Source organism: Eschscholzia californica, unplaced genomic scaffold, assembly GCF_041429995.1.
Source record: "Eschscholzia californica isolate CP2 unplaced genomic scaffold, dmEscCali1.0.p SCAF_4, whole genome shotgun sequence".
NCBI classification, from domain to species: Eukaryota; Viridiplantae; Streptophyta; class Magnoliopsida; order Ranunculales; family Papaveraceae; genus Eschscholzia; species Eschscholzia californica.
Window position 1 is genome coordinate 53,191,425 of NW_028238461.1, and position 133,566 is coordinate 53,324,990.

The 133,566-nt window shown below is 36.7% G+C and overlaps 21 protein-coding genes, 1 long non-coding RNA gene, 3 other non-coding genes and 1 pseudogene across 30 annotated transcripts; 12 read left to right on the plus strand and 14 right to left on the minus strand.

The window, feature by feature from the left end:
• Nucleotides 1-3,354: 3,354 nt before the first annotated feature.
• LOC147546090 (beta-fructofuranosidase, insoluble isoenzyme 1-like) lies at nucleotides 3,355-5,100 on the minus strand. Its single transcript, XM_086634249.1, has 3 exons — nucleotides 4,246-5,100; nucleotides 3,685-4,173; nucleotides 3,355-3,593 (listed from the first exon to the last, which is right to left on the minus strand). Exons 1-3 carry the CDS (start codon nucleotides 5,098-5,100, stop codon nucleotides 3,384-3,386), a joined length of 1,554 nt encoding a protein of 517 aa, XP_086490375.1. The 3' UTR covers nucleotides 3,355-3,383.
• Nucleotides 5,101-12,049: 6,949 nt separating this feature from the next.
• On the minus strand, nucleotides 12,050-14,232 carry LOC147546091 (beta-fructofuranosidase, insoluble isoenzyme 1-like). The gene is made up of 5 exons (XM_086635894.1): nucleotides 14,028-14,232; nucleotides 13,883-13,891; nucleotides 12,934-13,793; nucleotides 12,364-12,852; nucleotides 12,050-12,259 (listed from the first exon to the last, which is right to left on the minus strand). Exons 1-5 carry the CDS (start codon nucleotides 14,230-14,232, stop codon nucleotides 12,050-12,052), a joined length of 1,773 nt encoding a protein of 590 aa, XP_086492020.1.
• A 471-nt stretch (nucleotides 14,233-14,703) lies between these two features.
• LOC147546092 (beta-fructofuranosidase, insoluble isoenzyme 1-like) lies at nucleotides 14,704-16,516 on the minus strand. Its single transcript, XM_086637648.1, has 3 exons — nucleotides 15,659-16,516; nucleotides 15,092-15,580; nucleotides 14,704-14,986 (listed from the first exon to the last, which is right to left on the minus strand). The coding sequence occupies exons 1-3, from the start codon at nucleotides 16,514-16,516 to the stop codon at nucleotides 14,774-14,776; spliced, it is 1,560 nt and encodes a 519-aa protein (XP_086493774.1). The 3' UTR covers nucleotides 14,704-14,773.
• Nucleotides 16,517-17,366: 850 nt separating this feature from the next.
• Nucleotides 17,367-20,367, minus strand: LOC147546093 (beta-fructofuranosidase, insoluble isoenzyme 1-like). Its single transcript, XM_086633645.1, has 6 exons — nucleotides 20,039-20,367; nucleotides 18,833-19,695; nucleotides 18,576-18,734; nucleotides 18,217-18,455; nucleotides 18,016-18,106; nucleotides 17,367-17,715 (listed from the first exon to the last, which is right to left on the minus strand). Exons 1-6 carry the CDS (start codon nucleotides 20,238-20,240, stop codon nucleotides 17,503-17,505), a joined length of 1,767 nt encoding a protein of 588 aa, XP_086489771.1. The 5' UTR covers nucleotides 20,241-20,367; the 3' UTR covers nucleotides 17,367-17,502.
• Nucleotides 20,368-20,499: 132 nt separating this feature from the next.
• LOC147546094 (beta-fructofuranosidase, insoluble isoenzyme 1-like) lies at nucleotides 20,500-31,431 on the minus strand. 2 transcript variants are annotated; one of them, XM_086636147.1, is made up of 7 exons: nucleotides 30,545-31,431; nucleotides 29,285-29,520; nucleotides 21,871-22,488; nucleotides 21,614-21,772; nucleotides 21,286-21,524; nucleotides 21,016-21,106; nucleotides 20,500-20,909 (listed from the first exon to the last, which is right to left on the minus strand). In XM_086636147.1, exons 1-7 carry the CDS (start codon nucleotides 30,726-30,728, stop codon nucleotides 20,730-20,732), a joined length of 1,707 nt encoding a protein of 568 aa, XP_086492273.1. In that variant the 5' UTR covers nucleotides 30,729-31,431; the 3' UTR covers nucleotides 20,500-20,729. The 2 variants fall into 2 exon arrangements, with proteins under 2 accessions (XP_086492273.1, XP_086492274.1); XM_086636148.1 differs by having other exon boundaries at nucleotides 29,602-30,803.
• Nucleotides 31,432-31,620: 189 nt separating this feature from the next.
• Nucleotides 31,621-32,293, plus strand: LOC147546095 (uncharacterized). The gene has a single exon (XM_086637766.1). It carries the CDS (start codon nucleotides 31,657-31,659, stop codon nucleotides 32,197-32,199), a length of 543 nt encoding a protein of 180 aa, XP_086493892.1. The 5' UTR covers nucleotides 31,621-31,656; the 3' UTR covers nucleotides 32,200-32,293.
• A 24-nt stretch (nucleotides 32,294-32,317) lies between these two features.
• On the minus strand, nucleotides 32,318-39,835 carry LOC147546096 (kinesin-like protein KIN-5C). Its single transcript, XM_086637765.1, has 23 exons — nucleotides 39,435-39,835; nucleotides 39,136-39,265; nucleotides 38,716-38,874; nucleotides 38,050-38,399; nucleotides 37,827-37,965; nucleotides 37,595-37,692; nucleotides 37,357-37,513; nucleotides 36,858-36,927; nucleotides 36,628-36,704; nucleotides 36,008-36,061; nucleotides 35,829-35,909; nucleotides 35,623-35,734; nucleotides 35,461-35,547; nucleotides 35,180-35,355; nucleotides 34,921-35,082; nucleotides 34,720-34,827; nucleotides 34,312-34,470; nucleotides 34,154-34,237; nucleotides 33,860-34,065; nucleotides 33,646-33,747; nucleotides 33,447-33,556; nucleotides 33,060-33,211; nucleotides 32,318-32,846 (listed from the first exon to the last, which is right to left on the minus strand). Exons 1-23 carry the CDS (start codon nucleotides 39,491-39,493, stop codon nucleotides 32,649-32,651), a joined length of 3,030 nt encoding a protein of 1,009 aa, XP_086493891.1. The 5' UTR covers nucleotides 39,494-39,835; the 3' UTR covers nucleotides 32,318-32,648.
• An 8,564-nt stretch (nucleotides 39,836-48,399) lies between these two features.
• On the plus strand, nucleotides 48,400-50,577 carry LOC147546097 (putative small nuclear ribonucleoprotein G). The gene is made up of 4 exons (XM_086634828.1): nucleotides 48,400-48,595; nucleotides 48,705-48,727; nucleotides 50,028-50,149; nucleotides 50,260-50,577. The coding sequence occupies exons 1-4, from the start codon at nucleotides 48,561-48,563 to the stop codon at nucleotides 50,320-50,322; spliced, it is 243 nt and encodes an 80-aa protein (XP_086490954.1). The 5' UTR covers nucleotides 48,400-48,560; the 3' UTR covers nucleotides 50,323-50,577.
• Nucleotides 50,578-51,164: 587 nt separating this feature from the next.
• On the plus strand, nucleotides 51,165-56,581 carry LOC147546098 (rho GTPase-activating protein 1-like). Its single transcript, XM_086634827.1, has 6 exons — nucleotides 51,165-51,283; nucleotides 52,537-53,348; nucleotides 54,612-54,732; nucleotides 54,924-55,043; nucleotides 55,428-55,658; nucleotides 55,785-56,581. The coding sequence occupies exons 2-6, from the start codon at nucleotides 52,891-52,893 to the stop codon at nucleotides 56,367-56,369; spliced, it is 1,515 nt and encodes a 504-aa protein (XP_086490953.1). The 5' UTR covers nucleotides 51,165-51,283; nucleotides 52,537-52,890; the 3' UTR covers nucleotides 56,370-56,581.
• Nucleotides 56,582-57,947: 1,366 nt separating this feature from the next.
• LOC147546099 (uncharacterized) lies at nucleotides 57,948-59,050 on the plus strand. Its single transcript, XM_086636817.1, has one exon. The coding sequence runs from the start codon at nucleotides 58,056-58,058 to the stop codon at nucleotides 58,818-58,820; it is 765 nt and encodes a 254-aa protein (XP_086492943.1). The 5' UTR covers nucleotides 57,948-58,055; the 3' UTR covers nucleotides 58,821-59,050.
• Nucleotides 59,051-59,339: 289 nt separating this feature from the next.
• On the minus strand, nucleotides 59,340-63,557 carry LOC147546100 (uncharacterized). The gene is made up of 3 exons (XR_015223883.1): nucleotides 63,282-63,557; nucleotides 61,928-62,510; nucleotides 59,340-59,765 (listed from the first exon to the last, which is right to left on the minus strand). It is a non-coding gene; the product is annotated as an uncharacterized LOC147546100 (long non-coding RNA).
• A 371-nt stretch (nucleotides 63,558-63,928) lies between these two features.
• On the minus strand, nucleotides 63,929-67,614 carry LOC147546101 (uncharacterized protein At2g38710-like). Its single transcript, XM_086637143.1, has 5 exons — nucleotides 67,118-67,614; nucleotides 66,130-66,249; nucleotides 65,453-65,567; nucleotides 64,932-65,025; nucleotides 63,929-64,392 (listed from the first exon to the last, which is right to left on the minus strand). Exons 1-5 carry the CDS (start codon nucleotides 67,219-67,221, stop codon nucleotides 64,184-64,186), a joined length of 642 nt encoding a protein of 213 aa, XP_086493269.1. The 5' UTR covers nucleotides 67,222-67,614; the 3' UTR covers nucleotides 63,929-64,183.
• Nucleotides 67,615-70,403: 2,789 nt separating this feature from the next.
• LOC147546102 (small nucleolar RNA U31b) lies at nucleotides 70,404-70,487 on the plus strand. The gene has a single exon (XR_015224444.1). It is a non-coding gene; the product is annotated as a small nucleolar RNA U31b (small nucleolar RNA).
• Nucleotides 70,488-70,612: 125 nt separating this feature from the next.
• LOC147546103 (small nucleolar RNA Z195/SNORD33/SNORD32 family) lies at nucleotides 70,613-70,693 on the plus strand. The gene has a single exon (XR_015224442.1). It is a non-coding gene; the product is annotated as a small nucleolar RNA Z195/SNORD33/SNORD32 family (small nucleolar RNA).
• Nucleotides 70,694-70,800: 107 nt separating this feature from the next.
• On the plus strand, nucleotides 70,801-70,887 carry LOC147546104 (small nucleolar RNA Z196/R39/R59 family). Its single transcript, XR_015224443.1, has one exon. It is a non-coding gene; the product is annotated as a small nucleolar RNA Z196/R39/R59 family (small nucleolar RNA).
• Nucleotides 70,888-72,597: 1,710 nt separating this feature from the next.
• Nucleotides 72,598-75,788, minus strand: LOC147546105 (putative pentatricopeptide repeat-containing protein At3g11460, mitochondrial). The gene is made up of 2 exons (XM_086634829.1): nucleotides 73,119-75,788; nucleotides 72,598-72,794 (listed from the first exon to the last, which is right to left on the minus strand). The coding sequence occupies exon 1, from the start codon at nucleotides 75,502-75,504 to the stop codon at nucleotides 73,597-73,599; it is 1,908 nt and encodes a 635-aa protein (XP_086490955.1). The 5' UTR covers nucleotides 75,505-75,788; the 3' UTR covers nucleotides 72,598-72,794; nucleotides 73,119-73,596.
• CPSRP54 (chloroplast signal recognition particle 54 kDa subunit) lies at nucleotides 75,469-80,179 on the plus strand. The gene is made up of 15 exons (XM_086634830.1): nucleotides 75,469-75,897; nucleotides 76,005-76,137; nucleotides 76,478-76,545; nucleotides 76,634-76,735; nucleotides 77,004-77,156; nucleotides 77,240-77,317; nucleotides 77,475-77,600; nucleotides 77,711-77,813; nucleotides 78,028-78,128; nucleotides 78,233-78,370; nucleotides 78,457-78,600; nucleotides 78,678-78,753; nucleotides 78,857-78,942; nucleotides 79,087-79,215; nucleotides 79,856-80,179. The coding sequence occupies exons 1-15, from the start codon at nucleotides 75,727-75,729 to the stop codon at nucleotides 79,961-79,963; spliced, it is 1,716 nt and encodes a 571-aa protein (XP_086490956.1). The 5' UTR covers nucleotides 75,469-75,726; the 3' UTR covers nucleotides 79,964-80,179.
• An 859-nt stretch (nucleotides 80,180-81,038) lies between these two features.
• LOC147546107 (uncharacterized) lies at nucleotides 81,039-81,780 on the plus strand. The gene is made up of 2 exons (XM_086634833.1): nucleotides 81,039-81,372; nucleotides 81,486-81,780. The coding sequence occupies exons 1-2, from the start codon at nucleotides 81,223-81,225 to the stop codon at nucleotides 81,633-81,635; spliced, it is 300 nt and encodes a 99-aa protein (XP_086490959.1). The 5' UTR covers nucleotides 81,039-81,222; the 3' UTR covers nucleotides 81,636-81,780.
• A 250-nt stretch (nucleotides 81,781-82,030) lies between these two features.
• On the minus strand, nucleotides 82,031-84,692 carry LOC147546108 (uncharacterized protein At2g27730, mitochondrial-like). Its single transcript, XM_086634831.1, has 3 exons — nucleotides 84,469-84,692; nucleotides 83,454-83,492; nucleotides 82,031-82,552 (listed from the first exon to the last, which is right to left on the minus strand). Exons 1-3 carry the CDS (start codon nucleotides 84,568-84,570, stop codon nucleotides 82,337-82,339), a joined length of 357 nt encoding a protein of 118 aa, XP_086490957.1. The 5' UTR covers nucleotides 84,571-84,692; the 3' UTR covers nucleotides 82,031-82,336.
• A 391-nt stretch (nucleotides 84,693-85,083) lies between these two features.
• LOC147546109 (small ribosomal subunit protein eS25-like) lies at nucleotides 85,084-87,085 on the plus strand. Its single transcript, XM_086634834.1, has 4 exons — nucleotides 85,084-85,536; nucleotides 85,631-85,705; nucleotides 85,793-85,927; nucleotides 86,744-87,085. The coding sequence occupies exons 1-4, from the start codon at nucleotides 85,534-85,536 to the stop codon at nucleotides 86,855-86,857; spliced, it is 327 nt and encodes a 108-aa protein (XP_086490960.1). The 5' UTR covers nucleotides 85,084-85,533; the 3' UTR covers nucleotides 86,858-87,085.
• A 285-nt stretch (nucleotides 87,086-87,370) lies between these two features.
• On the minus strand, nucleotides 87,371-89,050 carry LOC147546110 (uncharacterized). The gene has a single exon (XM_086634835.1). The coding sequence runs from the start codon at nucleotides 88,815-88,817 to the stop codon at nucleotides 87,618-87,620; it is 1,200 nt and encodes a 399-aa protein (XP_086490961.1). The 5' UTR covers nucleotides 88,818-89,050; the 3' UTR covers nucleotides 87,371-87,617.
• Nucleotides 89,051-98,139: 9,089 nt separating this feature from the next.
• Nucleotides 98,140-99,403, plus strand: LOC147546111 (uncharacterized). The gene has a single exon (XM_086636832.1). It carries the CDS (start codon nucleotides 98,291-98,293, stop codon nucleotides 99,122-99,124), a length of 834 nt encoding a protein of 277 aa, XP_086492958.1. The 5' UTR covers nucleotides 98,140-98,290; the 3' UTR covers nucleotides 99,125-99,403.
• Nucleotides 99,404-100,156: 753 nt separating this feature from the next.
• ACA1 (alpha carbonic anhydrase 1) lies at nucleotides 100,157-102,461 on the minus strand. The gene is made up of 6 exons (XM_086636831.1): nucleotides 102,306-102,461; nucleotides 101,695-101,906; nucleotides 101,499-101,605; nucleotides 100,938-101,040; nucleotides 100,634-100,819; nucleotides 100,157-100,396 (listed from the first exon to the last, which is right to left on the minus strand). Exons 1-6 carry the CDS (start codon nucleotides 102,376-102,378, stop codon nucleotides 100,262-100,264), a joined length of 816 nt encoding a protein of 271 aa, XP_086492957.1. The 5' UTR covers nucleotides 102,379-102,461; the 3' UTR covers nucleotides 100,157-100,261.
• A 4,595-nt stretch (nucleotides 102,462-107,056) lies between these two features.
• Nucleotides 107,057-109,797, minus strand: LOC147546113 (ferredoxin, root R-B2 pseudogene; annotated as a pseudogene). The gene is made up of 2 exons (XR_015223072.1): nucleotides 109,663-109,797; nucleotides 107,057-107,715 (listed from the first exon to the last, which is right to left on the minus strand). The product of XR_015223072.1 is annotated as a ferredoxin, root R-B2 pseudogene (transcript).
• Nucleotides 109,798-112,273: 2,476 nt separating this feature from the next.
• On the minus strand, nucleotides 112,274-115,230 carry LOC147546114 (large ribosomal subunit protein uL1-like). Of its 2 annotated transcripts, none has more exons than XM_086632297.1 (6): nucleotides 114,833-115,230; nucleotides 114,441-114,484; nucleotides 114,048-114,267; nucleotides 113,199-113,364; nucleotides 112,711-112,916; nucleotides 112,274-112,537 (listed from the first exon to the last, which is right to left on the minus strand). In XM_086632297.1, exons 2-6 carry the CDS (start codon nucleotides 114,443-114,445, stop codon nucleotides 112,484-112,486), a joined length of 651 nt encoding a protein of 216 aa, XP_086488423.1. In that variant the 5' UTR covers nucleotides 114,446-114,484; nucleotides 114,833-115,230; the 3' UTR covers nucleotides 112,274-112,483. The 2 variants fall into 2 exon arrangements, with proteins under 2 accessions (XP_086488423.1, XP_086488424.1); XM_086632298.1 differs by having other exon boundaries at nucleotides 114,766-114,855.
• A 12,189-nt stretch (nucleotides 115,231-127,419) lies between these two features.
• Nucleotides 127,420-131,375, plus strand: LOC147546115 (F-box/RNI-like superfamily protein). 3 transcript variants are annotated; one of them, XR_015224046.1, is made up of 3 exons: nucleotides 127,446-127,609; nucleotides 128,109-129,649; nucleotides 130,787-131,375. XR_015224046.1 is itself a non-coding variant. In XM_086637728.1 (2 exons), exon 2 carries the CDS (start codon nucleotides 128,327-128,329, stop codon nucleotides 129,584-129,586), a length of 1,260 nt encoding a protein of 419 aa, XP_086493854.1. In that variant the 5' UTR covers nucleotides 127,420-127,609; nucleotides 128,109-128,326; the 3' UTR covers nucleotides 129,587-129,857. The 3 variants fall into 3 exon arrangements, 1 of the variants encoding a protein (XP_086493854.1); XR_015224047.1 differs by lacking the exon at nucleotides 127,446-127,609 and adding an exon at nucleotides 127,681-127,780; XM_086637728.1 differs by lacking the exon at nucleotides 130,787-131,375 and having other exon boundaries at nucleotides 127,420-127,609; nucleotides 128,109-129,857.
• Nucleotides 131,376-133,566: the final 2,191 nt, after the last annotated feature.

Sequence of the window (133,566 nt, forward strand, 5' to 3'; positions counted from 1 at the left end):
TAGATCTGTAGAGAGAGAGAGAGAGTTTAAAAAAAAAAAAAAAAAAAAAATTTGTTCTTAGAGAGAGAGAGAGAATAAAAAAAAAATATATATTTTGAAGCTCGCCGGCCGGAAGTTTGGCCGGCCGGCCGGCGACCCTGCCGGAGAAGATGATGATGTGGCGTGGTCAACATCACCAGTCTTGGGTTAAGTTTGACCTAACGGCGTTAACTTTGCCGTTAGGTCAAATATTGATGAAGGAGGTGCTCTTTTGTAGGGGGGGCCTATAACCAAATGGGTTATAATGAGGGGCGCTTTTAGCGGGGAGGCCTTTTAACAAAAACGGGGGGGCCTTTTAAAATTTCCAATATAAGTATTAGACGTGACGTCGAAAAGCAATTTTCGGTTATTTTCTTGATGATGAAGAATCAATGATCAGATGATGAATTTTACTTATGAAATTCAATGAAACAAATCCTCCAAAAAAATTTTGAAAGCCACTGTAACGTTCAAGTCTAGGATGTTTTTTCAGTGTAAGGAAAATGCTTATACAGGCTTGGTTGATTGGTCGTGTTGACCTGGTTTGTCGTAATAGCTTACCTCTAGGCCATAACAGGTTGAAGCACCCAGGAAACTCGTGTCGACTTCGTGGGATTCGCCTCCATGATGACTTTAGGAAAGATGTCCACGTGTAAACTTCATCAATCTGCTGACTTATTGACTTCCTTGGTGAAAGCTCCCTATTCAAATAATTTACAGCGTTATTTCCTTTTTGGCCCCCAGTTTGTGACCAGCTTCTTTTTTGACCTCATATTTTTTGTGAATTCAAAATTACCCCCTTTGTTCTGAAACCGTCAGTTAACTTTAACTTTTAATCTATTTCTTTCCACAATTACCCTTATCATTCTCCTCTTTTTTCTTCTTCTCTTCCTCTCTCTATTTACCAAATCCATAGGAATAATTGTTGAGAATCTGAAGGAGGAATATAAATCATCCATCATCATTCGTATGAATCAATATATAAATAAGAAAACTATTAAATCTCTCTATCTTTAGTTTACGAAGAACAAATAAAGGTTAAAGAAATTACTTTCAAAAGTAGCCACATAAAAACTCAAATTAGGTATTTAGAGAAAAGTTTTATAAAATCAACTCAAGCAATCTGTAAACAAAACAAAGACATTTGAAGTAAATATTATGTTCTTATCATTAAGAGTGATATAGGGTTTAGGGAGGAGTTACCCAACAAGAATCTATAGGTCTAAATTTTAAGTTCTTGAAAAGTTCTTGTGGCATCATCATCCCATTTTGTGGTATTCCTCCTCCTTTATGCATCATCATCCCAATAAGTGGCATGTCTTCTTTAGGCATCATCAGTGAGGTCCTCCTCCTTGACCATCATTATCCATCATGGGTTTAACATAGATCTTATTGATGGAATGATTAGAATCATCAGACTCATCATCATCATCTTCAAAATCTTTACCATCAAAATCTTCATCATCTTCTTCTTCGTCCAAATCAAACTTTATTGATTTTTTGTTTTTCATCAAATTTAGTGGTAGTTTTGTTATGGATTCTTCCCATTCATTAGATCTTTCAATCTTTCGACCTTCCCATGTTCTGAAACTATACTTGTAGTATAAACTCCTAAAATCCAAAACAAACCCAAATCAGAAATCAAGATTTCAAGATGACCCAGGGAAAAAAATCTCAAATACCCCATTAAAGAATGGTGAAGGATAATCAAATTTTAGGTTGGTTCTATAACTAAATAGAAAAAAAGGGAAATAATAAATGTACCGTCAATTTTCTGCAATAGTTTTTTCACTTTAAGAACACAAGTCCGCAACCACAAAAAGAGGGCCAAATTTGAATATACGAAAAAAAGGAGTCATTAAGAAAGCTGATCACAAACTAAGGGGTCAAAAAGAAAATATCTCTAATTTATAGCAATAATTAGGATAGTTTAGTCATTTTTCTTTAATGACTTTTTAGTCTTTTGTCTTTAGTACATATTTATCTATTTGTTATCATCTAAACCTAACTACAACCAACGAAATCCTAGCTTACCTTGAAGGTTTCTCTCTTCCTCAATCTTCTTCTCTTTGCATATTGTTGCTTTTTTTGTTGAGAATAACAGAACAACTAATTACATCAAATTAGAACGAGTAAGAAAATTTGGAAAAGTGTTCCACATTCGCGATTGGCGGTGTTGTCTTCCCCATTTTGCAAGAGTGTCTGCTTGATTATTTCTGCTTCTCGGGATGTAAGTGAAGATGGTGCTCGAGAGTTTGTTTTTGAGGTCGCCGATCGCTTGGGTGTGTTTGTTTTTGAGCGTCTGCTTGATTATTGCATATTGTTGTTTGGTATTGATTTCTACACGCACAACACGAGTCTCCCTCACTCTTTAGTTGAAAGTAAAAAAACTAAAAGACTAGAAGAGTTTCTTATTTTTATTCAAGTGTCACGGATCATGGTTAGTGGCATATATTTTAGGCCAGCGCTTTGGGGAAAGCTAAATAGTTTCCGGGGTGTGAAGACTTGGTCAAAAATTGGTCAAATTTGTTTGACAATTTTATTTAGGGGGAAAGCAAAATAGCTTCTTCACCTCACCTCTCTCTCTCTCTCTCCACCTCACTTCTCTCTCTCCACCTCATCGTCTTCTCCGTCGAAGGTTGCCGGCCGAAAAATTTTCCGGCCGGCGACCATGAACAAAAAAAAAGTAAAAATTTTTTCACTCTCTCTCTCTCTCTCTAGAAACTCCGGCGAAGGGGTTTCCCCTCGCCGGAGTTCCGGTCTGTTGAAGAACAGACCAGAACTGGTATGTTGAAGAACATACCGATCTGGTGTGTTCTTCAACAAACCGATCTGGTGTGTTCTTCAACAGACCGGAACTCCGGCGAAGGGAAACCGTTTCTAGAGAGAGAGAGAGAGAGTGAATTTTTTTTTTTTTTTTCATGGTCGCCGGCCGGAAAATTTTTCGGCCGGCGACCTTCGACGGAGAAGACGATGAGGTGGAGAGAGAAGTGAGGTGGAGAGAGAGAAGTGAGGTGGAGTGTTTTTTTTTCTCCCCTTAAAATTTATTTCCCCGGAAAATTTCAAAAATTCTACATATTCCCTTTAAAATTTCACACCCCGGAAACTATTTAGCTTTCCCCAAAGCGCTGGCCATATTTTATGTAGGACTCACTTATGCCTAATCTGATTGATCAAATCATTTTATGAGTATATTTTGACTTTGACATGATAGTGGTAGATCTGGGTAATTCAACTCTAATAAAGCATATGCTGAGAGGCAGAGTTGATCACAAGTAAGGCGAAATTTAAAGTTACTAAAAGTAGTGCATATAATTACTTAATTCCATCCGAAAAACTCAACCACAATACGACAATCTCAAACATTAATCAATTTCAAGACCCTCCCCGATGTTGATATTCATCTTGGCATCCTTCATCGTCCATGCTTTCAATTTATCAACATTAACAGTCTCAGTACCGTTATTAAACAAGTATAAATGAGCCTCTTCCCCCGCGGCTAGTGTTGGATAAACCCTCGATGTAATGCATGTTTTCCCTTTGGCACCGAAGCTCTCCACCACCGATCTATCGATCTGCAAATATAACACAAGAGCACAATGTACTTCATTTGAAAGTCGAAACCAAATCATTAAAACAACTTATGAAGAGGATTGAAAACCATACCAAGCTCCTTAGAGAAAGCTTCCCATCACTCAAATCTGCATCTACAAAACCCCCATAAGAGGGTTTATATAGATCTTGTTTTAAAGATGACCTTTTACCACCGGAGCACATAAGCACTATATGCTTGTTTTGAGCTTTGAAAACTCTAAAGAAAACTGCAGTGTATTCCTCTAAATTGTTAGAAGCCAAAGTTAATAAACCGAAAGGTCCAACATCACCTTCAAAACTGGCATTCTTTTCGCCACAGAGCCATTCCGTATCGGTCCAAGTTGGATCAAATTCCTCTGCATTTTCCAAACTTGGCAATTGGAATGTTACTTCAACATCTGCCTGTGCAGCTGTTATTCCTTCAACTTCAACTAGACTACCCTTTGGGAGAGGTATTTGTTTCAACTGGACTTCATCTGCTCTAAGAGTTTCGAGTTCTTCAATGGGCCATTGAAGTAGTTGTCTTCCGTTTCGGTCAAGCCATAAAGTCCTCGGAATTGCCTGTAAATCATATACAAGTTTTCATGACATTGTATAAACGAAAAAAAAATAAAAAATGGTACTATAGCTTACCTGAATACCAGCCCAGCCTTTTGCAATAGAATCTGACTTTGTATCGGATTCGTTAGTCCATCCCCACAAGACCCTTCTGTTTTTTGATGAATCGAAAAATGATTTAGATGCATAAAGTTTTCCATAATCAAGTCTTAGGCCGGTTGAATCGACAGGCGAAGTATTATCAGGTACATATCGATCCTCATTAGGGAAATACTGACCAACCGTGTAGTGTTCAAACAACGTATTGAAAAGGCTAACTTTCAAAACATGCTTTAAGCCGTTCCCATTAACCGAAGTGTCTAATCCTTCCTTCCCCGTCAACGATACAGGAAAGAAATCAGGACACTCCCACATACCGGACCCGGGTACAGAATGTAAAGGGTATTCAGCTTGAGCCCACGAGACGAAATCTTTACTCTTGTATAGAAGTACTACTCCTCTATTATCTATCATACTACCTATTAACACTCTCCAAAGCCCATCTTGGCCTAACCAGGCAGTTGTCGGATCCCGGAACCAAGTTCCATTAATCCCATTGGTCGGTACAATAACTGGATTATAATCGGGCTTTGTCCATTCTCTAAGATAAGGGTCCGATAAGTTCTTCGGTACTGCAACGTTCTGCACTTGATGGTTGTTTGAATCAATGCCTGTGTAAAGTATAACAGGTACATTGCCTTGGAGAATCGTTATAGATCCGGACCAACACCCATTAATATCGTAGGATGCTGAAGGGAAAAGGGCAGGGTCGAGTTGTATCCAATTGATCAAATCTGTTGATACAGAATGTGCCCACACAATGCTTTGTTCCCAAATTGGAGCTTTGGGATTGTATTGGTAGAAAAGATGGTAGATTCCATTATAGTACATTGGCCCTGTTTTTCATGATTTGAAGTCACATTGAAAGATAAGACTACTAACTTTCAATTAGGAAAACAAAAACAAGAAATGTGAAGATGATTGATAAAAGAAATATGGTAAAAAGTTTAGACACATCAACTTACCATTTGGGTCTGTTAGTTTTTTGCAGGAATTTGAATGCCATCCAATAACAAGAACAAAGAAAAGAAAGTAGTTAGATATTATGAAAGATGTAAAATAAGATTGAGAGTGAATATCGTGTTAGAAAATTAAATTTTAATAGTGCGGAAGTTACATACCTTCAGCCATTGTTGATTAAGTTAATTGAACTGCAAGATAAAAGCCTGGAAGTCTTCTAACCCCAATCCTCTCCGTAAGTTTGTTGTTTTGTTTTGATGGAGAGACACAAGCATTAATATAGGAGGGGTTAGGGACCTTCAGTTATGAAACTACCCCCACTTCTTTTCCATCGAAGAAGGGGGTAGTGGGTTGGTTATTGTAACCAACTTTATCTCCCAAATATTCCTAATACCCACGTAAGCAAGCATTTACTGAATACAAATCAGTAAATTGGTCAAAGCCAAGATAGAGGGAAATTAGGAATGTGGGCCACCCTTAGTCTCTAACAAGAGACGTGTCCAACATTCTCCCACTTGGCCCACATGCTATATTTCTTAAGTACATGGGTGATGGACTGTATGGCCAAACAAACACTTAGATTGGGATATCACTCATTCTTAATTAAAGAACATATCACACGAATCATAGCGGTCACATTCTGATAAGTGAATGCTTCCTTCCATGTATTACAATGCATTATGCTCTCTAACTAAGTACTTGATGAGCATAACTTCCGAATGAGTAATTTCTGACAAAATTACTCAGGTCCTCCTTTAATATCACAATGGATATAAGATGGTTATTCTTTATGTGCACGAATAAAACTATTTATTCAAAATAACCGAACACCTTAAATAGTCAAAGAAAGTACATGTCAAGCATTACATAAGTTAACAAAGACCCATACGCTCCACATGATCTAAGAACACTTGTGCCGGCAACGCCTTAGTCATGGGATCCGCAATCATTAACTTAGTACTGATATGCTCAATGGCCACCGCATGTTCCTTAACTTTATCTCTGACAAGAAGGTACTTTATGTCGATATGCTTACTTCTGCTTCCACTCTTATTGTTTTTAGAGAAGAAAACCGCAGCAGAATTATCACAAAGGATCTTTAATGGTCTCTCTATAGTATCGACAATTTTGAGACCTGAAACAAAGTTTCTCAACCATATTGCTTGTGTCGTTGCTTCATAGCATGCAATAAACTCTGCCTCTATAGTAGATGTTGCGAGGATGGTCTGTTTGGTACTTCTCCAAGATATAGCTCCTCCAGCAAAAAGAAAGATATATCCCGAAGTAGATTTTCTTGAATCCACGCATCCCGCAAAATCTGAATCCGAATATCCAACCAGCTCCAGATGGTCAGTATATCCGTAGGTCAGTCTGTAGTCCTTAGTTCCTTGCAGATATCTCATAACTCTTTTCACAGCCTTCCAATGTTCTTTCCCGGGATTGCTTTGGTATCTTCCTAGCAGTCCCACCACGAAAGCAAGATCAGGTCTTGTGCAGACCTGTGCATATAAAAGGCTGCCTACTGCTGATGCATATGGAATGTCTTTCATCTCCCCCTGTTCCAATGCATTCTGTGGACATTGACTTAAAGTCAATTTTTCCCCTTTAGCGATTGGCGCTACAAGTGTTGCACAGTTATGCATCCTGAATCTTTCCAAAATTCTTTCGATGTAGGCTTTCTGAGATAATCCTAAGGATCTTTTAGATCTATCTCTGTGAATCTCTATGCCTATGACATAAGAGGCTTCACCTAAATCCTTCATCTCAAAATTCTGAGAAAGAAATTCCTTAGTCTCATGTAGCAATCCCAAATCACTAGTTGCAAGTAAAATATCATCTACATATAGGACTAAAAATATGTATTTGCTCCCACTGACCTTAAGGTATATACATTGATCGACAATGTTTTCTGTAAAACCAAAAGAGGTTATAACATTGTGAAACTTTAAATACCATTGGCGGGATGCCTGTTTTAGTCCATAAATAGATTTCCTGAGCTTGCAGACTAAATGGTGATCGTTTTCGTCACGAAAACCCTCGGGTTGAACCATGTATACCTCCTCTCCCAAATGACCATTAAGGAATGCTGTCTTAACGTCCATTTGGTGTAGCTCTAGATCGAAATGAGCTACTAAAGCCATAATAATCCGCAATGAATCCTTCTTAGAAACTGGAGAGAAGGTTTCATGGTAGTCTATGCCTTCCTTCTGAGTGTAACCTTTAGCTACAAGTCTAGCTTTATATCGTTCGACGTTTCCGGAAGAGTCTCTTTTGGTTTTATAAACCCATTTGCAGCCAATGGCCTTAGACCCTTTCGGTAACTCAACGAGATCCCAGACTTGATTTTTAGCCATAGATTCCATTTCTTCCATCATGGCATCATACCAAAGTGCAGATTTTTCTCCATTTATGGCTTCTGAAAATGAATTTGGGTCACGTTTAGGCCCAATGTCAAAATCAGACTCTTGGAGATATACCAGATAATCGCTAGAAATAGCTGGTTTTCTTGTTCTTGAGGATCTCCTTAGAACCACATCTTCATGCTTAATTTGTGGAACAGGTTCTTGTGGGATTTGTTCTTCATGAACCGGTTGCTCTAAAGTTGGTTGTTGTGCAATTATGTCAGGTTGACTTCTTTGCACAATGACCAAATCTCTAGTATCCACAGGCAACTCAGGTTCCTCTCGTGTTTCCTCAAATTCTATCAGTCGAGGAATATCACTCCCACTTGAATCAAAATCCTCAAAGAACTTAGCATTTCTAGCCTCAACTATTCTTTGGGAATGTAAAGGACAATAAAACCTAAATCCCTTAGAGTTAACTGCATAGCCAATGAAATACCCACTGGTTGTCCTTGGATCTAATTTCTTTATGTGAGGATTGTAAATTCTCACTTCTGCAGGACAACCCCATATGTGCAAATGACTTAAACTCGGTTTCCATCCGTTCCATAATTCAAATGGTGTCTTAGGAACGACCTTAGATGGAACTCTGGTTAATATGTACACTGCGGTTTTCAAGGCTTCACTCCATAAGGATAAAGGAAGATTAGTGTTACTAATCATGCTCCTCACCATGTCCATAAGAGTTCGGTTCCTCCTTTCGGCTACACCATTTTGTTGTGGTGTGCCAGGCATTGTATATTGAGCAACAATGCCTTCTTCCTCAAGGAACCTAGCAAATGGACCAGGCATCTGACCATTTTCTGTGTACCTTCCATAATACTCCCCGCCTCTATCAGACCTTACAATCTTTATTTTCATGTCCTTTTGTTTTTCTACTTCTGCTTTAAAACTTTTGAAAGCATCAAAAGCTTCAGCTTTATCAAACAGAAGATAAAGGTACATGAATCTTGTATGGTCGTCAATGAAGGAGATAAAATATCTTTGACCGTTGAGACATGGGGCAGGAAAAGGTCCACATATGTCAGTGTGTATGATCTCGAGGATCTGAGAACTCCTTTTGGCACCCTTAGAGGTCTTGTTTGTCTGCTTTCCCTTTATGCAGTCCACACAAGTACCAAAATCAGTAAAATCAAGAGTTTTTAAAACTCCATCTTTCACTAATCTCTTTACACGCTCAATGGAGATGTGACCTAATCTCCTGTGCCATAATGTAGAGGAGTTCTCATCGATCCTATTACGTTTAATACCAACATCTGCATGCATATTTAAGTAATTATGCTCGAAAGTGGGGTCTAGATCAATTTTGTACAAACCATCAATTAAAGTTCCACCACCAACAGAAAAATTATTTTTCACAATACGAAAACATGGTTTCTTAAATAAAAATTCATAATCAACATCTGCAAGTTTTGAAACAGAAATCAAGTTTCTAGAAAAAGATGGAACATAGAAAACATTGTTTAAATCTAACACAAAGCCGGTTTTCAAAATGAATCTAAAAGTCCCCACAGCTTCGACTTGAGACCGCATCCGGTTTCCGGAATAGATGCCAACCTCATTTCCTTTCGGCTTCCTTAGGTCCAGAAAGCCCTGCATGGTATTAACAATATGAATCGTAGAACCAGAGTCAATCCACCAAGTATTAGTTGGGGCATCAACAAAAAACGATTCATGACATACACAAGATATGAGATTACCTTTCCTCTCAAGCCAGTTCTTATACTTCAGGCAATCTTTCTTTTCGTGTCCAGCCTTTCTGCAGAAGAAACATTTCACCCGTTTGCCATGATGCTTTAATGGCATAGTTTCTTTGTTCTGCACATTCTTGACACGTTTGCCCTTCTTGGTACTTCCTTTAGCATGAGAAACAAAATGGGCACTTTCAAATTTCTCATTTTTCATCCTCTCTTCCTCTTGAACACACATGGTCAGAAGTTCATTGATTGACCAATTTTCCTTATGTGTGTTGTAGGAGATTTTGAAAGGCCCATATTCTTTAGGAAGAGAGTTAAGTACCAAATGAACTAAAAATGACTCAGGAATCTCAACTTTAAGGGGTTTCAGCTGAGCAGCAATGTCCCTCATCCCCATAATGTGCTCACGCACTCCTTTAGAATAGTCAAAAGTTTTGTCTGAAAGTCTCTTCATTAGGGTGCTGGCTTGTGCCTTATCTGAGTGAACAAATTGTTCCTCAACCGCTTTGAGAAAGTCTTTTGCGTGAGGGCAATCAGGTATTGAACCCCGAATACTCTTATTCACGCGGGACTTAATGAGCATCAAACTTAGGCGATTAGATCGCTCCCACCGCTCATAGTCCAACCTTTCCTGAGGCGTACTTGATTCCGTGGGGACGGGTGGTGCATCCACACGAAGCGCCAAATCCAAGTCCATACACCCCAAAGTGAAGAGAACACTGTCTTTCCAATCCGAGAAATTATCACCACATAAAATAGGAATACGGGAAGTATCATTCATAAAAGCAGTAGAAATAGCTGCAAAAGAAACATTCATGCTATGAAATATGTAACTTTATTCTAAATCAACCAATGTCAATTTAGTAGTAAATTATAACCTTCCTGTGGGCAGAGGCTACAACCGCATAAGAATTTACTATAATTTATTAATAAGACTAGTATAATAAAATATTAAACCCGTAAAATTTTCATACCTGTGGGCATAGAAAATTCACATTTGATATTTTATTTTACTATCTTATTCCAATATAATTTTACAAAATAATTATCTCCCTGTGGGGCAAAATAATTATTTATCAAAAATTACATTGCAATTGGAATGTCATTTTAACTTGATGCGATAAAATAGAATTTTCTATCGCACATTCACATATTTCAAGATGCTATGGCTACTCTTAAAATATGTAATGCCCAAATAAATGACAATATTTCCATATCATGAACTAGTCCTCATGTCCATAGTGTAGGTTGTATTTATATATGTATGTATTGAACAAATTGACTTCATACCCAATCTTTAAGGCATATAACTCAATCAAATACAACTACTAATAAATTTGACTAATCATTAACATCTCTAGCATAATATATTTCAAGCATGTTTATCATTTGATCAAGAAGAGATGTTAAATAATAGAAGCAAAATCAATACTTCAACAACAAAATATTAGTCGGTACCCACTTCTCACAAAATTAATTTATACGGCAATGAAACCAGTGGAAAAAGTCAACAGGAACTATATATTAGGTTCATACATGTTAGATAGAGAGAGAGACAAATGGTCTCCATAAATCATGTATATCACATGCCCAAAAGGAGTATTATTGAAGTTTCTCTCTCCATATATGTTGCTCCATTCAGTTATTATAATGAGAGAGATTCAGTTATTATAATGAGAGAGGAAAAGTAACATATGAATTTGTTACTCTAATTCTTATATTTCCTCTTTTTACTTGGTCAAACGGTATTGTTTCTCGTTCTATACCCATTATGAATCCGTTTGACAAATATAATGCCTAAAATTTAAAACAAAAAAAATTTAGAGAGAGAGAGGAGAGAGAATTTTTTTTTTTTTTTTAAGTTTGAAGGTGGCCGGATAAGAAAGGGGTGAGTAGGAGAGAGAGAGAGAGGAGAGTTGGAGAGAGAGAGAGGTGAATTGGAGAGAGAGAGAGAGAGGGGTGAGGTGTTGGGAGAGATGAGGTAGAGAGAGAGAGAGGGGTGAGGTGGAAATAATTTTTTTATTGTTTTAAATTTAGAATTAAGAAGGGTAGTAATGACATTTATCTTAAAATAGGGGGTCATATTTGAATTTACGAAAAAAAAGGGCCATAAAGGAAGCTGGTCACAAAGTAGGGGGTCATATAGGAATTAACTCTTTTTTTATTAGTAAGAAAGATAAAGAGTTATAAGGAGGGAAAACGAGATATTTAATATATAATTTCTTTTTATCTTTTTCTCCTCGTGTTTGAAGTTGTTATTTCATCTAGTATTTCCTTTTCCTCTCGAAAAAGACGAGACTCCTTTGCAGAAAGGGAATAGTTATTTGTTAGCGAGTCTCATTTGTCCCCGCCCCTCTCTCTCTTTCTCCTTCCTCAAACTATTATCTGCTGTACTCTTGAAATTAGTACACCTATCCAATATACTTGATACGTATATGTTTTATGATTTTACGAGCAAATAAATCAAAGGGTACTTTTAAAAGTGCCCCCTCAAAGTGTTATTGGCGCCCTTCTGAAGGGAAACTGAGATTTTGAAGGAACGGGGCGCCAATAACACTTTAAGGATGCGCCTTAAAATTACCCTAAATTAAAAACCAAAACAATTTATCTTCAATTTCACATTTTAATTAAGTTGTGAATGATGAGTTGTTGACAATTCTGAATACTCAAAGCCTTGTTGAGTACTAACTTAGTAAAATTTATTAGGAGTTTGACAATCTATTAATCACTTCTTAAACCTTCCTCCATGCTAGTAGTCATCTTGGTGTTCTTCATCGTCCATGCTTTCAGATTGTCAACATTAAGAGTCTCAGTACCATTATTAAACACGTATAAATGAGTGTCTTTCCCTACTGCAAGTGTTGGGTAAACCCTCGATGTAACACATGTTTTTCCTTCGGCACCAAAGCTCTCCACCACCGATTTATCGATCTACAAATATAACGTAAGTACACAATGAATTTCATTTAAAAGTTGAAACCAAGTAACCAACCAAACACAAAAACTTATATAAGAAAGAAGTTCGAAAAACATACCAAGCTCTTTAGAGAAAGCTTCCCATCACTCAAATCTACATCCACAAAACCCCCATAGGAGGGTTTATATAGATCTTCTTTTAATGATGACCTTTTACCACCAGAGCACATAAGCACTATATGCTTGTCTTGAGCTTTGAAAACTCTAAAGAAAACAGCAGTGTATTCCTCTAAATTGCTAGAAGCCAAAGTCAATAAACCTAAAGGACCGATAGCACCTCCAATACTAGCATTCTTTTCGCCACAGAGCCATTCCGTATCGATCCAAGTTGGATCAAATTCCTCTGCATTTTCCAAACTTGGCAATTGGAATGTAACTTCAACATCTGCTTGTGCAGCTGTTATTCCTTGAACTTCAACTAGACTACCCTTTGGGAGAGGTATATGTTTCAATTGGACTTCATTTGCTCTAAGAGTTTCGAGTTCTTCAATGGGCCATTGAAGGATTTGTTTTCCATTTGTATCAAGCCATAAAGTCCTCGGAATTGCCTATAAATATATACAGATTTACATGACATTGGGTAAACGAAAACTAAAACAAGAAAAGCAAAAAACTGTATAGGATATTACCTGAATACCAGCCCAGCCTTTTGCTATAGAATCTGCCATCGTATCGGATTCATTAACCCATCCCAACAACACCCTTCTGTTTTTCGACGTATCAAAAAATGATTTAGATGCATAAAACTTTCCATAATCAAGTCTTCTCCACGTTGTATCAGCAGCTGAAGTATTATCAGGTGCATAGCTATCCTCGTTTGGAAAATACTGACCAACCGTGTAGAGTTCAAAAAACGTATCGAAAAGGCTAACCTTCAAAACATGTTTTACACCGTTCCCACCCACCGATGTGTCTAATCCTTTCTTCCCCGTCAACGATACTGGAAAAAAATCTGGACACTCCCACATACCGGATCCAGGTTCAGATAGCAATGGATTTTCAGCTTGGGTCCATGAAATAAAATCTTTACTCTTATATAGAAGTGCTGCTCCACTGTTATCTATCATACTACCTATTAACACTCTCCATTGCCCATCTTGGCCCAACCAGGCAGTAGTTGGGTCACGGAACGAGGTCACATTAGTGCCATCGGTTGGGATCATAACCGGGTTGTAGTCGGACTTTGTCCATTCTCTCAGGAAAGGGTCTGATAGGTTCTTTGGTACTGCGATATTCTGCACTTGACGGTTCTTTGAATCGTTACCCGTATAAAGTATAACAGGTACATTTCCTGGGAGGATAGTGATAGATCCGGACCAACACCCCTTAAGATCGAACGAATCTGTAGGCAAAAGCGCATGCTCGAGTTGCATCCAATTGATCAAGTCTGTTGATACAGAATGTGCCCAAACAATGGTTTCTTCCCAAATTGGAGCTGTGGGATTGTGTTGGTAGAAAAGATGATAGATTCCATTGTAGTACATTGGCCCTGTTTTCATAATTTGGAGTCATTAGCCATTTTAAGACATTGAAAGATCAAAGAAACATGATAAAAAGTTCAGATAGATCAAGTTATACCATTTGGGTCTGTTAGTTTTGCAACGAAAATGCCATTGGACAAAGAAAAAAACGAAAAAGAAACTAGTTAGACACCGTTGAAAAAGATAAGAGCAAGAGAAGGAAGTTAATTGATGGGTATGAGAGTTAAGTAGTTCCTACTTACCATTGACCCAGTTTTTAGGAGGTCTAAAGTGAAAACTTGGTTTGAGAAGATCCCCAACTTCATCTGATCCACTTACATGTCTGATTTCTGATTCAATTTCTTCTCCGAATGCTTGGACCCAAGCTTTATGGGTTGTGATAAGATTGAAATATAATAATATCAAAATCAAAGAATAAGCGACGGTTTTTGACGATGGTGTTGCCATTGAAGTTGATCAGTGAACAACAAACAGAGATAGTCCCTGTCTGGATAAATTACCTCCTGATCTCTTTAAGACTGAAACAGAGAGAGAAGTAATCCCTTGAGTCAGTCGTCGACATTTTTATATTCGATTACAACTTTAGGTGAGAATTTTATAAACAAGTCTATTAAGTCCCATTAATTTGTTTTAAATTGTAATAGTCCCACATTGCTCGCAAGAGTGTCCAGAGACTGGGCTATAGGTGTACGCTCAAGCTTAGTAAGTAACGAGGTCTTTTGGGTGGGCTTGTAGTGCTTTCGCCAAAAACAAAACCTCATACCTATGTGAGGTGGTTAAAGCGGGGACAATATCGATGACTGCTAAGGCTTGGTGCTAGATAGAGAACCACTGGAATTAGTAATAAGTCTTCTTTTTCTCCATATGGGACTATTCTCAAGAAGCATAAACAGAGTGATGGAGTTCACAAGTGGAGTGGAATTCATAATAATAATAATATATAAATGCTCGATTCCCTTAGTAAAACTTAATGGGATACAACAAGCTATCAATATTCAATCCTAAGACTCTGCTCCTTGTTAAGATTCATCTCGGCATTCTTCATCGTCCATGCTTTCAGGTTATTTGCATTAATGGCCTCAGTGCCATTATTAAACACGTATAGATGAGCGTCCTTTCCCACAGCCAGTGTTGGATAAACCCTCGATGTAATGCATATTTTTCCTTCGGCACCAAAACTTTCCACCACCGATTTATCGATCTGCAAATAGAACATAAGTACACAATGAACTTCATTTGTAAGTTGAAACCAAGTAACCAACCGAACACAAAAAACTTATATAAGAAAGAAGTTTGAAAACCATACCAAGCTCCTTAGAGAAAGCTTTCCATCACTCAAATCTACATTTACAAAACCCCCATAAGAGGGTTTATATAGATCTTGTTTTAAAGATGACCTTTTACCACCAGAGCACATAAGCACTATATGCTTGTTTTGAGCTTTGAATACTCTAAAGAAAACTGCTGTGTATTCTTCTAAATCGGTAGAAGCCAAAGTTAACAAACCGAAAGGTCCTGCCCGACCTTGAACACTAGCATCCTTTTCGCCACAGAGCCATTCCGTATCAGTCCAAGTTGGATCAAATTCCTCTGCATTATCCAAACTTGGGAATTGGAATGTTACTTCAACATCAGCCTGTGCAGCTGTTATTCCTTCAACTTCAACTAGACTACCCATTGGGAGAGGTATCTCTTTCAACTGGACTTTATCTGCTCTAAGAGTTTCAAGTTCTTCAATGGGCCATTGAAGGAGTTGTCTTCCGTTTCGGTCAAGCCATAAAGTCCTCGGAATTGCCTGTCACAGATTGACATGACATTTGAAAATGAAAACGAAAAAGGAAACTAGAAAGACATAATAAATGTATAGGATTACCTGAATACCAGCCCAGCCTTTTGCTATAGAATCTGCCTCTGTATCAGATTCGTTAACCCATCCCCAATAGATTCTTCTGTTTTTTGACGAATCGAAGAATGATTTAGATCCGTAAATCTTCCCGTAGTCAAGTCTTAGGCCCGGTAAGTCATTAGGTGAAGTGTTATCAGGTACGTATCTATCCTCATTCGGAAAATACTGACCGACAGTATACAGTTCGAGAAGCGTACTAGAAAGACTAACTTTCAGAACGTGCTTAACACCGTTTCCACCAACCGAAATGTCTAGCCCTTTGTTCCCTTTCAGAGACACCGGAAAGAAATCCGGGCACTCCCACATACCGGACCCGGGTTCAGAATGCAATGGGTAATCAGCTTGGATCCATGTAATGAAGTCTTTACTCTTGTAGAGAAGTACTAGTCCTCTATTATCCATCAGACTACCTATCAACACCCTCCATTGCCCATCTTGGCCCATCCAGGCAGTAGTTGGGTCCCGGAACGACGTCACATCAATGCCATCGGTTGGGATGATAACGGGGTTGTAATCTGGCTTTGTCCATTCTCTAAGGAAAGGGTCCGATAAGTTTTTTGGTACAGCAATGTTCTGAACTTGACGGAACTCTGAATCACAGCCTGTGTAGAGTATAACGGGTACATTGCCTGCTGGGAGAATAGTTACAGATCCTGACCAACAACCGTTAATGTCGAAGGATTCTGAAGGGAAAAGGGCCGGCTCGAGTTGTATCCAATTGATTAGATCTGTTGAAACAGAATGTGCCCAAACAAGTTTTTCTTCCCATACTGAAGCTCTTGGGTTGTATTGGTAGAAAATATGGTAGATTCCATTATAGTACATTGGCCCTGTTTCAATTTGAAGTTATCAGTCAAGAAACAAGAAATGTGAAGATGATGGATCAAAGAAAGATGGTAAAAAGTTAAGGTATATCAACTTACCATTTGGGTCTGCTTGTTATTGCAAGGATTTGTGTGCCATCCAACGAAAAAAAAAGAAAACGAGTTAGATATCATATTTAGATACTACAAATTAGTAGAGCAGAAGAAGAGAATCAAGTGATGGCATGAGGGTTAAGTAGTTACTTACCATTAAGCCAGTTTTTCGGAGGTCGGAAATGAAAACTGGGTTTGAGAAGTTCCTCAACTTCATTTGATTTTGTTACATATTTGATTTCTGATTCAACTTTATCATCATCAAATGCTTGGACCCAAGATTCGTGGGTTGGGATGAGATTGAAGTATAGAAGGATCAAAATCAAAGAATAGCTAACAGTTCTTGACAATGCTGTTGCCATTGAAGTAATTACAGAACAACAAACAGAGATGATTCTCACAAATTGATTAATCACCTTTTCTGCGTGTGTGTGTGTGTGTGTGTGTGTGTGTGTGTGTGTGTGTGTGTGAGAGAGAGAGAGAGAGAGAGTTGTTGCTAGTTAGTCATCTATAATATTATATTCATTTTTTAAACTTTAGGTGACAGTTTTTTAATCAAGTCTATTAAGTCAATTAATTTGTTTTAATAGAGTGGAAGGGTAAGTGTTTAATTAAAGTAGCCAATAAGCATTGATTAGGGAATGACTATCAATTTTCATTTTTATTAATAAAGAAACACCTAATAAGTTTTTAAAAGCAAAGTCATTCTTAATTTTCTCACTCAAAATTTAAACATTTTAGTTTATGAACACTGGTGATAAGTAGAATAACTATTTGCATCTTCGAACAATTCGAATGTGGATAACATCAAAGTAAATAAATCATATTCAAACAAAATCAGATACAAGGACATGGTCCGGGCATTCATAACAAAAGAAAAATTACGTAAGTTAGTTAATCATCTAATTTCCGTCTCGTTGGTGTGTTTATATTCATCTTCGGTCTCCTCATTGTCCATGCTTTCAAATTAACAACTTTGACCGTCTCGGTACCGTTGTTAAACACATACAAATGAGCATCCTTTCTTACTGCTAATGTAGGATATACCCTCGACGTAATACAAGTTTTGCCTCCGCCACCAAAGCTTTCCACCACCGAATTATCTATCTGCAATATAAAAAATTCGCGAGTGTTTTTATTTGATGACATATAGAAAAATTAAGGGGAAATCGATAATTTTAAGCTAGGCCTCCACAACGGACCGTATAAGCATTGGGGACCGTTAAGGCGAGTGCCTGTGCGGAACGACTGGTCCGTCTCAGTGGCCTTGTCGGCCCGTTTATGGCGAGCACGCCAGGCACGTGTCCGGCTGCCTAGCCCCCAAAGGATAGTTGAAAGTATTTTGGGCAAGACAAATTGTGATTAGGTAGCCATGGATACAAGTATTGAAAGATTGAAAAACCATACCAAGCTTCTTAGAGAAATCATTCCATCCTTCAAATCTATATCTACAAAACCTCCATAAGAGGGTTTATTAATATCTGGTTTTAAAGAGGACCTGTTTTTGTTTCCAATACAGAAAACAACAAGTTAGTAATATATGAAGTTTCATATTTGAGTGATGAAGTTGCAAATGTTATACTCTATATAAGACTGTTTTTAGCTAACCTTGTACCACCAGAACACATAAGAACTACATGTTTGTCTTGATCTCTGAAAACTCTAAAAAGAATTGAAGTGTATTCTTCCATGTTTTTAGAAGCTAAAGTTAACAAACCGAAAGGTCCGATCCCTCCTTCCATACTAGCATCCTTTTTACCGCAAAGCTCTTTTGCGTTAACCCAAGTAGGATCAAATGCTTCGGCATTTTCTAAGCTTGGCAAATGAAACATAACTTCAACATCTGCCTGTGAAAATTTTAGCATCATAGTAACTAGTAAGGTAAAAGCAAAAAACCGATGTCAAGTAATAGACTATGAATTTTTCGATTCAGAGCTTTAACGGTTGCATATATTGACTTGACATACCTGCGCAGCTGTTATTCCTTGAACTTCAAAATGACTTCCCTTAGTGAGCAGTTTATCCGCTATCTGGACTTCGCCTTCTCTTAGAGTTTCTAGTTCTTTGACAGGCCATTGAAGGAGTTGTCTTCCATTTTGATCAAGCCATAGCGTTCTCGGAATTGTCTGTGAGGAAAAACGCAATACACATTTAGACCCGAGAGGCCGAGAAGGATATACTAGAAGATATGGAAGTCAGTGCTAGAAGGAACTCAAACACCAACCTGAATGCCAGACCAGCCTCTAGCAACATCTTCTGCAGTGGTATCAGATTCGGCAACCCATCCCCACAAGATCCTTCTACTTTTTGCTGAATCAAAGAACGACTTAGATGCATAGAATTTCCCATAGTCATATCTTAGGCCGGTCGTATAATCATTTGTAACATTATCAGGTACAAACCTATCCTCGTTCGGGAAATAACGACCAATCATATAATGATCGAAATCATCTTCTACTGGAGAAAGGCTCATTTTGAGGACATGTTTAATATCGTCCCCACTCGTTGAAGTGTCCAACCCTTCATCCCCTTTTAACGATACAGGAAAGAAATCTGGGCATTCCCACATACCAGTTTCTGGTTCAGAATGTAATGGATTTTGAGCTTTAGTCCAATTACTAAAATCTTTACTCTTATAAACCAATGCCATTCCCTTCTTACCTTCCCCATTACCTATTAACACTCTCCAAAGCCCATCTTGGCCCAACCAAGCAGTTGTCGGATCCCGAAACATTGTCACATTAATGCCATCAGTTGGCCTAATAACCGGGTTATAATCGGGCTTTATCCATTCTCTAAGAAATGGATCAGACAAGTTCTTTGGTATAGCAAGGTTCTGAACTTGACGATTCTGGTTATCGTTGCCAGTGTAGAGAATAACGGGCTTTTTCCCGTCGAGGATAGTGGCCGAACCAGACCAACACCCATTGATATCAAACGGTTCAGAAGGGAAAATTGCGGGTTCAAGCGGAGCCCAATTGATTAAATCTGTTGAAACAGAATGAGCCCACACAATATTGCCCCAAAGAGGACCTCTTGGGTTGTACTGGTAGAAAAGATGGTAAATTCCATTATAATACATTGGACCTGTTTCATTTTGAAGAAAATACATACTAGATTGAGTAAGAACATAAAAATTCAAATAGCCATGGAAGCAAATGAAGATGAATAATGTTTGATAAACTTACCATTTGGGTCTGTTAGTTAGTTAGTAGTTGCGGAGTTTCGAATGACAATCAAGGAAAGAAAACGATATAGTTAGATACCGATGAAAGTCGAAATGGGTCTTCTCAAATGGTCAAACAAAACAATAAACATTGAAGAACAACACCTACTGAGCAATCAAATAAGCTTAAAGATGGTCAATGGAGAAAGATAATAAGAAAATAGAGAATAAGTTTGATTGGTAAGGAGGGAAAAGAAAAGTTACCATTAAGCCAGTTTTTAGGAGGTTGAAAGTGATAACCAGTTCTATAAAGTCTACCCACTTTATTTACAGATCTAAGTTCAGATAGAACTTTGTGCGTTGCTTCAACTTCAATCGAATCGTCGCTTATGATGGGATTGAAGCAACAGAAGATGAAGAAGATTGACACTAGACAATTAGCAACATCTTTTGTTGATGTCGCCATTACCGTTACAAAATCACAAACACAAACAGATTCTCATGAAAGTGATAAAATTTTGCATCTCTTGTAAATAGAGAGAGAGAGAGTTTAGGTTTGTTCACTTCTCCTGCAAGTTGGTGTTTATTTATTTGATTTAAAACTTTAAGCGACATTTTTTTATATTCTCTTTTATAAAAACAGAGTATTTGACTTGTTGTCAGCAAGACTTGGTGGTGTGTTTGGTTGCAAGCATAAATTTATCCAAATTCTAGAAAAAAAAACATACAAATGTAGAATTTTCAATTCAATCGAATTCGAAGTACGAATTAAAGTAGTCAACAACTTATTTCTCTAGTGGTCTATTTACATGAGAACAATAAACAAAGCCCTAAAAAAAATGATGACTCCACAATCAAATTTTTCTTAATCTAAATCTACCCCTAGCTTAATCCACATAGAAGTGGTAAAAACAAATAACTATAGTCCTTCAATTGCTCGAACGTTTGTTTTAACTCAATTCATGAAGGGTTTCTTCATGGTCCATGCTTTCAGTTTAGATACTTTAATTGTCTCAGTCCCGTTGTTAAACACGTGTAAATGAGCCTCCTGCCCTATAGCAAGTAATGGATAAATCCTCGATGTAATGACAACTTTCCCTTCGGCACCAAAACTTTCTACCACTGAATTATCAATCTGCAAATATAAACCATCGAAAAACGATAAAGAATTACATATGCTATTATAGGAAAGAAACGGATTAGTATATTGGGGTACTATAAACGAAGATTAAAAATCATACCAAGCTCCTTAGAGAAATCATCCCACTACTCAAATCAACATCAACAAATCCTCCATACAAAGGTTTGTATAAATCTGGTTTCAAAGATGACCTGTTTTCATATATTAAAAAGAAAAAAGGAGTTAGTAAGTGTCGGACGAGTTCATGAAGCCTTCGCCAAGAACAAACCCCATTGCCTGTTGAGCTTGGGCTTGGGCCTAGGCTACAACAACAAAAACAAAAGATGTGCTGAATTGAAAGGATAGTATATGAAAAGAGATGTAGGCAGACCTGTCACCACCAGAACACATAAGAACTACATGCTTGTCTTTAGCTTTGAAAACTCTGAAGAAAACTGGAGTGTATTCCTCCATATTTTTGGAAGACAAAGTTAACAATCCAAAAGGCCCAACCCCACCTTGAACACTAGAATCCTTCTCCCCACAAAGCTTTTGTGGGTCGACCCACGAAGGATCGAACGACTCTGCCTTCTTTAAACTTGGTAACTCGAATATTACTTCGACATCAGCCTGTGACAAAAAACAGAACAAATGAATAAAAATTTCAAAGATCAAGATAGTAACAGAAACTTACTGAAAAATTGATTCTGTGAATGTACCTGTGCAGAATTTAGTCCTTTAACTTCGAAATGACTCCCGTTTTTCATATCCATCTTATTCAACTCCACTTTATTGCCTCTTAGAGTTTTGATTTCTTCGACCGGCCATTGAACGAGTTGTCTTCCAGTTTTATCTAGCAATACAGTCCTTGGAATTGTCTACAAATTAACAGATTCTAATTGATCAAATTCTTTATGAAGAGATAGTAAATCATCCTACATTGACAATTGAGAATAGCAAAAGATCATGTAATCACCTGAATACCAGCCCATCCTTTAAGAATATCATCAGATACAGTATCGGATTCGTTAGCCCAACCAAATAAAATTCTTCTGTCTGTCGACTCATCAAAGAACGTTTTAGATCCATAGAAATTTCCATAGTCAAATCTTAGGCCCGACGAGTTATCTGCTGAAGTATTATCAGGTACATATCGATCCGTGTTTTCATTATACTGGCCCACTGTGTAGTATTCTGTCCTTGTATTGTCAAGGCTCACCTTTAACACGTGCTTAACACCGTCGTTTGCAGACGTGTCTAAACCTTGTTTTTCTTTCAATGAGACAGGAAAGAAGTCCGGACATTCCCACATACCCGTATTCGGTGCAGAATGCAATGGTTGTTGGGTTTTAGTCCATCGAATAAAATCTCTACTCTTAAATAACAATACCACTCCCCTGTCACCTCTCTTATTCCCTACTATAGTCCTCCAAAGCCCGTCTTTGCCCAGCCATGCAGTTGTTGGATCACGAAACGAACTTGAATTGATGCCATTCTCTGGTTCTATAATCGGGTTGTAAGTGGGCTTTATCCATTCCCTGAGAAACGGGTCCGATAAGTCCTTCGGTTCTGCAATGTTTTGCATTTGACGTTCCTTCTGTTGTTCTCTGGTTATTAATCGATAAGTCGATTTCTCTCTGTCTTGGCTTGATTTAGACAGAGTTTCCTTTCTCTAACTTATAGAGAGATAAACTAATAAAGAATAATTAATATTCCTTCTTTCGGGCTAACCGTGATAGGTGTTAATTTAGTCGAGGCAAGAATAAATTCTCTTTCCTTAAGACATTTTACACCCCCGTAACAGTACCAAACGTTAGGGTGAATGCCTTCGGGATACAACGACTAACCTTTCAGAATTTTAAGATGGTACTTCTATATTCTGAAAGCGGACGAACCTGTGTCAGTATTATGAGCTCTTGGACTAATGCGAATGATCTTCTAGACGCTTCTGAAATTCAAGTTCACTCGAGACTTCTTTCTTCCTTTTCTAGATATTCTAGTCTATCCAGAACCTCTAGAAAAAACTTCTTTAATTAGATATTCTAGGCCAACCAGAACCTCTAATTGTTAGAAGGGAAGAGAAGAAGAGAATGAATTGAATTGATGAAAAATGAAGTGGGTTTGATGGGTTTATATAGGAATTGAATAGGTGTATAATGTCTTTTGGGTTCAAAAGACATAGCTGTTCGAAACCAGGGGCTATAACTGAATATTATAGTCGGTTTGATCTTGGGCCATTGGATCGCGCTTGAAAACGCGGACGGAACGCTGGCCGTCAGATCCGGTTACGCGTGCCCGCGAGAAGCCCGCAGATGAAGGCAGCTACCGTTAGATGCTAGCCCGGATCTATCCCGAACGCGGAAAGAACGCCATCTGTTGGATCGCGCGTAAACCCGCGCGATGAACGCTGACCGTCCAGATTGACGCGCGTCCTCTTCGCGCAAATGCCCCCTAACATGACTGTTCCTCTTTGACAGTTCAGTACCTATTTCAACCGTTTTTCGTTCAAACTTTAACCTTGAATTTCTCATTCATCCGGAATCGGATTTGAGTGATTCTTGGCTCTAAATTGTAGAGCTCGACGAGACGAACGCAATGGCGCGTTCCGTTTCTGAGTTTGACGAGTCGGCTCGAGCCAAAATAGGCTCCGATTCCAACAATCCCCCACATGAATGAAAATTTGAGGTTTTATGCTATGATATATGCAGACATACTATACTGACAGACTGACACTGACAGAGCTCATAAGCGGAACTTCGCTGCATCGGAAGAAGGTAGTCTTTCGACTTTGAACCTTTCCTAGTGAATAACTACAAGGTCTACAAGGACGGCAGTGAACTTTACGTCTTGAACTGGGTCCTGGGAATTGTAATCCAAAATAGTTATCACACAGCTAATCCCTTACTAACTTAGGTTCTCGGTTGTGTTCATTTCGGCCCTGAACATTCCCGATTTCGTGTGTGCTTTAGAGAAGTCTGCCTAAACGACCTTCTCACGGAACCGGCATCAATTCACACACATATAGGTTATCCGTACTAAGGTATCCTGCTATACCTCACGTTAGAATCAAGTTCTAAGTTTTCGGATTAATTAAAAGCTTAATGCTTAACCTCTCAACGCAGGTAACACTGTTGTCATCCTAGGAATGGGTAAGAGATAGAGATCTCTTACAGTGTTACTGTCGAGTCAGGATATAGCTTCAGTTGCCCTTTGAACCTAGATCGTGGGATCTCCAGTCATCTAGGTAGGGTTTCACCATGCCTTTACTCATTTACTTAGGCGTTAGCCCCATTCCCTTTGATGATGCAACTACTAACTCTCTAGATAACCCTTTTGTAAATGGATCCGCTAGGTTATCTTTGGATCTTATATAATTTATAGTTATGATCCCTTCAGAGAGAAGTTGCTTAACGGTATTATGTCTCCGACGAATGTGTCGAGACTTACCGTTGTACATCTTGCTTTGTGCCAGTGCAATCGCTGCTTGGTTATCGCAGTGTATGTTGATTGCAGGCACCGGCTTTGGCCATATTGGAATATCTTCAAGGAATTGTCGCAGCCATTCTGCTTCTTCCCCTGCTTTATCTAGAGCAATGAATTCTGAATCCATTGTGGATCGAGCAATGCACGTTTGCTTCGAAGATTTCCATGATATGGCAGCCCCTCCCAGTGTAAACACATAACCACTGGTTGACTTAGTGTCGTCGGTATCTGATATCCAATTTGCATCTGCATATCCCTCTAAGACTGCGGGATATGTGGTATAATGGAGTCCGTACTCCTTCGTCTTTCTTAGATACCGTAACACTCTCGTTATGGCGTTCCAATGTGTGTTATTCGGGTTACTCGTAAATCTACTTAGCTTACTAACTGAGTAGGCTATGTCTGGTCGAGTACAGTTCATTAGGTACATCAGACTTCCAATAATCCGAGAGTACTCTAATTGTCTTACTGCGTTCCCTGTATTCTTCATTAAGTGAATACTTGGATCTATCGGAGTATTCGCCACTTTGAGGTCATCTTTGCTGAATTTTTCTAAGATTTTCTCAACGTAATGCGTTTGAGATAGACTTATCCCTTCAGCCGTCTTGGAAACCTTAATTCCAAGAATGACCTCTGCTTTCCCTAAATCTTTCATATCGAAAGTTTTCGAAAGCATCTTTTTAGTTGTATTAATGACATCTAAATTATTTCCCATAATTAGCATGTCATCTACATACAAACATAGAATAACACATCCTTTAGCAGTTACCTTTGTATAGACACATTTATCACATTCGTTGATCTTAAATCCGTTTGATAATAATGTGTCATCAAACTTTAAGTGCCACTGCTTCGGAGCTTGCTTTAGCCCGTATAGTGATTTCACTAACCTACACACTTTCTTTTCTTGTCCCGGAGCTATGAACCCTTCTGGTTGGTTCATATATATCTCTTCTTCGAGTTGTCCGTTTAAGAAAGCGGTTTTCACATCCATCTGATGAATTTCCAGATTATATAAGGATGCTATAGCTACTAACACTCTTATTGAGGTGATTCGACTAACTGGAGAATAGGTGTCGAAATAATCTAACCCTTCTTTTTGTCGGAATCCCTGTGCGACAAGTCTTGCTTTATACTTGTCTATAGATCCATCTGTTTTCAATTTCCTTTTGAAAATCCATTTGCAGCCTAGAGGCTTGCAACCTGGTGGGAGGTCTACTAGCTCCCATGTATGATTTCCCATGATGGATTCTATTTCACTATTAACAGCTTCTTTCCAGAATGGAGCTTCTGGAGTAGCCATTGCTTCTGTGAAAGTCCGAGGTTCATTTTCTACCATATAGGTTAGAAAATCAGGACCAAATGTCTTAGCTTTCTTTGTCCTTTTCCCTCTTCGAGGTTCGAGTGTTGTTTCCTCGATTTCCATATCATATTCTTTAGATGTTTCTAGACTTTCCTCTTCCTCATCTCTTACACGTTTTCTACTTTCAGATGAGACTTCTGAATTCTGTTTGAAAGGAAAGATGTGTTCAAAGAACTTAGCATCTCTCGATTCCAGAATGGTGTTTACGTGTATATCTTCGATTTCAGACTTCTGTACTAGAAATCTATAGGCGCCACTATTTATTGCGGGCCCTATGTATACACAGTCCACAGTTTTAGGTCCTATCTTGACCCGTTTAGGAGGAGGGACTAATACCTTCGCCAGACACCCCCACACTTTCGTGTACTTAAAGGATGGCATCCTTCCTTTCCATAACTCATATGGAATTTTACCGGTCTTTCTATGGGGTAACTTATTTAATAAGTGATTCGCCGATAATATCGCTTCCCCCCACAAGTTCTGAGGTAAACCAGAACTTATCAAGAAAGCGTTCATCATTTCCTTTAAGGTTCTGTTTTTCCGCTCTGCTACACCATTTTGTTGAGGTGTATAAGGAGCCGTTGTTTGATGAACTATGCCATTCTTCGCACATATCTCGGCGAAAGGAGATTCATATTCTCCACCTCGATCACTTCTCAAAGCCTTAATCTTTTTATTAAGTTGAGTTTCCACTTCGGTTTTATAAAGTTCGAACTTATCGACTGCTTCATCCTTACTTCTTAGTAAGTAGACATAGCAAAACCGAGTGGAGTCATCGATAAAAGTGATGAAGTACTTTTTACCTCCTCTGGTTTGAACCATCTTTAAGTCACAAATGTCACTATGAATTAAGTCTAGAGGTTCTGTATCTCGTTCTACAGATTCAAACGATGTCTTGGTCATCTTTGATTCTACACATGTTTGACATGTTCGTTTTGAATCAATTTCGACTTTTGGAATTAACTCTAAGTTCATTAATTTCTTTAATGACTTGTTATTCACATGTCCTAGTCTTTCATGCCAAATATTAAAGGACTCACCAATATAAACTGAATTATTAACTTTATTAATAATAGACGCCTTTGGCGTTACAGAGGTTACATTTAGTTTAAATAACCCCCCACATAAGTAGCCCTTCCCAACATACATCCCATTCTTAGACAGGACGAAGTTGTTTGACTCAAAGACTAGTTTGAACCCATTCTTACTTAGAAGAGAACCAGAAACCAGATTCTTTCGGATATCTGGAGCATGAAGTACATCGTTCAAAGTTACTTCCTTTCCTGAAGTGAACTTCAGAATGATCTTCCCTTTTCCTCTGACCTGGGTGGTTGAGTCGTTTCCCATGAACAGGGTTTCTCCTTCACTTATTTCGTTATAAGAGGAGAAGAGGCCTTTGTCACCACAAATGTGACGAGTAGCTCCGGTGTCGACCCACCACTCTCTCTGGTTGTTAACCAGGTTGACTTCAGATACCACTGCACAGAGGTTCAAGTTCTGAAGTTTCTCAGTCACTTCTTCGGCTTCAGTAACCATAGCACACAGGTTCTGAGTTTCGGTATCTTCTATCAGCGAGGCTTGGTCATTCGGCTTCTTTTGTCTGTTGCCGGTTTTGGAACGACAATCCTTTGCCATATGACCTCGTTTGCCACAGTTGTAGCATAGGCCGAACCTCGTCTTTTTCTTCGGCTTTCCTCCGTCTTTAGACAGATGCTTACGCTTCTTACTCGGACCGGTCTCTACGACGTTCACATTCGAGAGTCTTTCAGAGTTCTTCTCGGCAATGCGACTGTCCTCTTCGATTCGAAGCTTTAGGATGAGTTCTTCAAGGCTCATATCCTTATTCTTGTGGCGGAGATAATTTTTGAAGTCTTTCCACCCCGTGGGTAATTTTTCAATTAGGGCTCGGACCTGGAAAGGTTCATTCGTTATCATGTTCTCTGCCTGTAGTTCCTGTAGGAGACTCTGCAGTTCTTGGACCTGGATCATAACTGGTTTTGAATCAGTCATCTTGTAGTCCAAGAATCGTCCTACGATGAACTTCTTGACACCCGCCTTCTCAGTCTTATACTTATTGATAAGGGTGTCCCACAGTTGTTTAGACGTTTCTATAACCGAATATAGATTATAGAGTCCGTCATCTAGACTGTTCAGGATATAATTCTTGCACAAGAAGTCTTCTTGTTTCCATGCCTCTATTTCAGCGGTACGCTGTGCCTCATCCTCTATTTCTGCATGGGTGGGTCTCTCCTCGGTTAAGTATTTAACCAGACCCAATGTCGTTAGGTAGAACATCATCTTCAACTTCCATCGGTTGAAGTCAGTTCCTTTGAACTTCTCTGGTTTTTCCCCATTATTTGTGTTAGGCGGAATAACTCGCAGAGTGGTTCTTGTTCGTGCCATTTCCTTTTCTGAAACACACAGAAAGTATACCAAATTAATATCTTATAACCAGAGAAATAATAATAAAATGTCTTAAGATTGTTGTTCTCTGGTTATTAATCGATAAGTCGATTTCTCTCTGTCTTGGCTTGATTTAGACAGAGTTTCCTTTCTCTAACTTATAGAGAGATAAACTAATAAAGAATAATTAATATTCCTTCTTTCGGGCTAACCGTGATAGGTGTTAATTTAGTCGAGGCAAGAATAAATTCTCTTTCCTTAAGACATTTTACACCCCCGTAACAGTACCAAACGTTAGGGTGAATGCCTTCGGGATACAACGACTAACCTTTCAGAATTTTAAGATGGTACTTCTATATTCTGAAAGCGGACGAACCTGTGTCAGTATTATGAGCTCTTGGACTAATGCGAATGATCTTCTAGACGCTTCTGAAATTCAAGTTCACTCGAGACTTCTTTCTTCCTTTTCTAGATATTCTAGTCTATCCAGAACCTCTAGAAAAAACTTCTTTAATTAGATATTCTAGGCCAACCAGAACCTCTAATTGTTAGAAGGGAAGAGAAGAAGAGAATGAATTGAATTGATGAAAAATGAAGTGGGTTTGATGGGTTTATATAGGAATTGAATAGGTGTATAATGTCTTTTGGGTTCAAAAGACATAGCTGTTCGAAACCAGGGGCTATAACTGAATATTATAGTCGGTTTGATCTTGGGCCATTGGATCGCGCTTGAAAACGCGGACGGAACGCTGGCCGTCAGATCCGGTTACGCGTGCCCGCGAGAAGCCCGCAGATGAAGGCAGCTACCGTTAGATGCTAGCCCGGATCTATCCCGAACGCGGAAAGAACGCCATCTGTTGGATCGCGCGTAAACCCGCGCGATGAACGCTGACCGTCCAGATTGACGCGCGTCCTCTTCGCGCAAATGCCCCCTAACATGACTGTTCCTCTTTGACAGTTCAGTACCTATTTCAACCGTTTTTCGTTCAAACTTTAACCTTGAATTTCTCATTCATCCGGAATCGGATTTGAGTGATTCTTGGCTCTAAATTGTAGAGCTCGACGAGACGAACGCAATGGCGCGTTCCGTTTCTGAGTTTGACGAGTCGGCTCGAGCCAAAATAGGCTCCGATTCCAACACCTTCGAATCCAAGCCGGTGTACATTATTGTGGGCTTGTTTCCGGGGAGAAAAGTGACAGAGCCTGACCAGGTTCCTCTACAATCGAAAGTTTGATCAGGGGAAATTGCGGGTTCAAGCGGGAACCAATTGATAAGATCCGTCGATACTGAATGGCCCCATACAATGTTTCCCCATACAACGCCTTTCGTGTTGTATTGGTAGAAAAGATGGTAGATGCCTTTGTAGTACATTAAGCCTGTTTCATTTAAAGACACCATATTAGACTGAATCAAAGAAGAATATGAAGGATAAAAAGGAAGGGTTATGTCAAACTTACCATTTGGGTCTGGTGTTTTTGTTGCAGATGATTTGGACGCCAATCAAGAAAGAAAAGAAATGTCAGATTTTACTGGACTATAAAAACAAGCAATGTTGATGGAAAATCTAAGAGATGTGAGGTTAGAGTTAGCTTAGGCCCATCAAGCTCAAAGAGTGGTCTAAGCTTTAAAAACTCCATTCTGTGGAGAAGTTCTTTAGGGGCCATTCTGTGGAGAAGTTCTTTAGGGGCCACACACGAGTATGGCGACGTGCACACGCACCACTTAACGCCAGTCCAAGGTGTTGGACTCAGGTGTCTAAAGCCCATTAAAATTGGCAATGAGTGTTAAGTTTGTGGTCACCCAACTCAAAAAATCAAAAAAATCAATTGGCAATGAGTGGAGAGGACCTAGATATTATATTCTTAGTTGCTAGTTACTCCTTCTCTGATGTGAGACTATTCTCACATTAAGCCCGTTAGAATTTTAAAATGAGCTCCTCTAAATGATTATTTTCGGAAAACCCGTTTTAATTGATCTTTCTTTTTTTTTAGATTTTGTAAGATTAGAACTCTGATATCATGATTAGAGATACACAATTTACACTCAACTAAAATAGGTTTCACTCTTTATCTTCAAATGCATTCATAAGATCCCATGATTAGTGGGATAATCCCAAAGATTTGATATGACTTAGTCAAACCAAATAAAATTTTAGGAAATCTTCAAAACTGTTAGATAAGATATTATCTTTCATTTTGTATGTCATTTCAAAATGGAAGACACAAAAAATGTAGATTTAATGCATTCTTGTCATGATTGAAAACAAGAAAACTACTACTATTTTTTCTGATCCAAACAAAAGAATCTTGAAATGAAATGTTAATACAAAAAAAAACTTATTTACAAATCAACTATTTAAAGAAAAAGGAAAGGGAAATAAAGAGAGAATATAGTGTATACCATTAATCCAGTTTTGGGGAGGTTGAAAGTGGTAACCAGTTCTGTAAAACTGAGTAGCACTTGTTGCATTGAGAGATTGAAGTTGGGGTATGATTCTGTGAGAAGCTTCTACACCATTTTTTCTCTCTAAAGTTATGAATAACATCATCAAAATCAAACTCATAATCCATGGTAGTGTAGCCATTTCAGAAAAAAGAGAAACAAAACACAAAAAGGGTAGTGAAAGTGAGAGGAGAGAAGGAGAATGAGTGAAGAGAGTGATTAGAAGTGATTATGGATTAATGATTTATATAAGAATCGTGAGTGGACTGGTTAAACTCCAAACTAATTTGGTTTAGGATAATAGACCATATTTTGTGGATAAATATGTATACCTTTTCCACTTAAGAATGAATTTCAGATGTAATTTGGACCTAGTACAACCCTTTTTTTTTTTAAAGACCTAGTACAACCCTTATTTTTAGAAAACTTTAACAATAAATCTAGGATGTTCACTTATCCCAACTATTTCAAAAAATTAGCTACAATTTCTCTGAGTTAAATTTTCAAATTTCTTATAAAAATCATCAACTTTTTAGGACTATAAATCATTTGATAGGGTTACATATTTGAATAGATTTGCTTATTTTTCAGCGACCCTTTCGGACTATAAGAAAGAGAGTATAATAAACAAAAGTTTGACAGTTTTGACTAAACGGAATCATGATTTTGAAAGCTAATTATAATGTCAAACAAATATTATCTAATTTATCACTAATTGGGTATCAACCCCTCTAGGGTTGGTTATATGGAGGGTCATATGTTCATTTATCCGAGTCAATATTACCACCCGCAAACAATGTAGAAAAAGAGGGCAGGCTCCCCTCTAAAAAGTTATTTTTTTGTTTGAAGCCAAAGGAACCATTTCCGTTAATAAGTGATAAAATCAAATTGTTTACATGATACATCATTCTTATTTCCGCTCCAAAAAGTTGAAATCACACAATCCCTTCTATTCACCAACAATAAACCCTCCCCATAACCAGTCAAGCTTTCTCTCTCTTAAAACTAACTCAAACTAGACAAAGAAAGAGAAAGAGTGTGTTGTTGTAGAGAGAAGAGAGAGAGAGAGAATGAGCAGAAGGTCAAACTGGAGCTGGAGTTCAGCCATTGTGGGGGCTCTAACGGCTACAGCAACTACTGCCATAATCTTAGGTAGACCAAAAGACCCAATCTTCCATCTAATCTCAATCAAGCCCAAATCCTTCAACATCAATCTTCCAATTGTAAATGCTGATCTTATCTTAACCGTACATGTAACAAACCCTAATATTGTCCCAGTTAAGTATTCATCTTCTTCAATGTCAATCTTCTACAAAGGTTCATTACTAGGATCAGCTCAAATTCTAGCAGGAGCACAATCTCCAAACTCTTGTCAACTTCTCAAGCTTCCAGCTCGGATCAATCTCTCTCCTCACACGTCTCGGTTGCTCTCAGACGTAGCACGGCGAGAACTGGTGCTGGATGCAGCTGTAGATATTGGAGGCACAGCAAAGGTATTATGGTGGGATCGTAGGTTTACAGTCAAAGTGAAGAGTCATTTTGTGGTTGATCCTGTCTTTCTAGATGTTCTTGATCAAGAAAACAAATCTAACCTGTATTTATTCTCTGCTTGAATATTAAAACATTTTCACCTGTAATCTTTAATGATATTTTAGAGAGTAACTTTGAAATGAAAAGGCTGTCTATAATTCAGTCTCTGTTATAAAATCTAGATCTTATATGTTCAAAATATTAAAAGAAAATGCATGTATTTTTATGATAAAATGACATCGAGTTTCTAATAGAATTCAACTCCCAAGCAACTTACCTTTAACATTTTACATTACTTTCTCAAACTTTTGATGAAGACTACAATAATCAAAGCGAATCGATACTCGAGAGTAGAGATGCCATCGAGATTACAACAAGCACCAACAAGAAATTGGTTGATAACTTTCAATCGGGATTCTTGGAATATTCAGTTTTGAACAGACAATCAACCACTGCTGCAAAATTTCCACATCTATCGACTGATAATAAACATAAAAATACTCGTTCACTTGCACAGATGAATGTGAGGTTCTCAGTTGAGTTGAATGAGAGGAGACCGAGGTATTAGAGACGGTTTAAGTTCTCTAGAAGGTGATTGGTTGTATGGGTTGTTCTCTCGGAATTCCTCAAGAAGGGTCTCCATAGGCGTGGACCGAAGAGACTCAATCGTTCCCTTACTAGGTATTTCCTGCTCAGACCTTGTTGGTGTTGTCCCACTCGGCTCGTAGTCCTGAATTTTCATAATGCAAACAAGTTAGCATAATCCATGTCCAAGTAAACAGCCAACAGCTAAGGATTTTACAAACTCAACCGATACTTTAATTGTAACTTATTCAATAGAGTGTAGTATTCTTCTTGTTTAATGGGATATTACATAAAACGGTATTGAGTTTTTAGGAACACAAATGCACGATTTACAATTGTGATAGGCGATTAGACTTACCATATATCTATCATGGAATGTGTTCTGCACATGATGTTCCATCTCTGCTGCTTGGCCTGAGTGGTTCTCCTGAAATTCTTCAAGTGTATTTGTCTGAGCCTCAACAGAAGCCATTACACCAGATATTGATTCTTGATCATGCTCCCAGATTCCTGTGAACAAATTTATAAAACAAAAATAAGAAAATCAATTAGTTATGCTTCTCATAGGAACATGCCATAAAAATTCTCACACTGATAACAAACAAAATTGAACTATTGACCACTCATCATAGTCGATAGTCGTCGTGTCTGAGGTAAAATTACGAAAAAAAAACAAAGACCATTATCTAGCTTTACCAACTACAAAAGCGCAACTATTAACTAATAAGCATGGCAGGTAACTCACTCTCAATGTGGCAAAGGAATTCTTCACTGTTCTTTGCAACATCCTTCTCTGCCGCGGCTCTTGTGGAACTAATATCCATGGCATGTTGTTCATTATTCTCAGAGGCATTCCTGCAACAGAAGGAAATGAATAATTATTAGTTGGTTACGATTCTTAGAGACGTTCATATACTCGAAATGAAAAGAATTTACAAACTGACCTAACAAGTTGCTCCATTTCTGAAACATGTGTGCTACCCATCTCATTAACAGATTCTCGAGTTCTCTTCCAATGCTTCGAAGCAGTTTCTACATTGTTTAAACTGTAAAGTACAGGGAGAGGCAAGATAATGTTAATAAAACTTTAAAAGAGATAAAGGCAACTAGCAAAAAATGTCAATTACATAGTTCCAGTATACACTAGAGAAAGCTAACCATCTATTCAGAAGTAACTCCATAGAACAGTAATTAGCAGATGAAAATTCTGCAGCATCTTGGGCATCTTTCTCTGCTTGCAGAGAGAAAACCTCCCATTTCCTCTTTGCATCTGTTGCGACATTCTCCATTGACATTGTGTGGTCATCCATAAATGACTTGTTTTCTGTAATAGTATCTCTCAAACCAAGAAGCCTTGTGTCCACCTGCATATGTAACCATCAACTCATCAAACTAAAAGCATAACAAATAGGATCATTATTACAAAAAAAAAAAAAAAAGCAAAATCATAACCAGCTCTTGTTGACGATTAATGTGGTTAGACACCAAACTTGTCAGATCTGCCAAAAGCTTCTGAGCTTCAGATTTTGATTGCTCCTGCAACAATTATGCTTGAAATGTTAGATGATAGTAGAAAAAATACTAGTAGTGTGCTAAGACTCCAATAGTACCTCATAAGCCTTCTGAAAGTCGACAATGCAGTTCTGCTGGACCCCATGAATGCGATCTGCGTGGCTTCTAACCCTGCATGATTCCTCCCCTATCTTATCAAGAAATCCGAGAATGGACTTTGACATCTCCTTGGTTTGTGTAATAGTTACATGGAATCTCTATAGAACAGTAAAAACGAAAAGAGGGGAGTCAGAACTCAATCAAATGTAGAATATCTTTCGAAGTCTTCTTGCTAAGGAAGACACTGGCCAATTCCCGATTAATGAACTCATTGTTATCTTTCTCGGTGTCGTTAGAAAACCAAACAAAAATCAAGCAGGCTATTACGTGTAACCATATGTAACTATTACACATGTTAGATCATGAACATTTAGAAAACACAGATGTAACAGAAACAGGGAATCCACCTCACGCAAATCCTTAGCAAAGAGTGCCATTTCTTCCTGCTGACTTGATATTGTACCTTCCAGATCACCAAAGATTGAATTGCCTTCTTCTTCCTTCGCAGCTAAGAACTGATACAAAGGGCGCAAGAATTTAAGGAGTTAGCCAACCGCGGGAGTCGATATCTGGGCTCTGATCCTAATTTAAATAATAGCAAAACCTACATTTTCAATTGAACGGGCATTGGTAGAAGTGACAGACGAAATCTCTTCTAGGCTGGCATCGTTGGTCGCTTTATGCAAGCTAATAACATTTTGCATTGCTTCAATATGAGAAATATGCAGAGCCCTGGATCCTGATACTTTTTTCTTTAAATTCACTACTGACTGCAGCAGAAAGAGGAAAATGAGGCTCCATAAGATATAAACAACCCCATATTGCGATATCTGAACCCTGGGACATGGTTTGGATCAACTAATATACCTCCTTATGGAAATCGAGAAAAGACTGGCAAAGTTTGTCAACACATTGTAGGTGTTCATTTTGCCTAGACACAGAAGAAGCAACGGTACTAGAAAGGGTGCCAATCCTTTCCACAAGCGCTGCCTGGAAATTATCCACCACATTTCTGTTTTCTGCATTTAGTTTATCTTCTCTAGCTACAGATAAAATCCAAAATCAGAGTATCAGATAGCAATTTAAGCCATTGGTTAAAGTCAAAGAGCATAGATCAGGTCTGCAAGTCATTAAGGATATAGGTTTACCAATTTTTGAGAACAACAGAGAGTTTTCATGAAGGGATTTCTCCAAGTCGGACCGAAGGGCACAAGCTTGATTTGTTAAAGCATTTTCTGTCAAACCAGGTTAACACAAGATAAGCATAAAATTGTAGCTTTCTAAACCCAATAAGAAAATACTTCTTGTACCTGCTTTTTGCTGTTCGGATATAATAAAATCCCTCTCCTTCAGAGCATATTGGGATTTTCTTAATTCTTCTTCGACTCGTGCTAGTAATTTGCAGGTATTATCTAAATTTGCCTGTAAATATTGCGGATTTTAAAAGAAAATCATACATGAATTGGCCAAGTCATAAAACCACAGAAAGAAGTACAGAGCATACGAATTGGCTGACCTGTGTAGTATTAAGTTTGCATGACAAATCAGTTGACTGTTGGAGCTGAGCGTCATAGTTACCTTGAAGGTCCTCAATTTTCTGTTGGTAAGTACTACATATGATTAGTAGTAGAGCATCAATTTAACTCCTTAGCTTACAACCATGTAAAAGAAGAACCAAGCAAAACTTTAGCTGACCTTTTGATTAATTTCCAGCATCACCCCCATCTGTTCAATTTGGTCTACCATAGCCTTAAACCAAACGAAACATGTGAGCAAAAGGGTAAGACAATAATTGAAGTGAATAAGAGATATTAACAAGAACAGGATATGTTCTGGGGAGAACTATTTCTCTCCAAACTATTAGCTTCTAATTATGCACCACAGCTGAAAGGGATATTACTACAGTTGAGACATCATTTGCTTTATGCAATTGAACTGGGAAAGGTGCAAACGTACAATGCATCGTCGAGTTCACGAATAAAATAGAGAAGGGCAATGCCCACAGTGTAAAATAAGTTCATTACGGATTCAACCATATTTACTTTGAAACTATGAAGTGTGCGATAACAGCCCATCAAAGTTCGAATTTCAGCACCACAGGACCCGGGTCATTTAAAAGTCACATGGGCGTACATGATAGAATGTGGGTCCATCAGTAGAATGAAAGTAGAAGATGTGGCTGAAGAGTGAAGACCAAATAAGATCATCAATGAAGGGCATGGATACATGAATGGGGGATAACATAGGCACAGAGAAAATCGAAGTACATCATATGATACTCATGAGAAAAACGTAAGCAAAACAGGCAAGAGTACCTTTCTTTCACTCTCCTCCTGATAATATCTTTCCTTTGGTATGTAAACACCATTTTTCTCTCGTGTAGCATAAACCTCTAGACAAAGTTGCAATTTGTTTAAATTTCAGGGAAGAAAACAGAGAAACAAAGAGAAACAACAAAGGAAACATAAAGTGAAAAGTTGCACAATAAGCATCTGGTATAGACATCTACTCATCCTCACAAAGCATCGAAATTACACCAATTTACCTGCTTTAAGCCGATCAATTTCTCCATATAGGTCCTTAATAAGAGTTGACTTCATCATTTTTTGGTTGACCTGTGAATGCACATCAAAATAGATGTAAAATGAAGACTCGTAATAATGAATTGTTCGCAATATGATCTAAACAGATATGCAAGAGTTGGTCAACCCAAATCTGCCTCCTATCTTGTAACTTTATCGACGGAATTAAGAAAACGATAGCAGTGGTTACCCTAAAGCAGTTCCAACACAACTTACATAATCAAGAAAGGCTCACTATAACCAATTTTTTTGCATTTCTCTTTTTTATGACTTTATTCTATGATGCACTTACTTATTGGTCAAGGTGGTTATCTCCTCTGTTAATTCTCTAATTATTGTTGAGTTAAGGTCCGTTATATAATTTCCAACTAATTATTGATATTATGTAAGAAGAGAAGACCTTAATATGATGAACTCATCCCACCTCTCATTGTCAGCTAACAGATAGAGAAGAAAACGAACCTCTGGTTTATTCCTTATATTCTTTGCCCTGTGTGCGTAATCCAGTGTACTTAAAGTCTCTTCAAGGCAGTGTACAGCTGGTGATACAGTTGCAATTATGCATGTCTTTGTCCTTCCACCCAAAGAATCCCGAAGTAGTCTTGTAAGTTTGCTATCTCTGAGTACCACAATATCATCAGGACGTCAGGTTAGAGAAATAAGATAGAAACAGTTTCATCGATAAAGAAAGCACTGCCACCTGTAAGGAATGTGTCCAAGGTGCTCGACTAGGGCATTAATCACACGCCCTAAAGTGAGTAAGCTTTTGTTAATTTCTCCAGCCTCTCGAGCACGACCCTGCCAGAGTCAAAATAAGAAAAAAATCACGATTGCATGTTCAATTGAGATAAAAGAAAGATTGAAAAGAAGGTACACAGTATACTTGTTGGTTGGCATAATAGTAGAAAGAAAACAGAGTTAGTCTTATATACCTCTCTAGCACCGGAACGTGAAATATTCTCTGATCCAGCTAAATCAACCAAATTTAGCTTTCCACATTTAATAAGTTCCTCGCCTTCTGGTGTAGCTTCTTTTATATGAATTGTGATGGAAAACAGAGAATGTGACCGACTGATAGTAGAAATAGAGAAAGTTAATAAAGAAGGATAAAAGTTGTATCGGCAAAAAACCTAGAACAGATAGGTTAAGCGTGACCTTGATTGCTTGTTCAATAGAGTCTCTGCTGTGCGACGCTTTGCAGAGCCCCTTTCAAGTAGAGTGAAAATCTCACTGGTGTTGGTCACGATTTCTTCCTCCAATCCTCTTACAAGAACTCCACCTTTACCATCCTCCATGAGAGGTAACTGCTTTTTTTGTTTATCATCGGAAGAAATTTTGGAAATTTCTTCATGAGCGAGCAAATCAGTAATTTCCTCATTATATAACTCCAAGAAAGTCACCTTCACACTATATTCAGCATTTTGACTTTCCAATGTGTCAAAAATCTGCTTAACAGCTCTAGGTATAACACCCGCTTCAGGGGGTAACTGTCCGGTGGCCCCATTCTACAATTTGAATAAGTGGTCCAAATCAACATCCAACATATAATCCTCAAAAGAAAAGAAGCCTAGTGAATTCAGGATAAAAAGTGGGAAAGCATGGAACAACAAATGCAAAAAAGAAAAAAAAAAGTTCCGTCCTAGTTGATGTTTCTCAAATACATCAATAAGATATATAGGAGCAAAGCCAGGTATATCTATGGACCTAAAGTATGCGTAGTATGTTATTGACAAATTGACTTCAAATGTTAAACATGGGTATTCAATTTTTAGCCGCATGAGCACCTTAACTACAAAAATGACAACTAGGAAAAACATATACCTTTGCTTTTCTGCTTTCACCTTCCATTGTATAGGTTTTACCAGTACCAGTTTGACCATATGCGAAAATGGTACAATTGAACCCTTCTAATACCTCATTTACAATAGGGACTATAGCTTGTTGGTATAAATCTTTTTGCTGAGCGGAGGGACCAAACACCTGCAAAATTCACTCCAAATCATAACTAAGACAGAGAAAGGAAGTTAATCAGCAACCCTCTACTATTCTAGTGATATAAACATTTGGTGCGTCTAAACTGCACATATTTAGATTAAGCAAATTTTGATATTCCATGGAGATTTATCAAGCTAAAATGTTCTTTTTTTATTGAAAACCTAAAATGTTCTAATTAAGTAATGAATCCGAGATTGTTAAAATTGCAATCTAAATTACAGGTACTCATCAAAAAGAAGGAAAAACCTTGTCGAAGGTGAAAACCCTATCTATCTGTTTCCCAGCAATATTCTGTGAAACAGCAACTTCCCTCTGGTAATCATTGCAGGTCACAACCTGTGGTGCGTTATTCCGGACTTCATCATCACTAAATGGTCTGTTAATGGGGAAAACAATCAAACCATTAAACGAAGAAGGATCAAATAAAAGATTTTCAAACTTTATAAACCCTAGAAAATGAAAATCTATGACAAACTAAGTAAACAAAATCCAGGAAGTAAAAACCCTAAATTTAAAAAGATGCAAAAGATGAGATTTTGAATTACCTGCAACGAAGCAAGACCTGAACATTTACGCCTTTCTCCTTCTCTTGACGACCGGACATCTTTTCAACGATCGGAAACAAATACAGAGAAATCAAAAGGAATTGCCGGAAGAAATCAACTTAAATTTTAAAAACCCTAAATATTCAATATCAGAGGCTCAGAGCTACTCGCTTCTCTCTCTATCTCTCTCGTAAGTGAAAGGAGCGGGAGATAGATATTTGAATTCGACTCACAATGCTAAAGGACAATTTCAGTCGTGCCACGTTGAGATCTGTAGATCGAACGGTTGTGAATCGGAGATGGGAAATGCCAAATGACGATATTACCTCAATAACACCGCTAGTTTCACACTTAACAGGATTTAAAGTCGAAAATTAATAGGATATGTTGATATAAAGTTGCTAGGTAAATCTCTTTTGCTAAATCATATGTCACTAGATTTATATTATTTTTGCTAAATTTAAGTGTCCGGAAACAACTTTGGATTATTCTCGGCAAATTCAAATTCAAGTGTTTGGTGGGATTGAAAAGTCTGAAGTAGTAAAGATATTTGACATTCTCCTTCTCATACAACATGGATTGATTTTGTGAATGACATACTTAATTAATTTGCATTATTTTACGATAATAATTTACATGGCCAGCGTTTTGGGGAAAGCTAAATAGTTTCCGGGGTGTGAAGACTTGGTCAAAAATTGGTCAAATTTGTTTGACAATTTTATTTAGGGGGAAAGCAAAAGGGGCGGTAATTATAAGGCCCAAAATATGGACTCAAGAGAGAATCAGGCCCAGTCTCAAATAATAATGAGAAAAAAACCCACTTGGTGAAAGTACCTTACTACCCTCATTTATATAAACAAAAGACTAGAGAGTCCCATCCAGTCAAAAGAGTTAGGGTTTTGGTTGAGTACCTCATCTTCTCATTCTCTCTCTCTTCCAGCTCAAATATTTCTTTCTTTTTTTCTCTCTCTACCTTAACCGAAATTGGGTGATCGGACATGAAATTAGTTTCGTCGGAAACGAAGTCCGACCGTTGAACTACCGGTATGATTTCATCTTCATCTTCTTTAATGCTGCATCTTCTTTAATGTTTCATCTTCTTTAATGTTTCATCTTCTTCTTCTTCTTTAATCTTCATCATCATACAATCATAAGTTTTTTTTATGGTGTTTTAGAAGAAAGAAATTAAATTTTAGATCTAGAGATTTTAATCTCCGTTAATGAGGTATTTCTTGATGTTTCTTTATTTAATGATGTTCAATCTTCTTGTAAGATTTTTGAGTTTTACTTCTACATTCTCTAATTTCTTTAACAAGGTAAAATGCATTATACAGTTTTTTGTTCTAAGAAACCAAAAAGTACAAAGTTATATCTATTTTTCGGTTTCTCTCTCTAGAAATTACGTTTTAGCAGATGTTGATGTTTAACAGACAAATTGTCAGGTGTTTTAACCATTTTAGAATATGTTGTTCGTTAAGGGGTTCTGTTTCACACATTTAGGGGTTTGTTGATGATTTTTGGGAGTTTTACTTGGTAAAAAAAACTATTGTTCTTCGTTAAGCATTTTGGAAGTTTTTTGAGACATTTACAGCAATGTTGAGACATTTGGGATTCTGTTTCAAACATTTAGGGTTTTGTTGTTGATTTTTGGGTGTTTACTTGGTAAAAAAACATTTGTTCATCGTTAAGCATTTTAGGAGTTTTGGAAAAAATTAAAGTTATGTTGAAGACATTTTGGGTTATGTTTCAAACATTTAGGAGTTTGTTGACGATTTTTTGGTGTTTTACTTGGTAAAAAAGTTATTGTTCTTTGTTAAACATTTTTTATGGGTTTTTGGAGCCATTTACAATTATGTTGAAGACATTTCGGATTCTGTTTCAAACATTTAGGGTTTTGTTGGTGATTTTAGGGTGTTGTACTTGGTAAAGAAAACTTTTGTTCTCCGTTAAGCATTTTGGGGGTTTTGGGAAAAATTTAAAGTTATGTTGAAAACATTTTGGGTCTTGTTTCAAACATTTAGCGGTTTGTTGATGATTATTGGGTCTTTTACTTGGTAAAAAACTATTGTTCTCCTTTAAGCATTTTGGGGGTTTTTTGAGACATTTACAGTTATGTTGAAGACATTTGGGATTTTGTTTCAAACATTTAGGGTTTTGTCTGTTGATTTTTGGGTGTTTTACTTGATAAAAAAACTTTTGTTCTTCGTTAAGCATTTTAGGGGTTTTGGGAAAAATTTAAAGTTATGTTGAAGACATTTTGGGTTTTGTTTCAAACATTCAGGGGTTTGTTGATGATTTTTTGTTGTTTTACTTGGTAAAAAAACTATTGTTCTTCGTTAAGCATTCTTTGTTGTTCAAAATACCGACACTTCTTCAATAATGAGAACACCTTCTCTTTTGTTAAAAACATATTTATCAATTGTTTAATGTATATTTTTGCTCTTCATATCCGGGATTCATTCTGAATGAGTATGCCTTTGACATTTTCCACTACTTCTAAACATTTTTAAAAATGCTGATAACATTCGCTTTAATGTCTCGAACATGTTCCTATATTCCTACTGCATATAATCATTTGTTCATTCCGCTTGCAGAATTTTCATCTATGGAACCGGATAGAGCACCTGCTACTTCTCAAAATAATGATAAGAAAAGCTAGTTTGTGAATCATGTCGAGCCCAATTGTAGTTGACATTCTTTCGTATGTCTCCAACATGAATTAGAATGTTTGCATATGTTGCTTATTTGTCTTAGATTCTCTTCTTTTTGTCTATGAATTTTATATATTGTTCCAAACATTCTAACTCATGTTGTTTAGTGAATGGATCCTTACATGACTAACTCTTATTTTGTAAATTTCTTATTCATCCAAAAGAGTGTCAAACAATGTAAAAATGCACCTGAAGAATGTTCATAACATTATTGATTGTTTCTTCATATTTTGTTTAATTCCTGAGACAAACTGTTTATTGTCTCTGCATCTCATATATTTTGAAGAACAAATTTTTTGTTATCTTAATCATAAAATGCTATGAACATGTCCAACATTGTAGTTGACATTCTTCAAAATGTCCGGAACAAAATCGCAAATGTTTAAATCAGAACCTAACATGTTTTCAACATAACTTTAAATGTTTCAAAAAACCCCCAAAATGTTAAACGAATAACAAAAGTTTTTTTTTGCCAAGTAAAACCCTAAACAATCATCAACATTCCCATGAATGTCTGAAACATAACCCAAAATGTCTTCAACATATTTTAAAATGTTTCTAAAAACCCCCCAAAATGCTAAACTAAGAACAAAGACTTATTTACTCAGTAAAACACCCAAAATTCATCAACAAACCCATGAATGTCTGGGACAAAACCCAAAATAACTACAACAAAATCGTAAATATTTGAAACAGAACCCAGGGCCGTGTGGTGGGGGGTGCGGGCAGGGCGCCCGCACCGGGCCCCCCACCACCAGGGGCCTATTTCCTATAATGGTTCGTAGCTAAGGTGAGATATAAGTAGAATTATAGCAATAAACATCAAACACAAAGTAGCATAGTTGTAAGAGTCATTTCAGTTTCATGCTTATCATGCGGGATCGAACCTCATGGCGTTCTTTTTTCCTCAATTTTTATGAAGTTGGCTGGTTGAGGGTACGATTGCTAAGCCAATCTCCATTTCTACTTAATTACACTTCTTCCTAATTGTTTTGTTATTGCGGGTGTGTTTCTTTTGAAATGTTTTTATAAAATAGAAATCTAAAAGTTTCTAAGAAATTCCAACATTATATAAATATATTTGTGAGAATCATATAAAAAAGATGCCACATTCAATAAATGGTCCTTGTACAAATATATTATTTTCTTTTATTTTAGACTAGCAGATTTATAGATTTTTGTTCCGCTCCTGGTCATGTTTGATAAGTTGCAACATAAAATATGATATTATATTAAGATTGAAAGTTTTATGAAAGTTCAAATTTTCATTATGTTATTTTGTAGTTATATAATTATAATCTTTGTAGTTAAAGATGATTATGGATTCTTAGACTAGATTTCCTATGAAAATTATTTTAAAATTGAAATTTTTGCCTAGCATACTTTCGTCAAGATATATTTGGATTCACCCATACATAGTTTGCATTTATCTACTGATAAATTATCTAGCTTGAATTTTGTTTAATCTTTTGCTTAAAAAAAAAGGCGCAAGTTTAAGTTTCGCACAGGGCCCACAAATTCTCAGGCACGGCCCTGACAGAACCCAAAATGTCTTTAACATAACTGTAAATGTTTTCAAAACCACCCGAGATGCTAAACGAAGAAAAAAGCTTTTTACCAAGTTTACACTTAAAAATCATCAACATTTCCCTGAATGTCTGAAACAGAACTCGAACTGTTGTCAACAAAACCATAAATGTTTGAAACATAACTCAAAATGTTTAAAACAAAACCCTATATGTATTAAACATAACTGTAAATGTCTCCAAAAACTCTCAAAATGCTTAACGAAGAACAAAATATTTTTTACCAAGTAAAACACCCAAAAATTACCAACAATACCCAAAATGTTTGAAACAGAATCCTAAATGTCTTCAACATAACTGTAAATGTCTCCAAAATCTACCAAAATACTTAACGAATAACAATACCTTTTTTACCAAGTAAAACACCCAAAAATCATCAACAAACCCCTAAATGTTTGAAACAAAACTCCATGACTAACAACATATTCTAAAATGCTTAAAACACCTGACAATTTGTCTGTTAAACATCAACATATGCTAAAACGTGTGGATGTTTTTTTGTCTTTTCCAATGAGATTACCGACTAATTTACTAGACAGTTTCGGATCACTGGGATTAATAACAACATCTGCACAATTGTGTATCGGTTCAAATTCTTTCAAGATAAATATAGAGCTACATTGCATTGGTGCAATACCATGAACTTTCCAATTACACCCGGGTTTGGGACATATGGCTGTCACACGAAATGGTTTGTTTTTTATATATTTGTAGTTCTTCTTAGTAGCTATTGTATATCTTCCAAGAGAATCTCTGAAGGTTTTCACTCTACCCTCAAATATTTGACCAATGTGAGTAAACACCGGTCCCCAACCTTCCGACACTAGTGGTTGGTCCCTCTGTGGTGCTTCATCTGTTGCTCGGTCAACCTCCATATGCAGAACGCTTGCAATAATATGTCATCCAAACAATAAACAGTTTTAGAACACAAAATTAAATGTTACTGAAATTAAATAATAAACCTGAACACAAATATAAATGTAAAGAGTTGGTTACAAAAACCAAAACAACAGTGATTATGTTTCAGGTTATGTTGGTTATGCAACTAACATAAGTTAGTAAGTTCAAGATTTCCAAGATATGCATGATGCTTTTAAAACATTAAACTTCTTTTTAAAAACATCATAGTATGTTATGGCGAGTACAGAACGAATCTAAACACACATATTATTGTCACGAATTGTTTATTCAATCAAAAAACATTAGTCATTATGTTTCAGTTTTTAGGCAAAATGATAGCCAAAATGATGTTTAGCTTCAGAATTATAAACAACAGTTAAGTGTTTAAACGTCACACTCACAAACATATGATAAAATGCTTATGACATGAACTTGAGTGTATCGAAAGTATGGTTTCAGACCAAAACACATGAAACTTTGATGACAAATATCAGAAAAATTTAAAAACTACTAAATGAAGAACATGAAACAACAAAACCAAAGTTTCGTGTAAGATTTCGAAGATGAACAAAACATGGAGTTGATGAACATAGAGAAGAACAGAGAGCAAAAGATTGTTAAATGAAGATGAAGAAAACATGGTGTTGATGATAAAAATCATGAAGATGAAGAAAACATGATGTTGATGATAAAGATCATGAAGATGAACAAAAAATAATGTTCATGATAAAGATGAACAGAAATAGATAGAGCCCGTTACAGGAAGGTGCAATGAAAAATGATAGTATGAAAGGAAGGTGCAATGAAGAAATCATCTAGAGAGAGAAAGTTTAAAGAAAAAAATGGAAAAGAGATGAAGATAAGGAAACAATTACCTGTATTTCCGGTCGAGTTATCTTCCGGTTATCTCTTTCCGGTCGAGATATGTTGTTGTTAAAGAGAGAGAGAGAGACGAGAGAGGAGAGAGAGCAGAGAGATGAATATGAATCTAGAGAGAGAGAGCGGGAAAAGAAAGTTGAGGAGAGGGAAAGCATTACTCAGTTTATAGTGGTTGCTAGAGGGAAAGAAATCTGGGAGTTTATATATAAAGGGTAGAATAGGGATTACTTAAAATAATGGGTTCCTAGAGATGGGAAAATGCTCCTAGGGATCTGAAATTGGGTTTGATATTGGTTTATTTTTAAAAATATGGGTTTTGTATGCATTATTAATGAAGGCTGGGCTTAATTTGGTATTTGACCCAATTTTTTGGGTTTTTAGCTTCTCCACTTCACCTCTCTCTCTCTCCACCTCACTTCTCTCTCTCCACCTCATCGTCTTCTCCGTCGAAGGTCGCCGGCCGGAAAATTTTCCGGCCGGCGACCTTCAAACATATTTTTTTTTCTCTCCCTCTAAAAAATAATTTAAAAAAAAATCTCTCCTCTCTCTCTAGATCTGGTGAACCAGATCTGGTTCACCAGATCTAGGTCTGTTCGCAGACCTCATGAAGGTCTGCGAACAGGCCATTAAAGGTCTGTTCGCAGACCAGATCTGGTTCACCAGATCTAGAGAGAGGAGAGAGATATTAAAAAAAATATATAAATATTATTTACAGAGAGAGATTAGAAAAAAAAAAATTTTTTTTTTTTTTTTTACGTTGAAGGTCGCCGGCGAACGTGTCGGAGAAGACATATAGAGAGGTGAGGTGGAGAGAGAGTGAGGTGAGGTGGAGTGTTTTTTTTTATTTCCCCTTAAAATTTATTTCCCCAGAAAATTTATAAAATTTTAAATATTCCCTTTAAAATTTCACACCCCGGAAACTATTTAGCTTTCCCCAAAGCGTTGGCCATTTACATTAACATGTCATTGAAAGAAACAAAAAAAAAACAATACAAATTGAGTAGAGGACATTTATGCATGATGTCACCGACGATACTCCTCCCATGTAATTGTTGCTAATTAGTTCTCTTCAGTAACATATATAACTATACGACTTTCGTTTTCAAATTGATTAATTGAGAGTTGTCTGGCCATATATACCATCTAAAGCTCACCATCTCTGCTGCGATAAAAACCTACACACATTAAGGAAAATGAGGGTGATTTAGAGCCCCACATAGAACCATGGTGACTTGTAGATTATCACGCCAACAACCACAAAAGATTGAAGATGGGTATAGAATAGTTATACTCACAACTCGGTGATGTAGTCGCACACCAAGGTCAAGGGTGTTATTTGTCATATTAGAATTTTGCGTTTTAATCAGCGTAGACATATACTTCAACCGAGGTCTCGTGCCCAACGGTCCCTCTCATGTAGTAGTTTAGCTTCTCCATTAACTTTTTTTTTTGTTAAAGGGAATACATAACATAAACGAGTCTATTACAGTAAGATAAAAAGAAAAATACAAATACAGTAAGAAAAGTAGTACAACAAGATATCAGAACTGAAGAGGTGGACTGTATAACTTCGGTTTGTAGAGCAGTCTTCATTCTGTGGCTTGCAAGGCTGGCAGCTCTTCTTGAGTAAGATGCAATATTTAGTCTTGATAGTCCATCTGGTAGCTATAAAGATGAATCTCGTATCTAACCTCTTGTAACACTTTAGATGGATTAAACATTCACCCAAAGCTTCTCCATTAACTTGTTGGGCTTTGGGGGCAGCAAGTGTTTCTTATTTCTTTTTCAGAAGCAAAGGAAAAAATACAATACCTAAAATAGAGTAGAAGGACTAATCAGTTATTTCTTTCAACAGTAATAGCCTCGGCTTTTACAACTAAGGCTTCAACCAAGTACTCAAAGCATTTGTTTTGACTCCTTCAACATTATCCATATTTCATTCTCCGTACATTAAACTAAATTAATCTGATTCTAAAGAATTACGTTATGAGAATGTGATTTCCGGAATCATATTCCAGTTCCGCACGTCAACTATGGGCTTAAGTGTCAAATACACGAGAAAATCATCACAGGTACGCGTGGGAAGAAAACAAGAGTTCCGAATTGATTCGGACATTATAAACTATTAAATTGCCTCAAATTTTGGACTCTCAGGAGAGAAATCTAGATCTATGTTGTGAATGGTTGAATTTACTCTATACATGATGTTTATTGAAACCCAAAGTCATCGCGGATGTTTGGTTTAGTAATTTTAATTTCTGATCTGACTCGTCTTAATAAGATCAACCAAGAATGAACTCAGATAAGTCATACAGTCGAGCCTGACACCACAATTCATACAAAAACGAACAATGTGAAATCTATCTAAGACCAATTTAAACGTTGAAAAAGATTTCAGATTTGACATGGAGAAAAAAAAAACCAACCGCTATCATTCCATCACCACATAATTCCTCTTCATACATGATATAGAACCCTAAAATACAATCCATTTGACTTAGAGAAATATGATCAAAACTCTATATAATTTTTTTGTTTTGGTGAAAAATGATCACCTAATATTTCAAAGCCTTAAACTTTCTAGGTATTTTTGTAATTTTGCAACAACTTGCAAAATGTTTGCAATAGATAGGTTTGCAACAACTCACAACAACTTGCGAAAATATTGCAAAAGATATAAGATTTTTAACTAAACGAAATACAAATATTAGATTTTTAACCCGTAGAAATTTTGGACTTCTTAACTTAATTTTTTTTAAATTGAGTCTTCCACCCAATTTCTTGCCAATCCGGATCGAAGGCGCCTAAAGAGAGGGTAGTGGCTTAATGATTTTCCCCCGAGAGGTGTATCGGGCTGGTTAAGAACATACTACCCGACCCACTCCGCCCGAATACCCATCTTCGGACCTCCAGGCGGCTCCAGCTGGGAACAAACTAGTGAAAAGGAAAAATAGTTTTGGCCAAGAGAAACTTGAGTTCGAGAGTTAGGGTTTTGCGGACGTCGTCGTCACCTTTCATTCTCTCAATCGTCTTCTCGTTTCTCTCTCAAAATGAGCAGGTCAGGTCAGCCCCCAGATTTGAAGAAGTAAGTTTCTCTCTTCTTTTCTTTCTGTATCTCTATCTTTTTCTCTTTTGTTATCCTAGGGTTTTAATTTGGTGTTTCATTTTTTTTTCCCCATCTCTTCTTGAAACAGGTACATGGACAAGCAGCTTCAGAGTAAGTTTCGTTTCTTCGGTTTTGATCTAGTTTTATGTAACATTATTTCAGTTTTGATTATGATATACTCAAACTATTAGCCTCACTTTTCTGATGGTTTATGTTTATAACAGTATTTAGGGTTTATGTTTATAACACAGCGCTGGAGTTGTTAGGGTTGAGATCATTTCCCAATTGTTAAAATTCTGTAGTGATGGTTTTAGGTTTTCTCATTTATATAATTGCGTGCCTTCTCTGCCTAAATTTTGTCTTAATTAGCCACCCATTAAGTATGTGAACTTACTTTTGGAGGTAGTTTACCTACTAGTATAAGTTTGTGTTCCCTTCAAAAAGTGACAGACTAAGTGCTCTATTTTTCTCCGAAAGAATAATTTTTAGATACCAGGATTCTTGGTTAATAGAATATTACATAGACAGTCGAATAAGGGTCTTGTTGAATGGTTTATTGGAGTATCTGTTTTGGCTCATAGGTTTACCGTCTAAATTTCTAGTCTAGGTTCCTTCTTGTTACTTCTTAGTTTTTATTTCCTTCTTGTCATTCAGTAAAATCGAGAATCTAAGTATGGTCCTTCCTTATAATCTTTTCATGCTTATGGTGATTAGATGGCCGAGGGATTTGTGCGTGATCAGAAATATTCATATCCATCTATACACTTGTTGTCTCGTGATTCACTGTAAATGGATCCACGCAAGAGTGGTCATTTTCTTGCCCATTGTTAAGCCGTTACAATCAATTTGCAGTTTGTCATATTTATTGAAGTGTTCTATCAGGACTTTAGGAGTACTGGGACACTAGTAATTACTTTTAGTTCGGAGATCTTGTTCTCTGCTACAAGGCTGAACCGTCTAGAACCTTCACGGTATGTGTTGAATCCTGTAGTTTTTTTAACCCAGTAAAACCATGAACTTTTTGGTGTATGATATTATATAAAACTTAACTTTCTAGAATAAGATAAATTACTCTGAAATGAAGATCATCTGCTACCTTATAAGATGTAACTTACTTTTAGGGAAGTGGTGAAGAGAGGAGTATATGACATTGGTTGTCCATATACCTGTAACAATATGGCAAGTTGCAGATAGCGCCTATTAGCTCTGGTGGAGGCGTTTGGCATCGATTATTTTAGTCTAGTTTCTTCATTGTTTAGTTGGACTTCACTTGTATTACAAATTTGCCATTTGTTTCTTCTTTGTTTAGTTAGATTGCCATCCTTAAAACAAAGGTAACAAACTTTTTGAAGGACTTTATCCATTATCCCTAGATTGATCTCTGAACTTATGTAAGAAATCTTTATTGCAGTTAAGCTGAACGCTAATCGTGTCGTGGTTGGTACTCTACGTGGGTTTGACCAGTTTATGAATCTGGTGGTGGATAACACTGTAGAAATGAATGGCAATGAGAAGAACGACATAGGGATGGTGGTGGGTATCTTCTATACTTCGCTGATTTCCTTATAATTCCTATGGAAACTATTATAATTTGATTTTCAGTGATCTAACTATCAATCTCCTTCTCAAATGCTTCTGAACAGGTTATTCGTGGAAACAGTGTGGTAATGATTGAAGCTCTCGAACCCGTTCCTAGAGCTCAGTAGCTACATTTACCATCGGCCACCGATGTTTGCTGCACTATATCGTCCAGAAATTTTTTTTTGGAACATATCGGTATTAGCTAGTTATAGCCGTTTCATGAAACTTTTAGCTGGTGTGTTAGCACAGAAGATTTCTTGTATTAATATGATGGTTTTAGACTTTTACTGATGAATTGGGAGGCCTTTTAGTTCATGATACATTGATCTAATTTGGTATTTTGTTTAAAATAGAGATATGCGAACTCTTGATACTCCCAAGATTGACAGTGTACAGCTCTGTTCGAAGGGAACTAATGGTGTGATTACCATTTAGAGTTGATAAGGAAGTTGCTCTAAAGCATACGCATATTACTTTAAGTGGTGTAACTGAGACTGAGGTGTAAGAATAGAGCAGTAGGTGTTTAGATGCCATCTCTTAGTCATATTTGGAATGAAAAGTGGACCAATACCAGGCTGGCATCTGGCTGATTTTGCTCGGTATCTTATAGAGATAACAACTTTTTTTTTTTTTTTGGGTTGAACAATATAGAGATAACAACTTGGGAGTTGCGACAAATCGGACCGTCTACTTTGGATCCAGTAAATTGAAACTATGGCTTTGATGATCAGAAGCATGGCCATATGCCCTAACTATTTCTGCCCATTCCCCAATAAAGTTGGACAAATTGAAATCAAGTGTAAAAAAAGGGCTGATTGGGCGCGGTATGCTTGCCATTTACTTCACTTTATGGCATTGGGTGGTCCTCTTCCTCCTCCATACTTGTTGTATTAAGAGCCATCTCTAATAGTTTTGAATTTGAAAAAAACTTTAACTCCATTCGAAGACATCTTTGTTGCTTTTGCAGGGGATCTTGTCTCCTATACAGATAAAGTGGAAGGAGAGAGAGAGAGAGAAGATGGGAGTGGAGACAAACAGGCTCCCCCTAATTCCTTCATTATAGTATATCAGATTGTATGATATTAGGTATCATTTTAAACCCTTAAAGGACCTTTATGGTGTTATTACTGGTTTATAATGCCCTAATAAGGCTATATTGTCTTGTTTAAGATTGTTTAAAATGGTGGGTGGCAAACATTATAAACTGTACTACTCACCTAACATAACTGAATTGAAGTGCAATGATAATACACACGTCTTGCTTATTTTATACTAGTAAAACACTTTTTTTCCCCAACTCTTCATTCATTAAATAAATGTTAGGGCTTGTCTTTGCCTTTTGAACTCTCCTAATAATACAAATGTTCCTAACTTGGTCAATTATCTTTCTTACTAAACATAAGAATTAGGAATAATAAACATACAAATTAGGAATATAGCACGGCGGTTGATCCGTCACCACATAATCTAGGGTTTTACACCAGAAAGAAGCTCTGACAATTATAGCACGACGATTGATCCGTCACCACATAATCTAGGATTTTACTCTGAGAAGAAGCCTCTAACAAGAAACTTAAATTTCTTCGTTATCAGCAAATTGGTGTATTTCGTCTTTACCTATAATTTAAGGTTTTTGAATTCGCTAAAATATTGTCTGAAACAGTGTTCTAACTTGCCACTCTCACGTTAGGACCAGGTAGGATTGTATTGAATTGATCATGTGTGGTGGGTGCTATAAAATATGACGTGAAATTTTTTTTTGTTGAAAGATGGCCTAAGTTTGGTGATCCACATTCCATTCATAATGAGTATCTAAAATACATTAATGTGTTACAATGTTCAACTCATAATGTGTTGCTGAGTTGTCATGGGTCTTCTAAATGTGTTTTGTGATGTAATCAAGTAGATGAAGTTGAATAAAAGAGGGAAAGGTACAAGTGATTAACAATTTCTATGCAAAATTCAAAAGAAACTCAATTTGTTCTATGTGTCAAGGTTCAATTGAATTTTCTTTTTTCTAGATGTCAATATTAAGATCCTCAATTCAAAAGACATCTCTAGTGCAACACTCTAAAAACTTAAAAATAATTTAGGTTTCATTTCTTAAAACGAGTAGATTTGCTTTTATTATCGAGTGACCAATTGAGATCATCAAAAGAAATCTCAAATATTGAGTTTCTTCTTGAAATATCTCAACATTAAATGATTCCACATCATTTTGAGATCTAAATTGAATGTTGCATTAGAGAGAATTTTTCAATTTGAGTGTTGCATTAGAGATGCTCTTATAATAGTCAATTAGATTCTTAAGATACGACTTTATTATCTTAATCAACAAGGATCAAAACCATTGGATTCTATCTTCATCAAATGATTCAACATCAACGGCCGAAATCATCCAAACATTTATATACATACACCTAATTACACCACTACTTATCTCTCTCTCTCTCTCCTCTCTGCTTTTCAACTCCTGAAGCGAAGCAAAAACGCTCACAGAAAGAGGGGTTAGAGAGAGAGAGAGAGAAGAGCTGAAGGATTTGTGAATGATGATGATGATGATCAAGTCCCACCACTAGAAACCCTTTCTTCAATCAAACTCTACTCAATGATCAAGCTCAATTTTTTAAAAAATTTACAGAAAAATTCCTCATTTTGATCTTCTTTCTTACGACCCTTTTTCATTATCAGCTATGACAGAAGTCCTACGCTCCTCCCCATCTCAGTTTTCTTCATCTCAAAGCTCCTCATCTTCATGCCTACCCACACCAAATGATGGGTCTCTACAGAAGAACCAGTCCCACCATCATTCCCTTATTATTAATCTTCAGCCCAACTCATCTTCTTCTTCATCACCCATTCCTCTAGCTGAAAACGATTCAAACCCAGATTTTGAAGAATCAAAGGAGAGAAGATCAGGGGGAAATGAAGAAGGAGATCAGCTTTCTATTTTGGCTCTCTTTGTAACTGCATTTAGAAAGTATTTGGTTGCTTGTAAAACTGAAAGGAAAGAACTTTGTTCATCAATGGAGATTGGATGGCCAACTAATGTTCGTCATGTTGCCCATGTAACTTTCGATAGGTTTAATGGCTTCCTTGGGTTGCCTGTTGAGTTTGAACCTGAAGTACCCAGGAGAGCTCCTAGTGCCAGGTTAGTGAAAAATTATTTTTACTACATTTCGTTTCTCAAATGGGTTTCAGTCTTAAAATTGTGAGATTCCATTCTGGTTTTTTACTCCTAGTTTTTGTTCAGCTTCTAATTTGGGGGTGTGGGTTCTGATTGAATTTGAGTTTTAAAATGATTCAATTGAGCTAAGCTGGTTGGATTTAGTTGTTCTGAGAATTTATCAGAAGCTGATATAGAATTCAGGTTTAAAATGCCTAATATATTTTGGAAGAAGGGGTTGGAATTGCTTATGGGATTTTATTAGACTTTTGATTGTTTGATAGGTGGAGCTCTTTTGGTTTCTTTAACTGTGCTCCATTGGCTGGTTCTATTCATGGATTTGAGATAGTATTCTTTGAAATTTTCATTGTTGAGTGTCATCAATCAGTTGGATTCATTTTTGGGGAAGTTTTTTTTGGAGAAAAGGATTTATGTTTTAATGCTTGTTTTCTTCCAATTAACCAGTAATCTTTACCTTTACGAATAGAAGTACCTCCTAATGGCACATAGAGTTTAATCGAAACCTTTTGGTTTTGGAAATGTTCATAGTAATGCATACTACTTCTCTGACCTTCAAAACTCGTTTATTTGACAGACCTTCTTAGGCCCATTTCTCATATTTATGTACGGTTCTGATTTTGTTTTTTCTGAGTTCTGATAGCTAATTCGGAAATATTACTTGGTTTCGCTTGAAAATGTTTTTCATCCTTGCATGTTTCTTAGTGTGGTCGATTCAGTGGGGTTTGAAACCTATATATTTCTAGTAGACTAGAACCTTAACCCTTCCAATCTGGGTATTGGACTGAATTTTGTGGTACCTTGGAGCACAAGTAGCACTTTTGGGAATGGAGATATTCGGGCAGTTAGGAGGGCCATTATATTTCACGCTCTATGTAATTGTATTGTTATATGTGATTCTTAAAAGGGTTCTTGGCTGTGTTATTGAGTGGGCACCCTCAGATTACTTACTTATGGTGAAGTGTATATAAGATGTATGTCATGTTGCTACTAAATTAGCTGAGTACTTGACACAAGCACGGCTTGAAACAGTAGGTTTAACAAGTCTTGGTGCACTTTTAGTTTGGGTCCTTCCTTTCATGTAGCTATTTTATCTCCTAAATCGTCATAACAACATCTAAGTTCAAGACCTAGATAGATACATAATAAGGAAGAAATTTTTTATTTTCAGCAGTTCCAGAAGCATGAGTCTGCTTTATTGGATTTTAACTCAAATTTATTTGTTTGTAGCGCAAGTGTTTTTGGAGTATCAGCGGAATCTATGCAATGCTCGTATGACTTGAGAGGAAACAGTGTCCCGACAATCCTCTTATTGATGCAACGACACTTATACTCCCAAGGGGGCCTCCAGGTATATTGATTTTGCTCTTTCCCTTCTACTCCCACCTGCCACAGATACAATAAAACCAAAGTATGGCCCCCGATGGTCGTAATTTGTTACCCAAAACATGTAGATAACCCTTTCAAAATCTTGTCATTGCATAACTTTTTCGTTTTAAACGCTTGATCAGTATTCGTTAACCTTTGAACTGAACCAACCAGGCAGAAGGCATATTCAGAATTAACGCGGAAAACAGCCAGGAAGAGCATGTTAGGGACCAACTAAACAGCGGACTTGTGCCAGATGATATTGATGTACACTGTATGGCAGGACTGATAAAGGTATGTAAAGCAACGGGTACACAAATAGAAGTGCATTAGGAGACTTAGAACTTTCATCTATGGATCCCATTATGAGATTGTATAGGCCAAACCCAGTTTTGGGTAGTAACTGAAATTTGCCTTCGGGGTAATTAGAAAAAAAAATCCCACTATAGTAATTGGTTGTTGCCTATAATTTTCCATTTCTCGATATGTTTTCTTGGTGGTGTAAAAGACATCGCCTTACAGCTCACTCTGATCTGATGATCATAATTTATGAGGTTCTTCACTAGATAAAATAGAAAATCATTCTGTACTAAACGGAATCACTTTCAGTATCAATGACAGCCTTGACTCGAGTTCTTTTGAAAAAATGTTGTTTATGAATTATTTATGTGTCGACAGGCTTGGTTTAGAGAACTACCTACTGGGATATTAGACCCTCTCCCGCCCGAGCAGGTGATGCAATGCCAATCAGAAGAGGAATATACTGAACTTACTCGGCTCCTACCACCTACAGAAGCATCTTTGTTGGATTGGGCCATCAACCTAATGGCCGATGTCGTCCAAGAAGAGCACCAAAATAAGATGAATGCCCGAAATATCGCAACTGTCTTCGCCCCAAACATGACCCAGGTAATGAAACTTTAACTACCCATAACTATGCTAACAAATTCTATGAAGCAATTTACATTATCAGATCAGCTGAACAAATGAAAAAAAAAACGAGAATAAGAAAAACTCGTACTTGTTTGGTTGCAGATGTCAGATCCTTTGACTGCACTAATGTATGCTGTACAAGTGATGAACTTCCTCAAAACATTGATCATGAAAGTGCTCAGAGAAAGAGAAGACTCGTCGATAGTGTCAGCCCAAGCTTCCCATCTTGGTCCGTCTGGTGAGAATGATCACAACGACTCTCCATTGCCATGTCTGGAGGAAGGAGAGACACAGCAGAATGAAGATTTAGAGCACGCCTTTATCTCTGATGAGCCTCTTTTAGAGAGTCCCCCAGAACCTACTGAAGCTAATTGCAAAATTAACAATGCAGATGTGGGTTTCCAAACTTCTGTAGAGAAGGCTACTCATGGTGGAAATGGGTCTTCGGCTCCTCCAACACATAGAGTGGAAATAGGCATTAATAGTCGAAAAAACACTCATCTTCAACAAAAAGCACGAAAAAACAAAACTGGCCAATCAAGTAATTCTAATCACCGAAAGGGACCCAAAAAGATTACTAATAGCCCGTCAGTAGTTAAGGTAGCAGAAATTGTTGAGAAGTCTAAGGGTGCCACCATTGTTAGCCGTTTAAATTCAAGGACAGAGAGAGTCGAAGCTTGGCGATGAAGGAGAATAGGTTTGCGTTAGTGATCTGATTGAATGTGATAAAAGTCTGGCAGTGGTTTGCTTTTTGAGGCTGAAAAAGATTGTTTTTCGATAATGTATGATTGCCTGTCTGGGTGGAATTCTCAAACTATCTGTATGTGTATTATCAGTTTTTCACCTGATCTTGTTCTTCCTATAATCTCCATTGTTGTTGTTTGATGTTTAGTTCAAAATGGGTCTTCTCTAATTGCATAACAGGAAGTTGGTTTGAACTAGTTGCCTACAGATGGTTGGTCGGCCATTCGTGACCATCTGAAAAAATCTGTCTTCTTCCTCTCCATCTACAATTACGAATAGTCAACCACCATTTTTTTAGTTGCAACAAGGCTACACAACCCACCTCCTGGGACTCTCACTTGAACAACATGTGAGAGAAATACGGGTTTCTCTCTCCACGTGACAGGAGAGAGAAACAAGGGTTTCTCCTCTCACTTGAACAACATGTGAGAGAAATATGAGTTTCTCTCTCCACGTGACTGGAGAGAGAAACAAGGGTTTCTCTCACATGCGGTTTAAGTGGGAGTCTCACGAACACTTCCAAAATCAAGGGTTAAAGATGAGAAACAAGTTCCAAATGGGAATAGAAGAAGAAGAAGAGAGCTCTGAGTGCCTACAACAAAATGGGTGAAAAGGTCAGCCACCTAAACAATGGCGGGCCTAACAACAATACAATGGGGACATTATATAAGCACCTTTGCCTTAAATCTTCAGTTATTTCCCTGACAAATAGTCAAGACTAAATGACAAAAATGGGTCCTTTAGCAACTCCACGTAGGACCAACTTCTCCTGACAAGAATATTCATTCTCAAAAAAAAAATTACTGTGGGAACCCACCGGTTACACAGTCAACAGTCAAGACCCAAGTTTTCCTGGTAGGACCCCTCATAATAAATGTGAACAATTACTGGTTAATTATGGGAGGACCACCACTTTAATTACCACAAATAATCTTCCCAATAATAATTTCCCATAAAAAATTTCCTTAATCACTAACTTTGCATTTATTTCGACCCAACAAAACTTTGTTATGTCATTATTATCACATCTTAACCATACTTACCCTAGTTTCACAAATTAAACTTTGAATTCATTACTTCCAAACATCAATAAAAATCAAACTACTAGACTAGATATAATATGCCTGTGTTGTTCGAACTCGCTCGTCGTAAAAACTGATATAAAATAATGTCAATTTTGACATCGATATTGTGTGTTTTCGACTCTAGAATGGGATGAAGTGTTTGAAAATGTGGAGAGAGAAGAGAGAAATGATATATGGGACAAGAAAGGCGTTACAAATGAAATGAAATGGGAGGATACGAGGCAGAGGTTGTGGCGTCGAATTCACACGTCACACAAGCCTCCATCACCATTTACTCCTATTCCTATTTATTTCACTCCCAACTGCAAGAGAGAGAAAGAGAGAAAACCAAAACTAGAGAGAGAAAATAGAATCAAAATTAAGAGAGAAAGTGTCACTAAAACGTTGCCAATTATATCCAACTTCTTTCTCTCTCTCTAAATCTCCCTTCCCTGACTCCCCCTTCTATATAACAAGTTTCTCTCTTTCAAGTTTTTCTCATCATTCAGACAAAAAACCCATCTCTCTCTCTCTCTCTGTCTCTCCTCTAGCTAGCTAGCTAGCCATGGTTACTTACAGTAGCTTGAAAGATATCTTTGAGAACCCATTACCTAAAAACCCATCTCTCATTGAATCATTATCTGCTTCTTTCAAACAATATCAATACCAAAAACAAGCTAACAAATCAAATGTTATTGAAATCTTTGGTGAGCTTCATTTCAAAGAATCATCAACTCCTCCTCCTCATGATTCTTCTTCTTCTTCTTCATGGGTCACTGTTAATCTACAACCTGCTGCTACAGAAACTGAAAATAATGACAACCCATGTTTGAATTCAGTAATGGGTAATCCTAAAAATGGTTTTTCAATCCAGATTCCTGATAATCTGAAACTCTGTACTGAAGGACTTGGATTCGAAAGCTCAGACGAAGTTGAGAATTCAAAGAACAAGATCAAGAGTGGTGATGAACTAGTTGAAAAGGGTTCATCTTCTGACAATCTGCAGAATCATGAGGTAAGTACTTTGAACAAGCCAAATTCATCTGGTAATGTTAATCTGTTTGAGTTTAAGAACACAGAAATGGAAGCTGCAAGAAAATTTCCTCCACCATTGTCTTCCATTGGGAAGACTAGATTCAAAGCTTATCGATACAAGGGAAGACTTGTTCTCAAGGAGTTTCAGGTTCCAGACAAGGAAGATGAATGGATAACTATTGATCACCATGAAGAAAAACCAGAAGAGGAAGACGCGGAAGAGTTCGAAGAGCTGGATGAAGAAGAGTATGAATCTGAGTCTGAATATGAAGTGGATCAATGGGTAAGTATTTAATTGGTCTGAACTTTTATAACTTGACATTCATGGTGATATCTATATGGATGGAAAGAAAGAAAGAAAGAAAGAAAGAGAGTAGTAGGTCAGTCTTTGTTTTTTGTTTTTAGGGTTTGGTTATGGAGTCTTGTAAGTGTTATAAGTCTTATTAAGAGGTCTATTTTGAGTGAAAGCCTTATTAGTGTTAATTGTAATGGCCTCATATAATTCAAAGACTTTTTGGTTGCTTATTTTAGTTGCAGGAAAGCTATTATGTTTTCCTTTCTTTGTGTATTTTACCTTTTTTCTTTATATTCTTTCCATCATTTTACTAGTTTTTCGGTCCGACCTCACAAACAAATTGATTAATTTGATTAGTGGTTCGAGCATGTGGTGGATCACTGGATCATATAATGCCTTTTAACGACGTTGAATCATAAGTAATCACGTCATGCAAAACCCTAAAACGAATGATTCGATGGGCTAGATTACTCCATCATTTTGTACACAAAAATTATTAATACGTTCCAAACAGTAAAATTTAACGGTTATTTGGCAGTATTCGATACCCAAACGAAGAAATTCTACGATTGTATTTTGGCAATACTTAACATCTACATCAAGAACTTCGACAAGATTTTTGTCTGTCATAGTAGTTACACACCAACCAGAAGAAATGAACTGTTTAACCATTTCTTCTTCAGTCTCCTCATTCAAGACTTCTATCCTTGTCAAAACATCAAAAAAGCCTCATTGTATCAGGGGTGAAAATCGGGCTCACTCGGACTCGCGAGTGTGACAGATATTGGGCTTCCAGTTTGTCAATTTTCAGACATCTCAATAGAAGTCAATTTCTTCCAAAAAATTATCCTCTGAAGTGTTGGCCCCATTTCCTTTGTTTCATTCTGCTGAAAAATCCTCTGTATATGCAACTAAAAAGTAGCTGGTCCAAGCAGTGAATCCTCTCTAAAGATCCAAGAAAACAAGAAGAAAAATATTAGCACCTATAAAGAAATACTGTACCAAACTGTAATTCAGAACTTGTATAAGCATGATAAAGTAAATAGATGAGAAGTTGTTTTCACTAATATCTTCAGAGTAGTAGGTTACTTTTAGTAATGGGGAAGACGATAATTTATCGAGCAGTTCTTGTCTTTCTTGAGTAACCTAAAAAGGGCGGACCCCTTCGGTAGCTACTTTTCTCGACACTGTCACATTCATCTTTAACAAATCAATGAATCTACTTGGGTAAAAGTTATGAAAAACAAAAGACATGGAAATGGAAGTGCTGGTTCTGAACTTCTTTAAGGATCTTATATTTCTTAGAGGTTCAAATAAAAGCAATATGGATTTAACAGAGAATTACGGGCAAAAAAGCATCTAGGTCTAGTGGCATACAGAGAATCCTGTATAGGAAATTCCCAAATAAGGCAGAAAAAAATTCCATACAATTATATCAAAATAGTACAAGCATAAGTCCATTATACTAGCTTCGTCAATCCACGTTTGATAACCCAAACTGGTTTGTCTATTCTAAATTTAAAGCAGATGACCTGACACTAAGAAAGGAAAAAAAGTAAAATCGATGTATCTTGGAATCTATCTCTGGTAAATTAACATCACAAAGTGAGCATATTCTACGTGTCCCTCTCGGTTAAATTCTAGACGATTTGCAATGACCAAATTATTGAACAAAAGGCTTGGAAATACGTTTTGATGCTTTCTATTTCTAGGGTGAGTAAAGCTATTGATACAGTTTGATAGCGATAAATGGATATCTGATACCAAAAGTAACCCAGTTACAACATTAAGGGTTTCTTATCATCTGAAGTACTGATATTTCTGTCAGATAATTTCAGTTACTGTCTTCGTAAAAGTGTACAGTCTACACTTTTAGTTTTTGGTCTTGCCCAAAAGAGTTTTAAGGTTGAATTCCTCGGCTAATTGTACAAGTCGTTTTCCAAATGTAGACTTTGATGGGAAGAGGAGGGCCATGAGTAGGTTTTCCCATTTCAAGTTAAAACTTCGATGAACTATACCATAAACCGAATCACATACAACATAATTAAGGTAACATGAACAAGAAAAAATCAAAAGCGAAGGATGAACCTTAACAAAGAGTATTTAAATTAACATAGTTTCTCGGTGAAACCCAAGCAGGGCCGTGCCTGACAATTTAGGGGCCCGGTGCCAAACTTAAAACGAGACCCCTTTATATGAAAAACACGAGAGTTGAAAATTTTCTTTTACTTCAAAATTTTGTTTTGAAATGATTTAACTATGAAAAAAAAATATTGAACCATTGACGAATCCAAACTCAATGTATGATGTTAATATATGATTGACGTAACACTATTCATGTAAAATTTGGCTGTCAAGACGAGTTTTTTTTTTCTCATAAACTATTATTTTGAACTTTAAGACATGAAAACTAAACTATGAGAATAAGGACATAACACTATTCATGAAAACTTCTTTTTGAAATAATCAAATGTTATTGTCTGGTGAGATACGAGAAAGATTGAACTATCATCCTCTCAATGTACGATTGTCCATTATATTTTGACCTACGACAAACTTGAAAGAGATGTGAGGTCGATGAACAAGAGAAAGAAATTTTTTGGAAGGAGATACACGCCAGATTGTGATGAAGCGTGATTTGTTTGCAACCATTAATACTTATTTGATGTGCAAGAACTTACGAACTAAAAAGATATTAAAATCAAACTAAAATTGAATATGGCATAATCAACTAACAACCACACAAGCATTGTGATCTCAAAAAAGAAAAAGAAAAAAAAAACAGAAAGCACAAGTGTTGTGCTCTTAGAGAAAAAGAGCATAAGTATTGTGTTATTAAAAGAAATGCAAATTGTAACTAATTGTTCTCGAACACAAGACCTACTCGTATACAAGCAAGCATCATACCAACCGAGCTGGTACAGTTAGATGTTAACTTACTGAATTTTCTGTCTCTAATAAACCTCCTATACCCTTAAAAGAGCACAAGTGGGCCCCGTGTGGTGGGAGGCCCTGTGCGGGCGCACGGCTCGCACCCCCCACCACACGGCCCTGAACCCAAGTGTAAGTTCTATGAACATAAATACCATTAGAAACGAAGCTATTACCTCTAAAAAGCGGCACTGGTCGAACTGGTAAGCAAAATTATTGTTTGTCACCATTAAATGTGAAACACTTTGTATGGATCTGGATGATGTCGATCCTGAAAGACTCACTCCACTGTGTCTTTTCCAAAATCTTGATCCTAACCAGATGAAATACTGGCACGAGAACATGTTGATAGTCATCAAGTCATTGGGAGATTCAGAATCTTAGTCATATCGTCAATACTTCCACAAAACAAACAGAAGATACAACTAAATATACGTAAATGGAATCGAAATAAACCGAAATTGAAACAATTATCGGCAACTAATGAGCTTCCATAAGATGTGATCTCACTGCTTCATTGTCCATACTGTGGTAACCTTCCAAATACGATTTGAATAAGCTATGTGCATCTTAAGAAATAAGTCAGTTCTCTAAACACTACAGTATTTCATGTCATATGGTTATAGAGTACACCAAAATTACCTTTTTTACTAAACTATCATGTTCACGGTAAACCACCCAAGCTGCTACCGCTTTCAAACATCGATAACAGATACTATGATGTTATTTTAGCTTTTCACAACTTGGCCACTTCAATTACTGCATAAAACGGTGCTATAAAGGTACAAAATTATGAAGAAAAAACAAAAGAGGCAGAATTTGACGCATTCCTTATGTGGCCCTGGTACTAATATTTCTATCATCTTACAATTAAAGAAACAACATGAGGGTTCAGGAATGAACTCTGGTCCAACTTGCGCCACTTTCTTCTACCAATTATTTCGCTGGGATACCAATAACAATATTTGCATAGCAGCATATATGTCGTATAAGATCTCGGTTTTAACGACTCAGTCATAACAAGAAACACGTAAAGCAATATCTCCACTATTCACATGTTTAATAAAAATCGGCAAACAACAAACCAAGGAAGCAACCTGGTTTAGTTAAAGGGTCCCTAAGCTCTTAACTGGTCCCATTCATCTCATTATCTTAATGATAGACGAGTGAAAGAATTGAACCATCGCTCATCAATCAACGAAGATGTTGAAAAAGCAAGATAGCAAGGAAAATCAATCACGTCAATTTCCTATCCGTTCAAAATATAAACAATGTGGATGTTTGAACTCAGATGGTGAATCCTAGACAATTCACAACTTCTTCTTTTTTTTAATTGTCAGCGTGCCTCGAACCCTTGACCTTTAGGGTGGAAGACTAAACCTCTTACCACTCCAACCAAGGGTTGTTGTCTAGACAATTCACAACTTTGGTCCTTGATTTCTTTAAAAGGAACTAATACGAGTAAATATAATGAAGTTCTCCGTGGAAGTAGGAAAATTTGATTTTAATGGCGTGAACCATTATTTTCACCTTGATGTTTGGAGGCAAGACTAATGAAGGAAATCACATTTTGTGATCGAAAAAGAAAAAAAATGCTCAAGTAGAACCTGCAAAGCACAGATGTTGTTAGACCTTAGAAGCAGTATTCATTGAAAGAAGAAATTGAATTAGGAAGAGTTCAAATTCGTCGTACTAGTTTAACATGTAAAGCAAAAGTTAGAGAGAGATATTACACCTTGGTGAGAGTTGATGTCTGTGACCTGCTATCCTCAGTAACGATTCACTGGTACACAAACACACACAGATATCTATTCATTTTACCATGAATGATACAACAACCGCCAGCTAATTTTAATCTAAATCAGTATAAAAACCTTTCTTCTTTGCACTCATTTATTTCTCAAAATTATTTGAGTTCTACCATGCTGCCAAAAATCACCCCTGAGATTATTTCTATATAAAAAGGTACACATCTAAGCTAAATCTAATACAGAATAGCTCCAAGCAATGAGGTTTACTGTTGCTATCATTTACCCACTCACTAAAGGATAGGTGATCCCAACCGTGGTTTCAGGAGGAAGCAAAAAGTTCACGATCACGAGTTCAGAGTCAATAATTTTTGCAACCTAGTGTGGTAGACCCCAACTGTCATTTCAGGTTGCCATTAACAAAGTAGCTTAGGAAGCACATTACATTTATATATTAACTTAAACATAATTTGAGTCATACGTTACATATTTGAAAGAGTTCCCATTCTTTTTTCCTCTTCAAATTGAAAGAACTTGAAGACTGGTGGAGCAAGAAATTCAACAATATTTAAAAGCAGAGGAAGGTTGAATAAAATCAAACCCTTTAAATCTAACTGCTGTTCAGATTCAAAGCTTTCAAACCCAACCAGTTATTCGTCTTCTAATGAAAGCTTCTTCAAAGAATCAATGGTGGTTAGCGGGTATGGCTCCAACAACAACAGGAGCTTCTCCCCTAGTTCTCTTAACGTAGGCAACATACTCACTGTAGTGCATTGTGTAAATCGTGCTTTGATAACGCGTCAAGTGTATTTGCTTTCTCAGTGACTCAGTAATTTTGCCGTTATATCCAGCTTTACGAATCAATGAGTCAATTGCTTCAAGTTTTGTCCAACCTGAAATCCATAATTCCAAACACGAAGGATTAAAAACAAGGAAGTATAACTTCATCGTATTTTTACCCCATTAACTTCATCATGGGTTTCCAGTGGATAAAAGTATTTGTTTTACCCCATAAAGTATTTGCTTTATAATTTTTCAGTTCAAAGCTATTTGATAAAAAAAACAGGTGCTTTTTTTCCTAACAGATGATTCTCGAAGGAAGGTATGGTCATTCCAAAAGCTGCTTTATACGACTCAGTGTCAAGAAAGTAAAGGCAGAAGATCGTTAAAAAAAATTTAACACCAATATCAGGCCAAGCCCAAAATTAGCAATTTTCAGCTTTTAAAGGTGGAAACCATCCAACTTTGATCATAACCATACCAGACTAGGAATCTAGGATTGACCGCATAATACGGTATTAAGAAGTTGTTTCGACATTCTCAGCTTTATGACAAATACTAATTTAGGTTTGCTTTTAATGTTCCTCAGCTCCACGTTGCCTATACGGAAGAAAACAAAAACTGAAGAAAGCGAACAACAAAGTGTGTGTACCTTCATGTGCTGCTACCTCAGGCAAGTATGTCGCACTTCGCCTCGTGTTATAATCAGGATCAGTAAATTCAATAATCATACCATGTGTTTCAATCTGCAATGAAATGACAGTCAAACTGCTAAAACTTTACTGATTAAATGAAAACTACTTCAAACAAAAAGCGTAATAAATAATACTGCTTCAGGCAATCTTTCAAAATATATATATATATATATTTTTTTCCATAAAAGGAAAACCTATATAATCCTAGTTCAACTTTTCACGGATATATGACAATATCAGAGAGGACATCTGCAATCTAACATCCATTTCAAGTCGCCCCAAAGCCCAAGTAGGAGATTCCATAATTAAGATGACGATTCAGAATTTCAGATAATTCTTCAGTTAGCCATCATCGTGGTTTCACCAAGGAAATGAGGTCGGAAAATATCTTCATCTTGCCCAACTAACTTAGAAACTTACAGGTCCTTAACTCATGCGTTCCTCAAATTAAAAAGTTATATGAAGTAACATAAAATACCTCCCAATCGAGGTAATCTTGAGCAGTTTCATATTTTGTCAAAACAGAAACTGTACATTCCAAATATGGGAATTCTTTAGGCTTTATAGGGGAGAAACGACGATCCCTCAGAGCGCTGCAGAAATTAAGACATTCCAAAAAAATGTGTTAGTAATAACAAACAAAAACAGTAGAATGTGCTCCATTAGGCAACACGGTCGATTATTATTTCAGCAATAGGTTAACGAAGGCACATCCAACAGGAAATCATGCTAAAAGGAGTTAAGGAATTGCACAGGAGGTCGAGGTTGGTAAGCTAGTTAAATATCAAGTTTATAGTCTAGGTTTCACAATTTTAACCTTAACTGACAGATTTCAATAAAACTGGTTGCAGAATTGTTACAGTGCCATTATCTAAGATGCAAAAGTTTGCAAGTTTCAAATCCCCGACAAGGTTTGGACCAACGTTTAGCAAATAAACTATGTAACCCCCCATCAACGAAGCAGTTATAGAGGAAAAGGATCATGCTAATCTTGAAAATTCAGGAAGACTTGAAATTCCTCCTTACTGTGGTCTATCTGGTGTCAAGTCATAATGTGATGATTCTCGTCTCCTAGCATTAGACAGTCAAAAAACATCCCTTTGTAAAACTATCTATTATTTATGTCAATTACTTCTCAAAATATAGTAATATTACCTTGTTAGAGCGTAGTCCTTAAACCCATCGATCAGAGGACGAGCTTCTAGAGTCCCAATACATCCACGTAAACGAGGCTCCCCACCATTCACTGCTTTCTTCCATGTGACAAACAGTGGGCTGATACCAAAAAGTTGTAAAGTCACATGAAATTAACAGATAAGGAGAACATATCTACATAAATATATGACGCAAGTAGATCGTTCATGCACGGGCCGTGTAGCATTAATGGGTCTCTGTCAAGGCGTCAAGGCACACACAACATATCAATTCCCCAATTTCAGTATGTCGTGTAACCAATAGCATGACTACTAAGCAACATTCAGACATCATAGTATCTCGAAACAAACCACCAAATTGGAGGCTTACACATCTTAATATTAACGCTTAACACATTACTTCTACTGAACGAAAACCATCTAAGGTGTATCAAAATTATCGTAGTACGATGGTTAATGTTTAATAAGGTACTTAAACACGAGCCTAAGATAAACCCTGAAAATTGTGTGCTTGTTATGGAGATATTCACTATTTCAAAATTTAAGTTTGCCAACATGAATGAATCCTATTTCCTTTTCCGCTCTGGCTACTACAACAAAAAATTTAAAGCGGAGAAACTCATAGCAAAAGCCTAATAAATTCATGTCCCAATTTAACAGAGCAAGAAAACTAACTCAAACATAGATATACCCATACACCTAATATCAGTATCAATTAGAAAAGCAAAAAAACGAGAAACTCATAGTCAAGTCAAAATACTCAAATTCACAAAATTTATAGCATATCAGAAAGAGGGAATTCTGAATAACTAATAGATATATATATATGAACTTTTAGATACCACTTAAAGAACTCTCCTTTTTTTGGCCTATTTGGGGGATAATTTTACAGTAAATTTCAACTTAAACCCAACAAATTAAGGAAGAAGATGATTAAAATAAGTTGATCAAAGATTGAGAGAGAGAGAGAGAGAGAGAGAGAGTTTTACTGTTGGCCATCTTCAAAAGCAGGTGGAGGAACTTGGTCATCGTTGTAGTGAGCAACAAGGGTGTCAAAGCAATAAACCGCCATTTCCTGATTAGCGACCACCATCTTCAAGCTCTTCAAATTGCAGACTTGCCCAAGTAGAAAAGATGATGAATTTGTGCAATTGAAGGATCGAATATAGATAGTTTTGCTTTTAATAACTACACAACTAAAAAACGAGAATCGAATCTGTTTGTGACTCTGATGGGACTTGGGAGAGAGAGCAAAAAATATATCCTTCCAACCACTTCCCTTTCCCTATCTATCAAGTCTCTTTCCAATACTCCACAAAATTAGGGGTAAGCAATGGTCGGCCAAACCGACCAGACCGAACTCGGTCGAACCAAACCGAATGATTTTTAGGCCGAACCGAACAATGTTCGGCTCGGCTCGGCTCGGCCGAAAAAATAGTCAACCGATCATTGTTTGGTTTGGCTTCGGCTTGAATTTTTGAAAACCGTCAAAACCGAACCGACCGAAGTATACATATATATATATTATTTATCTATATTTTTTTTTGTTATGTGACATCTATATCTAATTGTATATACATTATATAGTACTATAACTGAATTACCATTACTTTATATGGATCGTAAACTAACAAATAATTTTTTAGTTATTCAAATCGGCAATAGTTTAAAGAGTGAAATTGAATTTAACTCTCATTTTTCTCTTAAGTTCACTTTTTTGTTCATTTTTTATTTCGTTATGTTAGTTCGGCCGGACCGACCAACCGAACTCAATCGAACCGAGTCGAAAGAAGTCGGTTGACGATTTGATCGGCTCGACTTCGGCCGATGATTTAGCCAAACCGTAATTGATTGGTTCGGCTTCGGCTTGACCTTAAATGGTCGGCAACCGACCGCTGCTCACCCCTACATAAAATTACGTTAATTCCAAATTGCCCCATAAAGATTACCAGTTCAACAAAATAAACCTAAAAATGATCTACTTTAACTGTTAGTTTTTTTTTTTTCTTTTCTTTATCCTTCTTTTCGAAATTTCTTTAGTCTTTGTCTTATCTCTTTAGTTTACGTCTGAGAATCTGGCTGACAGACAGACGGCCAGGTGTATCGTTGTTGGTCAAACTACTGGACTATACGTTTCTTCATAATCAACTCCATGTTGTTGAGTGTAACCTCGAGCCACTAATCGAGCCTTATACCGCTGAGTCGAACCATCAACCTTTGTTTTACCTGTCGACTATATTAACATTTTGAGGAGTTTTTACTAAGGACCAGGTACCGTTTTAACGAAGAACATTGATACCTTCCTCCATTGTTGGTCTCCGGTGAGCATGTTTTGATGCTTCAAAAAAAGTAGATGGTTCCTCCGGAGAGGGCGTAATATAAGTATAGCTAAAAAAGGAGTATTTTAGGTTTTCTTGTGCCATCGCGGGTATGGGGTGATCATAGGATGAAGAGAAATCGTGGATTTCTGTAATGGTGGAAGATGAAGGACATCATGCTCAAAGGTGGTTAAAGGTTCTGTGTTCGGAGGAGAAGATGTTCGTGGAGGTAAGAAAGGTGGGAGACAAAACTAATGGGTAGGAGAGGAGGACAACTGGGAATTGGGTGGTCCAGATGGCAGAGAAGACGCGTTGAGAGGTGATAAAGGGAGAACGAAGAATTTGCTCAATTATTAGTCATGTGTATAGGAAGACCCAGTGCTGAAGGTAGAGAAACGCGTGGTAGATTAACATGGGACAGATGTGGAGGACGCGGTGAAGAACCAAAACCAGATGGGAGGTCAAGATAAGAAGAACAGATAGTCAGACGAATACTACTAGCTGGAGATAATGGGGCAGGTGGCTCTAAGATGCGAGACACGTTTGGAAAACCCGTGAATTGTGAAAGAACAGGTAGACAGTCAGAGAGAGGAGTAATTGGGGGTAAGCATCGTCCGGTTCAAAGAAACAAAGGAGGAGTTAGGGTTTTGGCTGTTAGGAATTGAAGGAAAGCTTTGTGCGAAAAGAAATTGATCTTCATCAAAGTGGACATGACGAGATACGTAAATTCTTGAAGAACTTTCATCAAGACATCTATAACCTTTATGATTCAGGCTATAGCCGAGAAAAATACAATGTTTGGTTTTGACATCAACTTTTGAAGTTCGATAAGGGGTAAGTGGAGGAAAATAACGACATACATAAGTGCGAAGAATTTCATAGTTGGGTTTTTGGTTCAGTAATTTCTCAGATGGTGATAACTGATAACTCGTTGAGAACAAGTTTGGGTAATCGATTGATAAGGTAAATTGCAGCTTCAAAAGCTTCTGGCCAAAACTTACGAGGAACGAAGCGTGAAGAAGACAAATAGCAGTTTCCACCAAATGCTGAATCTTACGCTCCGCAACTCCATCTTGTTAAGGAGTGTGGGGACATGATGGCCGATCGTGGATACCATTTTTAGCAAGAAAATCAGAGAAGTCGTTACTGACATTATTCAACTCCACCATAAGTTTGAAGAATTAAATTTCATCGGTCGACGATGGTGACCTTTTTTGAAAAAATTAAATTTCTTCTATTAATCTTCTTTCCACCGCACCAACCATCGCCATCATTTCTCATCTCTCACGGATTCTGTTTCTCTCTCACATCTCATAATCTATGCTCTCATCTATCAACTTTTATCTCATACACCAAAAAAACTCTCTCCTCTCCCTCCACTCACTCTCATATCAATGTTTTGTCGAAGGGAAGGATTCTCTCGCCATAATAGAAATAAATTAGACAACACCTGGGGCCTCTCTCAATGATTTTCTGCACTCACCTCACTTGATGTCCCATAGGCCTAAAATGAAGGCGCTCGAGAGTGTCTTTCACCAGAGTCAAGGGTGGTTGGAATATGTCTAAATTCAAATCCGTGATGCCTATAGAATTTCTACCCTCTTAGTACAGACGACACTAGACCCACGATGGACGCGAGACCAATAATTTGGGCCGTGTAATGACCTGAATATAGCCCTAAATATCCACCTCTCTACTGGGCTACTCGTTGCCCAATTGTCATCGACGCTGCACGTTAATCCCTAACTAAACCCTAATTCTCCCGACACGAGCTTATAAGTATCCACCAGTGAGGCCGCTGAAACACAATAACCATTAGCTTTAGTTTTCTCTTCAAACTTCATTTTTGAGCGACGTTACTGATCAGTGTTCTAGGGTGTTTTCTGGTATCTCATCATCTTATGTACTTGTAGTAATGGAAATTATACCTGGTTTGAATCGATTTCGTATAAGTTTGGAACTTGATGATCACTATTGTCGCCCCAGTCTTACAAACACCTCATTGGTGTTGAATGGTGATTGACTTATCTAGATCTGATTCTAATCTTACATCTTTTACTTACTATATCTGATTTTTCAAATGAGTCGCCTTTTTTTTTTTTTTCCTTCAAAACCCTGATTTATTTTTTCAATCGGATTGGGACTGAATTGTGAAATTTACAGAGTGAGAGAAGTGATGATTTGTAACCCATTTTATTCTGTAAAAAAGAATGATGATTATTTACATGCACTACCATCTGATCTCTCTTTTTCTCTAAAATCAGTTTTCCCCACTCCAATTAATTCCTGTTTTCTGATAAAATTTTCTTCCTTTTTTTAAGACTTTTGGGTCAAAATCAGTCTTTTTAAAGTGGTACAATCAGTGATGAATATTTGTCATATAATACTGAGGTAACAGTGATTATCATCTCAATTATCACCATCTTTCGACTGAGATTGTGCTATTTTTAACTGTTTTTAATTGATAAAAGATTGGAAATTGTTTTTGCAAGTTAAATTCTAGGGATTGGTATTGCCGGAGGTATCTGATGCCCAGACTCTAAAATCAATAGCTGGGTATCTCGTTTAGATGGCATAAATTAAAAAAACAGGCCTTGCGACACAGGTTGCTTCAACGTTTGTTAGCTTCCTGTTACTTTATTCCTGCTTACACAATTAAATAACTTTCTCTATCTCTAAATATATATATATATATATAGAATTTGAAGGCCGGAGGTATCTTGACTCAAAAAGAATAGCTGGGTGTCTCGTTAAGATGGCATAAATTGAAAAAAAAAAAACAGATCTTGCGACACAGGTTGCTTAAACACTTATATATATGCTTCCTGTTACTTTAACTCTGATTACATTTCCACCATAACAACATTTTTTCACATTATTCTGAAGTACACTGTTCACACTGAATTGACTTGTATTAGATTTATTGTTTGTTTTTCAGTTTTGGTCTGTTAATTTACTGAAGCTTACATTGTTCTATTGGAGCTTACACATTGTTCTATTTGATGAAATTTTGGTCAAACAGGATAATAGGAATAAAAAGTAGACCATGTGACCTGAATGTTGTTTGACATTGTGACTAAAGAATTAGTAGCTCTCAATGACTCAAATGTGTATTATGTTCAGTTGGAAATTTTGACAAACACCTACTGACCCTATCTCTAAAAGTTCTTTTTATTTTATTTTATTTTATTTTTTTTTTTTTGAAGACTAAAGTTCTGTAATTGGATGAAAATGAATCTTATTTCTGAAAAAGAACATACTATAACTGAAGTGAATTTCCTTAACAAAAAACAATTGAAGCTAATAAATAAATTTTGGATTTGTGTTATGTGTTTAAGATTTAATAAACATTCTAAAAGTCTAGTTGTCAAGTGTCAATCTAAATTTGTCTGGTCTCCAATGGAGATATCTAAAATCTTTCTACTTAATACACATGCTACTTTTAAATTGAATATGAAAAAAGTAAGTAGAAAAGAAATGTTTCTATTGGTTTAAATTTTAAAGTGACTTACAGGTCTTAAAGAGACACTCTAGTTTTAGAGTTTCTCTCTACACCCTATAATAAATGTGTCTACTTCATAATAATGTCTAACAAAGTGTTCCATTGGAGACGATTTTTTAACAAAAATTCTTAAAAGTCATATGTGGCACTTTAAGTGTGAGATCGAGTGTCCCATTGGAGATGCTCTCAGTCCATCAGCTTTGCAGTGCGGAGAAGAAAAAAAAAATTAGTCAGGTGAAGAAGAGAGAGAGAGTTTGGTTTCGAATACAAACTGTTATCCCAAGAATGTTTCTTTAGATGATGGATGCTAACAAACATGAATGATAGGGGAAACTCGTTGTAAGCTTACATCATCTTCAACCTCATCCCAAATCTATCAACTTTCGTTGTAAGAATGGAAACAAGAGCACCACCAGCATCACAAGATCAATTTTCAATCTCTTTTTAAAGAGTACAGAGGAATTATTCTGTTTTTGCTCTTGTATTGAAGAGATAGATAAAGTTTTGAATTGAATTTATGGAATCATGTTATACAATTTATTGAGAAAATTGAAGTGAAGTTTCGGATGGTTGTTCTATGTAATCACATTTTTTTTCACACTTCAAACACCATATTGTTGCTTTTAACAAAAATGAAAAATCTAATTAAGGGGTTAAAATCAATTACGCATAAGGATTGAATAGGTAAAGTAAAAAAATCCTACTTTTTTTATTTGTTATGTTTCCTTATGGTCTTTGTAATATAGTCTATTTGTGAGTAGTGTGACAATGTGTATGTTCATAGTCTTTGATGTATTCTTCTTGTTCTTTAGGGTTCTTCCATCTCTTTTCCATCATTATAGCCACCTGAAAAGAGGAATAGGTTCACAATTATTGTTGAAGATGGTGTGGCAAATTATTCATGTGTTTTTTGACAAGGTTTCTAGCAATATCATTCAAGCACTTGAAATGCATAAATCCTATAAACAAGTTAACAGCCGTTTTGCATGCATAAATTCATGCGTTCTATAATTATATATATGGGACAAATCTTAAAAGTAAATCACTTCCACCATGATATGGGCCTCTGACTTCTATGACTTCCCGTGCATTCCCCAGTATTTTACAAATCCACGAGCCTTAGCAAAAATAAAGATACAAGTACGCTTTATCTGAACGGGAAATTCTTACCGTAATAATAGTTGATGTCTATTTTCTTTAATGCATTGAAGTCGATCTTGTAGAAAACAAAAAACTATCCACATCACATTTTAGAGAATTTGGAGTTGAACACTTGAATTGCACCTTGGTTGTGTGAAAACATGTGCATCTATTTACATCAGCTAGCAGAGCTTGAATCTGGTTGTTTGAAAACAATAGGGTGTTGAACTCTACTAGAACTTCTTTTACTTTGTCTCAGAAATTCTGTTCAAACTTGAGAAGTGAAGGCTCGAACTTGAGATGGCTTATGCAGGCAACCACCTTTTTCCCCTGTCTAAATCTCGTACAATATTCATCTTTATGTGGGTTCACACATGATCTTGCTTTTAGTTTTCCAAAATCACCGTCCAGTGAAGCGAAGCTGTTCTTATAATTATTATGTTCGAAAAAACATATAATCTGAAAAATCAGTTCTCAGTACTATAACTTAAAAATTACCATCACAACTTCACCAGTATTCATTGCAAGAGCAAAGTCCATCTTTAAAATGGTGGAAACGACTCGGATCTCTTACTATAATCACTCGATTCACAATCTTGCTTACCAACTTCATAAATTCATGACAATCTCCACAAACCCTCAAGTTCTTTATCACAACAATCTCAACCCCTGAACTTGTGTTTAAAAGCCCAAATGCAACAGCTAGCTTCTCACTATGAACACCTCCACTTAAACCAGTATCTTCCATTTTTCTCTTACTGTTGTTCTTCGTTTTCGACTCATAACTTTCCTCGATTAAATTCTCTAACCTAATCAACGTCTCATATACTTTATCAGACTGAGGATGATTCCTATCACCTGCCACGAACAGATGAACCTTACCCTTAAGCTCGACATAGCTATAGCCAGGCTCCTTCCTTAGTTTTCGCCCTCTCATCATCACTCGGATCTTTGCTACTCCTTCCATGTCTCCTGCATCAGAATATATGTTTGATAACAAAACATAATACCCAACATTCGTTGGTTCAAGCTCAATAACTTTCTCGAAAGCCAATTCCGCTAGCTTGACATCTCTATGAATCTTACAAGCACCCAAAAGGGCTCCCCAAACTGCACCATCAGGTTTTGTAGACATGGAAGCGATAAGTTCTTTAGCTTCCATAAGCCTACCTGCTCGACCAAGCAGATCGACCAAACAAGCATAATGTTCAGGACCTGGATGAGTCTTGTAATCCCTCTTCATTTCCGAGAAGCACTCCAATCCCTTATCGGTCAATCCAGCATGACTACAAGCAGATAAAACACTAACCCATGCAGCTCCATCTGGTCGAATTCCACTTACTTTCATCTCATTAAAGAGCTGAACTGCAATTTCGCCGTGTCCATGCATTCCATAACCAGCAATTATAGCCGTCCAAGAGACAATATTTTTCTCACCCATTTCATCAAAGAGTTTACGAGCCCGATTCAGATTCCCACATCGAGCATACATATTTATCAGGGCATTTGTTAGAAAAGAATTGAGACCAATTCCGCTACAAACTATTCGTTGCTCGACTTCATGACCGATCCTATGAGCACCAAGGTTAGCACAAGAAGAGAGTACACCAACAAATGTCACAGCATCTGGTTCTACTCCAGATTTCTTCATCTCACCATAAAGTTCCAATACATCACTAGCAAGTCCATTTTGAGCATACCCAGATATCATTGCATTCCAAGAAATCAACTCCTTTTCACCCATTTCATCGAATAGTTTTCGAGCAACACCGATCGACCCACATCTAACATACATAGTAAGCAAGCAATTCACAACAGACAAATCAGAACCCACCCCAGACTTAATATTGCAGCCATGAAGTGACATCCCAAATCCAACATGCCCCGGGATAGTACAAGCAGGGATCACCCCAAGCATTGTAATGGAGTTAAAAGGAACACCCATAAAGCACATTTGATTGAAAAGGGAGACTGCCTTTAATGGTTCAGAATTATGGGTATACCCAGCTAGTAAAGCATTATAACAAACAGTTAGTTTCTTCGACTGAGGACTTTCTTCAAACACCATGCGAGCATTATCAATCAAAGAGCATTTACTATACATCGAGATCAAAGAAGTTTGAACAAAAGGGTCTGGTTCGCACCCAGTTTTGATAACATGACAATGAAGCTGAGAACCAGATACGGGTAGAGAGAGAGAAGCACAAGATTTTAAAGCAAATGGGAATGTGAAAGCATTGGGAGTCTCTCCAAATCGAAGCATTTGGCGGTAAACTTCGAGACCTTCCTTGAAAAGCCCTTGATTCGCTAGTTCTCTCAAATGGGTATTCCATGAATGGCTGTAATTAGTGATTTGAGTATTGGGTTTTTGAAATTGCAGGATTTTAGTTGGAGATATGAAGGAAAGTCTGATCATTTATCGAGCTCGACTTATTGTACTGTCGGGTTCAGGTAACCGACAGTATTAACTCTGTCTGTGAAAAAAAAAACGATTTTTTACTGGAATAGACTGGATAAGAAAACGGATAAAGGTGGAAGCTTTTATCTTGTTCTAGTTTTAATAAACTGTCACAGTTTGAGGGAAGGACTATACTCTGTTAGAGAGAGAAAGAGAGGGGGAGTATTTTCCTCAGGCGCCATGGAAGCAATTCCTTACTCAGTAGTTGCTTCAAGCAATTTTTGCTCCACTTCTCCTTCCTTGACAACAAACAGAAGTTTCTGCAACCATAAAAATGCGATGACGAAATTGAGTTCAACTTGGACTGGTACAAGCATTGCCATAGGTCAGTCTTCCAGAAATCAGTTTTCGGTAAGTGGGTTATGATAATTATATCAATTTGATGAATTCCTTTTGAAAAGATCATTCCTTTTGTTGTTGCATTTCAGAATAATAATGGGTTTTGATTTTGATTTCAGAGAGACATATGGGGTTGGGTAAATTCTAAGAGTAATACTGTTAGAAGAAGAAATCATGGGGTTGTAAAGGCGGAAATGTTTGGGCAGCTGACTAGTGGCCTTGAAGCAGCTTGGAACAAACTCAAAGGGGAAGGTTAGTTCTTGTTTTCATCTTTGTTTTAGTTTTGGTATGTAATTTAGATACTAATGGGTAAGATCACATGGTTGGTTTTGGTCGAATTAGGTCAAAATGAGGTATATTTTAGTTGCTTTAATTAGCTAAACACACTAGAAACTGCTAGTTCTCTTTGGATTGGGATTGAAAGTAAACCGCTTTCCCTTTCAGAATAGTTGCTTCTCGGTTTCTTTGATATACAAACATCATTTTTTTTTGTGCATTTCGAACTCGCATAACCTACCTTCATGTTTATTCTCTTATTGATTTAGTTTTCTCATCTTATGAGTTGCCTTATGTGAATGCATATTACTTGTAGAGGTTTTAACCAAGGATAATATTGTGGAGCCAATGCGAGATATTAGGCGAGCTCTACTTGAAGCAGATGTAAGTTTGAGTGCTAGTGTATATATTTGCATGGTATTTGATTTCTAATTTTGAATGAAATACAATATATCTATCACTTTGATGACAGGTAAGTTTGCCGGTAGTTAGAAGGTTTGTCCAAGTTGTAAGCGAACAGGCTGTTGGTGTTGGGGTGATTCGGGGGGTGAAACCAGATCAACAATTAGTCAAGGTATGTCAATTTGTTGGTATCCATTATATTCTCTCTAGAAGAGAACCGAGCTATGGGTTACATGCAACCAGACCTCGTATTCAACTAGGAATTCGTCGATTTGTTGCAATAGTGGTGTTATAGGATCTACAGTACCTCAGTCCTTTAATGATATGAATAACAAAAAACATTCATGTTGAAGAGGGTCAATACCTGACCTAACGTTCATAAGTAATTGTGTTAAAGCTTGCTTTGGAGCTATCAATTTTCAATTTATTGATTTGTGCAGATTGTTCATGATGAACTTGTGAAACTGATGGGTGGAGAGGTGTCTGACCTAACATTTTCAAAGTCGGGTCCAACTGTGATCTTGTTGGCCGGTCTACAAGGTGTTGGCAAGACAACTGTTTGTGCGAAGTTAGCCTTTTATCTAAAGAAACAGGTTCTGTATCTTGTGGTTTTTAGGTGGTAGGTAGAAACTTTTCCCTGACCTTATTGACACGGAAGATATGATATTGACTGTAGGGAAAGAACTCCATGCTGGTTGCTGCAGATGTGTACAGGCCTGCTGCTATCGACCAACTCGTTATTTTGGGTCAACAGGTAAAGCAAGCTTCGTGGTTTTGATGCTTTATATCGTTACTAGAAACAAGGCCTGATTTCTTCCCCAGTTTTGCTATATCCGCAAGTATGTTTGTCAAAATGGACTGGACTTGAACTCCTTAACTCAATCTCATTTCCGGTTATAAGCTTATGACAGGTGGGAGTGCCAGTTTATACAGCAGGAACTGAGGTAAAGCCTTCAGAGATAGCTCGACAAGGTCTGGCAGAGGCCAAGAAGAAAAATTTGGATGTCGTTATAGTTGATACTGCCGGAAGACTTCAGGTTTTATGGCTCAAATTCGTCTTAATTCTTTTGAAGCTTCCACATATGATACCTTTGAGTAGTTCAAGCAAAAAAACATCGAATGCATGACTGACATTTCATTTTATTAGATAGACAAAGCTATGATGGACGAATTAAAGGAAGTGAAACGAGCATTGAACCCCACGGAGGTATTGCTCGTGGTGGATGCAATGACAGGACAGGAAGCTGCAGGTATTTAGAAATACAAAAATGTTTCTGAGTTGTGTGTTATGTACTATAAAGTGTGAAATATTTCCTTTCGGGTAGGTTGATATAAGGGGTTAACCATTCATCGTTAGCTTTCAAACACTTCAACAGTTTCTAGTATTGCTCTTACACTACTGATTTTTTAGTGAATATCTCATTTGACTGTGGAAGTTTCTTTTCTGTTGGTATTTCTTTGCAGCTCTGGTTACAACATTTAATCTTGAAATTGGTATTACTGGTGCCATACTGACAAAGCTAGATGGTGATTCTAGAGGTGGAGCAGCTTTGAGTGTTCGAGAGGTTTTGAGACCCTGACTCTTGCTTCTGTAGATTATTGGATAACAAATACTACATTTTCTATATCATTCCCGGTCGGAATTCGTAACTTGTGATTGCGTTGGCAGGTCTCAGGAAAACCAATAAAGCTAGTAGGGCGAGGAGAGCGAATGGAAGATCTTGAACCTTTCTACCCAGATCGTATGGCTGGACGTATATTAGGAATGGGAGATGTTCTTTCATTTGTCGAAAAAGCACAAGAAGTTGTAAGTGCCTATCAACTTTGTTTTATAGCAATTTGAGCGAAGTATTTCTTTTCTGAATCGGTTCTAAAACTCAATTATCTGAGCAGATGAAACAAGAAGACGCCGAGGAACTACAAAAGAAAATAATGAGTGCAAAGTTTGACTTTAATGACTTCCTAAAGCAAACACGGGCAGTTGCACGAATGGGTTCTATGACTCGTGTTATGGGAATGATCCCAGGAATGGGGAAGGTACGCACGACTACTTGATTTTTACCGTGCTTATTTAAAGAGGTTTATTGTTAACTTTTCGTGTATGAATCGAACAGGTGACTCCTGCCCAGATTCGGGAAGCTGAAAAGAGCTTAAGGATAATGGAAGCAATGATCGAAGTCATGACATCTGGTTCGCCTCTTCACTCTTCTTTCAAAGACAAAGTTCTGGTAGATCAATAGGTAAACAAAGCCTGGTTTTGGTACCTATATTTCTCACCCATCTTATATTGCAGAGGAAAGAGAAAAGCCTGAACTACTAGCTGAATCACCTGTGAGGCGGAAAAGAATTGCCAAAGAGTCGGGGAAAACAGAGCAGCAGGTATCTATTGTATTCTGGTTTCTCTCGTTGCGAAATATTATGGCGGCATCTACCCAGAGAAGGAAAAGAAAATCTTTCGATGACCCTAAAGAAACATTTCTTGTCCTGAGATGCAACTAAATTAATAATGTTCGATAATTTCAGGTAAGTCAGCTTGTTGCTCAACTTTTCCAAATGCGTGTCCGCATGAAGAACTTAATGGGTGCCATGGAAGGAGGGGGATCTATTCCAGCACTGAGCAATCTCGAAGAAGCACTAAAAGCTGAACAAAAGGTCCTCTTTTGCTTATGTATAGAATTATGGATCAATACCTCAATACAAACCATAGGATGAAAATAGTCCTACAAGATTACACATGAGTTTATAATAAAACCGAAGAATAATAAAATGAAACATTTAGGTCAGAAAACGTAGGCCCGAATTCAAATTTATACGGTTAATGATATGTTCAGATGAAGAAAATCAAGAATGAAAAAAGGACCCTGCAAAGTCAGTTGATGTAAACATTCAAAATTAAATGATTTAGGTGCTGAGATGTTTCTATCTATAAACAAAGTCGAATTTTGAGAAGCCATAGTCAGCTTCTATTAAAATTCATCAACCTAGACTAAGAAGAACCAATTCTCGATGCATAAGCGAACTTCATCTTCGTTCCATTATCGGGAAAGCTTTGTTATCTTTCGACATCCTTCACTGTGTTCTTTGGATACAATATTTCTGCAGGTTCTTGTGACTTTATAAGATATGTTGAATTTAAGTAATGCATATCAATCTGAAAACGTCGCACAGAGAAAGAAATGTTCAAGAGTTAAACACTGCCATATATAACATGTCATTTCGAGTAACTTTTCGTGTTTTTGTTAGCAGAATCTGGTTACTGATACATTATCCTCCTATTTACGTTCTCTGTCAGGCACCTCCTGGTACTGCAAGGAGGCGAAGGAAATCAGAATCTAGGAAGCAATTTGCAGATTCATCCGCAGCAAGGCCAAGCCCCCATGGTTTTGGTACCAAGAGTTAGAAGGCTCAATCTTTTGGCGAATGCTTTAGTGCGTTGTCGATGGTCCGCGGTTTTGTCTGTAAAATCTATATTAGGTTTTTCTTCTTAATGAGTATCCATGAATGCCGTAAATTTATTGCAAGTTTTTTGACCAAATAACAATGGTGAAAACCTGAAGCTGTACTAGTCATAATTCTCTATTTTCATCAAGGTAAGAAACTCCTTTTAGAGAATTAAGAGAGATGTCTCCTTGTAAATCCTCAAATTATCTGTCATTGCTTTCACTATTGTTGTCTTTTTTGCTTGTGAAAGATCATAGTCTAAACAAATAGCATAAACAACTTAACTTGCTAATTTTCTTATATATACCCTTCTCTTGTTTCACTTATTTTAGTCTAATATTTGTTTGCAATACTTATAAGAAAAAAAAAAAAAAAAACAAATTATGCCATCAACATATCCAGTGAAACTCTGAATAGCACTTTCCAACAAAACTCTGCATCTTTTCTTGCAGGGAAAAGTTCTTAATCCTACTATCGAAAAACATTAACCGTTAATAACTTGAACAAACACCAAATAAAACCATCATCTCGATACATATACATTACAACGATAATTTGGTAAATATAGCGATGCATTTGTTCGATTAGCTAACTCATCTCTCCCTCCCATTCTCTTTTTTCTCTCCTTTTCTCCATTTTTTGGAAAAGTAGACCCACTTTAAGGGTTATGATTACGTGTACCTGAGACATAAAAAATGGTAAGGACTTCGTAACAAAAAAAAAAACAATGGTGATAGGGGGACTTCCTGAGACATACTCCCCCTCACAGCGACAAGGCCATTTTGGTCTTTTCACAGTTTTTGTCAGACTGAAAAAACTAACTTTGCCTTGTCCTGTGGAAGTGAGTAAACTTGGGAGTATATCCTATGAAGTACTCAGTTCATTTTTCAAAAAAAAAAAAAAAAGGACTTTGTAACTATTGTATCCAAATGTTGTTGTCTCTCTCTTACAGAGTCTTTCTCTAGGCAAGTGGAGGGTAAGAAAAGTAGTTGGACATCTCTCAAGTATCTAACACGTGTTTTTGTGGTTTAGATGGGTTATGTGGATTTTAGGTGCCTTGAAGTAAGTAGGCCCTTATTCTTCGTTCCTAAAACTAAAAATAAAACAATTCTCAACCGAAACCCACTGCCAATTCAATCAATCAATCCTCATAATCTCTCTCTCTCTCTCTCTCTCTCTCTCTCTCTCTCTCTCTAAAACTGATATCCTATTGAAACAATGTCAGAGACAGGAGGAGGACCAGTAATAGATGAAGATAATCGTACATTCCCTGCGGTTGATGCACAGTCGGAGTTGAATCCTATTAAAAACAACAGCTTGCAACAGGATTCTGTTTCTTCCCATTTGACTACTTCTAAGGAGCTCAAGGTATTATTATTATTATTATTATTCATTAATCACCCAAACTTAATTTGGTTGCAGATTTGATTGCCTCTTCTAGATTGAGTTTTGATGATTAGTTGGGTTAAATGAATGAATAGGAAAAGGAAGAAGAAGAGAAAAGGAGGAAAGAATTGGAAAAGAAAGAAGAAGCTGCTCATAAACTCAAATCTGCCTTCATTATTTCTGGTGTCATTGTTGCAGTTATTGGAGCCATTTTTGCCATCACCAAGAAGCTTAGAGAAAAATAAAATAAGCTTTCCCTTTAAGTTTTGTTTTACTTTTTGTTTCCTATCATCTTGGATTCTATTTGATGAATTGAAAGTACTGATATAACTCTTTTCTAGATTTTCATGAGCTATAATTATTATGATCTATAATACTAATAGTTTAAAATTTTTCTTCTTTGGTTGAAGAAAACTAAGGTAAGAAATCTATTTAGCCAACTAATCTTTAGAAAATTGTTAATATTCTTTTGTGAGAATGCTTTTCTCCTCATTGTAGAACTATTGATTCCTATTAAGGGCTTGAGAATGGAATGCGATTCCCGGTCATTGTGTAGGAAATGCATCAGAAATGGCATTCTACCAAACTAGAATTCCCTAGAGAAAGAATTCCAACCCTAGCGAGCGTTGATCAAATAATCTACCAGCAAATCAATTTTATATATCCCCAACCAAAACAAACGGTAGAATAAGGCTCTGCTTCTATGACAAAGAAGTGTAGAAGTTTGAGAATTTGAAGAATCCTAATATTCTTATATTATTCCATTTGAAACAAAAAAAAGAAAGACAATAGAAGAAGTTTGAGATGGAAGTTGACTATCTGTTTCTTGTTTCTTTATGATAGTAAGCAGAAGCATGATACCTCTAAGTGCAAAGTTCACCTGCTTCTTCTCATAGCAACTCAATCAGTCCTGTGCTTGTCTTCTTCTTACAGTAGCAACTCAATCTTAGTCCTGGATTTCTTCCTCTGGCTTCTTCTCCTTTGACCTTATATACCACCAACCAAAAGCAGCTAATCCAGTTACCGTACCAGCTAGAACTGCATAATTTCGGTTTTTGTCGATCGATACACCTCCAGTAGAGGAGGTTGAGCTACCAACAGGTTTGGCATTAGTTACTACTGCTCCTCCAGTGGAGGCAGTTGGTTCTTCTGGTATGGGTCCCTGAAAGTATGTATCAGTAAATCAGGCATATAACTTTTTTTTTTCCTTTTAAAGTTGATTCCGAGCTATCCTAACCACCAGAAGCAAATTGTTTCATAAGCACAAGCATTGCTTAAGGTAAAACTTGAAAACGAGAAAGGCATAGCAAGTTCCCAAAAGTTTTCATCAAAAAAAAAAAAAAGTTCCCAAAAGTTATTCAGATATGGAAAAGGTAACTTTCGAGCATGCAACCACCAACAAAAAGAAGATGTGCAGGAATTAAAAAGACCACCCAAATCCAGGTTAGACCCACATGAATAACACCTCGTCTGACATATTTGCTAGGCGGGGTTTTAGCTACTAGATTGGCTACGTAGAAAAGCCTGGGGTGGTCTCGGGCAAGCCCAATAAAATTTTTGTACCAGATGGAACTAGGTTAGTCGACTACTGAAAGTTGTAAAACATCGTAAGCAATCATTTTTCTCTCACAATAGGATATATTGGTGGAGTGTTTAAAGTTTAACCATTCATCGACAATAACTACCTTTCCGCATATGCAAGAGTTTCATATGCAACATCTGTCAGGTCAACAGTATCCAACATCCGATTCTCCCACTAGATGTGTAAGGAGTGAATCCAATTGATAGGTTAGAGTTATTTCCCAAGTCATAAACATTTTCGTTACGGAACTTCATATAATTCAGTATTTTCGTTAGGGAATTCATATAATTCAGTAAGTTACATATATAGTCATTATATCCTACTTACCTTCACAACGGAGTACACACAACTAGTAGGATTATTGGTCACTTGGTCTCTCTACCAAGAATTATATGGTAACAACTTATTTTAAATGCTTAATCGCTCTTACAGCACTACATTTGCTAGATTATCACAAAAGAAAAGAAAAATATAATTGTACCTTGCGTGCAAGCTTCTCCAATTTCTCTTTCTCAAGTTTCTGAAGAACAATAAGATCCAAATGTTATGTGACTACTTGAGAAAGTAGATGAAATGAACATTGATATCTACACTCACGTAAGAATGGCAAATCGTGCTAACAAGATACTAATGAATTCAAATAAATATTTGTAGAGAAATATCACGGCACATTGTACAAAATGCTCGTCTTGCAGTTTTGAGGCTTTTTCCGTTATTTGCTTCACCATTCCATGGTGAAGGAAAACATGATTGCTCGAATAGAAACTAGGTTATACAAACGGGAACTTAACCGGATGGAACTAATCTATTATATAAATCAGGTTGAAGAGTGCTGACTAGGACAAACAAAAAGATAAATCTAGTTACATTATATATCGAGTGGAGACCACTAAACAAAAACAAGACATAGTCAGGAAAGAACTAATCCACTGTATTAACATTAGAACCATCCATGAACATGCCTCATCTAAGGTAAGAGAAAACAAAGAAGAAAGAAGAAAACTCAATTTACATTCAAATCTGATAAAGTTGAACCAGGTCTCAACATTGTGAACAAAATTAGACAAACTACGTAGTATAATATAATAATCGATTGATGTTTTAGAAGCTAAAGAAGGAGATAAAACCTATGCAATTTGATAAAATCCATCTTAAGAGGAGATATAACCTAGACATATAGATTCAATCCATTATATGGGACTTTGAACGCTACCCACAGAAGATTACAAACTCAAAAGTATAAAAAAGCATTATGGATCCAATACTAGAACTTACAGACTGATATAGAAGCACCTTTATAATGAAACAATGAAAGAGAATATAAATTTCCATCAAGGTGTTTATCATTTGGTATTTCAAATTATTCAATTTGTTCATATCTTACCAGGGCACTCATAATATAATACAGAATAAATCGGAGCTCAAGTGAATCAAAATCGAAGTAAACAAACCCTAAAATAAAGTAAGATGAAGATGGGAGGGATATAGAAATGTACCTTGATGTAAATAGTTTCAGCAGCTTTTTCCTCCTCACTGAGGATTTTCCCACCAGTAGAGAATCTTCGACTGACGCACCTTGCAATACTTCTCATCGCCATTTCTTCTTCTTCTTCCCTCTTTGTCTCTGCAATAAAAATGAATTATAACGTGTGCGAGGGGTATTTCTCAAAAATCTCAACTTCTAGTAGCAACTAGCAAGGAAAGAAACCTGGTTGGATCTGGATTATGGGTAATCGGGTAATCTCGGATTTGTATCCGTTTTGGTGATCAGCTCGAGCGAATGGGCCAACTCTTGTGATTGAGACGGTTAGCGATCATTAGGTACCACAGACTCAATCGCCTTTAGACGGTCGTGGGAGGGTTCAGGCTCTCGGGCTTTTTCGCACCTCTACTGCTCGACCTTTTTCATGATAGACACTTCTTAATTATCATGCCTTCTCGCACATTAGGGTAAGAGTTAGTCAGTTAAGCATGACTCCTTCACACAAAATGTACTGATAGACTCACCGTTTCCACGGGTAGTTTTGGCTTGATGATCTAGATCATGAACTGAATACTGGTCTAATTTTATTAAAGCCTATTTTATGACTTGAACAACAGAAGTGTTAGATAGCTCGAAAATTGGGGTGATAACAGACAAATGGTGATGCGGCTAGCTCTAGTTAGTTAAGTCATTTCTCAATGAAAGAGGCCTAAAGCCCAACAACATGAAATAGGTCTAAAGCCTGACATATTTATTACATTATTTATGCCTTTAATAATCCAAGTTCAATAACATGGTTACCGTTTTCCGTGAAAATCAAACCTAAGACCTCCAGATTTTTGGAGTTTATGTCAACACCTTGAACCACTTGGGCAACCATCCGTCTCGATGCAACGGTTGCCCTAGACGGGGTCCCAGGACTCCCAACCCACCGAAAACCCTAACTTTTGTGAACGGTGACCCCCTATTTGTTCTGTTAGTCATTCCCCCAAAAACCCTTCTCCCAAGCAGCGGCGGCAGCAAGGCTCCATCTACCCGCGAAATTCCAATCCCTAATCTCTGAGTACTCCGAGCAAAAATGGTGAGAAGATTTATTCAAACTTCAATTGCTACTCAAATTCCTCATTTTTCTTTTATCTCTATAGATCCCTAATGCATTTCTGCTTTGTTATTAGGCGCCGAAGAAAGAGAAAGCTCCTCCTCCATCCTCAAAGCCCGCCAAATCTGGTGGAGGCAAACAAAAGAAGAAGGTAAGATTCAATAATTAGGGTTTTAAATTTCAATTCATATACTTGGGTGTTCGGAGTAATCATCAAGGGTTTCTGGTTAATGTGTAGAAATGGAGCAAGGGAAAGCAAAAGGAGAAGGTGAACAATATGGTGTTGTTTGATCAAGCTAGTTACGATAAGCTTCTTACTGAAGCACCCAAGTACAAACTTATCACTCCTTCTATCCTATCTGACAGATTGAGGGTAAGAATTATTTATCTGAATCTCTCAAACTACCATCTTTCTCATTGCTTTATTTAGCTACCTGATAATTTATGAAATCTAGGGTTAACTAAGGGTGTTGGGTTAGCATTGTATATAGCTTCTTGAAGGAACTATTACTCTCTTAGTGCTGGTAGTTCTTGGTGTTAGTCCTTCATTTAACCAGGTTCCCTTGAGGATCTAGACCCATTGTATCTTAGGCTCCTGGATTTAACCTTTTATTTGAAAATGATTTCCTGGATTAATTGGTTGTGGGTTTGTATCGAATTTGTCTTAGATGTGGGGAAAAACATAGATAACACATGCTCTTACTAGTTGGAAACTCGCATTCTTTTACATAAGATCAGTTCTTTTAACATTTGAAAAACATAGGATTCATCCAGTCCTCATTCCTCAATTTCCGACCGATATGTCAATTCTGTTATATAACTTTTCCTTTTCTATTGTACATGTTCAAATCTTTCTTTGTCATAGCTACTCGTAAAGTTAGGACCATCAACTTTATTTGCAGATTCTCATAATTAAAGTTCGGAAGTGTTAAGCACATCTCTGAATTTGTCTCGTGTTATACCCGTGCTGTTTTACTTGTTGAAGTTCCTTACTGTAAATTTGTGTTCTTAATTCTTATTTCCTTCATTATAAACCATTGATTACTTCAATTTACAAATGTATATATTATTCTACAGTCTACACAAATACAAGAAAAAGGGTTAGGAAGTTTAAAGCATCATGATTCATGAATTGTGGTTTTGTCGGATGAATGAAAAGATTATATCATTTTCGCTATTGTATTTTCAGGTTAATGGATCTTTGGCACGAAGGGCAATCAAGGATTTGATGGCAAGAGGTTCCATCAGGATGATTTCTACTCATGCTAGCCAACAGATTTTCACCAGAGCCACCAATACCTAGAAGAAACCTACTTGAGGCTCTTTAGCATTCTGTTTCTGAAATGGTTGATGATGAGTAGCTAGTGTTCTTCTTTCCCTATCCCATATCTTCCTTAATTATCAATGACCAATTTAGTTTCTTTTTGTTGGATAATGTATTTTGGTTTTAGTTTCTTTGAACTTTTTTGCTTGTGCTAGAATCGATTTTGAAGAATTTATTGTTTCTTAAGATAATGTATTTTCTTTATATTATGGGTTTCTTTTAACATGAAGTGCCTCTTTTGGACAAGTATTTCATGGCTTAAGCCTTTCAAGAGAGATTTTAGGAAGTCACAACTCACAGGTTCATAAGATGGTCAGCATCTGTTTCAAATTGCCGACGAGACAAAGGCGAAAGTTTGGTGCACATCATTTCTCCTCTCTAGAATAAATCAAGTGGTGATAGATAATAGCAAGAGGCTAACCGAAGATAGTAACATGAGCTCCATTAATGGAGCAAGAAGAATAGGGTAATCTAAATTAGTAGAAGAAGTATAAGTAAATTGTCAAGTTTTTCATTTAATGGATAAAGTAATCAATCCACCACAGTAGATAATACAAAAAAAGAAAGAAAGAAACTGGAGAGTGGGAGAATCCTCATCCTCCATCTAGAGAAAGAGAGAGAGAGAGATCTACTACAAGATTGAACCAAATTCAAAACAATCCCAACAGATCAATACAATCTGTCAACAAAGAAATACTCAAATTTCTTTTGATAATCAAACAACAACTAGTTGTTGATTTTAACAACAAAGAGGACAATGAATCAACCCATTTTCATTGCATTTCTCACACTTCACCATTTTCTTCTCTTCTTCATCCAAAACCTTACAACTTCCACTACAATTCACACACATAACAAACCTCACTCCTCCACATCCCAAACACGCCGCTTCCGCTCTCCTTATTCCGGCGAATAAAATTTCCAATTTACCCTCTTCTTCCATCTTCACCACCTCTTCTGCACCACCAATCAATCTCCCTTTCACAAACACCAAAGGAACTTTCACTTCCTTCTTCCCCATTAAAACCCTTAGTTCCTCTCTATACCCTGAATCCATTGAAATATCTCTCTCAATAATGTGAATAAGATGTGATTCTATTACAGATCTCACAGCATTACAATCTTCAAAGGTTTTTCGAATACCCCTCAATGTTGTTGAGTAAAAAACCACTGTATTTTCCCCACCAGGTGGACATTTCTTCTCATATAATTCAAGCATGGATTCTGAATCTTGGGATTTAGTTCTTCTTATGGGTTTAGATGAAACCATTTTCTTTATCTCATCTCTTTCTTCATCGAGTTCTTTTTCGAATGATGCAACAAGTTCTGGATCAAATAATGGACTTAAACTTCGTCTAGACGATGTCGAAACCCTAGAATCAAATCTAAAACTATCTGTTTTTAAAGTAACCGGAGTACTACTCTTAAGAGGGTATTTCAAAGTGGGAACAATTCTCTGCATATTTTCAAATGAATTCAAAGGTTTTAAAACTGCTTTGGGACTAGATTCAAATCTTCCACTATTAATCTGTCTGGGTGTGTTTTCTTTACCTGAAAATTTCTTCTGCTTCTTCGGGGAGTTGATTTGGTTGAAGAATTTTGAAGGATTTTGAAGAAAACCTTGTGATTTAGGGCTTTTCTTTGATGGAGTTGAAAAGGGTAGTATTTCTTCTTCAAGACCCTTCATCATTTCCCAAGCATTGATGACTTCTGTTGGTCCATCTACCATTTTCTTCTCAGATTTGGGTAAAACAAGAACTGGTTTAGGAGGAGATAACTTTGTTTCATGAATGATTTCTTTCATTGGATCTGAATCAAGTTTCAGAAGTCCATAAGTACTTGATGTGAGTGATACCACATGATTTTTGTAATCACCATTGCTGAATATTGCTTCTTGATGAAAATCGTTCTTGAACAGTTTAGATGAAACACAACCCATTGATTTGATTGATCTGCAAATCTTTCAACCAGTTTTTGTTTCTCTCACTAGAAAGTTGGTTTCTGAAGATATGCGTGATAGATTGGGAGTTTTTTTTTTTCCTCTTTTCCTCCTTTGGTTTTTGAAATCTATAACGGCTGTTATCTAATTAGATTTACAACGGTCACATAAGGGACCAACGGTCGGAAAATGTGGTGGTGTTTTTTATTTTTGGTTTTGTCGGTCCCGTTTATGGTCTCAAGATGTTTTTGCCCAGCTTTTGTAAACTATCTAAATTTACATTTTAACCAGGGAAGTACAATGGAGACTGATCTTTCTAGTACGGACTATTATAATGATCTCCCTCACAAGTACGGCGGTTGAAATTTTGCGCTATATTTTTTTCTTAAGAAATCGACTACGATCTAAGTTAATTGTTACAAGACACTGATACATCATGAAGATATGATGAATACGATAACTGTCTAATTTAAACCATAATGAAAAATGTATAAAGTACAACCAGGGGCGAGCTCTCATAGGGACACGTGGGGCACGTGCTCCCACGACCCTAATGTGACTCGTATGCGTTAAATTGCACTTTTCATTAAATTATGTATCTATAGTTCCACTTTTTAGACAGAATTCTTCTCTAACTCAAGTGGTGAAATGTTTGGATTATATTGGGGAGGTCTTGGGATCATCCCACACACACAACACCTTTTTTTCTAGAATTTCCACTACTTACACTTTTTTTTTTCTAAAATGTCTACTATTTACTTTAGTTGAAAGTGTTAAATTATCGTGTCTTTTACTTCATGTTCATACCTCCGATTATTTATATAATCGTGAATTTAACATGGTATCATGAGCAAGTTAATGTTCTTGATTTAAGCTTCCGCAAAATTCCAACGTTCTTTTTTTTGTTCGTTGTGATATAACAATCGATCAATTAATTTGACGATTTTTTTTTATTCCCAAGATTTTCTTGTGATTATCAAACTCCAACGCCCTTTTAATTCGTTGTGATTAATATTTGGTTCATCACTTTCATCTAGTATTTGATATCGAAGAAGCATCAACAATTTCCTCTCCAACAAAGGTTAGTTCTACATTAATTTACAATTTTTTCAATTTAAAAAAAAAAATTGTTTTTCTAATTTTGAGTTTTCTGAAATTGAAGACACTAATTTGAGAACCAAAATCTTAGATTTTGTTCATTTACCATGAGGTGTGAGCAACAATTTAGATGTAGGCACCTCTAGGAATCAGACACATCACACATCCTTCCCTCCCCTTAATTTAACGGGTTTATGTGTGCTAGAGTAAACCCGAGTTTGGCAACCCTAACCTATCACTTCAATCCGACCATTTCTTTTCTTCTTCCTGAGAGCTCATCTCTCACGAGAAACCCTTATGGTTTCTACTATGGCCGACCACCACTGGTAGGACTTCTTGTTCTCGTCTGGAATGAGCATTAAATAGTATTATTATATTCTATTCTTCTTTACCTCCTATCATCTATGATGATTTCAACCCAAAAAATTCATAATTTTTTGGAGCTTTCTCTCTCTAAAGACTAAGCAATCTATTGAAAGTCGTTTTTGGCCGAATTGGATAGCTATGGTCTATATCAATCATCGATTTGGAGTTTCTTCCAATGATTTTATTGTGAAATTCTGATTTGGGAAATCCAAATTTTGAGAAATTTCTCAATTTTGATAAACCCTAATTTAAAAGTTCCTAAATTTCCCCAAATTAAATATTTGTGACAGATTTAGCTTTTGCCACAGTTTTGTGTGAACAACTTTAGCCACAGTTTCTTACTGTTGAAAAATTATTTTTGCGACAGACTACTACTGTCACCTTATATCCAACTATTTATAGTTGTGACGAAATTTTCTGTCAACATTTTCTATTCTATTTGTGACACTAAAAATAGATTAATTTCATCTAATTTTCTTTCCGGATATACCCGTGATATTTCCAAAGTCATACTTTGTTTATGACGATTTTATTTCTCTACCAAAATTTTGGACTTTCCCTTCAACGTAGAAAGAATTCCTATTTTGGATTTTAATTCCGGAATTCAACCGCGAAATTTTCATAATCATATATTTCTTATGATTATTTTCTTTCTTACCAATTATATCTTGGACATTTCCTACCACGAATAGAATATCTATTCTGACCTTTATTTCTGGATTCTCCCGTGACAATTTCTAACTCATACTTTGTTTATGATGACTTGTCTTTCCTACCAAATTACATTTTGGAATATTTCTTCACCGAATAGAATATCTATTCAATGAATAGAATATCTCTATTTTTTCGGAATTATATCGATCTTGCATATTTTTGGCAATGACTTTAATGTCGACCATCTTTTTGGTTGTTTCTTGTCCAATATTTTTTGGCAATTACGACAATGATTTCTTGTCGATTTTAAACAAAACAACATTATTTTGTTGTCACTCCTAAAGTTCATACTTGACGTTTTTATACGACAAGATATTGATCATCACAACCTTTTAGTTGTTGACATTTTCTTCATACAATGACCAACTTTACATACATGAGAAAAATACATGTAGTTTCGTTGTCATTGATTTTCGCTCAATTTTTTGGCCGCAACTACCAACCTTTTGGTTGTGACTTAATCATCGTCAATCATCTTCCAACGCATCCACAATCCAAGAGTTGCAAGAAGATGAATACGACGAATCAAGAAGTATTTCCTTTTTCTCTCTCCAAGTCGGACACTTCAAAATTTTCGAAACCACGCGAAAGCATATTTCATTCATAAGTGATACAATTACAAACTTACATGATATAATTGTTATTCCTATCGATCAGCGACATGAGAGTTACATAAGTAAATTCTCAGAACTTCGAATGTAAAGTAACTCATGAAGTGAGAGAAATTGAGAAAGAAAAAAGATGAAAAGACCCTAAAGGTCACCAAAATTACAACAATAAAATTAAACTAATATAGAAAAACTAAATATTCTCTCTTCTACCATGCTTCGCACCATCACTACCGACACAGAACCCTCTACTGAAACACACCACCACTAAAACACCACATAATCCACCACCACCATTAAAAACCCTGTTTTTTCCACTTCTCCACATCACAACCACCACCACCACCATTGAAATAAAAAGAGAATAGATTATAGTACTGAAACTATAAGAACCACCGCCGCCATCACCGGAAAACTGCCGCCATCACCGAAAAATCGCCGCAACCACCATCACGACCAATAAACCACCATGTACCAAACCACAGAACTACCATCATCTCATACCACAAAACATACCCTTACCATCATCATTGAAACCCACCCGGGATTGATGGGACATGAAAATGTCTCATCTGAATCTTTTAACTCGGGTTAGTTAGTCCAGTTCGAGCGGTTACTCTGATGAGTTGGTTGATTTTCTTTCTCAGGTCTCGTTTACGGAGTTCGATGCGGAAACATGTGATCAAGACATATTTGAGGGGCATTTTGGTCATTTTGATGACAAGGGTATTCTGGTCAATATTAGTTCTCATGTGAAAGTAGAGTCCAATACGAATCCATCGGCGAAAGCGGAAGTCAAATCGGAGTCCGGATGAATAAATTAGAGCAAGTCAAAGTTCGGGTCAACTTGGGTATACTAAAAGTCAAGAGGGACACGTGGCATGCATCCGGCAAGAAATCGAATGGATCATGGAATGCGCGGGCTACTTTCTGTCACGTCTAGAGGTACACCAAGAGATACGCCTGACCCGGACAGCCCGAACCGACTCGATGACGTCAGCTGACGTCATCATCTTCTTCCTCCTTTTATTATACCCGAGAGCTGTCTAAACGAAGAGAGAAAGGAAAGAAAAGAGAAGAAAGGAAAGAAAAGAGAGAAAGGAAAGAAAGATTAGACCGAGAAGGAAAGATAGGAAGCTGGTCGGATGGAGATGATTTTGTTTCTCTATTCGGCTGGTTTAGGTTTTCTCGATAAACCACCTCGGCTATAAGAAACAGAGAGGTAGGATGGATATGGGATCTCTCGGCTGGGACTAAAATAATCCATTTTTGTCACAGTTAGAAACAGATTAACAGAGAAAACAAGTTAAGAGAGAGAGTTGATTCTTTTCTGTTTTTGTTTCTCTTTCTTCTTCTAATCATTCTCTTTGTGAGAGAGAGAAGGTCAGATTGAAAGAGAGCTAGAGAGAGAAGGCTACTGATTTGTAGAGAGAGAGAGAGAGAGATTGAATCAATTCTAGAATTTCATTATTTTGATCTTCTTCTTCTCCTTTCTTTTACTGTTCGGTTGGAGAGAGAAAGAGAGATATTATTGTATTACAGAGAGAAAGAGAAAGGTTAGAGTGAGAAAGAAGGAGAAAACAGTAGAGAGAGAGAAAATCCAGTTGAGGAAAATAGTTTTCCCACAAGGAAGTATTTTCCGAGAAGACGAGAAAACTATTTTCCCTAAGGGTCTGTTTGGCAGAATTCTGGGAAAACAGCAGGAAAATACATCTTCTAGGGACTGTTTGGTTGCAAATCAGAAGGAAAATTAAGTTTCTTTACTCTCCTACTTATATATTTTTAAATGTTTATCTCTTATCTCATGAGTAGCTAATTTTCCTTTAGTCTAGGGTTTTGATGAAGTTCTAACTATGTTTATTAGACAATTATTTTGATAAATTAAATGCTTCATGTATTGATTTCTTTCAAACTTTGTTCATGATTTATTCATCGATTAATATTCTTGAGTTGATTTATCATATTTAGAGTGACACCTTTAATGATTTATACTTCTTAGTTGTTAGTCGATCATTGAATCATGACTTGTCTTTCATTACCTATGCTTCTTGAAGCTTGATCCACCATGTTTAGGTTAGGTTCTTTAATGGTGGATACTTGCTAGTTGATAGATAATAGTTAGAGTTGATAAGAACTTAGTATTTTGATTCAGAAAAGATATAAAATTTAATTCGAGGTCTATGCATGATTAGAATGGATTCGAAACCCTAGGCTACCTTTCCCATCAATTAATTTACAATTTTTATTTGTCTTTGTTAATTAAATTGCAATAAAATCAACTTTAAAAAGAAAAACCAATTTCAAAGAAAACCTTATTAGTCATAGGATTTAGAATAGATTGACTTAGTCTCTGAGGAACGAACCGGTCTTACCGGAAACTACAACTTGACACCCGTGCACTTGCGGGTGTAGACCTAATTAGGTAACTTTTTAGGCTCATCAGGGATCACCCAAAACACTATACTAGATAGAGTAGGAAGTTCTCAATCTTCTCAATTTCATGATTCTCCATGGAGTAGAGGGGATCGATTGAAGTGATAATCATTAGATCGATCTTGAGTGGTTGTTGGATCCGATTTCGGAGCATTCCTAAACCGGTAGCTATGAATCTTGGAAACCCTAGAAACTAATTAAACTACTAATATAACGGAAAATGGGATCGGGCGAAGGGAGGACCCTTCGCCGGAGGGGTCACTGGTCCAGAAAACGGAACGAAACAGAGGAGGCATGAGAGAAAGAGAGAGCGATTTTTTTTCTCCAGAAACTTGTTCTTTGTAGTTGAAAGTATTGTTTGGTTTAAGATGACATGTATTTTAGAAGATTGTTTTTACACGTTTTTTTTTATGGTAAACATGTTATTAGAAAGAAAAGTTTATCTTTTTTTTTTTCCATTACGATCACTTGCTCTTCATCATCTCCACCATCGTTTTCTTAATCTTCACCACTATCTCTTCATCCCTTCTTTTATTTTTATTTTAATATTTTTTGGGAATGCAGTTGGGGGAAAGATCCCCAAACCATATTGATGAGAAAATAAGAGATTACTTATTGTACATCAAAATTACCATGGAATATCTAAACTACAAAAAAAAATTTGTTGAAAATTTGTTTTTTGATTCTAGGCTGATTGTACACAATGAAATTCTTTCACTAACTATAACCAAAAAGTGCCCCCACTCGTAAATTTTTTTGCCCTCGCCATTGAGTCCAACAACATAAAAAAGTCCTAAAATCCGAAACTTTTTTTTTATATTATTTACTATATATGTTGCCTAGAGTATATGGGTTAAATCATATCACACAAAATTTGTTCTCAATTACAGTATAAAATTTTGGTTGAATCATTATGAACATTAAATTCAGACTACTTGTTATTTTTAGAGAGTGATCGTAATTCCTCAAAATTTATATCAACAGAAAAAATAGGTCGGTTTTTCGAGAAAATAAAGAAATTTTTCGTAGTGCAAAGTTTTAGGTGGAAACAAAACAATTTGGAACTTTTGTTTTCTCTTCTTCCTTTCCCACTACCACCATCGACTCAGACGACCTCCACCACCAATTCTGGCGACACCTCCACCATTTCTGGCAAAACTTCTTCCTTCCCTTTTTTTATCTTCTTTCTTTCTCGTCTTACTTTCTCTCTCTATCTGCGGCGAAGGGACTCCTCACCTTCGCCAGACATATAAAGAAAAAGAAGAAAACGAGAAGGTGAGGGTGTGTTTGGAGAAAATTTGTTAGTTTTCCACCCTTTAATATTTTATGCCCCAAAAACTTTTCTTATTTCCCCAAATTATCGATCAATAAATATCAAACTAACTTACTTCGACCTTGTAACATATATTTTTTTCAATAAAGTTATTTTCATGTTAGCTCTCAATTCGTGACCAACTTACCGTTTTAGCCCTCATGATTGTTCGTTTTGGTCCCCAATAAATTTCGACTTTTTTCCAAAAATACCCCTGGAGACCAAAATAAAATTAATTCCCAAACAAATTTACAAGCATTAAAAGTCACCTAATTTATTTATCTCACCATCTTCTCCGACGAAGGTCATCGATGACCACTTCTTCCAGCGACATCCAAACTAAAAAAATATATTTTTTTCTTCTTCTTTCTCTCTCCTGTTCTTCTTCCCTTTTTTCTTCTTCTTCTTCTTCTTTCTTTTTATTCTCTCTTTTATCTCTTCTCTTGTCGAGGTTCGAAGGAAAACCTAGGGAGAGTGAGAGAATAAGAAGAAGAAGAAGAATAAATAAACAAAAAAGAAAATTGTAAAAATTTTTGGAAATTAATTCTGTTTTGGTCTCCAAGGGTATTTTCGAAAAATAAAATAAAGTTTGTGTGGCCTCTAGAAACCAAAACGAACTATCAGACACCTGTATGAGTCAAACACAATGAGTTGGTCACAAATTAGGAGTCAAAACACCCTATAAAATTTGGTTGGAACTTCATTGACATTAAATTTTGACGTGTTTTGAGAGAAACAGTCTAATTTCTCAAATTTTAGGTAAACTACAAAGTCACAAAATTTTTGGTTGGAACTTAATGGACATTCAATTTACGTTTTTGAAAATATGAAACACATTTAGTTTAGGCTTTTGTTTGTTCATTGCTTAGGTGAAGAGATGAAACTGATTTGATAGCACAAATTATAAGAAAATAAAAATGTAGAACTAGGTCAATCCTAAAAAGGTACCTAATGCCGAAAGGTAAAGACAAAGATATACAATAACAAAAGAAAGTAAAGATAAACATTTTTGTAATTGCTTTATATATCTTGCTTTTAGAAACTTGTTAGGGAATAATCATTTTGAATTTCATACTTTGTGGCCTCAAGCATTTCATGAATGGCGGCTTTCATGAAGAAACAATCAAATATTCATAGTTTGTCCTACTACTTGACTTTCAATCTTTGGCCCCCACCATATTCAACTTTTCTTTTCTAGTCCTTGTTTTTACCTTCAACATCTGATTGACCCACTTCGGTAATAACGGCCTAATGAAGGAAAAATTGACCCTGTTGCAATTGATCTCATTTGGGGAGAGAGTAAAACAACAGTTATAACGCAAACTTATATATTTCGTTTTAATAGTTTGTTCTATATTGCTCGGAACACTTTGATATAGTGTTTAATTAGGGTGTTATGTTTTAGGATTCGAAACTTATGAAATTATGGTTCTAAATGTAGAGAAATTTATGAATCTACTAATGCTTTCTTGATGTATTCATATTATAAGTTACAACGTAATTACTTGTATTAAGCAATTAAACCGAAATAAATATTCAAAAACAAATTATAATACATTACTAGTAATAAAGTTCCACATTATTGATTTTATTACTGTACAAAAGAAACCTCGCCAACAATAGGAGATTACTGTATCAGATATACGAATAAAATCCAAGGAAGCTTCCATAAGACATATATGGACTATTGAATTATGAATAGAGACTCACTAGAAGCTTCCATAAGACATATTCTTATTCTTCCTACAATCCTTCTTTTTTTGATTTTTTCCTAGCAGGAGAAAGACCCATGATATCACACATTATTGAAGAAATGGTCTTGTTTATTTTTTTTCCTTCAAATTTGAAAACCAACATCATGACAACCGAAGACGTGGCATTATTTTCACATATAAGACATAAAAAACTGTTATCATTATTAGCTTATGGGTCTTACCCTTCTAGAAGCATCAAACAGATTTTTTATTTATTCGACAAAAAGTATTAATTGGTATTGAATTTTACCCACTTTAACATAATTTTACAGTGAAGATTATGAAACTCATTCAAGAACGAGGGAGCAAAGTTCAACCACTCTCCTTCATCAAAAAAAAAAAAAAGTTCAACCACTCTGCTTTAATTTTCCAAATAATTTTAAGAATTCACAAGCAAGATGATATGTTTCTATCGACATACTATATTCTTTTTCTTTGTTTGAAATTAATATTAGTAATAGATACTGTTGACTACCTTCTTGGTGATTGTTCACAAACTCAGTCAAAACACTTCGATTTGATTAAGTTCGAGTATTGACCTATATCTAAGATTCAGGATACTTACGATGTTTTATTTGCTCAATTAGCTAAACTCTAATTCAATTTTGACTCTTAATTCAATTCAGAAGCAGATAATCGTTAACTCTCTCCCGCTCTCTTTTCTTTTTTATTTCATCTGAAGTATAGGTGAAATTGGAAATAATAAAATTACTAAAGAGGCCAAATTGGCTTTCGGTTAAAATAGGAGGACAAAATTTTTAAATTAGTAGCAAATCAAGTGCCAAAACGGGATTAACTATTAAGTTCCAATTGGACCAATAGTTTGATTTGCGAGTTATAGGGTGGAAAAAAATGTTAGGAAACAAGAAAATCTAGGCACACTGTAGACAATAGTCTTGGTTTGATGTGATGTGATCAGTGTATTTGACACACATAAATTATGGCAAACCACGTAATTTCTATCTGATGTTTGTCTAGTTTTTATTCTTTCCTGGACTTACTAGCCTAAGGGACTTTCTTACTTCCCTCTAAAAAGACCCCCCTCTCTCTCTCTCTAGTCTCCCCATTCTCTACAATTTTCAGTTACTCCTCTTCAATTCTTCTTTTCTTACTTCATCTCTCTATCTCTCAAATATAAGTAGTCCTTCTCCCCCGCTCCTCCGCCACCGACAATTCTCTCTCTATCCGATGCCACAAGCTGATAGCGAAACGCATGTTTCCGGTAATGGTTCGTCAAATCAAGAACCGATAATTCTCCCAGAGAATCCACCTGATTTTCCAGCAGAATCATTTTATCTCTCTAAAGAAGATGAACTCGATTGGTTCGATAGAAACGTTTTTTACGAAAGAAAAGATTCAAAAAAAACAAATACTTCTTCTACTCATTCCAATTCAAATTCTCAAAGATTTTCATTTCCTACTATCAAATCAAAATCTTCAATCATAGGTTTACCTAAACCACAAAATTCAACTTTCACTTCTTGTAAATTCCGTCATAACGCCGGTAAACCTTCAACTACTACTTTCTTCCCTAAACGATCCAGATCGTCAGGTAAATCGTCCGTTCCAGTTACTGAACCTTCATCTCCTAAAGTTTCATGTATCGGTAGAGTTAGAAGTCGACGGCAGAGATTACGTCAGTTATCAAGAAACAAATCAAAAACCGTTAGATCATCAAGTTCTGTAAAATCATCGAATTCAATTGGGTTTTGGGGGAATTTGAAATCCGTTCTTTGCTTAAGGTGCAGGGAGAATCAGGCGGTTAATATAGTTGAAGGATCAACTGAATCACCAGCAACACCGAAACAGAAATCAGAGAAACGTAAGAACCCAAGTTCGAGTTTAAGTCCGAGTCAGACCATTGAAACGCCTGGACTAAACGAGTTAAAACGGTTCGCGTCAGGTAGACGATTTGACTCGTTGGGAAGCGGCGGCGGTGGTGGTAGTGGTAGTGGTTGTAATGGTGATCTGGAAATTGTCGAAGCTGATAGTGGTTCGACGGCGGGGCCTACTAGAAAATGACGTCGGTTGGTTCGTAACAGCGAGTCAAGTGGGACTGGGTTTGGTGGGAAGATGATGACTTGGCAGCGTTGAATAAGAGGTTTACTACTTTCTCGTATTTTATTTTATTTCTCTTTAAATTTTACAATACATATATATTTTTTATTTTGGATGATTTTCTTTCTTACTTTTTTCTGTCTTTTACAGTTTTTTTGAAAGTCTTTTACAGTTGATAGCTTGTTTATTGTAAATAGCTTTTTATGCATGTTATGAATCTTGTGATAAATTTTGGAGTGTAAATTGTGAAGTAAATTTTCGTTTTTTTTTTTTTGAGGAAAAAGTAAATTTTTGATGTTATAACTATTAAGGTAACACGTCTCCTCTTAATTGTCTCAATTAATTTTTTCCATGTTTTAGTAGTTAAATTAATAAAAAAAATTTGAGTCAATTTTATTTGTTTGTTTGTAAAATAATTTTTGTTTTATAATCGGAAACAAAAGAGAAGATGGAACTTTCTTTGTGCAGAGTCCCTAGGACATTGACAATATTTTCAAATTATACGCGAGGATGTACATTTTCTTTTTCAGATTGGCGTTGCAAATTGATAACAAAAATAGGACTACTGGAGTCGTGTTTTGCCTTTAAAAGAAATGTCTGGTTTGATAAACAAAAATTCTATCCATCTCTCGATTTGATCCATCTCCCAACCCTCCGCTTAATGTGACGACATATCACTTATATACTCTAAGATTCTCCCTCCAGTTGCTAGACACTCAAATGTCGTCACGTTAGGCGGAGCCTTGGGGGAGGAACCAAAGGGAGGCATGAATAGAATTTGTCATTGATGAGTAGGAAAACCAAAAAGGGAATTGGGTTAAGGTGGTTCACACATCTTTTTCTCAAAATCTTGTTTGATAGTATTTCAAAGGGATATCATAAAGTAGAAGTCAACACCTTCACAAACACGATTTTGTGACAACTTTTTCATTGTTTCTGTTTGTTTGTTGTGGACTTCTTCGGTTTTCTTATTCTTTCCTCATTTTCAACAACTAATTTTTGAAGTTTAAAGTTTATTAATTTCCATAATTAAACCCCCAAACTTTTTGGACTGTATTTTCCGGGTAGATAATCCATCAATGACAACCACTACATATATAATTAGTCAATGTTCTCCTCGTCGTATAATTCCACGCGTCGGCCGTTGAGTTGTTGTAAAGGTCTATAGTTGTTTTTGCAAGTCCCATCTAGTGGAGCTTTTAGGGCAACTACTTGCTCCCTCGATATTTCTCTCACCTGTTTCATCATATAAATCATCCAAATTATAATCATCTTAAGACGGAATACATAACGATATAGTTGTGTTTGTCATTTATCACACTCTCTTTTATTTGTGAGAGTATATCTATCTGTTATATTTGTTATGCCGAATATAATCAACACGGGCAGATAAACAAAAAGAATCTGATATTCGTAAGAGAAAATGTTTAAATTGTATTAAACGTTGAGAAAGGGCTAAACGAATAAACATACCTTGCCACAAATAGACCAAATAACGTTTTCGGTGCAGGGAGGACTAGTAAGTGAACCGAAATATCGGAAATAGTTTCTTGTTTTTTGCTTCAAATGTTTTCCCATCCTTAATACCCCAACCGGAACATGAGCATCTTCATTACCATGAGTTACATCCTTCTCTAATTCATCTATGTTCCTCTTTATCTGAAATGAACACATTAATACATAATTACAAATTTATTTAAGTTGAATTAAGATCATCTATTAGTTAATTAACAAAGGACTAAATTAACTTATCATCTATTCATGAAACCCCATTTACCTGAGCGATGAGGTGGTCGGGTCTGCCATACTTGTAAAGAAACGCCACAACCGATAAGCTTCCATCATCAGCCATGTGAACTAAATGAAGCTCCACCGGGTATCTGTAATTTAATATTCAATTTGAATACGATAGTATGGAAAATTGTTATATGAAATAAAAATTGATATCGAAATAGAATTTTATTAGCATTTGAGAAGTCTAGAGGCTCCACCATTTTGGCTAATAGGGACCCCAAGAGCCGTTAACTACGAAGTCCAGACTCCTTAGTGAACAAGTAGAACGCGCTTGGGGTGCCGTTAACAAAAAGGGGATAAGAGGGTGCCTATAGGCAAGTTGGGTCCCCATTGAGCTATTTTAAGGGAATGAAGCCCAATGGGCTGTATAACATTTTTTAATGAAATGTTATAGGTCATGCCGAATGCTTTGGGCTTGCCATGAAACAACCGAATTTAACTATATGAGAGCTTAGACTTTGTCCGAACTAACAAATTGCAGAGCCCCGATTTGGAAGCAAGAGGCCGGGATGAAAAGGGTCGGGATATTAAAAGGAAGACTCACCGGACTCCATCAAGAGTGTGTTCGGATGGTGAATGCCAGTGCAATTGTTTGAAAGTATAATTCTTCCCATTTACTATCGCTTCTCCACATCCTTTAGTGCATAGTAACTGCTAACCCCGAAAAGACAATAATATTCTTGTTAGTTATATCACGATTCTTCATTAATGATTATATTAGAGATAGATAAATAAATTACCCCTATATTGAAACCGTTGTCAATTAATGTACCATCAATCGGTGTATAATCTCTAATTAAAGGTCCCAATCTTGGATTTCGCACAACTTCTTTTTTCACAATGTTGATAGGGGATTGTGATTTTCCCTTCGAACACCTCCAAAAAGATGGATTCAAATTCCCCCAGTTTTCTGGGCCAGTCGCTCCGTTGTAACTAAATTTCATCTTATATTCTGCAATAAATTAACCAAAAAACATACAAAGTTTGGTACTCTTCCAAAAGGTACTTTATGAAATAATCATTTTCGAAGAAAAATAAACATTCTTATTTCTAAACATTAAGTTTCAAGAACAAATTCATTAAACAAATAATTATTTTGAATTCATTTTACGTTTGAAAATAAAATAATCATTTTTTTTATGAAATAAATTTAGCTCTCATAAGAGCAAAAAATCAAAATTACAAATCTAATTGGGTATATAGTCTCATAAATCATGAAGTAAAAGAACAATGGGAAATTTTCCACAAAAATATTAAAAGAAAAACTGAGATTTAATGATTAAATAAGTAAAAGTAAAAAAAAAGGGGTTAAAATTTAGAAGAATGAGGAGGACGATTGGTGATTTCTTACGCTCTGTTTGAGTTGCCACAAGCAATACTGTAATTGCTGTGAGGAAAGCTGCATTTTGATCATACATTGCCATGGAAAGAAACCCTTTCTCACTCTAAAAGACTAAAACCTTATTCTTCTTGTTTTGTTTCCTCATAATCTAACCTTCTGCTATATATAGTGCATTTTCCCTCTTAAACCCTTTTCTATAGTTTCTTTCAATTGGTATAACAATCATTACATATAGAATTTGTAACCTACACCATGAATGTTCCTTTTTTTGAAGAATGACCCCTTGACCCAAGGTAGGTCGTCATTGACTAACAAAAAATAGAGGCTAACATTTCGGGGCATCCACTTTTGGTTTGGGACCATGTACACTTTTTTCAATCAGCGTTGATCCTAATAGACTTTTTTTTTTTTTGAACTTAGTTGATCCTAATAGACTTGGAAGTCAGCTTAATTTTCACAACAAATTACCATTTTATATTTGACCTTCTAATCTTCATCGTCATGACCACTTCTGACCACCAGTAAGAACTCTTCGACACAACCATCTTCGACCACCACTATCACCACTTGCTTTTGTATTTGTACCTGAGGAAGGGACGGATTCCCATCGCCGAAACACTATTTTGTCGACCTTTGGTGGTCGGAGGTAGTTGTCGCCATACCACAAAACAGGTTAAAAGTGAATGACATACAAATAAACCTAAATTTACAATAATTGGTGCAAATACCATAAAACAAATTAAAAATGTTATTACTGGAATATTTTTAAATTTCTTTATGAACCATGATATCTTCACCTTATCCATTTACTATAATGGATTTATGTGGCTGATATGTGAAGGGGGTTAATGCGTTAAGGACGTCATATCCAACTTTACCAAAGACAAGGACAAAAGTTGGAATATATACCCAAAACAAGAAGAAAGTCCAAATTCTTATCAAATTATAGATTACCCCTTTGACTTTGTTAAAATTGAAAAATCACCCAAAACCAACATTTCCATCATTGTTGTGAATCACGTGAGTCAATGACTACTGCAATATCAGAATTCTGTAAAATGGCAGAGAATTAATGTCAACCGTTGGATTATAGACTTGTCATATTCAGATTCAGACTAATCTGTCATGGCTTTGGTTTGAGATCGCCCTTGTCATCATATAAGTTACAAGAAGGGTTTTTAAGTGTACATGAACGCCCCATACATGGGGGAAGGGTTTGCGGTTCCCCAAACCCAACTCGTCATGATAAACCGTCAGCCATCTCTTTGTGTGAGGAGTGTAAGTGCACAGACGCGGTCAACAGTTGGTAGCCCAAGTGGTTCCAAAGTGTTGACATAAACTCCAGAAAGTCCTGCAGGTCTCAGGTTCGAATCCCAGAGAAGGTGAAATCTTTGGTTATTTGAATTGAGATTATTAGGGTGTAAATAATGTTGTTGGGCTTTAGGCCATGTCTTGTTGGGCTATTGGCCCGGTTATGTTAGTGTTTGAGTGGGCGGTTATCGAGCTTATCACATCTATGATGTATCAAGTGCCAAATGTAACGACATACGTAGATCGTAGTCGACTTCCAAAAAAAAAAAGTGCACAGACGCGTTATCTTCTATTAGGTTTACACAACTCTGATAAAATGTCTGGCCCATATTTCAGTTGAATCTCGCCCCTATGACATGGTCGAACAAGATTAAAAGAGAGAAAGTTAAACATTTTCTCTTTCTAAATCTTGTCTGACCACGTCACCCAACCGAGAAAGTTAAACATTTTCTCTTTCTAAATCTTGTCTGACCACGTCACCCAACCAGAATTCAGTTGGGAGATGGATAACGCAAAACGCATTTTCTTACAAAACTGATTTTAGAATGTGACATCTTCTTTTTCACATGAAGGTAGACATTTGCCTAATATTCATTAAGAATTAGAATTCAAGATAATGTTAGCTTTGTCGGTAGCAAGTGACATTGAGATGTGTTACAAAAAGAGATGGGTAGAGTTCAAACTAGATTATGCTACTGTATATTCTCTTGGTAGTCACGACTCTTTATGAAGGGCTTCAAGTGAAGAATCTTTAGAGAGAGAAAGTTAGAGAACATTGTATATCCACCACTTCTACTACCACTCGAAGTGAGGACCAAACTTTTTGCAACCCACCTAGTGAGCTAAAAGATAACAAGTTCAAACCTTGTTCTGTTGTCTCTTTCCTATCATGGACTCAATCTTTACATTCTTTTTCTAAGAGTCACACAACCCATGATTTATGTTCTCTTTTCTAGGAACCCCATTTTTATCATGAAAGGTCATTATTCTTTTTCAAATGAGCCACTCAATATGATTGTATGGGCACATAAAATGTCACTTTGATTTGTGATTCTTATAAAAGTATATAAACAGGTTTCCATTATGAACAAAAAGTAAAATTTAATCAAGTTTCAAAATCATATGTGATGATTGATATGCACATAAAATGTAATTTTGACTTGATTTTTTTTTTAAGTTGTAACACTATTTGAATCATTTTTTTTAGCAGAAAGATACATATTGCCACTCGAGTACTGGACTAAAATAAGTTCAACAAAAAAAAAAAGAGTACTGGACTAAAATAGAATCCCACCAGCGAATAAATATTTTCCTCTAGGCACTAATTCACAATTGTGGGGTGGGTTTAAAGTTTATACAAAATCAAGTCTAACACTGTATATTCATATGGAAACAACTATTTTATTTCTCACATGAAGTTGTCTGCCACTCTTTTTTATGTTGATATTCACATGAGAATGTCTGTTTAATTAGTATTGTTCTCATTAAAGAACCCCATGAAATGTTCAATAATAGACCAAATCCAGTAGACTCCCGAATAAGATGTTTCCATTTCCATTTCATTTTTGAAGGTTCTTGCATTTTCAATTTTAAAGAGAAGCTCCCGGACGAGAGACTCATAAGTCACAACCCAAATTAAATTAGTTTTTTACCTATTTGATGTAGCATTGGTAGAAGCAGTTGATGTTCATGGCAAAAGTGGGAGAGGAAGAAGTTGAAAATATAAGGGTTTAAGGTCATTTAAAGTCATGTTTGACGCGAGAGAATGAAGTGGGAATGGAATGTGATTTTCGAGAATCACATTCCAGATCATTATTTGGCTTGCAGGAATGGTGTGGGCTCGGGAATGTGATTTCTCAAAAAGGAGTAATAGCAAACTCAAGGGGAGGTGGGTTTGTGATTTCCATTCCCGCGGAATCACATATATTAATATTTATTGACAAATAAATCCTTAACAAAATATTGAATTACCAATTTTATTTTTGGGTTATTTCTCAAATGGCCCCCAACTTTGGGACCAACTTCCTGTCTGACCTCCTAGATTAGCAAAAATATCCATATGACCTCCTTTTTCAGTTATCATTAACTTTCCGTTACTCTCTCTCCTCCATCTCTTTTTCTCTCTCTGCCACATCATCTTCTCCGGTGAAGGTCGACGACCGGGCAATTTTTCGGCCGGCGACCTTCAAACATAAAAAAAAAAACTTTTTTCTCTCTCCTCTCTCTCTAATTTTTTTTTTCAAATATGTCTACTCTCTAAAAACTCCGGCTAAGGGTTCCCTTAGCCGGAGTTTTTAGAGAGAGGACAGATTTAAAAAAAAAAAAAAAAAAAAAAAAATTTAGAGAGAAAAAAATAAGTTTTATTTTTTTTTTATATTTGAAGGTCGCCAACCAGAAAATTGGCCGGTCGGCAACCTTCACCGGAGAAGATGATGAGGTGGCGTAACAGATGATGTGGCAGAGAGAGAAAAAGAGATGGAGGAGAGAGAGTAATGGAAAGTTAAAGATTACTGAAAAATGGGGTCATATAGGTATTTTTGCTAATCTAGTGGGTCAGGCAGGAAGCTGGTTACAAAGTTGGGGGCCATTTGGCAAATAACCCTTTATTTTTTTTGTAGGATTTGGTATTAATAAGTACTATTTATGTTTATGATCAAAATTTAATTTTAGATAAATTTCTATTTAGGTTTGCGAACAAAATTTTATTTTAGATAATTTTTTATTAAGATATTTATTTATTATCTTTAAATTCTAACCCTTTGATGTATCGTGTTATTATTTCATATCTACGAATTTAAAAAAAAAATATTGATTTTAATATATTACAAAGTTGATCTGTATACTTTATGCTAAAAAAAAATTGATGTATATTTTATGTAGTTTAAGTAGGTAAAACTGAACTTTTACAAATTCTTACATTCCTATCATATACGAACCAAACACCTAATTAGGAATATGTGAGGAATCAAATTCTCATTCCTAGTCAAACCAAACATCAAACTACAGTAATTTGATTCCAGGAATCACGTTACGAGAATGTGATTCACAAGAATCACATTCCATTCCCGCACGCCAAACATGTCCAAAGTGTTTGAAGGAAAAAAAAATTAATTAATTTTTATTTCCGCCTAAAACTTTGTGCTACAGATAATTTCTTTATTTCCCGAATCACCCATCTAGTTTAAAGTCAAGCTTATAAAGTCATTTTGTTAATAGACACCATATTTGTGGTGATTAATACTAGAGAAGTCATTATGGTTTAAACTCATCACATCTTCATGATGCATCAATGCCTTGTAACGACTAACGTAGATCGTAGTCGATTTAAAAAAAAAAATACTAGAGAAGTCGTGACCTTATTTCCCGTAAAAAAAAAAAAGTCACGACCTTATCTTCAAATCTACATGATATATGTGAAACTAATTGATGTATAAAGGAACCGAAGAGCATTAGGAAGACCAAATCTTATCTTATTAGATGCCAACCATCTCACACCACAAAGAGAACTAAAACTAAAAGAAAACAGAGCAAGTGAACAAACAACCAACACTTGACTACTACTACCTACAATCTTCAAATTGAAAGAGATTTTTCTCTCTTAAACACATAAACAGTTCTTCTGAGCTCTCACTCAAGAGACAGAAATCAGTAAAGATCACCTTCTTTGTGTGTATGAATCACACAGTCTGCAGTAGGATAAGAGATGCAAGTTAGCAAGTACCCTTGAGACATCTGATTCTCGTCGAGGAATGATCCATCTGATTGGTCGACAGTTCCAGCTACCATCTGACCAGCACAGGTAGAACATGCTCCGGCTCTGCAGGAATAAGGTAGTTCCAAACCAGCGTTTTCGGCTGAATCTAAGATATAGCAGTCATCTGGGGCTTCAAATTCGTTTTCCTCACCGTCTGGTCCGATGAGTTTCACCTTGTAAGTGGCCATCGCAGATACTCTGAATGATGAAGCCGATTTCAAGCCAAATGCTTTTGAGACAACTTTTACAGAACCCAAAGATGATGGACTCTTCATTCGGGCAATGACTCCAACTTTAGGGGCAGAAGGTCTGATCATGCATGCTGACGTTATTCCAATTGTTGCCATTTCTTACCTGATTCAGAGACAGAATTTCAACAAAGCACACAATGTTATGTTGGTAAGCTTTTGATTCTGATGGCTCTCGGAGAACCAAGCCCAAAGATTCATGCAGCTAGGTATAAATCTGTTGCCAACAGGTAACTTTGAAATACACAATTAGATGACGGTAAAAAAAATTATATTCATTCATTTCCAACTCTCTTGTGTGGTATATTAAACATCCAAATTATAACATAGGATGCACTCGAGTCATTTGTTGAGCACGAATTCCCATATTCTAAAATCAAGTCATCCTGCATTTGCATTAGAAACTGCTAACTGCTTATGTGATGTCCACTTTAAATACTCTGAACACCAATTCATGCTATATAGATTGAGGTCGCTTATGCGATTGCCATGAATTTTAGCAAACATTCACAGCTCAAGTGAAGGCTCGTGCTTTAGTGGAAAATATTTAGGTGCCATCATACTAATTACATCTGAGTAATCATAAACGCATTTGGCAAAAACACATCTAAATCTTTGAGATCTAAAAATAGCTGCAAATGTCAGAAAATTCCGATTCTTTTTTAAGTTCTATTCATCCCATCGAACTCAAACAGACAACATCGAAAAATAAATAACTTAGACAGTGAATGCTCTTTTCGATGCATCACGTTCTGAGCACACAGCCTGAGGAAAAGGTCAACAGAAACAGTTGTTATGCGTCAAAGTTTATTTTGTTCTGGGGCATTTCTGTATACACATGCTATCTGTTATACCATCATAGGAGTTGCAGTCTTTTTATAGAACAGAGGATATACTGTCGGCTTCATTCTTTGTCATCCCTTTGTACCCATGGTTTTATAAAATTACTTCGAAAAAAATTAAAGAATTAAAATATACAGTCACGTCGAAAAAGTAAAAGCGGCTGACATAGCCGCCGACGTTCAAAAATTAAGTTTATTAGTACATGGTCATGCGATTACCTACAACTCATATTAGCATATCGTTTTTCGTTAATAAACAAACAAGTACTTCTTAATACTGGTCATGGCCTGAAGATGAGCTCGAACTGACTTCCGGAATTCATTTCTGTCGTAACCTTTGGCCCAATCAATTTAATATTGGAAAACTTGTAAGGTTATTTATCCAAAACTAAGCAGTACGACTCGGACTCGGCTCGGCCAAGGGCCGACCGAGTCCGAGTCAGCCGAGTCACTCGGCCGAGTCAGCCGAGTCACTCTAAATATTATGAAGTTGTTAGTAGTGTATGTATATAAAATAATAACATGATAATACTTAATAAAATCAAGTTCAAACTTCAAAATTAAATTACTATTAGAGTTAGGAACAAGTAGAACTAAATAATCACTCTAGTAGACTCATACTCTAATAGTAATAACTAATAACTAGAATAAAAAAAACTAGTAGACTTACTATAAAAATAAATAGAAATACAATCTCTACCGAGTCAGCCGAGCCAGGCCCGAGTCAGGTCCGAGTCAGCCGAGTCACTCGGGCTAACCCTAGACTCGGCTGACTCGGTGGGACTCGGCTCGGTGTACTGCCGAGTCCCGAGTCACTCGAATCAAGCATCACTTAAAGTCTTAAACCCAACCAGATATTCTTATTAGCAATATGGGAATAAATTTTACAAAACAAGATTGTTGCTCAAAGCCTCAAATTTAATTAACAGTAAAGGGAATGAGTATATCTTCTCATAAAGGTGGATTTAGATGATCAAATTAAAGACATCACAAGAAGAAAACTTTGAGCTCGTTATCTGTTTTTCTAGGGTACTATATTGAGATCAAACACGAAATTTCACACTTGTGGAAGACAAATTCAAATAACAATTCAACAATCATAGAACTAATTAAGAACTTGAAACATGAAATAGGTTATAAGAGATCGAATCAAGCATTGAAACTAAGAGAATAGCAGAAATAACACGAATCGGACGAGTATCAGATCTTACCCAGAGAAGAAATGAATCGGTCCAAGAAGATATTTTATTTTCCCTCCGATGCCAAGAAGCGGAGAAAGCTAGAGAGAGAGAGAAAAAGAAAATGAGTAGAGACTATAGAGAGAGAAAGAGTGTGCCCTAACTCGTATATATAAAGCGGGGGCGTGAAAGGTGTGCCTTTTAGTATGCATTTATAGCCATTTTGAAGAAGAAAAAGAAAGAAGAAAATAAAAAACACTACCTACCTAACGCGACGATGACCAACACTTGGCGGTGCGCTGGTTTTACTTTCCACGACTGCCGCGCGTAATGTCTCTGGTTTCACTCAAGTTTTTGTCTCAATTTCTAGGGGGCTTATTATCTTTTGACCCATAATTTGGTGAGGTCAAGTGAACTAATAAGCGTTTATGAAGATCAAGACCATTATTTAGTAGTCAATCCAAAAAAAGACTACATTTTTTTAGGTTCTTTCTAGTGATGATTCAATGTAATTAGGATTTTTTTTTGTTGAGAAGAATGTAATTAGTAATTAGTGCCGGTAGTAGAAATTATGAAGTAACAGTTTTATTTGAATTGTCACAAATTCTTAATCTTTAAAGTGGAAGATTAAGGCGTCGTTTGGCAACACAAACATAAGTAACTTTTTTGCTTATTTAAGTAGAAAAGTAAAAAAGTTAGTTTGGTAACGCAAAAACTTCTGACTTCACTTAAGTTAAAATTTGACTTTCTTTTGAAATTAAAATTTTTAGCTTTTGACTTCAAAGTAAAGTAACTTATGTACAACACATACATAAATTTTACTTGGGTTGTGTTTGATATCAAGGAAACAATTTCCATGGAAATACAAGAGTTCCATGGAAAGTCTTCCACGGAATTTACTCCGTGGAAATAAGAGTTCTTTCGTTTGTTAGTCATTTATTATTCCGTGGAATTACGAACTCTGTTATTTGGTTGACAACTAATTTCTACGAATATAATATTCAATTAAGAGTTTTTATTTACTCTTTATGTAGTCTAAATGATATTTTTACGTTTGTGAAAATTACATTTTCATCCTTATGTTGTCTAAATTACATTTTTACCCTTATGTTTTCAAAATTATATTTTTACCCCTATGTTGTAAAATTATTTAACCATGTGTCACTTTACTAATTTAAGGGTAAAAATGTTATTTTGATATTATACGAGGGTAAAAATGTCATTTTGACAACATAAGGGTAAAATGTCGATTTGATATTATAAAAGGGTAAGAATGTAATTTTGGCTATAAAAATCCAAAATGTCATTTTGACAACTTTGTAAATATGTCATTTGGTAAGAAGGACATAAACGTCATTTGTCCAATGTATAAGTAAAAATTTATTTTGCTAAATTTTATGGGTAAAAATGTCATTTTGAACATATATGGAGCTAAATTTTAGGTTTCAAGTATCCGAATACATTAAAATATTTTTAGTTTGATTTTTGACTTTCCACGGAAACTAATTCCGAGGGGGGAGCAAGGAATTAAAAGTGGACTATTTCATGGAAATAGATTCCCTAGGGAATTAAAGTCATAGAATTACACTTCGTATCAAACGGTGGAAATACCTATTTCCATGGAAATTCTTTTATTTCCATGGAAATGGGAGATATCAAACACACCCTTGACGGAATTTTTTTCTTTGTCTACCTTCGCTCCACCACCACAACTAAACTTCTACCATTCCGTACCTCCACCACCACCTCAACAACAATTACACCTCCCCCGCCACCATACCTCAACCACCACCACCGCACCTTAACCACCACCTTCGCACGTCCACCTCCACTACCACCACCATACCTCCATCACTAACACCACTACCACACACCTCCACCACACCACACCTCGACTACAACCACCACCGTACCTTCACCACCACCACCACCGTACCTTCACCACCACCACCACCATATCTCCATCACTACCACCTACATATTTTATGCACCATCACCACCATTATACCACCACCATACCTCCGTCACTACCAGTCACATACCTTATCCACCACCACCACCAAAACCACCGTACTTCCACCACCATCACATCATCATACCTCCACTACTACAATCACCATAGCTCTACCAACACCACTGCCGCTACCACCATCATTCCTCTAACCATTTCAACTTGTTGGCTTGAAGAAACAAGTTTCTAGTACAAAATTTTATACAAAAATAATTTCTTTTTCGTCTTCCCATCACCACCATGCATCTCTCCTTTTTTTTTAATTGTCTCTTCCAGCAAAGAGGCAATCCCTTCACAAGATTACCTATCTGGTTTGAGTTCATTTTTTGGATTTTCGAAAAAAAAGTCCAAAATCTGGGAGTAACAAAATGTAAGTTACATGACTCTTAACGATGTCATTGGCCATACTGACTTATTTTAATTCTTTTTAGTATTCTGAAAGGAGAGAGGAATGTACTGGTGAGATTCATCTGAATTTGGTGCTTTTAAATGAAGTCGTCCCAATGAACTTCCAAGGGTCGTGACACATATTCAACCATAAATCTATATCAGAATCATAATCACTGGCAAAGAGGTAATCCATCATCAAGAAGATTAAACAATCACCTCCAACAAAACGTAAATAAACGAAACTGAAAGAAGTGAGCAAGCTATATGGGAAGATAAACAAAAGTATGAACTGCTACAGAAGAACTATTCAACTCAAAACAACAAGAAAACAAAACTTTGTTTTTCAAGATTTCAGTTAAGCACTCGGCTTAGGGTCATGAAAAGAACATCAAAGAAATTTGAGATCATAAACCAAAAAAAAGTACCCATCTATTTTTCGGGGTAATTGAATACTTAGAAGATGCGGACAGGCTTCCCCATTGTACTCTTCAAGTATAAGCACCTCACCTGAATCCAAAAACAATCAAACCCATAATCAGTTACACCACTATATAAAGAAATTCTATCCTTCTGAATCTTCCATTTCTCTAAAGGAACAAATTGAGGTCAAACCTACTGCCTTGCACTTTCATGTATTTACTATTACTAGTCAAGAAAGGAAGGAGAGGGGGGTAACTCACATTCTGCCAATTCTTCTTCAACAATGATACAAGGAAGTTGACACTTAATTGCACATTCTGGAAGATCTGCTTCTCTTCCATTCCGAGGTTACCCACAGCAACACCCATGCAGAGAACCTTCTTCAGTTGAAACTTCACCATAGCCTTGGTTTCGTTAACTTTGGCTTCCAATGATTCTTGGTGACTCACAAGTGTTGGAAATTTTCCTGCATTTTATCATTAAGTATAAGAAAGCTAGTATCGGTTTATCACATTATAGGTGACATACAAGACCACAACAAATAAGTAAAAAGGATACTTCAGTATGTGAAGTTACAAGACATTAACAGAGTTTAAAATACATGTCTAAAAAAACCTATATAAATCAACACAGATAACTACATGATGCAAATATGGAGTATATGCAAGTGCAGGAAGCTAGTTCAACGTAAAAGCCGGGATCACTAGAGACAATTAAAGTATATGGTGCAACTGTGAAGAATACATGCCTGCCTTGTTGAGACCAGGGCCGAGAAGACGAGGAATCTGCTTAATGACAGCTTCAGATGCTAGAAAAGCATGGAACTTCTTTGCAAGCTTCTTGACCAATTTCTTGTTCTTGTTAAGCTTCTTCAATCCTTCGACATCCATGTAGTCTAGCCCAATTTTCTCTGCCTGCAATTAAAACTTGCAAAAGTTACAAACACAACAAAGAAGAAGGAGCATTTCATTTCAAATCCATCTTTGCCTCGTTAATGAAAGCATTCAGAAAGATAGATACCATATGCATGACAATGTGGGCATCATAGCGAGCCAGGCGTTGATTGAGACAGAACACTGGCTTTCTGAGATGTCACTTTTATATAAGATCCTATTAAAAGTCTAGAGACAATCACCTAGGCTGTGAGTACATTCATATCATAGTAAGGGGAAACGGAAGTGCGAGTGCACTTCTGCTATCTTACTTGAAGTGAATGGGGCCTAGGCAATTTATATCTCTAAAAGAATCTAAGAACAATCCAACAAATATTAAAGATGTCAAAAGAAATCCACCAAACATCAACTCATACAAGAAAAGACAGTTACAGGAAACATGATCAGCATTTACTACGAGTCACAAATTCATACTACAGAGGAGCTAAGTTCTCTTCAGTTTCGTAACTTTTTAACCGTAGTTGATCGGAAGTAAAAAATTAGATCATCAAATTGTGCATTCATCCTCCTATACACTATGAAATATCATTATATTGGAGATTGAACTTGTACCATTTTTTAAAAGCTTTGATTTGTCATGTGGAGGCATATACTATCAGAAACCCTATAAAGACATTGATACCCTAAACACGAGAAAATGGTACCTCTTCGACGTGTTGAGCATCTCCAAGCATGCACACTTTCATCTTAGGGCGGGGGATATGTGGCAACTTCACTGAACCACTGAAACGCTTGTCCTTTTGAGGGTCATAGTTCTTAAGACCAATCTGGAGCTCAACTGTCTCAGTGAACTTTCTTGCCTTCTCCTTAGCATCAGCTGTGATTTGGGTGATTGCTTCTCTTAGAACTTCACTTTGAAGCTTACTACAAAATGAGGAAAAACAAATTTCCAGATTAGTTTATTCTACCTCCATAAATTTAATAATGACCAGATAAATCATCTATTCCAAAACCTAAACTGAGGTTGATCTGAAACCAAAACAGAATATGAAAAGTAAAAAAAATATGAGATTTTTGAAGAGGAAATCCAAACGTACCTCATGGTTAACGATTTCCGTGAAACCCACTACAGATTTCTACCCTGTGATCAGAACAACAAAGTAAAACCTAATTAATGGCAGCTAATGAATCAATCAACATTTCTACAACTATTAAACACAACGTTATACAAGGAGAATAAATCAAGACAGAGAAACGACTATGAAAAAAGCTTAATACTACTGATTTAAAGAGTTGTGTATAGTTTTGTTCAGAACAATTGATTAACATGGACAAAATTAGGGATTTTCATTTTGAACCAGATCAAGTGTCATTTGCGAACATATCGAGATAAGAAACCATGAAAATTTCTACCAATTTTACCAAAATCAACTGGAAAACACATGAAATGAGATTTGATTTCGTCAAAAGATGAAGGGACTGAACTCACCTAACAGAACGACAACGAGATGTAAACCCTGAACTAGGGTTTCTTAGCTTTTTATCGGGAGAGAAACAGAATTAGGTTTACAACCATAACCAAATTATGGGCTGGATGTTACTGGGCCGTAATCTCTTATGGGCTACTTTTAATGGGCCATGTAATCACTTATGGGCTGGGTTTTACACATCCCCAGTCACTTGTGTGGAAAGGTTTGTAGACACCACGGTAAGGAGAGTCTACATGCGCCCCTATGACACCTTGATCACCTAAACGTTGCTTGAGCAACGCTAAACTGCTAGATTTTTGGGACCAACCACAGGCAGAAAAGTGATGATGCCGGACCTAATTGGTCAGACGGTTTCTTTCTCCTCACGACCTGACCAATAAGGGCCAACCACACCACCTTTTGGCCTGTGGTCGGCTTCGAACATCCGCGGTTTAGCATTTTCGTGTTGTTGCTTTTTTTTTTTAGGCATTCCATCAAGAACGAAGGAGTAGTTCTATTATTGGAAGAGTTTAATCTTAGTATCAATTCTTAGCTTTATCAGTGCTTGCTTAACATAAGTTTGCGTGTATTTATTATTTTGTTTGAGTTAAAAAATAACATTTACTTGTTATTCCACCGACTAGTTTCATTTTTCAATTTTTCATATGTTAGGAGTGTATGCTTGTTGAGATTTACTTGTTTGTTGTCAAAAATGATCTTATTTAGCATATTTTCTCCCCTTTGTTGAACTACGAATAAACACCTATACATACAAATTCTACATTTAAAGACGTATTTTTTACGTATTTTTTTTTTATGAATGTATCTATTTCGTTAAACACTCCAAATAGGTTTTAATTATGAAACTTGTAAGAGGCAGTTTCTAAAAATTGAAGAGGAGGTTTAAGAGGCAGCAATAGGCAGTTTCCAAATTGGGATGGTTTCCAATTTTTTGGCTCAATAGGCAGTTTCCAATTTTTTGGCTTATAATATATATAAATAGGGGTTGAGTGCTTTGTAATCAACACACCAACACAAGCAACAACAACTCTTCTTTAGAGAGCTAGAGAGAGAGCAAGTAAGAGAGTTTTTTGTTCATAGTTTTTGAGCGGTGTTAAAATTTCTCGGTCGTCGAAGATTTAGTATAGAAGGTTAATTTCTATACGGTACCATCTTGTGACGAACTTGCGGGTTGTGTTAGTCGTCTTCATCTATCCTTCAATAAAGATTTCTTGTTCGCCCGAGGACGTAGGCTTTAAAGCCGAACCTCGTTAAATTCTGTTCGCATATTTGATTTTGACTTAGCTTTTCGATTAATCTTCATAATCAGATCAATTTCTAGGATAGGTTCGATAGCTTCCGTGTCCTTTAGTTATAACAATTGGTACCAGAGCCTTGTTGAGATTGAACGAAGAGTAGATGGGATCGAGAAGTGGTACGGTCAAAGCAGGGAAATATGAGATAGAGAAGTTCAATGGGAAAAACGATTTTTCTTATTGGCGGATGCAGATGAAGAATTTGCTAATCTCGCAGAAATTACACAAGACGTTGACGGGAAAGAAACCAGGAGATATGTCAGATGAGGATTGGGAGGAGTTAGATCTCGAAGCACGGGCTACCATTATGTTGTGTCTTGAGAGGGACGTGGCGTTCCTAGTAGACGGAGAAACAACGGCGGCGGGTGTGTGGTTAAAGCTAGAAAGCAGTTTCATGACGAAAACTTTAACGAATCGGGTCTACTTAAAATCCAAATTATTCACATGTAGAATGGAAGAGGGTTCTTCTATTCAGGAATATGTGAATAGGTTTGATAGGATTATCTCAGATTTGAAGGATATTGATGTTGAGGTTGAGGATGAGGACCAAGCCCTCATATTGTTACTTTCATTGCCAAAATCCTATGAGAACCTTGTTCAAACTTTGATGCTTGTTGGTGATAGTCTAAGCATGGAAGAGACGAGAAATTCGCTATTAGCGGATGACCTTCGTAAGGTTGCTACTAGCAGTATGGCGTCGGGTGGAGTAGACAAAGAACAAGCACAAGGGTTGTTTGTAACGAGGGGGAGGAGTAATGAAAGGGGAAAGGGAAAGGGCGGGAAATCTAGATCCAAATCTAGAGGCTCTTTCAAGAAAACGTGCTTTAGTTGTGGTGAGCTTGGCCACTTTAAAGCGGCTTGTCCAAAGAGAAAGTTGAAGCAAAAGAACGAAGGCTACAAGGAGAAACAAGAGATGCAAGAGGCGGGATATGTGTCAGAAGAGGCGGACGAATGTTTCTTGGTGACAGAGGTGTCTGAGAAGATCTTCGATAAGTGGATGCTTGATTCAGGGGCGTCACACCATATGTGCCCAAATAGGGAGTGGTTTACTACCTATAGGAGTATAGATGGTGGTACAGTTATACTGGGTGATGATAGTATATGTAAAACTGTGGGACTCGGAACAATACGGATCAAGATGCACGATGGAGTGGTGAGAACATTGACGGACGTAAGACACATACCCGATTTGCGGAAAAATCTAATTTCCCTTGGTGTGTTGGAGCGGAACGGCTGTAAGATAATTATAGAGAATGGCTCCATAAAAGTCGTTAAGGGTTCTTTGGTGGTAATGAGAGGTACTCGTTACGGTAATTTATACAAACTTTTGGGGACAACAATTACTGGAGATGTAGCAGTAGGAATCAGTGGAAGGGATCCAACGGCTAGTACGAGGCTTTGGCATATGCGCCTTAGGCATATGTCAAAAAAGGGTCTATCTCTGATGTGCGGGAAAGGCTTGTTGAAGGACATGAAGAAGCCTTGCATGGAGTTTTGTGAGCATTGTGTGTTCGGGAAGGCGCACAGGGTGACGTTCTCTACAAGCAAGCACAGGAGCAAAGAGGTATTAGACTACGTACATACCGATGTCTGGGGACCGGCAAAGTTACCTTCCAAGGGTGGTTCCAGGTATTTTGTTACATTCGTTGATGATCATTCGAGATTTGTCTGGCTTTATTTTCTGAAGCATAAGAATGAGGTATTCAACACATTCCTGGTGTGGAAAGCAATGGTTGAGAACAAAACTGGTCGAAAGCTGAAGACGTTAAGGTCGGATAATGGGACCGAGTACACGGATGGGGCATTCAAGGAGTTTTGTAATCAGGAAGGCATTGTGAGGCACTGGACAGTAGTAAAGACACCTCAGCAGAATGGAGTCGCAGAGAGATTGAACCGTACACTACTTGAGAAGGCTAGATGTATGCGCTCCAATTCGGGATTAGGCGTAGAATGGTGGGCAGAATATGTTGCTACAGCTTGTTATATTGTGAACAGGTCTCCACATTCTTCTTTAGATGGCGGCATACCTTACGAGGTGTGGTCAGGTGAACATGCAGATTACGGGAGACTTAAGGTTTTCGGTTGTACGGCCTATTACCAAGTTAAAGGTAACAAACTTGACAATAGAGCAAAGAAGGCAATTTTCTTAGGATATGCTACAGGAGTCAAGGGTTATCGGCTATGGTGTACGGAAGACAAGAAGTTTGTAATCAGCAGAGATGTGGTGTTTGATGAGTCATCTATTGTAGCTATGGCGAAAGCTACGGTGCCTAATTGTGGTGATGTTGGGTCTACTAAAGCTCAAGTAGTGGAAGTAGAAGCCGAAGACCAACGGGTTTCTAGGAATCATGATCAGGTGGAGCATCAGGATAATACCCAGGATGAGAAAATTGATGAACCCGATCATGAGGAGGTTCAAGGGGAAGGTACACAAGTTTTACAACAACAACAGCAGGATGTTTCGGTACACACTAGGCCGAAACGGTTATATAAGCCGGTACAGAGGTTAGGGTCAGACAAACCTCTTAGGCATTACGGGCAGGCAAATCTGGTTGAATATGCACTCTCGGTGGAAGACGACGAGCCGGTCACCTTCAAACAAGCTATTACCGCGGCGGAAAGAGAGAGTTGGTTGGTTGCTATGCAAGAAGAGATGGAGTCTCTTCACAAGAACCAGACATGGGAGGTTGTCCCATTGCCCGAAGGTAAGTCTGTTATTGGTTGTAAATGGGTGTACAAGAAGAAAGAGGATTCTTCCCAGATCAAGGGTACAAGGTATAAGGCAAGACTAGTGGCCAAGGGTTATGCACAGAAAGAAGGGGTCGACTACAATGAGATTTTCTCACCAGTCGTGAAACATACTTCTATTCGGGTGCTATTGAGTATTGTTGCTAATAGTGATCTTGAGCTGGAACAACTCGATGTTAAAACCGCCTTCTTGCACGGTGATTTGGAAGAAGAAATTTATATGGCTCAACCTGAGGGATACAAGGTTGAGGGCAAAGAAAATCAAGTCGTTTGAGGAAATCTCTTTACGGATTGAAACAATCCCCTCGCCAATGGTACAAACGATTTGATTTTTTCATGCTAAAGCATGGTTTTCGCAGAAGTGACTATGATTGTTGTGTATACATCAAAAAGCTTCGCGAAGGTGACTTTATTTATCTCCTTTTGTATGTGGATGACATGCTTATTGCTTCTCGAAGCATGGTGGAGATAAATAAGTTGAAATCTCAACTCAGTCAAGAGTTTGAGATGAAAGACATGGGCGCTGCAAAGAAGATACTGGGAATGGAGATTAAGAGAGAGCGGTCAAGTAAGAAATTGTACTTGAATCAGAAAGGTTACATCGAACGAGTAGTTTCTCGATTCGGGATGCAGAATGCGAAGGCGGTGTCAACACCTTTGGCACCACACTTCAGGCTCTCGGGAAAACAATCTCCCACTACTACGGTGGAGAAGGATCATATGGATCGTGTACCGTATGCTAGTGCAGTTGGCAGTTTGATGTACGCTATAGTGTGTACTCGTCCAGATATTTCACAGGCGGTCAGTGTGGTTAGCAGGTTTATGGCAAATCCGGGGAAGACACATTGGGAAGCTGTGAAGTGGGTCTTGAGGTACTTGAAGGGTACTATTGATACGAGTTTGTGCTTTGGTGGAGACACATGTCAAGTAAGCGGTTATGTTGACTCGGATTATGCTGGCGATCTAGATAGAAGACGATCTACTACTGGTTATGTATTTAGGGTACATGGTGCTCCAGTTAGTTGGCGATCGATGTTACAATCTACAGTTGCGTTATCTACTACGGAGGCCGAGTATATGGCTATGGCCGAGGGTGTAAAGGAAGCATTGTGGTTGTGGGGTCTTCTGGATGATCTAGGGATTAAGCAGGAGTGCGTGGATGTATGGTGTGATAGTCAAAGTGCGATCCACTTGGCGAAGAATCAGGTCCATCATGCTCATACTAAGCATATCGATGTCAGGTATCACTTTGTACGAGATGTCATAGAGGAAGGTGATGTTTCTCTCATGAAGGTACACACAGATGAGAATCCCGCGGACATGTTGACTAAAGTGGTGACGTGTAGCAAGTTTCAGCATTGTCTGGAATTGCTACAAATCGGCTCGTGTTAAGTTGCCCGAAAGGGCGTAATGGCGACAAGGTAATCTTTATGTGAAGGGTTGGTAGAACTACGGTAGGCTTGATCCTATAAAAGGGTACGTAGGCAGCCATGGTCATATGGTGCAGTCGGATGAAGTTATAAGAAGCAGATATATCTTGCAAGGAGTATCCTGGTGTTCGTCCAAAATTTGAGGTGTATCAAATTGTGTACGAGGTGGAGAATTGTAAGAGGCAGTTTCTAAAAATTGAAGAGGAGGTTTAAGAGGCAGCAATAGGCAGTTTCCAAATTGGGATGGTTTCCAATTTTTTGGCTCAATAGGCAGTTTCCAATTTTTTGGCTTATAATATATATAAATAGGGGTTGAGTGCTTTGTAATCAACACACCAACACAAGCAACAACAACTCTTCTTTAGAGAGCTAGAGAGAGAGCAAGTAAGAGAGTTTTTTGTTCATAGTTTTTGAGCGGTGTTAAAATTTCTCGGTCGTCGAAGATTTAGTATAGAAGGTTAATTTCTATACGGTACCATCTTGTGACGAACTTGCGGGTTGTGTTAGTCGTCTTCATCTATCCTTCAATAAAGATTTCTTGTTCGCCCGAGGACGTAGGCTTTAAAGCCGAACCTCGTTAAATTCTGTTCGCATATTTGATTTTGACTTAGCTTTTCGATTAATCTTCATAATCGGATCAATTTCTAGGATAGGTTCGATAGCTTCCGCGACTTTTAGTTCTAACAAAACTCTTGACAAATATTAACATCTCATTTAAGCATAATTGTGTTTATTCAAGTTATAGTATGAAATTGTGAACATAATCGTACTCAAATCTTATTTCAAGTTTAAAATGACGAATCTCCATCCCTTATTTTGCTAATTAGAACAACAATCAAAACTGTAAAACACAATAATAACATTATAATAACAGAAACAGATTAAACCCACTTCAATATAAAAATAAAAACAACTTTGATAAACAAAATTTCTATTAAATCCTTAATCCACCTGAATTAGGTCGTCTTCCTTCTTGGATTAATGCAGCACGAGCTGACATTAATCCATTAGGAAACAGAGATGAATCAAAAGCTGAACAATCAATCCAATCTTTTAAAAGTCCTTCATGTCCCCATGAATCTGGTATCCATACTCGTCCTGCTACTTCACTTCTATGTCTCTTTAGTTTTTCACGCCCTGAAATATCATCTCCATTTGACAGTTTATTGTTCGGCTTCAAAGTTGGTTCCTTTATGATTCCAGTAAGAACAGGAATTGAGGGTTGCCCTGATTCTTCTACTTCTTGTTCAAATTTATGATCAAGATTATCAGAATCATCATTTTGATTATCATATGAATTCTGAGTTTTTGTAGAATTTAATGGGGAGGAAATTATATCAGGAATTTTCTTGTGTTCATTTTCACCTTTGCTACTTCTATGTTCATAGTGAAACATTTTCCTCTTTCCTTCTGGTTCTTCTTCTTTATTGAACAAGAAATGGGTATTCTTCATCTTCACAATTCTTGATCTTCTTCAAAATTCTAAATTCTTAAACTTTGTGGTTGTTGAAAATGGTGAGAGTGGTTGTTCTCTAAATGATGGTTATTGAAGCTGAGAATGAAGATTGCATTTGTGGAGATTATATGTATGTGTGGGGTGAGAGGGGTTAGAGAAAGAGAGAGAGAGAATGGGTGGGGTGTTAGTTTACACGTCGATATGTGGTTTTCTATGGCAAGTAACATAAGTACGTGTTTGTATGGAGCTCGGTTCCAAGTTAATGTTGTTTAATTTCACAAGTAGGGGTTTGCTGCCCGGGACAACTTTCTCGTGGATGAAGACTCTATGAACAGTGTGTGACAGCATCTCCAACGGGGGTCGACAGAATTTTGAGCCGTCCACCAGCCTTTGGTGCAATGGTTGGACACCCCTCTTAAATCCATGAGGTTGTGAGTCCGAGTCTCGGTAGAAGCTGTTTGTCATCAAGATTTATCTCATGTAATTTAGGCTATAAATAAAGTAGATAAATTTGTCGGGTTTAAGGTCTCTTTCATGTTGTTGGGCTTTAAGTCTCTTTCTTTCTTGGTTCAAATTAGGCAGTTATTGTGTTCATCAATCAATGCCTTGTAACGACTAACGCAGATCTTAGTCGAATTCTCAAAAAAAAAAAAAAACAGAATTTTGGGTCTGAGTTGACTCGTCCAACGCGGATCGACAGGGCCAGCTGAGCCTCAGCCAACCCAACAGATTGGGTCGGCTGAAGGGTGGTCACATGACTGGTGGGAGTCCCCAACGGTCATGTGACCATTTATATCTTGGTCGTTGGATGTGATCCAACGTCAAGATCTGCTTGTTAGATCACATCCAACTGTCAGATTTTTTTATTTTTTTATATATTTCTTTTTTGTACACATTCATTTTCATTCATTACTTAAAAAAAATGGTCATTGAGTACACATTAATAATTAAAATGAATTGTTAATTAAATTTTTAATAATTCAACGATCCAAAATACATTACTAATCATCCGACGACCAAAACCTATTCATTGTCATTATTAGATCTCGAATTCCACAGGTGTTTAACAAGTTTTGCCTTCAATCGAATATGAATTTTCTAGCTTTTAACTCGATCAAGACGACCAAACAATTCGTCTGGTAAAGTTTTTCCAGGATATACTAGGCCTATTTCACATCCCTCAACATTGGTTGTGGCATTTGGTCCATCGCCTTCAATAATCATGTTAACATTTGGTTGTAGAGAAAGATGGAAGGTGTAAAAGAAGAAGATGGAAGGTATAGAAAAAGAACATGAAGTTTAATGAGTTCGAAGAGAAAGATAGTTTTTTTATCTAACGCATAACTTTATTGAAGGCCGAAGTCGAAGGGAGTACAATACGAAGTTAATATGAGAAATTTAATATAGTTGGGGGATGGATTGAAAGAGAGGGAAATCCAAATTATGAAATTCAAAGTTTAGGCCTAAGCGGGGCTAGTTTTTTAGGTTGGGTTGAGGTTTGGAATTTTGGGTTGAAAAGGTGGTTTTGTGAGCCTAAGACAAGCTGGGGTTACAGTTGCTCTAAGAGAAACTTCAATCCAAGAGGAGTTTAAGCCTACAAAAATCATTTTTTCTATCCAAAATTAAATCAAGAAGTTCAGTCTCAAAAAGCCAACTCCAACTTTTGAGGGGTTTAGGCCTAAAAATTGTACTAGTGCCAAATACGTCGTGGATTTTTTGTGGGTGTACGAAAAACATGTATGATCTTATGTATATGCGAAACACTTATGTGAATTATTTTCAGATTTTGAACTTCATTTTTTATTATGTTGATTTTTTTATCTATAGGAAACCAACCCAATTTTTCTATCCAACAAATGTTAGGCTTAGGCCTAAGAGTCGAGTACTGTAGGCTTGCTTAGGGTTGAGCTTCAACCCAGCCCCAAGCGGTCTTAGTTGGACCCGAAGGGGGTGAGATCCAAAATTTGAATGGTAGACCTGGGTCGCCTTGGATCCGAGTTACTCCAAATTCTAACAACTCAAAACAAAACACTTATTAAGCAACTATAATATAATCACTAAAATTTGAGTTATTCCCTTTGTGGCCACCTACTTTTGTGACTAACTTTCCTTTTAGCCCTCTGTTTTTCGTAGATTCAAATTTGATCCCCTTTTTGCTAACACCGTCAGTTAATTTTAATGGTCAATTTTTTTGTTTTCATAATTGCCCTTCTTATAAAAGTGATTTTTCTAATTCAAATTTGACCCCCCCTTTTAATATGGATCGATTCCCAATTTTTTTTTAACATTTTAGACCAAACTAGGGGGGCTACAATGGAATTCACTTAAGAAAGAGTTACACCTCATCTCTCCCTCTCCCTCTCTCTTTCTCCTCCATTTCATCACCTCTCTCCTCCAAATCATCTATCTCGACACCTCATCATCTTCTTCGGCCAAGGACTCCGGTCGGTGAATTTTTCCGACAACCTTTAATATTTTTACCTCTTTCTTCTTTCTTTTCTCTGTTTTCTTTTTTCTCTCTTCTCTCTCATCTCTTTTCTCTCGGTAAGAAAGAGATTTTGGTCGACCGACGATCTTATCGGAGAAGATGATAAGGCGGCGAGAGGGATGACGTGGTAAAGAGAAGTGATGAGATGGAGGTGAGAGAGATGACAGCGTGAAAAGGTAGTTTTGGAGGAGAGAAAAAGAATTTAACGGAAAAGTAACGGTAATGGAGAAAAGGAATTTTCGGTATTTTTGATAAAGTATGGGAGTACGCGGAAAGCTGATCATAAATTAGGGGTCATTTGGGAAATAACCCTAAACTAAAAGAATCTCAAGTATAACTAACTTACTTCTGTTCATTGGTACCAAACTAGGGTAGGAAAATGAGACTTTCAAATTTAATGTCTCTTGTGGGAGGACCCCAAGTTGACATAGATACTAAATTGTAAGAGATTTTTATTTGATTATCATTTAAGACCTTTAATGACGAAAGTGATAGCAAATAATTTGAGTGGTTCTAACTACAGATCTTCAACTCCACTATCGATTGTGTGGGAACTACATATATCTTATACATTTGTAAATAATGAGACCATTTTATCCAAATAAATAGAAATATAATGACATAGTAGTATGTCTAAATAAAACTTGGCGTCTTCAAAACCTGTCGATATTCTTTTTTCAATCACATTACATGTACAAGAATGTCATTTTGTAATTTTTCCATATGTGGCCTATTTAATCTATGGTACTATTTCAAATATGTGATTTCTTTTACTTTTTTTTTTTTTTTTGATGAACTCGATTTCTTTAACTTAATCATTCCAATTTATCTATCTTGAGTCTTGCACTAGACCTAGAGAGAGCTTTGGACTCTATGATGGCATTAAAAAGTGAACAATTCCTAAATATTGAGATTCCATACACCCTACCAATTTTCTCTAATCACACACACTCTCTATGATTTTTTTTCTCTCACTAAAATTGATCCGTGGTGGAAGCTTCCTCAAGTAGCTAGGCATAGGAGTAGTAGACAAAGTGGAGGTTTTTCTTAAGTGATGAAAATCATACCTACCAGTCTTTATTTTGTTGGATTGGACCTTGGGAGGGTTTTTTCATCACAGAATTTGCAAGGCAAGAGGACAAGAACTAGGGTTTCACATTAAAAGTGCATGAGAATCCACCCCCACCTTTTTAGGGTGACCACTTATGTCTTGTGTGATTGTGGTTCTAGCTGAATTAAAACGATTGGATGTTCACACAAGTTGCAGGGGCTGCTATTGTATTTTGTCTCTCACCTTTGATTTATTATAATAAAAATTGCTAACAATTGGACTTTTCCTCATTTAGGAAAAGAGAAATAAATTAATAAAAAATATAATGAAAATTGGCGACGCGAAGTGGAACCCAAGTCTATTTACGCCACTCAGAGAACAGTAAGAAATGTGAGGAAGTCGATCTAGATAGAGGTTACAAGAAACTATCGGGACAAACCCATATCGAAAAGGGCAGGTTGTTGGTTCAGAAATATTAGAATTCCTCACTTTCTGAGCTAGCATTTGGTGCGAGCTAGAAAGAGAACACCAACATCGTAGCTTAGGTGACGGTAAGTCTCATTCTGATAGTCTATTGAAGGAAAATACATATGTTTGAGGAGGAAATTTTACTTATTGGCATAGTCCCACATCAGTTGTCGAAGGGGCCAATGGTCATTTGTTAAAGGGACTTCCTTCACCTAAAAACTCTCCCTCAAATTTGTCTTGGCGAAGCGCCTTTAACACTTACATAGAACTTCTCTTTTCCACATGAACCACACATAAGATTTGTCTTCCCGGAGGCGCTTTTAGCTCAATGGTGGCGCTTATGGAAAGAACTTCCCATTGTGAAAACATGACCCCATGTTGTTAAAGACTGGTCCCCTAGAAACTTGAGAGATCAATGAAGGAAAAACTGGTTATGCTCCTCGAAAAGATATCTCCTAATACATGTAAGTTGTCAAAGAGAGACTTATGCACCATCCCAATGAAAGAATGAATAACGGTTTCAGTTTCATTGATAAGTATGCCAATTTGGGAAGGCGGTCAATACGAAGAAAAATATAAGAATTTGCTTAGATTGTCATTCTGCTATTAAATTCATACACAAGGTACTTCCCAAGAAAAAAAAAAATTTATGTGTCAACTGTCAAGCTCCCTGGTATCTTCATGGGGCTTTCTTCTTGAAAAAACTCTGGAATCTCCAGACATTCGACCTTGAGTAAAAGAACAGGAAGGGCGTCGGTTGTAGCCAAGGAACCAAGATTGATAACTCCCTGTGTTAGCTGACTTCTCTGACTTTTACCCAATTTTTCTGAACACTCTTGTTGCCTTGAAAGACAATATGAATGAATCTCTGTTCTGTTTCATGCTTTTAAAAACCAGAAAGCAGGTTGGGAAAGATTGTACATAAACTCAATAACATGAGGATTTGGGTTCAATGATACTATCAAAACAGCAATCAATATACATTTAATTTTACAATTTGACAAACTTGCCCAATATCGTAAGAAGCCATAACGTATCTAACACCCCAAGTCTTAATAGTTATTCATATCTGACTCTGCTCTTGACATTCGTGTCCAAACCCAACAAGTAAAGGGTTTTGTTCCTAGCAAAGACTCCACAAGCCCGCTTAAAAAATCTCGACCCTTCCTAAGCTTGAGTATACATCTAAGTTTGAACTTCAAACGCTCTAAAGCCGTTCAATTTGGAACTGGATGGGTCATCCTGCAACCATGTTCTTAAGCCGGAAGATAAAAGAAGGATGGGAGAGTCTATAGGCGGCCCCCAAATTTTGCCATAGGTCCGCCCTCATCAGACAGGACAGTTCGAGGGTACTCAGACTGTGTCTATTCTGTGTTGGGTTGGGATAACCCGGACTCGGGCCAGTCTAAGTATCGCCATAAAGTGCTCTGAGAGGGGCAAGCTAATGGCAAAGTTTGTGTCCGACGAAACTCGGACTGTGCTTATTCTATGTTGGGTTTGAATACCCCGGACTCGGGTCAGCCTGAGCATCGTCGAGAAGTGTTAAGAGAGGGGCGGACTAATGGCAAAATCTGGGGGCGCCTATAGACTCTCCCAAGAAGGATAGGATGAGAATCATTCCACCAGCCAGCCAGCCAGCCAGCCAGCATAGAGGGCGAGGCAGGCCTCATGGTTTGACCTCAATTTTATATACAACCCTCAGTCACTACTCAAATTCTTCAATCTTCAACCCATCACCATCTCTACTAAGGGAGTATTAGTTTTAGGGGTGGTTGGTCTTTTCTTCTATTTCTCATCTTCTCTCTCTTTCTCTCTACAAACAAAAAAAAGAAATACAGAGGTACGTATATCGATCCATATCTTGCTTGACGTACTCATCATCACTTATTAGATGCCCCTCATTTATTTTTTACATTTCAAGCTTCCGCCATAGTTGGATTTTTTTCTTTTCTTTTTTGCTATTAATAATAGTTTTTGTTTTCAATTTCCGACAAGATCTTTGCGTTTCTTGGTTAGAATACCTAAAAGATAGTTATTGTTCTTGATTTATCTTAATTTCTTGATTGATGTTTTAAAATATGTTAATCCTAAATTGGGTTTTTTTATTGTTGATCGATTTCATTGTTTAAATTATAAGTATAATGTTCTAATCGATTCATACCCTTCATCAATCTTGATTTATTCAAGATTGATTGGATTACATTTTGATGATATTTTTGTTTATTAAATCTAATTAACTTAATTTGATCTGAACCATTTAAATGAACTTTTTGAATAGTGGATCTGTTAATTGTCTATGTTATTGGTAGTTTGTCTGATGAAATCAGTAATCTATCCAGGAATCTAGGGCTTCTCAACTGCTTGGGGAATCAAGGGTTAGGGCAAAATCTGTCTAGCAGGAATTTCTAATGTCCTGAAAAATTTGTTACTTTGATTGAAACTAGTTGGTAAATTTAGTGGGAATCCAAAGGTTTCCGTAAATCCTGTCTAGGTCTTGACTTGTGCCTTGGACTTGAAGATTATAATCCCTCTCTCGGCTATTCTGTTTTTGTTGGATATGGAGTCTCTTCCTGTTGAAGTCATCGGAAACATCCTATCCCGACTATGTGCTGCCCGTGATGTAGTCATTGCATCTGCAACATGCCGGAAATGGAGAGAAGCTTGTAAATTTCATCTCCATTCCCTTTCATTCAATTCAACTGATTGGCCTGTATATCGTGATCTAACAACTAGTAGACTTGAGATCCTTATAACTCAAACGATATTTCAAACAACGGGTTTACAGTATCTCGCTATTGTTATGGACGATGTTGATGAGTTTTCGGCAGCTCCCGTAATAGCTTGGCTTATGTATACCAGGGAAACTTTACGCCATTTGTTGTATAATGTTCGAACTGCTCCAAATGTTAACATTCTTGAAAAATGCAGTAGACAAAAACTAGAAACTTTGGCTTTGGCTCATAATTCTATAACGGGAGTTGAACCTAGTTATCAGAAGTTCCCTTGTTTGAGATCTGTCACTCTGAGTTATGTTAGTATCTCGGCTTTGGATCTTAGTCTTCTTCTTTCTGCTTGCCCAAAGATTGAATTCTTAGCCCTTGTGAATCCAGAGATTGCCATGTCTGACTCACAGGCAACAATGGAGTTGAGTAGTCCCTCGTTAAAGAGCATTTATGTTGAAGCAATCAGTTTGGACAAGTTTATATTGGAAGCTGATAATCTTACGAGTTTACAGTTAAAAGATTGCACCCTTGAGCTTTTCGAGCTTATTGGCAAGGGAACATTGAAGCATCTCAAGATTGATGACGTTAGTGTTATCCATCTTGACATTGGTGAGAGTTCGGAAAATCTCGAGGTTGTGGATGTTAGTAACTTCACAATCATGTGGCCGAAGTTCTATCAGATGATTTCGAGATCTTCGAGATTGAGAAGGCTCCGGCTTTGGAGTGTGGTATTCGACGATGAGGATGAAATTGTGGATTTGGAATCAATTGCTCTTTGCTTTCCTCATCTAAGCCAGCTTTCGTTAAGTTATGACTTAAGAGATGGGCTTCTTCATTATGGCTTTCAGGGGTCATCTCGTTTGGATAATGTGATCGTATTAGAACTTGGTTGGACCGTAATTAGTGACATCTTTTCACATTGGGTTGCTTGTCTAGTCGATAGATGCTCGAATCTCAAGAAGCTAGTTATTCACGGTGTGGTTTCAGAAGCCAAAACACATGAAGAATGCCATGCCTTGGCAAATTTTACGACATCCATTGTTCGACTTATGAGGAAATATATGCATGTAGACGTGCAGTTTGTGTATGAATGAAACATTCGGCAAAAAAGCCTTATTGGTGGTCAAGTTTTGGTTCATCTCGACATGTATAAGCAGGTATTCATAGATTTTTGTCAATCTTCTATTATCTGAATTTTGAATATACTTCATCTCCTTCACAAACTGAAATTTTTTAAGTTACTTCTTTGTGCAGAAGAAACATCTTTCACATTATCTAATTCACTTTTTTGGTTTTGACCTGTTATTTCTATATTGAGATTAGAGCTACTCTTTTTATCATTTCCATGGCACGCTTCTTTTGACATTATATTTTGTTTATGTTCTTCTTCGCCTATGTGATTCGTATTTTTTCTAATCTAGTACATCTATCCATGAGATATGAACTATGAATTATGAGTGTGAACCATGAAACGTTGTCGATCTTTCTAATGTTTGATATTTCGGCTTCTTGCTTCTCTAGAAAACTTGTTTTTTTAGTATGGTCTATTGAAACATTGGAGCGTTTAGATCCGAAATCGAGAGTCCACAGTTTTGGCTAATTCATAGAATGACTAAAGGGAAACAGAAAACCTGGAGGTTAGGAGTTAGAACCATAGAAGGCCTCCTTAATAGCTTAATGACGCTTATTCAGTGCGAATTGATGTCTGGTGTTTCCATTGAAAGCTGAGTTTGAGTATGAATTAATATTTTCCTCGTTCAAAGATTAAAACGGGGTTAGAAATATAATACTTAGGCCAGACTAGTATATTGTGATTGTTATTTGTTTGTAAATATTCGCACCCCAATTAGGCTCTGGTACTGTCTATTTTGCATATAAAAAGGTGTCAGTATAAGTAGTTTTTAAGTGATTATCTCTCACCCTTTTGTTATTCGTGAACTAACTACGGACTGGCTCGTACAGTAAAGCATCATTCCGGTCGTGAATATTACAAAATCAGAGACACAGACCTAAGCTCACCTTTCCTTTTGAGATTTCGACTCAGTCAGGTTTACCATTCACATACCCACAGATCTTATTTAGTTCAGTACTCTACATGAATGATGGATATGAAAGTTCACATGTTTGAACCATCACGTATAGTAACTCATCAACCATTCAGTTCTAGTTAGGTTACTGAACCACCTAGAATTGGGCTTTTAGAGAAGCATTAGTACTCTCAATTTCTTTTGCTCTTGTTTTTTGAGTTCTAGAAAAAAGATAAGAGTAGTTAAAGGTGAGATCTTTCTTTGAAGGTTGAGTATGAGATGTATCAGTTGTTGCTGCTGCTGCTGCTGGTTACTGTTGCAGCTGATGTTTCTTTGTGCAGTTTTCATATCGTCGAGTGATTTCTAAGAGAAGATGATATCAAAAAAAAAGAAGAGAGAGAAAGCCTCACTTATCAGATAAGTGAACCAACTCAACTGCAAAAAGTCTATTTTCAGAATGGAACTTATGATGTTGGTCGAGTTCTGAATCGACTCGAATTACAGTTTAGAGTGGTGGTTTTTGTGTCTCTTTTAGATGACCTACTCGGACTGATTTTGAGTTTTATTAGGAGTCCGCGATTTGAAACAGGCTAAAATGACCATTGCGCCACAATTCATATCTTAGAGGGAGCAGCTAGGTTTACTTGTTTGTCTACTCCCTTTTAGACTAGTTTTTTCATGTTCATTTTATGGTTTCTACTACATTAGGGTGGACACTTTTGAGAAACAAAAATAGGTCTACTCAATTTTGTGGTGAATGAAAAAGAATACTAGTCTGAAATGTATGTTCAGTCCAGTACGAACTATCAAATGTTGAATTGGTCCATTACCATTCCAATATTGTCGGTTTACTCCACTTGTCGTCTTCTCATATGCATTTACCAATTTGATTCATAATTTTTTTTTTTTTCTGGTAAAACTGAGGGTCCAGGTTAGTGATAACAATATCTAAATTTGTCATTTAATTATCATAATTAAGATAGATTGGCTTATCAGAATTTTAATATTATAAGAAAGAAGAGAACTCATTAGATACAGACAATTATACCCGAAACTTTTGGTCGGTATTTAAAAACAGGAAAAATAATAGATTGATATTTTTGTTGATAGAGTTCGTTGAATAGGTCTTTAGTTCAATTCGATCATCCTTCCACATAGAAAAAGGTCAAAATAATCTTTGGCAGTTTACTGCCCCCCTTTCCTGTTATGTACCAAACAATATTTTTGTGGCTTTTAGGCTATGTGACGTTCATTAGCTACATCAATCCACAAAGGGGACAATATTTCTCTATATATTCGGTCACCATGATACCCGATTAGGTTATAAAGACAGTATAATTGTTCTTACCGGTTCTCTTGGTTAATGGAATTTATAGGGTAAACAGAAACAAACATACCCATTCTTAATTAAGTGAGAGATTAAGACCTCTAATTGATGATGATGTGTTTATAGTTTTCTTCAAGAATTATCAACTCTGGTTGTCGTTTGGGTCTTCTAAGGTCTTAATCCATGGACAAAATGTTGGGGTTGAGTGTAAAATCTTTCTAATAACAATTTACAGACTTGTTAACTGACAAATTCACTTGGGTCTACTAAATCATAATATATTAGGATGATCATGCCCCTTTAGAAAGGGCTTGTTTTGGATATGGTCTATCTAAATTACTAATCATAATATTAATTCTCAATTAAAGATTTAATCATGAGGTCAGAGTTCATTAATCAAAACTCAAACGGGTTTAAATACTTAAGCTCTATATAATATATCTATGATTATATAACTAAAGTTTAGTTAAAGTTCACTTCGAAAAGAACAATATCTACTAATCTAATTTAAGCATAATACAATAAGGAATAAACTAGAGTTTTGCCATATGAAGAACATGTTTCAATTTTTATTAGTCACCTAATCTACAAACATTTTTAATATGCATTAAACCTAATTTGGGTTCAATTTTAAAAGGAATGATTGGGAGGATGAACATAAAGCTAAATTGATGAATACTACCAAATATTTTGGTATTCACCCACTCTATAACAAGGGATGAGTACTTATCCCTAAAAATGAAGGATAAAATAGAGAACTTGTTAATGAAGGATTAAGCCTAAAATGACATAACTTTTCTAATCAACCAATAATTTTGATTTTGTGTGTTATGTGGGTTAAAAGCAATCCATGAAACAATAGAAGAGCAAGAAGAAGTGAGTAAACCAATTGAGTCTTCCCCTCAATATAAAGTTGCATCATCCATATAAACAATATTTTTTGCCCCACATTTATGGGACCTACATGGATGTACCAAGATTTTCTCTTATTTATTTATGTATAGATTAGAAAAAATTAACGAGACGTTCTTTTGCCTTTACGAAAAGCATTACTTGATCAACGTTGACGTTAGTGGAGCTTCAAATCTATTACGACCACACACACCATGAGCTTAAGGGGATTGAGCAAGGATTGCTTTTGCTCATGCTAAGCACCATGGGTACGATGGAGTTAAGGTTGGCAAAAAAACTCAAATGTGGTATGATCGATCTCTCAGGAAGTTATGTCAGGACAACATGTCTACTTTGAGATTAACTAATCAGTTGATTACTTAGTTAGACTAGGAACTTCACTAACGAAGGAGCTCGCTGAGATCCGTTTAGATGATAGTATTAGTAGACGAATCATTTTTTGTTTACGAAGTGACCAACGGTCTCTTTTTGTATGGAGTTGTTGTCTTGTAGAGTTGTAGGCTATCTTTCGGTATGGTACAACTCTCCTTCTAAGAAACACTTTATAAGGCCCTAGCTCTAGCAACCCTCCTCAAAATTTGATTCCTTAGTTGTTCATTTAACTATTTTAATTTTAAATTGCCATTTTTTTGGATTAGAATTTGAAGACGAATTGATTTTATCCTCCCCATACACATCATATCCATGTCAAATCAATGTCTAGTATATAGATTTAGAAATCACATTAATTTTACCAATTAAAACATTGCATCTTGTATTTTAATAGTTGACAAGATTTCCCTCTTTACCAAACTCCCTTCCCAAAACT

Bases quoted from the DNA above. Each gene is read 5' to 3' on its own strand.
- LOC147546114 (XM_086632297.1), bottom strand. The intron at 113,365-114,047 runs GTACCATTTTCT...TTTTAATTGCAG, and splicing joins ATGCTCAACACGTCGAAGAG to GCAGAGAAAATTGGGCTAGA. The intron at 112,917-113,198 runs GCATGTATTCTT...GATAAAATGCAG, and splicing joins CCCTGGTCTCAACAAGGCAG to GAAAATTTCCAACACTTGTG.
- LOC147546093 (XM_086633645.1), bottom strand. From the start codon at position 20,240: ATGGCGACATCAACAAAAGATGTTGCTAATTGTCTAGTGTCAATCTTC. The intron at 18,735-18,832 runs GTTGGTGTTTGA...TTTTCCTCACAG, and splicing joins GAGGCTGGTCTGGCATTCAG to ACAATTCCGAGAACGCTATG. The intron at 18,456-18,575 runs GTATGTCAAGTC...AAATTTTCACAG, and splicing joins AAGGAATAACAGCTGCGCAG to GCAGATGTTGAAGTTATGTT.
- LOC147546097 (XM_086634828.1), top strand. From the start codon at position 48,561: ATGAGCAGGTCAGGTCAGCCCCCAGATTTGAAGAA. The intron at 48,596-48,704 runs GTAAGTTTCTCT...TTCTTGAAACAG, and splicing joins CAGCCCCCAGATTTGAAGAA to GTACATGGACAAGCAGCTTC. The intron at 50,150-50,259 runs GTGGGTATCTTC...GCTTCTGAACAG, and splicing joins AGAACGACATAGGGATGGTG to GTTATTCGTGGAAACAGTGT.
- LOC147546105 (XM_086634829.1), bottom strand. From the start codon at position 75,504: ATGATCAGACTTTCCTTCATATCTCCAACTAAAATCCTGCAATTTCAA.
- LOC147546101 (XM_086637143.1), bottom strand. From the start codon at position 67,221: ATGGTGGTCGCTAATCAGGAAATGGCGGTTTATTGCTTTGACACCCTT. The intron at 65,568-66,129 runs GTAATATTACTA...TAATTTCTGCAG, and splicing joins AAGGACTACGCTCTAACAAG to CGCTCTGAGGGATCGTCGTT. The intron at 64,393-64,931 runs GTACACACACTT...TATGGATTTCAG, and splicing joins TGAGGTAGCAGCACATGAAG to GTTGGACAAAACTTGAAGCA.
- ACA1 (XM_086636831.1), bottom strand. From the start codon at position 102,378: ATGGCAATGTATGATCAAAATGCAGCTTTCCTCACAGCAATTACAGTA. The intron at 101,606-101,694 runs GTAATTTATTTA...CGGGGTTAGCAG, and splicing joins ACAACGGTTTCAATATAGGG to TTACTATGCACTAAAGGATG. The intron at 100,397-100,633 runs GTATGTTTATTC...ATGATGAAACAG, and splicing joins TTTGGTCTATTTGTGGCAAG to GTGAGAGAAATATCGAGGGA.
- LOC147546108 (XM_086634831.1), bottom strand. From the start codon at position 84,570: ATGGCGATGAGAAGTATTGCAAGGTGCGTCAGTCGAAGATTCTCTACT. The intron at 83,493-84,468 runs GTACATTTCTAT...ATTGTTCTTCAG, and splicing joins CTGAAACTATTTACATCAAG to AAACTTGAGAAAGAGAAATT. The intron at 82,553-83,453 runs GTACAATTATAT...ACATACTTTCAG, and splicing joins TGGAGAAGCTTGCACGCAAG to GGACCCATACCAGAAGAACC.
- LOC147546091 (XM_086635894.1), bottom strand. From the start codon at position 14,232: ATGGCAACACCATCGTCAAAAACCGTCGCTTATTCTTTGATTTTGATA. The intron at 12,853-12,933 runs GTAATATCCTAT...ATATATTTATAG, and splicing joins AAGGCTGGGCTGGTATTCAG to GCAATTCCGAGGACTTTATG. The intron at 12,260-12,363 runs GTATGTTTTTCG...TTATATTTGTAG, and splicing joins AGCTTTCTCTAAAGAGCTTG to ATCGATAAATCGGTGGTGGA.
- LOC147546107 (XM_086634833.1), top strand. From the start codon at position 81,223: ATGTCAGAGACAGGAGGAGGACCAGTAATAGATGAAGATAATCGTACA. The intron at 81,373-81,485 runs GTATTATTATTA...ATGAATGAATAG, and splicing joins CTACTTCTAAGGAGCTCAAG to GAAAAGGAAGAAGAAGAGAA.
- LOC147546094 (XM_086636147.1), bottom strand. From the start codon at position 30,728: ATGGCTACACTACCATGGATTATGAGTTTGATTTTGATGATGTTATTC. The intron at 21,773-21,870 runs GTGATTACATGA...GTTAATTTGTAG, and splicing joins AAGGATGGGCTGGTATTCAG to ACAATTCCAAGGACTGTATT. The intron at 21,107-21,285 runs GTCTGCCTACAT...ATATGAAAACAG, and splicing joins ATGTGTTCTGGTGGTGACAG to GTCATCTTTGAAACCAGATT.
- CPSRP54 (XM_086634830.1), top strand. From the start codon at position 75,727: ATGGAAGCAATTCCTTACTCAGTAGTTGCTTCAAGCAATTTTTGCTCC. The intron at 76,546-76,633 runs GTAAGTTTGAGT...CTTTGATGACAG, and splicing joins GAGCTCTACTTGAAGCAGAT to GTAAGTTTGCCGGTAGTTAG. The intron at 77,601-77,710 runs GTTTTATGGCTC...TCATTTTATTAG, and splicing joins ATACTGCCGGAAGACTTCAG to ATAGACAAAGCTATGATGGA.
- LOC147546110 (XM_086634835.1), bottom strand. From the start codon at position 88,817: ATGGGTTGTGTTTCATCTAAACTGTTCAAGAACGATTTTCATCAAGAA.
- LOC147546092 (XM_086637648.1), bottom strand. From the start codon at position 16,516: ATGTACTATAATGGAATCTACCATATTTTCTACCAATACAACCCAAGA. The intron at 15,581-15,658 runs GTAATCCTATAC...AATCTGTGACAG, and splicing joins AAGGCTGGGCTGGTATTCAG to GCAATTCCGAGGACTTTATG. The intron at 14,987-15,091 runs GTATGGTTTTCA...TTCTATTTGCAG, and splicing joins AGCTTTCTCTAAGGAGCTTG to ATCGATAAATCGGTGGTGGA.
- LOC147546096 (XM_086637765.1), bottom strand. From the start codon at position 39,493: ATGTCCGGTCGTCAAGAGAAGGAGAAAGGCGTAAATGTTCAGGTCTTG. The intron at 37,693-37,826 runs GTATATAAGACT...TGACTCTGGCAG, and splicing joins CACGTTCCGGTGCTAGAGAG to GGTCGTGCTCGAGAGGCTGG. The intron at 35,548-35,622 runs GTACAAGAAGTA...CTGGTTTGACAG, and splicing joins ATCCGAACAGCAAAAAGCAG to AAAATGCTTTAACAAATCAA.
- LOC147546111 (XM_086636832.1), top strand. From the start codon at position 98,291: ATGCCACAAGCTGATAGCGAAACGCATGTTTCCGGTAATGGTTCGTCA.
- LOC147546109 (XM_086634834.1), top strand. The intron at 85,706-85,792 runs GTAAGATTCAAT...GTTAATGTGTAG, and splicing joins GAGGCAAACAAAAGAAGAAG to AAATGGAGCAAGGGAAAGCA. The intron at 85,928-86,743 runs GTAAGAATTATT...TTGTATTTTCAG, and splicing joins TCCTATCTGACAGATTGAGG to GTTAATGGATCTTTGGCACG.
- LOC147546099 (XM_086636817.1), top strand. From the start codon at position 58,056: ATGGTTACTTACAGTAGCTTGAAAGATATCTTTGAGAACCCATTACCT.
- LOC147546115 (XM_086637728.1), top strand. From the start codon at position 128,327: ATGGAGTCTCTTCCTGTTGAAGTCATCGGAAACATCCTATCCCGACTA.
- LOC147546098 (XM_086634827.1), top strand. From the start codon at position 52,891: ATGACAGAAGTCCTACGCTCCTCCCCATCTCAGTTTTCTTCATCTCAA. The intron at 55,044-55,427 runs GTATGTAAAGCA...ATGTGTCGACAG, and splicing joins GTATGGCAGGACTGATAAAG to GCTTGGTTTAGAGAACTACC. The intron at 55,659-55,784 runs GTAATGAAACTT...GTTTGGTTGCAG, and splicing joins TCGCCCCAAACATGACCCAG to ATGTCAGATCCTTTGACTGC.
- LOC147546095 (XM_086637766.1), top strand. From the start codon at position 31,657: ATGAGCAGAAGGTCAAACTGGAGCTGGAGTTCAGCCATTGTGGGGGCT.
- LOC147546090 (XM_086634249.1), bottom strand. From the start codon at position 5,100: ATGTACTATAATGGAATCTACCATCTTTTCTACCAATACAATCCCAAA. The intron at 4,174-4,245 runs GTAAGCTATAGT...TATGATTTACAG, and splicing joins AAGGCTGGGCTGGTATTCAG to GCAATTCCGAGGACTTTATG. The intron at 3,594-3,684 runs GTATGGTTTTCA...TTATATTTGCAG, and splicing joins AGCTTTCTCTAAGGAGCTTG to ATCGATAGATCGGTGGTGGA.